Source organism: Chelmon rostratus, chromosome 14 (genome assembly GCF_017976325.1).
Source record: "Chelmon rostratus isolate fCheRos1 chromosome 14, fCheRos1.pri, whole genome shotgun sequence".
Taxonomy (NCBI): Eukaryota; Metazoa; Chordata; class Actinopteri; order Chaetodontiformes; family Chaetodontidae; genus Chelmon; species Chelmon rostratus.
This window is the reverse complement of record NC_055671.1, coordinates 11525503-11647764: the sequence shown is the minus strand read 5'-3', so window position 1 is coordinate 11647764 and position 122262 is coordinate 11525503. Positions and strand designations below refer to the sequence as shown.

Below are 122262 nucleotides of genomic sequence, written 5' to 3'. Positions count from 1 at the left end.
CACGGATGAATAACTTTCCATCACACTTAGATCTCACAACTAGCAGGGTCAAAACATTTAAGTTTGCCCTGAGGGTGGAACCAGAGGAAAGGCCATGTTGTTAACAGAATCAAAACGTTTTATCCTCAAGGGACCTTAAACGTTTCTACCAAATTCCATGGAAAACTGATCAAATTGTTGTACTGACTGACTGACTGTAATATCCTTGAAGCCACGACAGCAGCATGGCTGACAAAAGGTCAGCACGGTGAATTTAATCGCAGATTCTAAAAACTAATTCTATTTTTGTTTATAGATTTTTTATATATATAGCAAATAAAATCCAAACATTGGCAGCAATTATGAAGTCAGTTAACACCAGTGTGCTTTTGCTCACAGGCAGCTAAAGAGGGATAACATCTCATCGAGAGATCTCTGATGCTTCACACACACACACACCAACACAAATTCTTGTACCTCTATCTTTGTGAGGACACTCATTGACAAAATATACCCCCCCCCACCCCTTAAAAACTTGTTCCAGTCCTCACTATGAAGCAAGTGTAAAGTAGTTTACATACATACATATATTTCTATATATGCTGTATATTAATTTAAACTGTCAAAACATACACTGATCCAAAGGCCTTGAAGAGAAAACACACTGTCTGGGAGTTAACATTACAGTGCAGATATCAAAGATCAATGAAGCCCTTCTGTAACTGCGAAACTTCATAAATTTGCACATCTTTCAGACTCCTCGGGACTCTGAATATGCAAATACCCTACAACATAACCATCATGAAAGCAACCAAAGTGATTTTTACCATAAATGACAGTTCCTTCCCCCTCGACTCTCAAAGAACACTTCAGTTGCCTTCCTCGACTAGAACACCACGTATCGATGCGTGTTCTATAAATTAGCTCCTCATAAAGACGTTTCCTGAAATATATGCACAAAAAAAATGTAATGAGACAACTAGTCCCTCCTGTGCTTAAGTGACATTACCAGGAGCCATCACTCAGCACTGCGCTTGCTCGTCGAGCTCGCCCATTTATACAGTATACTACTAATGATGGAAATGTTTGCCCTTGAAATCTCAGTTAATAAGCAGCTATGCTATGACATCCATTATTAGATCATCCAGTGCTGTCACATCTCATCCTGAGGAGAATGCCACCAGACAAAACGAAGAGTGGGAGCAGGCAAGCATCCTACTCTCTGATTCTCTTCTTTACACACACACACACACACACACACACACACACACACACACATACGCAGACAGACAGATACACACACACATGCACACACATCTCCTCTTCAGCAGCTATGCAACAGAACAGCCTGGGTTAATCTTGGGTAACAGCTTCTTGGCCAGGATCAGAGAGCTCCACTAAGACCCAATGAATGCTGACATTGATACGGCATGGAGCCTCCTCACACAGGTAGGACACACGAGACAAACGCCTTTATAGATGGCGCAGCCTCGGGCAAGGATAAGATTGATTTCGCAGCGCGGTATTAGATGAGATTTCCGATGCATACTATAACGAATTAGCATGAATCTGTTCCCCATGAGAGACGCCCGCAGACACAGAGTGAATTGAAATAAATGACTGTCCCAGTGTTTACCACACCATCCCCCATGCTGCAGTCAGTTGGCCGTCTAAGTGTGACAGGCCTGGTTCGAGCGCGGCAGAGATCAACGTGATGGATGGACAGCCAGGCAGCTGCTAAAAATCTCTTGATTCACGCCCAGCCCGATATGCCACTCACTGATCAATTGCATCCACGTAAATCTGCCATCCGCCTTAATGTGACATGATAAGGAAGGAGAAAAGAGGGCTCACAGGGCTGTGCTTCTTTAACCTCAACTCTTAAAGTATAATGCAATTTACAATGGATGACCAGGTTTTCCGCTCTTATTTTACCCCAACACACATGCCGCCTTTCATCGCAAACTCTCACATCCCTCCCATGCGAGAGTCCTGTGGATATTACCTCGAAAAAGATGAATGCCCGCGCCGGTGAGAGTAATGTCAGGAATGAAAGAGAAAGATTCATTGAGCGATCTGCAACTAAGATAGTGTAAGACCTCAGCAGCCCCGTCAGAAGTCTCTGGCAACAGATCTGATGCAAGTTCAATCAAAACGTTTCAACCGGCCAAACTGTAGTCGGGCTTTTTTTTCTTCTTCTTCTTTTTTAATTTCAAAGTTAGCGGCTGAGGTGATGTAGATAAACTGCATTATCAGGCTGACAGTCAGTCAAAGTGAATGTCTGACCTTCCTCGAGTCACCACAGTTTCAGCGGAAGAAATGGGCTCACGCACACGTTTCTTTAAAGATGACACTGATGCGCCGGGTAGCTGACCGCGGTGCTATCACGAACATAGCGCAGGATTGAGCCGGCCTGTTGTTGGACTCATCGTGCATCATTTGCATTTTAGGGGCGGCCCCAGCTAATACGAAACCTGACAAACCCAAATATCACAGTGCTCTTGATTAAATACCTCCATATTGTTGTGCAGTATTTCATTATACAGTAATGCGATGATATTTTAGGAACGACCGGTTCCTTCACAGTCAATTAAGCTCCCTAATTTGGGCCACTTAAGTGTAATTTGGCCTTTGGGATGAGGAAAACGCACATAAAGTATATCATGAGGTCAGTGTATGAGTAATAAAGTCCCGGACAGTATCTAGTCCTATATCACATCACCCATTATTGAAGTTAACATGCAGATTGAAAATGATACAGTAACTAGAGCACACAGAGTCGTTGCTATCCTTTACCACCTCTAGATTTCCCCTATCAGCGCTGTGTAGTAGATTTGGGCCTCGCTGCGTTGACGTCCTCTGAGCACTGTAGCTGCATAATGTATATCCTGACAGGGTGATATTGTGTTTTATATCTCTGAGGGCACTGATTATGCTGCCTGGGCACTTTTTGGTTAACAGTGCAGTTTCAGCTTCCCTCTCGCATGCTGTCACACCGTAACGACAATGGATGCGCCGAAACACTTACATTTGCAACGTAACGCGACACTTCTCAATGTGCAGGAGACACCTGAGTGGAACAGGAGGACAAACCTGCTTTCTTTAACTGCTGGGTCACGTATCTTGAGTAGTGAATGCTTATTATAAATATCACCTTCAGGGGCTTTTTATCTGCACTCTAAGAACTCATTTTTCTGTATGCTATTTTGGTCAAATTACAACAGAACTGCGCAATGTTAAACTGTGTGATTATGAACACGTACATTACTTCATTTTTCTTCCTTATAACTGCTCTACAATTGCCTGTTCATAAAGACCAGAGGCTAATTGAACACCATAGGAGGCCGTCAGTTACAAAAGCTGTGTCTGCACGACATGGTGGGACAAAATACTTGTTTCTGCTGCGCCCAGTTGAGCTTTTATCTATAGTAACACTGTGGGTTAAACAGCAGAAAATGCACCAATATTGACTCAAATTTCAGATGTGAGCTGATTGATGTTATCACAAGTTTGAGTTTCCCTGCGTTCTCCTGGCCAACTGAAATAACATAAAGGATATTTCAGTTTGTGCACCAATGCGTCAATGAAAGGAATACACAATAGACTTCATGACTTCTTTCGTTTTTCATAATTGCTGCTTTGTCTGAAGCTGAAATTTGATTTGGTTCATTTTTGTCATGCACATATTTAATGAATCACAGCTGAGCCTTTCAAAAAAAAAAAAAAAACATTGTTTTTTTTGTCAGTATGACAGGCTCCAATGTACCTTTGCTTGAATCCAGAGAGGTTTTCTGCTTACAGAAAATTATACACCACCTTCCCTTCCATTCCACCTACTGTACCACCTGTGGTGAAAATAACTGGCAATTTCACTGCCTATTATTTCACATATATATTACAATATCAATCAAGCCTTCCGTATCAGTTGCCAGCGTTCATGCAGATTTTATTTTATAAATGTCCTGAACTTAAATACTTCTTTTACAACCTTATAGTTACTATTAAAACCAAGTGGCACAATGACCCAGATTGTAACTTAACCAACAGTGGACTGCCGGTGTCACCACTCTGACTATAAGGCTCCCAGCTGTGTGCCCTGTACGCAGGATTTCAGTTATCCAAGTATTTCATTAGAAATAACACACAAATAATTAAATAACCCAAACCCGCCGAAGGTGTAGAGAGACAAAGATCTCAACAATGACCTTTTTTTTTTTTTTTTTTTTGTCTTCACCATCCAGGGACATAATCCCTGTTTGGCTGTGCAGCTGGCATGCAACTGAGTCACGCGTCAGCCCTGATTAGAAGCAGCAGTGGTCCGCGGGCCCCATTCCTCTGCCAGAGCCAGGAGTGGAAAAGGCCAGGGCCACCACTTTCAGTCTGTGGATATGACCTTGATGGGGTATGATAGAGAGGAAGCGACACGATTCGCAATGCCACACAATATCTGTAACCTTCCACTTCCCAAGTACGCATGCTGAAGCTATTGAGCTGTGACACACACACACACACACACACACACACACACACACACACACACACACACACACAACCACACAGCATGTCAACTCTGGCCTGTCGTTATTTCAAGCAGTCTCCTCCTTCTTGTCATCCAATCATCCATCTCGCTTTGCATATTGGCTGGTGCTTTGTGCGAAGATATCTTAATTCCAAATATTATTTCCTTTTCATACTCGGCGGCTGCCATGCTAATGTAAAAGTCAAATAAGTGCAGCTTTAAGAGATAGTGGCTTAAAGAATTTCAATTATCAAGCTGAATGTGAAATAACATGCGGCTTAATTTTAAGAGCTATAAAATCATTTGTGATATTATTTTCAGCATTATCACTTGCAGTGTTATGTTTATTGTTGTAGCAGCAGTGACACCATTATTATTATTTTTTTTCTTTTTTAATGCTAACTCAACCCAAGCCCTTAAACCTCATTGGAAGCAGCGATGGAGACAGATGTCTTGTGAGTCAGACCATAGCAACACGAGTGTGGTGAGGATGGCACTGAAGGCACCAAAAACACTGAGTGGTGAGTAAAATCTTGGCAATGGCGTGTCCTGTGTCAAAATAGAGCAGATGAGAAATAAAAATAAACATGTGAATTGTACTGAGACGCAAATATAAATGAGGCATGACCCAGGGAGAATAAAATGCAGTGTAACAAAAAAGAAAACAAAAAAGCCAAGACTGTGACACACCCCGCCTAAAAATATCACCATAAAAGCACGATATGCACAAAAAGCCATCCTTAGCGTTGAATAAGTTGACCTGACTTCCCCGTTGTCAATGTGGCTCTCGTTTAGGAAGCCAAGCGGCCGACTCCAGAATCCAACAGCACTGGAATGAGTCCATCAGCTCAGGCAGCAGGGATTTAAGAGTACAGCCAAGCAGCGCGTGGTAATGAGAGAACGTGCGAGGGATCTGAGATGCAACACTTGCTGCTGTCCACAAGTGAGGTGCTGAAAGATAGCGTGGAACAGAAGCCAAGCAGAGGTGGCCACCTAATGCAGGTGAGCAGGAAACCTGAGCTAGCAGTGCTGTCGCCCGCTCTGTGAATACATAGATTCCAGCCACCCCCCCGCCGCCTCCCCCCCGACTCAGAGAACTCAGGAACAAAATGTCTTGTGTTACTGTTGGAGTAGAATTTGCAAAGCAAATAGGCTTACAGGAGGAGCAGGAAGGGCAGCGGCATGTATGTGAGATGTGCAGGGGGTGTAGCTCAGACACCACCTCCTCTCTCTTTTTTTTTCTTCTTTATCTTTGATAAAATAATATAATAATTGTGGGGAAGATCTGACTGTGAGCCCTGAGAAACACTGCCATTTCAAGAGCCAGAACAGTCAAACAAATAAATAAATAAAATAAAACAAACACATCCTTGAGTAGAAGCAGAATACTTATAACGCCACATCATCCAAGAACAGACAATTATTCAGCAAACTGTCTCTCTCTGCTCATCTAGGTTTGTTTTTTTGGAAGCTTCAACATGAACCAGAACCACCTCCTCAGTGGTCAACCCAGCTGAACCGGTGCCACATAATCTGCTGTATCCGTAGGCAGCAGCTTCCTATGGGGGCGTGGATACTGGTGCTGGGTTTAAGACACATTATCACACCGCACAGGTAACAAACCTTTTCTTTCCAGCTCACAACTCCTTCCCCGCCCTCCCCTGATTTTAAAGGATCGTATTCGGGGGTGACGGTGATGCTTCCTTTGTTGCAGATGATGTGGCAGCTGCTTGACTCAACTCCTGCTCCCCGTCCTATCTTTAAACTGGCCAATCCTTTGCCACAGAACATGAAATCCCTCTCAATAATAAATAGGCTACCTCAAGCATTTCAGACACAAGGGCCCATGCATGCTGCATGACTCAAAGAGCACCTTAACTTCACTTTTATATATATAAATGTACACTAAAGCAACATCAGGCCAACTCATACAATAGGTTATGTAGCTCGTTTCCATATTTCTGCCTGGGCTGCAGCCTTTTTTATTCGCAGAAGAAAACGGGGGGGTGAAAGCCACCACTGCATGTGCCGTAGCCCAACCACAGGACATGTCTTCCGGCACGCAATTAAGCGACCTCATCCGCAACCGTGTTGAATTTGGAAACCATACCTCTCCTCCACCCACCTCAACTGCCTGTAAACACCGATAACAACAATGAATGAATGAAATCTGACTATACCCCCGGCGACACCGAGGGAAAACCTTCACAAGGCGCCGCAGCAGAAGTGTCAGTAATTTTTTGCGAGCGGCAGCCCAACATGCCCGAATTGGAATACAAACAATTCCGGACCGCTGACATTGAAGAGCACACAGACGCAGATGCGGCCGCGGATCAGCTCGTCGCCTTCCACCGCGGCGCGCTTTAAAGCTAATTACCGCCGCGCAAAGGGCTCGTGTCTGTGTAGGAGGTGTGCGGTGTCATTTACCTGTGCATCATCCGGCGATCCGACACATGGATACGGCGAGGGGGGTTTGATTATTCCAGCCAGGCAAACACAAGCACAAAAAGAGGAGGAGCGGCGGCGGCGGTGGTGGTGGTGGTGGGGAGGTGGTGTGGTGTGTGTGTATGAGTGTTTGTGTGTGTGTGTGTGTGTGTGTGTGTGTGTGTGTGTGTGTTGGGAGGGTTGGAAAAAAAAAGAAAAATCCTAAATTGAGCAGAGATGAATGCGGCAGATGAATATGCGACCTCTGTGTTCAGAAGGGATCTTCTTATCTTTAGATGTAGCTGTGCAGATGGAGGCAGGCAGGCGGGGAAGCCCGGAGCTCCTCCGCGCAGACAAAGATGCTTTCTCTCCTCCGCCGCACCGAGAGCAGCAGCAGCAGCGGCAGCGGAGCCGTCATCCCCCCCCGACACTTGATGGTAATAGTTTGGTAGGTAGCTTATATGGGTTGAGGGCGCGGTCAGCCGCTGTTGACCAATCCCGCACTCCATCAAACTAACAGCGGCGTTGCCATGGAGGATTAAACGGCGTTTAACCATAGAATCACAACCTGTGGTTTTTATTTGACATCTCCAGCATCAAGTTAAAAAAAAAAGAGAGAGACAGGTTCGAGACCCGTCACCAGCCCCGCCCTTCCCTCTCCTCATGTTGCCCGAGTGTCCTTGAGCAAGGCACAGAAGCTCCACCAGCTGCTGGGGTGCTGCCCAAAACCCTGAACACCTCCATGTTTTTCAAATGCATTATTCCTTAAAATAAAAAATAAAAAAATCCCTCCGCCCCATTGAATGGTGAACTGAAATTTCAACCTGTTTCACACTCAGTCATTCGGTTGAAATCTTTGTTTCATCACAAACACAACAAGCCCACACCTTATTCCCCTCAGCAGCAGCAGCCTGCTCACATCCAGCCCGTCTAATTCAGAGTTTTATCCTTTCACGGCTCTGGGGAAGTTTTTACGTTTATGTCAAGTTTGTATTTCATTTGAAGTTCAACAAAATCATTTCAGTTTTATTGGAAACTGTAGAGCATTGGCCAAAAGCGTAAAAAATGAGCAGAATTACATCTCTGGCTGCCATCATTCCAGCAGCGGGCGCGTAAGTGAAAGTGTAGCTGTGTTGTGAATTCTGCTATTTGGAGTTAGAGACTGTTTGAGTTAAAAAGCAGAAACCTTAAGTGCTAAATACCGCCGGGTCTCCCCTATCACAGTAATGGCAAGAAGAGGCAACAAGGGGATGTTGAACTGTAGCAGTTCAAGCATTAATTCAATTTATGCTCTGGATTTTTGGTTGAAATTACACAAAATACAGTTTCTCTGGTGGACAGGGGATATAAAATGTGAAATCTGTATTGGTAAAATTTTAGGACCAGTAAAAAATCTGATATAGAGGCAGTCTGTCTCTAACATCACTTAACATTTATTATTCTTATAATGTATGCTTAAACCCTAAGTTATTCATGAAGCGAGTAAAGGTTACTTGCTGTATATATAGTACAAAAAGACTTTACCTAATGCATAAAATGAGAGATGAGACATGGATTTTTTAAAAAGACATTTGCCATGAAAATGCAAATAAACAGGAAGAGTTCAGGATGTGAACCAAGCTGGATGAAAGTCTGGCATTGGAGAGCCTGAACCTTTTAACCCGGTCATGTTGGAGGAAATTGTATAAGTTCTGGGTGTTTGTTCCCGGGTTAATAACCCACGTTATTTTTCTATGTTTAGTTTGGACTCTGAGAACTCTTACAGACGTGTAGCAGACCTGAGACAACCCCAAGAGACTTCATGTGATAAAAGGCAGTAAGAGGTGTATTTTGGTCCAAGAGGAAAAACATTTCATACATATTATCTTTTCAAAATGCAGATTTTACGTTCACTGTCCCACATAATGTCTGCGCAGTAAACGGATGCTGATGTGCAGGATATGCTGCGGATATCTGCCTTATCAGTGACAGCTGACGCACACATGCAAACCCCTAAAAGCCTGCTAAGGTGAACCGGTATGGGTCTAAGCCTTCCATGCAGGAGAGATAAAATCAAAGCAATCTTGAGATGACGTATGAATAATGTATGTTCTGAAATGTTTTTTTGCCTGCAAAACAATTCAGCCTGAGTGAGTAGACAGGGCTGACTGCTTTTACAGCTACATTTCAAAATCCTCACTGCTAAATATCAACTCTACACCAGTGCTTGTAATTCAATACTGGTGGTAAAATATAATGCGATATTTCGACTATATTTTGTAGCACGTAAGTATGAGTGTGATGTCTTAATTACAGTGGCTGAATAACTAACACAGTCTCACAGCAGTTTGTGAAACAGTCGCCACAGAACTTTAATCTGTAGGATTCACATGCATTGACAAACTAATGTGTTTCATCTTTTTTGTGCCTCGTTACGTCCTCTGTCAGCTGTCAAGTTAGCAACAATTAATATGCAATGCTAGAGTTTCAAAATAAAGTCTGTCTAGAGACATTTTAGGTGACGGTTGCACTTTGGTTAGGTTTAGGCTCCAAAACTACTTCCTTTAAACAAGCAAATCCTGATCAGGTTGAAATTTGTGCTGAGCGTGTGTGTATTTCACGAGCTGCCATGATACTGGGCTCAAATTACCTTACGTTATCCAATGCATCCCAAGTGATATACAGCGATGTCGAGTTCATGTGTAACAAAAACCCCAAAACCTAAACAGTACTGTGAGAGCAAAAATCCAGAAAATAAGAAATTCAGGAAACCAAGCCCAAGCCAATTTGTGGAGTGAAAGCATGTCCACAAAGCACCGCAACACATCTGCCTGCCAGTCACATAGCAGAGACGGCGCACAGAAATCCAAACGATGTCCTCATCAGCGGGCTGATTGTTTCAAACCCTCCTCTGAAGAATAAAGTTCATACACATTTGAGAGGTTAAACGTCTGTGGCTGGTTTGCTGCTGCTACTTAGCACAGCGGTCGAGTGGTTATAATTTCCTGTCTTGTCGTCGTCTTATCTTACCTTCAGCCTCTCTGCTCAGCCTTTTGCATTTCAATATCTGTACTATGATTAAGCTGTGACTATTGGCTCTGTGTTACTGTTTGGCAGTGCAGAGGACATGGTCTGACTAACCATGATGCTACGTAGCTACAGTGCATACATTGATTTGTTAGCTACTCTTGAGATCAGAAGGCTTCTGACTTTGTTGTTTGGTTTTCACACGTACAGCATGTTGCAGGTACACGTTTGTTGAACACAGTAAGCAAAAAAGATGTGTTAATGTGTGTTCAGGAGCACATTTGTCAGCATAAATTATACACTCACCGTCTCTGCTCTATTTTTGTCAATTTCCTAAGAAAACGGTAGCTATGGGAACAGTCAAAGTTATTTCTAGGAGACTTCTCGTCATTTAAAAGTGAGGTAGCGTCGGTCTTCTCTGGCCTTCTCTGTGGAAGTGTAACAGTGTGTCGGACGGTTGGTTGGTGTTCCACTGCACATACAAATATCTCAGCAAAAAAGAAAAAAGAAAAAAAAAGAAAAATCTCAGCAACTAATGGATGGATTGCGAAGACATTCTGTGCAGACATTTGTGGTCCCCAGAGGATGAAGCCTAATGACTTTGGTCATGCCTTAACTTTTACTTCAGTGCCACCATGTTGACATTTTTGGCTTGTAGTGAAATATCCTGGCAACTAATATGCAGATTTCCATGACATTTGGTCCAGATATTGATGTTTCCCAGAGGTGGAATCTTACTGACTTGTCCACTTGTGCCACTGGCAGGACAACTTTTTTGATTTTGAGAGAAATATCTCTACAACTATTGAATGCATTGCAATGAAATTGGGTACACACACTCCTGTTGCCCAGAGGATTAATTGTGATAACTGTGGTGATCCCTTCACTTCTCTCCTGTCCAGATGTCAAAATTGAAATGTCCAATACTTTTTGACCTTTTTAGCATTATTCAGCAAATGCTAATATGCTAAAAAGGTTAGATATGGTAACATTGTGACATGTTATCATGCTGGTGTTAGCATTTAGCACGAAGCACTGCTGTGCCTAAGTACAGCCTCACAGCGTGGTTGCAGACTGCTGGTCTTTTTGTTTCATATGAGACCTTTTGCAGTAGGCGATACGCTGCATATTTATATAAAACCTGCAAAGCAGAATTACTGTGCAATAAAGCATCCACAAATGCAAAGAGGACAGAAATGTGTGTTTTTCGTAAATGCACTAAATTATAATTATGTTAAGTCAACCAGCTGTTACCTTTTCGTGGCCCCCTTTGCGACACAAACCTATCCTGTCTAATACAAGCTTTTACTGAGAACATCAGTGGTATTTCTGCCCCCACAAAACCTTACCAAACAGTTGTGTGTGTGTTTTAGTGACCTGTCTAAGGCAATTATTGATTTTTGTTCTGGTCTAAGGCAGAGTGAAGCTCTGCGGCCTCCATGAGGAAATAGTGGTGTTCATCTGTTGTGCAAAGAGATACATATCCACAATTGCAACAAAATATTGAGCAGCATCCGTATTATGAGAAACCCCTCAGGACTTTTGCGTAAAGCATGCATGTTATTGGACGTGCTCTCTGGCGTTCAGCGGCAAACTGCAAGTTATTCTTTTGATCTGAAGAACCCTCGTCCACCGGCTCAAAACATTCCCGTGGCTCGTGCACTTCGTGTGGTGCAGTTCGAGCTGTTTGCTCAGTACAATTGAGCAGTTAATATTCAAAACAAGCCAGATAACATACAGTCAGCAAAAGTATGGTGCAAGTAAACAAGGTCTCATAGCAAGTCTGGGAGCACCCAACTGACTCAAAGCTAAACTGTGATGTAAATGGGTGAACATGGATGGAATATTGAGTTCAGTTATTTATATTGATGTTGGATTTGTGAAGCAGATCAAGTTTTAAGTATTACTAATGTACAGTGTTATTCAAGCTATAGCTACAATATTGTAATTATATTTCTGCACCAATCAATCAAACATGAAGTACAGCGACACAACAGTACCAGCACTGCCGCTCCTCACTGCTTTTGAAATACATGTTACGATGTTATGCAATAGTATTATGACTTCATCATACATAAAGATAGAAAATCAATCATTCTTTTCCTCACTGGAGACATTTAGACATGTCACAGCAGGTGTAAATAATAAAATCAATGATGGCTGAGTCCTATTTAGCTGCTTCACTTTCAAGGTCGGCTCTTGTGTGTGTTGGCTCACTGTTGTGACTCACTGGGACCACTGAATAGAGAGTCATTATATATATATATAGCCATTGTGATATTAACACATGCGATTTTCCTTGTGTGACAAGTCAGGTTGTCTGCTGTGAAAAAGGCAGAGCGGAAGAAAACGATTTTACTGATTTACAGATTTATTCAGATTTAAAATGTAAAATATAATCAACAAACAAATCATGATATAATTATATCAACTAAAATTTGAGGCTACTTTGACACTAAGGAGGAAATGTACAAGCTACTCATCAATATATAAAGCAATATACAAATAAAATGAATATACATAAATAAAACTAGCCCCATATTTACCGGCTTCAGTATTGACGATGTATGCATTCATTCATCAATAATCATAATGAAATAGTGTAATAAACATATTCTGAAAGGGCTGTTCTGCAATATTTTTCATTTAAGTATATTTTGTTGCTACTACTTTGCATGAGTAAAAGCTCTGAGTACAGAGTACACCACTGACTAAAAGGCCCAGCACGCCCACACAGGCGTGTCACCATCATTCTGGTTAATTAGACCTCTACCTACATTTAAGATGGACGAAGCTACGCTAGGAATTAGGTGATGAAGCTGTTAATTGTCCTGCCTTGACAGGTGCAACAGGCGAGGGAGGGAGCTGTCAGTCAAACATAGCCTGTACACAGCCACACATTCATTCTGTTTACAGTATATACAAATGACTATACAAGCAGTCATTGCAGCACTTTTTTGATGGAGGCCATCTGGGAGATCATTCTCATGACGTAATGCTTGTATTACCCTGGTGCATCGTCACAAATACTTGGGTGTCCATATTGACTCTAATCTGTCTTGGATTGTCCATCTGAATTCTTTGTGCACCAGGATCCAACAGGGACTCTACTTGTTGGGCAGTCTCAGGGTGTTTGGGGTTGGACAGAGGGTAATGATGTTATTTTATCACGCTGTGATGGAGAGCATTTTACGTTAGGGAATCTCAGCTTGGTTTGGTGACATATCAGTTAAGTTAAAATCACGAACAAACAGACTGGTCCACGCGGCAACGAAAGTGATGGGGATGAGGGGGCGCCCTCCCTTCAAATGCTCTTTGAGAAGATGATAGTCATAAAGAGGCTAGGATAGAAAATTATTGCTGATCCCTCCCTCGTCCTGTATTCAGAGTAGGAACAGCTCCCATCAGATAGACACTGCAGGGTTCCAATCAAATACAGTCAAAGATAATCTGAAAAGGTCTAAAAACTCTTTCAACCCTTTATCAGTGAACTCAGAAGCTAAAGAGGGTGTGAAATGAGAGGCTGTGTTGCATGTATCTGAATGTCTGTGCTATGCACTGTAAGTCTGTTACTGCACTATAATTGTATGTATTTTTATGTGGCAACCTTTACCACATGTCCACGACGAATTTCCCCAGGGACAAGTAAAGTAATCTTGAATCTTGAACAGTCCTGAGAAGAAGCCTAATACGGTAAAAGTGAAAACACCTGAGGGTGTGAACTGTGATTCCGCCTTGAAAGGAGTCAGAGAATGAATTTCGATGCTCTCCTGCAAATCTTCCTCTGTTCCCATCAAATGAACATTTCCCCGTGCTTCTCTCACAAAAATCTGTTTCATCGCAACATGCACAAGAGAATTATATGATTGTCATTAAGGGAAAATGTGATTTTTCCTCGTAAAAGCTAGAAAAAAAATGCCTGTAACACTGTCTCTTGAAATATTCTGCTACCTATAACACATTGATCGCTTCTCCTCCAGCAATTTAGTACTGTACTTTCATGGTGCGGGGTGACTCAGAAGAGAAAGATTAAAAACAGAATGGTCAAAATCAAAGCAGCAGAGGCCGAGATATCTGAGCCCATTCTCATTCCCAGAGCGTCAGATACCGACGCTTTGTCACACCCCTCGGCATTTCAACCAGACGCACAAGGTACCCTTAAACGTCTGTATGAGACACGCCGGGCTTTCAGCTAACTCCACTGTAAACCCATCCCCAGCAATATCAGAAACTCAGAGCAAGGCAAGGTCACATAGCATAAAGTCAAGAAAGTCCTTAAATGGAGGCCGGCGGGGTGGATGGATGGGTCAAACAAACACATGAGTGAGCGATCTTTGCCTGTGCCTCACCAAGGAGGTTTGGTGGCTAAACGTAAGGAAATACTTTTAGTGCCTAAACCCAACCAAAGCGACCATTTCAACATTAACCACGTGTTAGAAGGCTTTGGCATCATGAGAACATGTTGGTCCAATACTAATACACGGTGGAGTTCGCTGAAAGCCCGGTGCGTTTCATACAGGGGTGTGACGGCGGCGCAATCCATGTGTGAAACTGGTGGAGTGCCACTTTAATTAGTTACTAAATCTCCTTGTGTTAATTCGTTAATATATTCAATTAGCTCTCCTCACAGGTGCAGTTGCTAGCACCGTTCCTCTCCAGTCTACTTACTGCTGAACAAAGCTGGAGGTTTTCAGTGTGACATTACCAGACGTACCACCAGGTGACAGTATTCCTCCTGCGTTGGCCTCGTGTTGACAGGTTGACAGGCGGACAGAATGAAGCATTCGACCGAGTACAACACTGCGACTAAACAACGTCCCTATGAACCAGCGGCGCCCTGATTCACTGGCTGCACTACATGCAATGCAAATCAGATGATTAGTAGTCTGCCAGGACGACAGCATTTTAACTCAACACACAACAGAAACACTCTGTGTGGATGTGATTAAATGCCTTTTTCCACCATCAGAGATAGAATTGTATTACACACAAACACACACACAAAAAAAACAATAATCTTGTCTGTCAGTATTAGAAATCATTGCAGGGAAACTGGAGATGAATGATTTCACGGTGTATGAAAATCAATTGAGCAAGTTCACATTTTACCATTTAGACAAGCATATTTTTAACAATGTCATTTAATTAAATCCAGAACATGCTAATGAGAAAACACTGAGGCCTAGTAACAATTAGCCCTATGTGCAGAAATGAATGCGTGCCAAGCAGTAGGTGTTATACCTTAAGTCCATAACTTTTGGTGAGATGTAAACAAAGATGCTCATTCTCTTCAGGCAGAAGAGAAGAAACAGCTTTCCCAGCGACAGACTGTGCAACAATGTGTCCTAGAGTCAACGTGTGAGTAAAAGAGAATTACAGCCAGATCAACTTGAGACGTAATTATCGTGGGTGCTTTGCTGCTGTTTGGGCAGCAGCACTGTGCTTTTACTGCATGTAGGCAAGCGAAAAACCATTAAAACAGAAAAAGGGACATTTTAACTGGCACTGGCACACAGTCTGAATATCCTCATGACCTATGCTCAAAGTTCAATGGCAAGTTTTCCCTGAACTCCATGCCCTGCACTACCTATTAGTTTGTTGCTGAATGTCACATCAATGTGTTGAACTAATGGAACCTCAAGTGAACTCACCCATATCAACCTTTTTCTTTTCTTTTTTCTTTTTTTTTTCATGCTTTGCTTCCTCTGGAGCCAATCCCAAGCCTCCTGTATCCTGATGTTGTGGAAATAAAAAATGAATTCCTTTCTTCACCTGGAAAGAGGTGAATTCACGATAGCCGAACAGAAGAAAACCCAGAAACCGAGAGGGGAAAAAAAAGAAGAGAGGAAAAAGCATCAATGAAAAGAAATCGAAGGCTTATGAAAAAGGATGCAGTGCAACATGATGTTTAGACGTGGAGGTGCCAGACATAGATTGCACCTGCAAATGTAACACATTATTCTGTGTGACAGCTTTCAGATACATTTATGGTTGTGTGAAGGAAGGATTTGCTGTAATGTCAGCATCATATTTTGAAGAGCAAAGTACTGAAAAAACTACTCTCAGTTGTTTCAGCTTTTGTTGCTCAGTGTCAGAGCTCTGACTTAGCAAAAACATGAAAAACAGACCTGATCGATGGAGGCTGTAGCCTAAAGCTGCTCTAAACGTGTTGCATCCTCAGTCACAGATAAGACCAACATAAACAACAGATCCAACTTTACGCACTCTAATTAACAATGACATTAGCAGCCAATAAGAGCTAAAAAAAAATGATTACTTGTGTTTAATTCCACAACTGAATCTTAAATGTTAACAGAGTCATCAATATAAAGGGCTTTTTTCCTTCCACATTTTACTCCCTGCACTCATGCTATATGTTTCCCATCTTGTCTACCTATTTTTCATTGTCTCAGAAAAAACCAGCACGCATGCTGAAGATCAAATGGGACCGTGTAAATTGCCGCACAAATCCCAGCTTGCACCAGCCTACGTCAATCAGTCGCTTTTCTAACCTTTTTTTAATGCCTGCCAGACAACACAGGCACCTTAATAACTGTGCTTACTATTGGCCAATCAGGGCATCCATTAACACCAGAGTTAATTGATTTAATGTTCTCCAGGGAGTGAAATTAAAATTAAAATTAATTAAACTTTCATGCGTCTCGTTCTGTGATTATATGATGGAAAGATCATTAAAAAAAAAAAAAACCTGACAGACAAATTGGCAGATGCTGCTGATAGAAGAGCAAGAGACGGTCACGTTGCGCTGCCACGCGGGCCTGGTTCGGCGGCCCCACTGTCGGAGCTGCTCTTCTTTTTGTTGAAAATTTGCCTTCACATCAAGAACATTGTTTGTTTTCTTTCACAGTTTCCATCAGGCGGTGCATTTATTCAGTGTGGTCTTGAAATGCTTGATGTACCATTTGACAGAACAGCCAGTAGACATGTAAGAACATAATTTGCTCATCATAATGGACAAATCGGGGGCACGCCAGCTTCAATCTCTGTCATCTGCTGTGTGATGGTTCCTCTGTTCTGGGGGTCATTTGGCAGGCCTGAACATTAAAAAGAAGCATAACAGGAAATGGTGTAGAAAGCATTTACATACTGTGTATGTTCTAAAAATTCTTCAAAAGATGCAGCAACGGCCATGAAGCGCTGCCAACCACTTCAACCACCGCCTGTAATTTGATTTCTATTTAGCTTCTGTCCAACTGTTGTGGTGTTTGACAGTGGTGTCCTTTGTGGGGTTTTTTTTTTTCTTTTTACATCTTGGCCAGTCATGCGACAGAGTGGCAAATAGTGAGGAAGATATAATAATTTCACTCCCGACACTTTTCCTGTCAACACTTATTCAGAGTGCAGGGCAATCCAGTTCATCTTGACACGAAAGTAACGGGCGCTCTTTCATCACGCTTTTAACCAATTTTAGTCCAAAGGCAGAAGCCCCCTTTTAACAGAGATAATGATAAGCATGCAGTTGCATCCCACTGAGAGGAGCTCAGCAAACACTGCCTTCCTCCTTATGCTGTGGTCCGACTCATAGTAACGTACTAGTGTTGTCTACCGGCTCTTGCTGACATTAAGAAGATATGCCTTTCAAATATCATGGCCTTTGGGACTGGGTCAGAGTTGCTATTTATAGAAGAGCAAGACTTCACGATAGTTTGGCTCGCTCGAGTGATAACTGAAAATAGAGCAGGTTTTAGTAGCTCTGCTGCAGATGAGTTTGTGTCAGTTGTTGCTCCGGGCACTTGAACAGATGTGATCCACACAGCCTCTGGATCACTGGTCTTTAACTACTTACAGTGCGAGTGAAGTAATACGCTGCATAACTGCTGTGGGGTTTGCTAAAACAAACGCGTCCTGTAACTGCCCTCTAACGCACAGACTCATGAATGCAGTGTCACCCCACAATATGATAATTAGCAGATTTTTGCAGTGCTTTGCTTTTTTAGGTGCAACAAAATGCAATTTTTAAAAAATGCAATATACCGCCACCATCTGCTGGCCAAGGCACTCCTGCCAACTATGGGGAGAAAAACAAGTTAGCCACTGCAGCTGCCAGATATTATCACCAGCCTGTATTTCTTCTCCAATACCAGACAGCAGGGAAGTGGAGTAACTACATGTGAAAAATGTGACTAGAAAAGCATAATATTCTCATTTTATGTCATGTTATTCTTATTTTAATAATAATAATGAATAATGGAGGATCATTCAACTCATTGCAGATTGTCTTTAACAATGAAAACAGGAAGGTTCAGATTGTTCTTACTGCTTTGATCAGGTTGACTGAAACTCAATAATTGGTTTTGACCCCCCCCCCCCAGTTTATGATTAATCTGTAAATGAAGCTACCATCCTGTAATTCTTACATCGTGATCCTGGTGGGCCCCTTGATATTCATGTGTCATGTAATATAAAACCTCTGTCCTCAACATATGCCCCACCCATTACTTAATAAACACAATCTGCCCCGCCCTCTGCTTAATATTCATTGTAGTGGCTTTAAAAAGCCGAACCTGAGCCTGCGGGGTGGGTGCCTCTCTTGCTGTGTCTCTGGGCCTGGCGGTGTGTGCCTGCTATCTTACTGTTTACATTCTTCCACAGTCAGAGGCCTGAGCCGCTGCAACTCGTGCCACCATGTCTAAACCCTTGTCTGACCACGATAGAAAGAAACAGATTTCCGTGCGCGGCCTCGCCGGCGTTGAAAACGTCGCAGAGCTGAAGCAGAATTTCAACAGACACCTCCACTTTACGCTGGTCAAGGACAGAAACGTGGCCACCAGGAGGGATTACTACTTTGCTCTAGCCCACACTGTGCGGGACCACTTGATTGGCAGGTGGATCAGAACCCAGCAGCACTACTATGAGAAAGACCCCAAAGTAAGTTCAAGTCATAACAACATACAACACTCTATCAACACTTAAAACACTCTATCACAGTTTTCCTCATGTACAGGGGGAATTCTGGCAACTATATTTGATCTGAGAACTGGTTCATATCTTAAGGGCATTTGTGGAATTCGCTGTGAATTCGCTGTCTGTCTAGTACACACTGTGTGTCATAACCTGCATCTTACTCCGTCTTATGAAATAACTCTGTTGCTTCTGGATACTGAACACATTTTAAGGCCATGCATCATTTTCATTGGGGCAAGGGCTTTATATCCTCTAACTGTACGTTCAGCAGCCTGATGTCAGTGTAATGTCAAGTCATGACATTTAAACTTCACCGGGGCTTCTTAGCACTCTGCTGGTATGCTGCCATTCTTACAGTGTGTTGAAACATTAAACCTCTCCATGACCTTCTGTTGCCATCCCGTCTGACCATAAAGCACATAGCCTTTACTTGTGTCATTTAAGCATATGCCTGCAAGGGTGTCTGAGTTCATATAGAAGCAGTCGCACGGTCTTAGTCACATAATCGGAAAAGCTAAATCTCAGCAGCTGCATGGTTTTTAACAAGCAGCTATACAGAAAAAAAACCTTAAAAGTACAATAGAAGGCGGGATTCTCTAGGATAAAGCAGCAAAATTGCAATCCACACCACATTATTCCTTGAAAATGTCACACAAACCTGGTGCAATTACAATAGAGGGTTCAGAAGCAGAGTGAAACTCTGCTCCAATTGCATTTACTTAGTGGTGAAAAATGTTCCTCGCAAGATCATTAATAACTCTACCGAATAAAGGGGATCATTTTTCTTTCCTTTAACATTGGAAAAAAAATTTGCTGCGCACCTCGGCTTCCTCCACAGGGTTGCTGTTCTGTAAGTGCCAAAGCCCTTAATCTCAGCAGACATCTCAGGAGACGTTTATTACTCACATTAAGCTCATTTTCAGACACCGTTTAATCGCATGTTGATGGACGGCAACCTCGAACCTAACGGTTGTTCCGATTGCTCTACACTGAAAGGTCAAAGGTGAACCCTTAAAGGTCTGAACAGGTACCAGATGGCCGGACGACATCCAAGCCCAGTCTAGAGTTTTGTGCTGCATGTAAGGTCATTTGCTGCAAAGTCACTGTTACAATAGAGAGATTAATTGTTCTCTCGCTAAAAAACCTATTAACGTCAGATAAGATTTGAAACATATATAATTTAAAAAATCCTGTTAGTACCTAAGTGATATATCTATTCTTTATCATTTCACACATCTATCTGAACCCCCCCCTCATCACTCCAGACTTGAACTCCACAATGAAAGGGTATCAGGCTCAGGTTGACCTTTGCAGCGACCTCTACAGGAGCTATTTTTGCCCGGGCCAAAATGTTGGTGTTATGTAATACCCAAAGCAATCTGTCCCCGAGTCCCTGTCCTCTCCTCTGCCTTCCCTCCTCAGCCTGTATCCACCCCTCCATGTCAGAGGAAAAAAAAATGGCTACCTAAAACTAAATGGCAAAGGCTAAACACAGGCTCAGGTGGCACATTTCTACGCTCTCCCAACCATGAAGCTAAATCATGAAACCTGAAGATTCCTCTGCCAGTCTGGACTGGATGTTATTGTGACATTTGGCTTTTGGTTTCAGCACCAAATTTGTACCCGCCAGGCTGCTGTGGAAACCTTTCTGCGACCCTGAACGTACGATGGCGCTAAAATATGTCCGTTATAAGACTTCTGGATGTTCAGTGATTATTTCTCCCCCTCTGCTCAAACTGTAGCGTGTTTACTACATCTCCCTCGAGTTCTACATGGGCCGCACCCTCCAAAACACCATGGTGAACCTGGCACTGGAGAACGCCTGCGATGAGGCCACGTACCAGGTGAGACAAAGACTCTTCATTTATTCCTACAATAACTGTGACATTTCCTTTTTCAAAGTATTGCTAAAAAAAAAAGGTCATGCATTAGCACATGTTGTGTTGTCGTCCGTAGTTGGGTCTGGACATGGAGGAATTGGAGGACATGGAGGAAGATGCTGGTTTGGGAAATGGTGGTCTGGGTCGCCTTGCTGGTGTGCATCTTTCCACCCTTCCTGTTGACTCTGCTTACATACTTAAATAATGCATTCCTGTACATAAGAGCGAGTCAGAGCTTTTTTCATGTGCTGTCTCTGGTTTTCAGCCTGTTTCCTGGACTCCATGGCTTCGCTGGGTCTGGCTGCCTATGGCTACGGTATTCGCTATGAATTCGGTATCTTCAATCAGAAAATCGTCAACGGCTGGCAGGTTAGAAATGATGCATTTCCATCGTTACTGCTGTCTCCGTGTAGAAAAACTCTGAGTGTTTCACCTCAAATCACCTGCTGGATGAGTTTCCTCTAACGCTATCAGGACCTGATGTTCCTTGTCATTTTCAGTGTCTGGCTCCACTCAGACGCCACTCACCTAATGAATGCTTTTCCCCCACGCGATATAAATGTATGTCATTATCCAGGTTGAGGAGGCTGATGATTGGCTGCGCTATGGCAACCCCTGGGAGAAGGCACGTCCCGAGTACATGCGTCCAGTGCACTTCTACGGAAGGACCGAGCATCACCCCGATGGTGTCAAATGGGTTGACACTCAGGTGAAACTATGACTTAAATGAGCATGAATAATACCAAAAAGACGTCTTCTGAGATGGTTTTTTGATGACGTCTGTTTCCTCCTGTGATGGTACTGGCAGGTCGTGCTGGCTCTGCCATACGACACCCCTATCCCCGGCTACAGAAACAACATCGTCAACACAATGAGGCTGTGGTCTGCGAAGGCTCCCTGCGAGTTTAACCTTAAAGACTGTACGTGTCTGCCAGAGATAAGATGTTTTTAGTCACGCAACAGCTGTCAAATGACAATGAATGAAAGGAGTTTTTTTCCCCCTTACAGTCAATGTTGGTGGCTACATTCAGGCTGTTTTGGACAGAAACCTGGCAGAGAACATCTCCCGCGTGCTGTACCCCAACGACAACGTAAGAAAATATGGCTATACTACCTTTTAATCCACCATGCACTCATGTGTAAACCTGGATCAGAGGAAATAGCTGAATGTTGAACATTAAAGGACTGTGGACTGTATGGCTCCTGCATAAATGGAGGGTTTATCTTAACTAAGTGAAGAGATGGATTTCCATAATTTGGACCCCCAGCTGGTGTCCTTTGTCTACAGCTAGAGCCACTGCGTGCTCCTTCTATCGTCCTTCACTGCCGACATAAGAGGTGACCACCTTGTACTGAGTCGCTGAAGGCTCAAGAGGAAGGATTTTGGAGATAACCCTCTAGCTCGAGCTATAACTCATGTCAGTTCTGGTAATTTATGTCTGTGCAAGTGAAAGGAGAAACAGTGGTGGGCCAAATGTGTGCATTCTGTTCAGTCAACGTGCCACTGCTGTTCCATCATGTTGTGTATTTCTATTAACAACAAAGATGTACTGAAATAACCAAATTAATTGATTAGTTAATCAAAATTAAAAAATTCTGGTCCCAGTTTCTCTAATTTGACTGATTTTTATCATATTAATCATCATATTAATGTTCACATTATTGAAGACACCACTTTGAGGATTTGTAACTTTCAAAACTGATTGCTTAAAAATAGCACAGATCAGTTCATAATGGAAACAATCAGCCTTACAGTTTCTTTGCACTGCCTCTCTATTTGACAGATATTCCATATCTGCAAATTGACAAGCAAGCTGAAGGTGATAGTTCCAGCTGTCCTTTCCAAAGAAAAAAAATACTTTAATATTCTACTTTTTTGTGGTGTAATAAATGTGAAATTAAACATAATTGCTTTTCAGAGGCAGAAAAAAAATCTAATAACTTTTGAAATTTCAAGGATCCTCTGGTTCAAACACTGAACAGTGAATTCAGCTTCCATGAATATCTCAAATAATTGTTAAAGGGAACTGCACAGTTACACAAATTGTGCACAGATGTAATACACTTCCACTAGCATGCAACTGTATATTCTGTATATTCTAAATCTGTGATTGATATTATCCTTAAATGTTTGGATTTGAATAGTAATTCTACAGACAGAGCTGCAGCTGTGCTGCCACTTCCTTTTTAGGTTGAGTAATTATTTTCTTAAAATGAAAAGAATCACATTGTCCAGGAGTGAATATAGTCAGTTATGTGCAAAAGGTAATGTTTAAGGAATAAAAAATATTATTCATGTTCGCCTGCAGAACAGAATCAGACAAATATGTGTCTTCATCCACAGTTCTTTGAAGGGAAGGAGCTCCGTCTGAAGCAGGAGTACTTTGTGGTATCTGCCACCCTGCAAGACATCATCCGCCGTTTCAAGGTCTCTAAGTTTGGCTCCAGGGAGATTGTTCGCACAGACTTCAGCAAACTGCCTGACAAGGTGAAGCGAAAAAACTCAACAAAATAGTTTCTGTCAAAAATGAAAAGGTTTTTCCCCCTGATGCTCTCTCTGTGCTTTCGTTAAATTGCCTCCTTCAGTGTGTTGAACAGGCTATAGGTGGGTTTTATTGTATCTTATGAGAATAGTTGAAATGAACAGTATCTGTAAAGCATTTTATGGTGTATTCTTATTCTGTACTGACACTTACAATGTTCTGCATCTTCAGGTTGCGATCCAGCTGAATGACACTCACCCGGCCATGGCTATTCCTGAGCTAATGAGGGTTCTGGTTGATGAAGAGAAGCTTGACTGGGAAAAAGTGAGGAGGAGCAACACTGACATTACAGCAGATCAGAATTTTTCACAGCTTTCAAAGTTTCATTTTTCAAATTTGAAATATACGTTAGTCTTTAAAACCACGACCATGTTGCCTCATTTGCAGGATTATTGATTGGGACATCACCATTTTTGTGTAGTTAATAAATTATGCACCACCACCACAGAGAGACATTATATGGCATGAAGTGATTCTTGACAATGTTTATCAAGTCAGTTGTTATGTTCATAAAGTCACACACGGTAAAAAAAAAAAAAAAAAAAAGAAAAAAAAAAGACTATTTTCTATTTTCTCCTGGTGGTGTTCAGGCCTGGGACATCTGCGTGCGCACCTGCGCCTACACCAACCACACCGTCCTCCCTGAAGCTCTGGAGCGCTGGCCAGTCGACCTCTTTGCTCATCTGCTGCCTCGTCACCTAGAAATTGTCTATGAGATCAACCGTCGCCACCTGGAGGTTTGTACTGCACATTGCAACGTGTTATCATTTCCACGCACACTATGTGTACTTATGGCTCCTTCTTGATGAGGAGGCGCACCCTGCCATGTTCTCTGTCTTGTCATCACAATATCTGTCTGTACTTTTATCTGACTGGTTGGTGTAATCAGTGAATTTAGGGAGTGGTGGAAAAAACTCAAGAGTATTACTTAAGTACAGTTTTGAGGTGCTTTCCGTGAGTATTTCCATTTTATGCTACTTTATACTTTTACTCCACTACAATTCAGAGGGAAATATTATACTCCACTACATTTATTTGACAGCTATACTGACATTGCGGATTCTGATTAATTCTACAAAATGCAATCAAAAAAATCAATCTTGATGCATCGTTATGGAGATGATAATATGGAGATGAGACATTTGTTTGACATTGTTCCCCTGGTGAAATTCACAAGCTATCCAGCAGTATATATCCGAAAACGAAGCCCCACTTATCCACGTATACCAGTTGCAACATTAAAGTACACATTACTACACAAAACTAATTCTAAGCCAATAATATATGTGCCATTTTGCATATTGAGTACTTTTAATTTTTGCACTTCAGCTTTTGATGCCGGTGCTTTGTCCTTTTATTTTGTGAATTTTGAAGACAGGAAATCTACTTGCAATAGAGTATTTTTGCACTGTGGTATTGCTACTCTTACTTAAGTAAAAGATCTGAGTGCTTCCTCCACCACTGAATCTAGGTGACTAATAGATGTAAAGTTTACAGAGCTAATTTAAAAACGTGACGCTATAAAAGTAGGAGCAAAAAAAAAAAAAGAAAAGAAAAGAAGAAGCACAATAATTGGAATTCTGATATTTGATGTTTTCTCCGCTTATGAATGGATATTTTTAGATTGCCACTACAGAAAAACTCATTAAAATGCGAGGACTGATTGTAAAGCTTAGCATGAGCGCCTAAATGCTGTGATGGAAAAGTCAAAGAACAAAATGGCATTTATTGACTTTTAATTGCAACATCTGTCAGAATGAAATTACACAGCCTAAGTTCAGCCTGCTGAACAGAAAGAGAAATACTCCTGACATGAAGGGGCAGGCAGGTTTTATGAGCTGTAGCTCGACCAGACCTGCACAATAATACACTGAGTTTCACTTGTCTACTTAATTACTGATGGAAATTGTCCTGATGATACTAATTTGACTAATTTGATTTAGCTGTGCTGACCTATTTTATATTCACGATTATGGAAATGTATGATTCAGCTAGTAAAATAAAAATGTAAGAGTTATTTTTTTGTCTTGTGTTCTTTTTCACTTTGCAGAGAGTTGCTGCAAAGTATCCCGGTGATAATGATCGTCTGCGTCGCATGTCCCTCATTGAGGAGGGCGGTCAGAAGAGGATCAACATGGCCCATTTGTGCATTGTGGGTTCCCATGCTGTCAACGGAGTGGCCCAGATACACTCTGACATCCTCAAAGCAACTATGTACGTCCCTAAAATAAACACTAATTTGCCAGTAATAGTGGTAAATAAAGCAAAATACAGTCTTTCTACAAAATGCAGTACTTCCACATATTCAGTACAACACATGTATTTTTCATAAATCGCCATCCTCTATGATTTTACATGCTGCAGCATCATCTGTGCGCTCTGATATGTGATGCTTCACTCTGCCTGCAGTTTCAAGGACTTCTATGAAATGGAGCCACACAAGTTCCAAAACAAGACCAACGGCATCACTCCTCGCCGCTGGCTGGTCATGTGCAACCCTGGGCTGGCTGAGGTCATCGCCGAGGTTCGCCCTGTCTTCGCACACAGACTTCACACACGTGGAAGCCGAAAACGCCTTTTATTCACTTTTTTCTCGACTGCTGTTAACAGAGAATTGGTGAGGACTTCATCCGTGACCTGGACCAGCTGAGGGACCTCTGCAACTACGTGAACGATGACGCTTTCATTCGGGATGTCGCCAAAGTGAAGCAGGTAATTAACGTATTGTTTTGTATGTCAACTTTGCAGCGAATGTGTCAGTTTGGAATTAACACGATCGTGCTTTAAGATAAACAGATACTTGTGAAGGAATAGTTGTATTGCAGCTGGTTATCTTAACACAGCCGCTGCTCAACAGCGCAAAGCCCTGGAGAGAAGTGGCACATATTCCACATCAAGCGATCTGTGCCTTTTAAAGATAACATACACACACTGTTCCGCGGTGTATTCTACATACCCTCGGAGCTGTACCTCTGTGATCAATGTCACAGCCTCTGCACCAGCAGTCAGCATGTACTAAAGTCAAAGAGAGCGTTCTCTTTGACGCTTGTGCTCATGTCATTGTGTCTCTTTCACTCATATCTTATCGTGCCATTATAAAGCTACTTTGCCAAAAATATGCGTCGGCATGTAGAAATTGTTGCCTTTCATGTGATGATGGCACTGTTTTGATAACGTAGGAAAACAAGTTGAAGTTCGCTGTGCACTTGGAGGAGCACTACAAGGTGAAGATCAACCCCAACTCCATGTTCGACATTCAAGTCAAGAGAATCCACGAATACAAGAGACAGCTGCTCAACTGTCTGCACATCATCACCTACTACAACCGTAAGCGTGCCCCACGCACGTTCTCCAATTCCAGTATCGTGGCCTTTAAGATGCTTTCAGGGTAATATTGTATTTGTGTGTGTGCGTCAGAGCCTGAACACCTCATCTCTTCATGTCTCCACCAGGCATCAAGAAGGAGCCTAACAAGCAGTGGACTCCAAGAACTGTCATGATCGGGGGAAAGGTTTGTATTTTAACGGCACACGGCTTTAAAAACAATCTCACCCTCACAGCTCAGGTTGAATTCATCCCATGTCACTTCTCTAACCGCTTACGTACACGCAGGCTGCTCCTGGATACCACACTGCCAAGATGATTATCCGTCTGATCACGGCTATCGGCGAGGTGGTCAACAATGATCCCGTGGTCGGAGACCGCCTCAAAGTCATCTTTTTGGAGAATTACAGAGTCACACTGGCGGAGAGAGGTAATTACCAAATATTTGCCCTATTCCCAGGCCTTTTCTCTCTTTCTATCCATTCTCATGCTCATCACCATGTTCATTTCATGCTGACGTCCCCAGCCAGGATTTTTTTTGATACGCTGCCATAAACGCAAAATGCTTATTAGAGTCATCAACCAGCTACTACTGTCATCTTTCAGCCATCCCCGCAGCTGACCTGTCAGAGCAGATCTCCACGGCTGGCACTGAGGCCTCTGGCACGGGCAACATGAAGTTCATGCTGAACGGAGCTCTAACCATCGGTACCATGGATGGAGCCAACGTTGAGATGGCCGAGGAGGCCGGCGAGGACAACCTCTTCATCTTCGGCATGAGGGTGGATGACGTCGATGCACTTGACAAGAAAGGGTAAGGAATGAACCCAGATCTGCCAGAGCGTCGTGTTTACATTTTCAACTCCTACCTCGTTTAAGGAGGGCGATACACAGCTGTAAGACCCCAAATATTTGTCTACAAACTAAAAAAATTCTTTGACCTTGACATAATTCCACAGGGGGATATCAAAAGGAGCATTTGCGCCTCTACAGTATGTAATGTCTTTGCATATAAGAACACAGTGTGTTACCTGGTATCAGTTCCAGTTAGTGAAATAGCTCTTACAACTGTCAAGACATTTTTATTTCAGCGCAGTGAGCTTTATGTGTTCTGACAATCCAGCAGCTTTGCAGTGTCTCAGAGAGGCTTCGGTAATGATCACCAGACTCCAGTGTTTTCTCCAAACAGAGGTTTTCCACCATGAAAGGTGTGGCCTTGGGGAACCTGCTGGTACTCTGACTACTACCCCTTCATTACTGGACCGGTTACTACAGCAAGCGTGTAGTTCTGTGTTTCTCTGAATGTGTGTATTATTTTTTTTTTCCCTCCTCTGTCCTGCTTAGATACCACGCCGAAGAGTACTACAACCGCCTGCCGGAGCTGAAACAGGCTATTGACCAGATTGCTGGAGGCTTCTTTAGCCCAAAGCAGCCTGACCTGTTTAAAGAAATTGTCAACATGCTGATGCATCATGACAGGTAAAGACACATCTAACATTCGCAGCCTGAGGCGCACACACGCATGCACACATACAAATAAGAACGTGCAGAAACTTGAGTCCTGGTGCAAAAAATAAAACACCTCAGAGCCTTGTGCATGCACACCAGCAACATTTTGCACTCTTTAACACATGATAATACACACATGCACACACATGCAGGCCATATGCATTCACACTGTAGTATATATTTTCATTGAGTTAATGGCATTCTTTTGTGCTCAGATTTAAGGTCTTTGCTGATTTCGAAGACTATATTAAGTGCCAGGAGAAAGTCAATGCTCTTTACAAGGTATGTTCATTAAAAAGGAACTGCTCATAAAGATCTTTTATACATTTATGGCATGATTTTCACCATTAATCACCATTAATCACCATTAATGGAGGGAGACTTAGAGCTAATAATCTTAATACTCACTTATCATTTTCATCCCTATATCAGAACCCCAAGGAATGGACCAAGAAGGTGATCTACAACATTGCTGGATGTGGCAAATTCTCCAGCGATCGCACCATTTCCCAGTATGCTCGTGAGATCTGGGGCATGGAGCCCACACTTGAGAAACTGCCTGCCCCTGATGACAAGCAATAAGCTGTCCACATGACAGAACAACGCCCCAACTTTCCTCGCTCGTATCACGCCGCCATAAGACCTGACATGGTTGATACTGTGCATGTGGTAAAAGCCCCCACAAATCTGCGTCCACAGGGATTAGCATTAAATGCCTCCTGCATTATTACACAAACGGTCGGCTCCTGGCTTCCGTTTTTCATACCTGCATATTAACGGTGTAATCAAACTGCTTCAGTTACCATCAGGGATGCAGAGATGGCTATCTACAGTAGCTGTCATCAAGTGGATAAAAGCGCTTTGTGGTGGGCTTTGAGAATTTATTGGTAATATTTTTTTATTCAAAAATATGAACACTTGTCTTTCCACTCAGACCCATTCTGAATAAACTTTGTTCGAAACACCATAACAGCCTTGGTTACTTTTTCCAGCTGTTCCCACTCAGTTCAGCAGCTTGAAAAACATTTGCAAACGTCCTGTGGCAAAGGGACACTAAGGATTTCTCGCTACCCTCAACTGGGATTAAACTGATAGTGAACTTTAGGACAGTGTCTCTGCAGAGCATCACCACAATCAGGTTTGAGAAACAGTGAATCAGCTGTACATTTAAAACCCATTACAAAAACTACAGCAGAAAAACACAATAAAACTGAAATGCATATGGTACAAACAGTTTAAAGATGTCCCATTAATAATGCATCTTCAAGGAAATGACACTCAGTGTGCAATGAAAAAACACTGACAGTATATTACCAACTGCATTATCAAATTCTGAGACCATGCACTCTCCTACGCACTGTTTCTATCTCCGTTCATAGCCATTCCACAGCCTCACTTAGGCATGCTCATGGGTACAGCAGCCATATCTGTCTCTGACTTTCTCAAAAGGAAAAGAGAATGCATCTGTATTTATGAGGGGGTGAGTCCTTTAACGTATTTGGAAGGTCGAAAACACAGAAGGGGAAATAGCATGTCAAAAGTGTAATGGGATATTTGTGAATAATAGAACTCTCTCAATCTTCCACAGGGCACAGAAGTCTAATCTGTAATTTGAGGAAACAGTGACGTTAGTGCAAATACGCACATCATCGTGTTCCGTGTGTCGGTCGGGTGCGTGGGTTGTAGTTGAAGAAGGGAAGGGGAGGTGTTTAGAGAGCACTTACTGTCTGACACACTAAAGAAAACCTCAGGAGGAGAACCCATTACTGCTGTCACCACCTTATTAACGCTGACTCTGCTTTCAGATGATGGAGATCCATCAAGGTGAAGCAAGATTCAGTGCTGGTGTTGATGTTGCACATCAGAGTGCAATGCATCATTGATTGATTTGCAAGTGAAATATGCAGTTTGTTTAACATGGGCTTTTTGTCGTATGATGATTTTCTGTGAAGATTAACAGCAGACAGCAGCGACCAAGCTCCAGGAGGCCTGACTGTAGGCACCCCAGAAGATGTTTTAAGTCACACACGGTGCATGCGATTTCTTTCTAGTAATGCACTTGGGGGGGTATACAAGTCTGATGACATGTGTTTTCAGTGCAGAATAGGGGCTCTGTGCCACTCACAACAATAACAATGGCAATGTCACTCACCAGGCTAGCAGCCATACGCCACAAAACAATTTGACAAAACAATTGACAAATTATTTCCCGTTAGCCAATGAATCATGCAACCCAATGTAGCGTTGTTAAACACTTTTCCCACTCTGATGTAGTCCTGCTATTGGCATATTCAGTGAAACACACATATGATAAATCCATTTCAGTTAGCCTAGCGGCTTCAGCGAGCTAGCTTTGAAGCTAGAAATCCTGAACCATTGAACCGGCCCACCTGCGGGCCGTAGAGGAAATCAGCAACCAGCAACATGGAGGCAACTCACCCATTATGTCTCCTGGTGATTGCGAATCATAATGCTCTGACAAAAAGCTGCTGGTAACATCGAGAAATGTCCAGACGGTCCACTGTAGCACAAATATTCAGTCCAAAACGTGCTAATAATCCACAGAAAGATGTTTTCTCCTTTCAACTTAGCAAGCCATGTGCTAGCCTCTGCTGGTCCTCTGTGTTTTCCCGACTTAGAAACGTATACAAAGGGTCACTCCTGTTACTCTGTGAAGTTTCAGGTTTGATATGACAAGTCAGTTGACCAATCACGAGCCGCCATATGAAGCCAAGCAACCACAGAGGCCAATGACAGACTGAGTTGGTTAAAAGGGCCTCCTTCTCCTCATCTTCTGGGATATTACACACAATTTATAATGATAGTTATTGATAATCATAGTAAATGATTATATATATATAAAATTGAGACTTTAAGAATATAAACGTTGATATTTATATAGATGAATATGTTTTAAATTGCTTGGTTTTGGAGGATGCCTAGATATACCATTAGAGAAAACATGAAGAAACATACAGTTTCTGTGCTAGTGTTATGAGTTTTTATTGAACTTTGTCTAGAGTAAGGTTTCATGCCAGGGTTCCATTGAGTTTTCTAGTCAATCAGTCCGAGATTTAGTCATCTATTTGCAAAAAAAAAAAAAAAAAAAAAAAAAAAATTCAGGTGGAAAAAAACCCCTTTGACTTCAGTGTGTTCAAACGTCAGTCAACGCCAGTAACACTTACAGTCATTCTGGCTGCTTGGGATAAAAAGACCGAAACCATGCATGTGATACAAATGGCTCAAGGACCTACATCATTATCCACATCAGTTAGAGATTTTGACACCATATGGTGTCCCCCTCCTCTGGAATCTGAGAAATGCTGATTGTAGGCTGCTGAAATTCAGGAATTAAATGGATGATATGCTTTGAAAGGATCACAAAGGTCTAATGGGTACCAAGTGGGGACACCAGAAAAAAACAAATAATGGTAGGTAATGTAGGGAGGACATTAGTGGGGCAACACAACAAAAACAGATAACAGAGATTGAGGTCATGTACTGTCAGACCCCCGGGTGCCAACACTAACACGAGACCGAGTTCAGCAGCAGCCAGGACTTTGGTAATTTGAACTTTCCCCCCGTACTGGTGACGGGGTGCAGTTAGGGGCAGTAAAACAAGTCTGAATGCAAACTGTTATCACATTATCATCATTTTATTTATGATAACGTGTTATTTGAATTTATTGCAAATGGTTGTGTGGGATCCTGAAATATTGCCACAGACAAATGACCATTGTGTGCAGTAGAAAGCTATATCAGTTCTTTGAGTTCTTTGTTTTTACCAGAGGCAGGTGAGAGGAAGGAGAAAAGCCAACCAGGTCTGGCGAGACATGGTTGTTTTCTGTCCTGCTACGCAGCTGTGCACCAGTTTTACCCTTCAATGGTGCCACTGGTGATGATGAAACATAGCTGACTTTCTTGACACACACCAAAATGATGTCCCCTTGTTAATAATGACTAAAACTTCATGACGTTCTGACTGAGCCGGAGATATTTTTACACATCAAGCTTTTGTCAAGCCCATCCAGAAATATATGACAAACAGTGTTTCTGCTGAGTATATGACGGAACAGCATCTGCATTCAAAAGACAAAAGAAATGAAGCGACCAACACAACCACGCTCGCTGACTTGCGACCAATGCTGGTTGAGGAATGGGATGCCATCCCACGGCAGTGTGTGACCAGGCTGGTGACCAGCACGAGAAGGAGGTGCCAGGCTGTTGCGGCTATGTATGGTTCTTCCAGACACGGCTGAGACTCCTCTTTGTTAAATGAATAAATTGCAAAATTGCCAACATGTCTTGTTTCTTCAGACTTCAATCATCCAATCCACCAAACAAGAGTCAATAGCAGAATAAGCTCTTTGGCACTGGCAGAGAAGGCCTGGCAAATTTTCATGGGCGCAGCCCACATACTCAGCTCTGCTGCTCATCCCACAAATGCATGATCCTTACAAAGGTGGCACCATGTGAAAGGGAAATAAACAGGCTTTCCAACGGTAGAAGATTTATTTTTAAGAAGCATTGTTACAACAAAGAAATAATCTCCCAAACACTAATGTTTACTTTGGACTGCTCTCTCGTTACGATATGTTGTGTTCCCCGGTTCTGTCTCTGGCCAGGTTTGGTTCCATGTTTGCCTGTGATTGTTTGGTGTTTGCTTCACCAAAAATTTCAAGAGACTTTGAATCTGCCTAACGAGGACTATACTTTGTAAACTGCTCACTTGGTGCTCAGCAGAATCTATATTCTGAGTGATTAAACTGAACTTTGAACTGTGTGGCTGCTTTTCTATCTTTGCCAATTCTGAGAATAAATCAGCGATGTGTCCTGGGGCTGAGGGTTTGGGTCCTGAACACACCCGTGACAGCACTGCACATCTGCATGAATGCGATTGGATGTGCCAGTGATTGTTAAAGCGCGTATAAATGTAATGGAAACCTAACTTAAGTCTAAACAGGCCAAAGAAGAGAGAAATGTACAACTTGTGAATGAATATAAAAACAACTCTTCGCCTGTGCTGCTACATGTTCAAACATTTTTAGGTTTTTTTTGGCTTTGCACTGAGACAAAAGGCCAAAGTGTTATGTGCTGTGTTTTTAACTATTAACAGAGCAAGAGGATGTATAATGTGTCACTGCTTTCAACGTGATTACAGGGTTTACTGGTGCAATATATAGTAAGATAACTCTTCAGGGCCTCTGTCCGACTTCAACAAGTGTAAAGTCCAAACTCACACCAAACATCTAACAGCTTCAGATAACTGCAGAAGTGAATCAGAACCTTGTTTGAACAGCACTTTGCTACACTGCAGATTCTCTGTGATTCTGGTTTCTTGAAAGAGTCTCGCAGTACGCGGTGGCTTGAGAGCTGAAGTTTAGTCATGGAGACTTACACTGGTTTACACCAAAGTCCCAGCCGTGTCTCCAGGAAAGAACTGTTGTCATCCATGTTAAAAAAAAAAACAATTGGTGGTGATGTTCAGTGAGTGCGAGTACGCCGAGAAAATGCACTTTACCTATTTAAAATATTCCAAAAGACATAAAACAGAAATATAACAGAGTGTGATCATTTGCTAATCCGTTTTGAAAACAGCACAAAGATGTTTGATAAGAATGTTTGACCTCATCAGCATCATTAATTTATGTAAATATCTGCTTTTTCTGAATTTGATGCAGCAGCACGTTTCAAACAAGTTGGACCAGGAGCAACAAAAGACTGGGAAAGTCATGGAGTGATCCAAAAACACCTGTTTGGATCATTCCACAGGTAAACAGGTTGATTGGTAACAGGTGATAGTATCATGATTGGGTATGAAAGGAGCATCCTGGAAAGGCTCAGTCGTTCACAAACAAGGATGGAACAAGGTTCACCACTTTGTGAAACACACGAGTGTATAAAGGATGTTACTGCATGAGCTCAGGAACACTATGTTTGGAAATGATTGCACTCTGTTTTTCTTTTCATTTTGCACAGCATCATAACATCTGGTTTCACCCTCTGCAACCTTAGTTGAGTCAACATTTATGCCTGTTTCAACATTCACCCTCCACTTTACTGTCTCTCTGTTGTCTTGAGTTTTTCGCATATTCTGTCAAACGCGCACACTTTTTCGGGCCTCAAACTACAAAACACCCTGAAGGAAGGGGGATTTAAAAGGACAAATCTCTCTCCCATCACAGTCTCGCAGCTGAAAAAACTGAGAGTTGATGTTTTGCTTTGGTGCACCCGCAGCTTCATTCAGCCTGACATCTCATGCTGATTATTACACAAGTGCACACATTCCTCAAAACTAATCATCGGGACACAAACCAGGCAGAAAAGTCTCAGATTTTAGCTGCATGCACCCCTTACACACAAAGCAAATATCAAACGCAACTTATTAACCAAACTATTGGAGTGCGGTGCTGTAGTTCTGTAGTTCAGTCAGCATAACACCTGCAACTGTTGCTGATTGAATTGTCATCACATAGTCACTTATTGACTGCAGATACTGTTATGTAACACAAGGTAAGAAGGATGGGTAGAGGTCATCAGGTTTTTCAGTAGTTGAATATTTATCATCAGTTTCTCAAACATGTACTTATGAACAAAAGGAAACTGCTTCAGCAAACATTTGTTAAACTGAGAAGGAAAACACTACTAAAACCAATTGAGTTTGGTTGACCTCACATGTCGATGCACAGGTACACACACACACATTCACGCTATCACCCTGTCCTTCATAGTAAGTAACCAATAAGAGGCAGAGGGTGTTTCACTGTAAAGAGGGAAAAGAGCACAGCTCTGCACCCACTCCTGATGCTGGAGCTTGCTTGTGCTGAAGCATCTCAACCTGGAACTGTTCCTGCACGGCAAAGGACTAAGCTTTCTACCTCAGTGTTCAGCTGCTAATACCTCAAGAGGTTACATTGCACTAATAATCCAAAGTTCAGAAAAGCCTTAGGAATTTGAGAGCCGATTACTGACGTTAACTCACTGCAGCAACACGACGACTTTTAGTTCTTTTTTGATTTTTTGGCTTTTTTCAGGACTCCTTCTGGAACATTTTGGCCAGGAATTTGTTTGAATTGCTGGTATCATGTGTTGATGTTTTAATGAAGGTGCTACAGATATTCTATGTAATGAAGAAAGACTAATTCAGCTGGGTAAGTCAATCAAATTCTGTTTTATTGTAAGACAAATATGCTTAGCTGTTGATTCTCACAACTGATGTTTTCTTCAATATTTTCTCAGGTGCTACAGCAACATAGTCCTCTTTGCACATCCAAGCAAACTTAAGGAACCTACCAACAACAGGATTTAGTGCCACTAACTTTAAGACGTTGTAAAAAAAAACATGCCGTTTGCCGAGCTGCTAGAGCTGGTGGGGAGCACAGGACGCTTCCAGGTCGTGCATGTGGTGCTCCTCTGCATACCTGTCCTGATGATGGCCAGTCACAACCTGCTGCAGAACTTTGTGGCCTCGGTGCCCCGTCACTACTGCAGCGCGCACACAAACCTCTCTCAGGCCCAGCTGAGCCCAGAGGAAGCGCTGCTGATCACGGTGCCGAGGGACCAGGCAGGAAAGCCACAGAGGTGCCAGCGTTACATCTATCCGCAATGGCACCTCCTGGCTAAGAACGGCACCTACGGGTCAGGGGAGCAGGAAGACGCTCAGGATGGTTTGGACGTTGAACTGCAGGGATGCACAGATGGCTGGTCCTATAGCATGACTGAGAGGACCTCCACGATCATATCTGAGGTGGGAGCGTGCAGCTTGTATTCACTCAGCTTCCTCGCATGTTTATATGTTGTCTTGTCATGTGTGTTAAATTGTGTTTTCTTGTCAGTGGGATTTGGTGTGTGACTTACGCTCGTTAAAGCAAATGGGGCAAACTGTCTACATGGGAGGTGTGCTGGTGGGAGCTCTTATCTTTGGAGTTCTTTCAGACAGGTAACACTAATCTCACCCCTGCTGATGTAACCGTGTGGATTGTTATTGATAAGGCAGTTATCGGTTACAATGACTCATACTGATAGCATCTTTGAAGTATGGATAAATATCACATAAGAAACATAATATTCCTGTCACTGTTAAAAAATTATTCAAGTCAAATGAAGCAATGTAGCCTGACCTCACTGACCTCAGTCTTTGCAAACCCACCTGGCTCCTAGATATGGCCGACGCATCCTCCTGCTCATCTCTAACCTGCTGATGGCGGTGTCAGGGACCTGCGTCGCTCTCTCCAACTCCTTCTCCCTCTTCTGCCTGTTCCGGTTTGTTTGTGGCATGGCCCTGTCTGGCCTGGGCCTCAACACCTTCTCGCTCAGTAAGATGTTTGGCCAGACAATCGCTACAATAACTGGATGCACCCAACAGACACGTCATGAAATATCGCAAACATTTCTTTTTCTGTGATTCTTTCGTTCCCAGTTGTGGAGTGGATCCCCACTCGTGTGCGGACAGCTGTGGGGACAATAACAGGTTACTGCTACACATTTGGGCAGCTGATGCTGGCTGTCCTGGCCTACTTCATCCGGGACTGGAGGTGGTTAACCCTGGCTGTGTCTTTGCCCTTCTACGTCTTCTTCCTCATCTCATGGTGAGATGCCAAGTGCTGAAATTCAAATAATTGCTCAGGTCGCAACCAGATTCACTGATCAGTGTTTAAACTTGCACAGATTTAGTGTATTGCACTATTCAAACATAAACTTCTCATACAGGTGGTTTCATGAATCCTCAAGATGGTTAGTCCTGAATAACAAGCCCGAGGAAGCAATCAAGACCCTTAAAAGTGTGGCCAAATTTAACGGACGCGGCAAAGAGGGTGAAAAAATTGACGAGAAAGTAAGCGAACGTGGTGTGTTTGTGTTATCGTGCCTTATTTTACAGTTGTGCGTAAAATCAGTTTGATTTGAGACAAATCTCTCTTCGTGCGTAGATGCTGCACGAGTTCATGAAGAAAGAGATGTCCGGTTCGCAGGGCTCCTACTCTGTCCTGGATCTGTTCCGCACACCCACGATGAGGAGCATGACAGCCTCCCTCAGTGCTGTCTGGTACGCAGAAAAGTCAGTGACACTTTTCAAGCTCCTTCTTTGAAAGCGCAATGACCCAATGCATGTTTGTTTTTTTAGGTTATCAACAAGCTTTGCTTACTATGGCCTTGCTATGGATCTGCAAAAATTTGGGGTGGACATCTACTTAATCCAAGTGATCTTTGGAGCTGTGGACATCCCCGCTAAAGTAGTCATCACTGTGTCAATGAGTTTTTTAGGACGGCGTCCCTCGCAGTGTGGCGCCCTCATCTTGGCCGGGATCGCTATTTTATCCAACCTGTTGGTACCTCAGGGTATGTTCAAAAACTGGCATGAAAATACTGCAGCACAGAAAGACCAAAAGGTGACACGATGACATGTTCCGCCCCTGTGCAGATAAACAGACTGTGCGCACCTGTCTGGCTGTCATGGGTAAAGGTTGTCTCGCTGCCTCCTTCAACTGCTGCTTCCTTTACTCTGGAGAGCTGTTCCCAACCATCATTCGGTGAGTCTTATGTGGCAAAAAGTAGTGTAAACTTTTCTTTTTCTTTTCTTCTTAGAGGAAAATCAGCTATGTTAATGCACAATTTAATCTAGTTTTTGCTGAGTTTGGTTCAGTTTATTTTCTTAACTGAGAAAAATCAGAGCTCATCTCTATTTCTGAATGAGCCAGATGAGAGTTTCTGTACTCCGTCAGCCTTATTAACAGACTGAATTGCTATTTCGCTGAACAAAAATTGGAAATGCTGCCTCAGAAGTCGGGAAGCAGCTACTGGTGTGCAAGTTTTATTCAGAATATAGCAAAGCTCTCACTATTGTGCTGCAACCACAGTTTATTGTTTATTATATTAATAAATACACACTTGGAGTAGTTGGTGCTTCTGACATAGTAAAATTTATTAAAGTAAAAACTACAGCAAAGAAGAGCTGTGTGGTGTTTATGTTGTTAGTCTGCAGTTTGCACTGTTCGCTGATGCGTTTTATGGCAGGAGAACAAATAAAGGTCAGAGGGCAGGTGGGAGATAAAGATTAATAGGGTCAAACAGAGTCTCCCATGGCATGAGGGCTAAACTCAGTAAGCAGTTCATTACATACAGGCTTGTTGTGGAACGTGTAGATGCCTTCAGCACAGTTGGAATTCTAGTTGCGGCTGTTTGGGGCGTTTAAGAGTTGTGCTTTTTCCCTCTCAGTCAGAATGGCATGGGCTGGGTATCCATGATGGCTCGTGTGGGGGCCATGGTGGCCCCCATGGTGCTTCTCGCAGGGGACTACCTCCCTTGGCTACCAGGTTTAATCTACGGAGTAGCTCCAATCATCAGTGGGGTGGCCGGAATATTTCTCCCAGAAACACTCGGCTCACCCCTCCCTGACACGATACAAGACGTGGAGGACAGGTAAGATGGAGCTCCAGGAGACACGATGTGTTCCTTTCCTCGTGTCTCTGCATGCCCCAGAATCAAAACATTCGTTTTTAGTCACGAAAAGAGTCCATCATCATGGTTGGAGAGAGAGGCAGAGAGAGAAATTGAGTTACCCATATTTGCATTTTCTATTTCAAACACAGGGGATCTGGGAGACGCTCCAAAATGGCACCAAAGGAAGCAATAAGCTTGCAAGACACGCAGGCGAATCTCCTAAAGCAGCCTGCCTGAGGGCTTCTTTATTGTACTCCTGATGTTTTTGCTGACATGTTAATGAAAGTAGAGTGGGTGCTGCTTTTTCTCTGGCCTGTGTATTTGTTTGATGTCCATAAAGAGTTTATTGTATGTTATGACTGCCGGACAAAAGGAGTTGCAATGTTATTTTCTGTGAACAGGTCAATACAGCGAGATGAATAGCTGCAAACAATTAGATCATTGTTTATTTGCTATACAGTAGCTTCGAGGACTTCAGTCTTACTTTGGACCAATTATGTTTTATATTTTAAAAGAATAATTCCTATACCTATATAAGCCTTCTGCACTTTAAGGCTGTGCATTCACTGGTGTTTTTATAGCTTCTTATTACTTTATATATAACCTTGTATTTGTGAACAAGAATGTATTTTCATTAAAATCAACACCTATTCATTTCTGTCTTGTGTGTCTCTTTTTTCTTCTGGTTCATCTGCATTATTTGTTAATAAGGTCCCATTAAATGGGCTGAGTCTTTGTCAGCTTAATTCACTTAAACGAGTTTGATGGAGGACCTGCCTGACCAGGACAAAATACCATGTTTTTAGATTTAAATACCGGTAAACAGCGCCACCCAGTGTGGAGACAGACATACAACAGCAACAGCTTGAAAAAGGTTCTGTTAGTCACTGACTGGGCCTGATCCTATGCGTCTAAAATAAAGCCATCAATGAGTAAACCTACTAGTTACATAATTGGGGTTTTTTCCCCAAGGAAACACATACTGGATGAAGTATTAGCACTACTCCAGTGTTAATTTTACTTTATTTTTTAACTTAATGTTTGGATGACAATGTCTAGTTTCTCATAAATGAGGTCTAAATGAGCCTCACTCTTTAAATATTAAACTGTTGAGTCTCACAGACGTTCTAGCTAATGTCTGCAAGACCTTTTTTCAATTCTGAAAGACATAGTGACGCATAAATAATGGATTTTCTGCTGAATTGGACTTAATGTTGAACATCATTTTCCTATGATTGAGAGCTGCAGAGAGCCTTATGTCTTATAAGGCTCTCTGCAGGGAGAGATGTGGTCCAGAGGTGAGCCTTTCCCCATCAGCTCCACCACTGAGAAATACCAGTTTAGGCCAAAAAAACACTTTTAAAAGTGCAAACAAATATCATGTTTGATACATTTGTGCTGAAAACACTGTAGGTTATACTGTGTTTATACTGTCCTTACTATATTATTTAATGTGTCAACATTAACTTGCTGTTGCATGTCAGTGTCACACTCTTGTGAGACAAAATTCATGAGCTGTATTTTAAATTGGAAGTACCGATGTTTCACATTTGCTTCGATGGATGTTTGAATCTTCAGCTGCATTCAGAGGTTTGCAGCTCCTCCAACACATGCTGCTGTTATACCTTTAAAGTGTTTTTCTATTAAATGTGGAAACATTGCTGGATATAATACCAAGCACCAGTCATGCTTTGCAGAAGGTGTGTGGCTTGTAAATCTTGCTGTTGTGACACCATCTAGTGGTGCATCCATGCTAATGCAGAAACTAAACTAAACATAACTGTTGGAATATCTGTGTATGAGGAGGAAACTTAAAAGCTAAAACATATCATGAACTGTTGACTTGTGTTTCTTAAATCATAAACACTCTTAAAGATGTCAATGTGAAGGAAAAACTGATGAACATTTCGTATTTGATGTCAATTTGTCATTCCAGATTTTTTGTTTTTGTTTGTTAAGATCTCCTTCTTCACAACCACATTCATCTTAGGAGGGTTAATAATGCTGGAGGAACAATCAAGATTTGAACTGATGAGGAAAATAAATCCTGTGACAGTCAGTCAAGCAGGATTTTTTGACAATTTGAGGAGAGCCCCTCCTTTTTTTTTTTCTGTCAGACAGTTATATAATTGTACGATGTCCAGCTGTCATGCAGGATGTGTGTGTTTATATGGGCTTGTGTGTCTGGCACTTACTGTATGAGCTATAGCAGAGCTACCATGCAGAACAGTTTTGTTGTAATCTATAAAGCCTCAGTCACCATGTTAAACAAATAGGCAGATTTTATGTGTGCACTTGTGTGAAGATAAAAGATGGATCAGAATGCAGAGCAAAGCTTTTACAGAAATAACTGCATCGTAAAAATGATATGAATAAAGATTTATTTTCTCATATGAACAGGTGGTTTCATTTTTCATTTTATTTTACAATCTATGACAATCTCGCATTTTTTTCTTTTTTTTCTAGCATATTTCAGGAATGACATGGGGAAAGGTTCTTTTTTATTGCTGAATGTTAAATGAAATACACTTTCACTGACTGGAAAAGAATTGTCTGCTGCTTTTTTACCATGCACCCATCTAACCGTGACCACAAGGACATGCAGAAGAGAGGTGTTCAAACATTTCAAGCGAGGGTTGGGGGGGGGGGTCATAAAATTAAACAGAAGAGACTGGCAGGACGTGCCTGGTAGCATCTTGTTTGGGTGAGAGGACTGGCAAAGTGAAAGGAGTACCACATTTAAACTAGAGGAGCACTGTCTTCTTTTGCATTTTTCAGACATACAAAATTAGATCCAGAGGTGAGAAACTCAATGAAATATCTGCAAGTGAGGTGTGACCAAGGACCTTTCTCTATAACAATATCACTGTGCATTTACCATATAGCAGTTAGAATTGCAGATCAATCTTTTTAGGACTGTTTAAAAAAAAAAATCATCTATAATCAAACTATAATCATCCTCTAATTCAGCATTCATTCATTCATTTTTTAACAAGGAGCAGAAACAAACCAACAGTGATGAAACATCATCCGCTGATCTCTCTCAATGAGTCACTTTAATAGGTTTGACATTTCTTGAATTATCTTTTAAATATTCACCTTCAGTGGAGGACGGGGGGAGGGGGCTTAAACAATTTTGGTTCACTTTTAAAATTATTAGCATTTACGGACTAAATTTGAAATGACTAGATCTGTCGACAGGACAAAGCAGTACACAGTACTATTGGAGGAGACACTATCTGGATGCTATTTGACATTACCTGGAAGTGCGCATGTAGAGTGGGGCGGTCTAAAACCGAGTGGTAACATAATTCATGGACACAGTCATTCAATGGACATGAGTGTGCGAACAAGAAAGGCTGACAACTTGATAGATGGCTGCATAATGGCTTTAAAAACTAACTCATGTAAATATGCATTTATATCATGATATTTCATTCTACACTATAGGCATCACATAGTTTTTTTTACACACAACACACTACAGTCACCTCTTAGAAAATGATGTAATCAAACAGCAAAATAGAAAGTTTGCATATTTTTGCATTGTATGATCCTCCGACGTTTCACAGCTATTTCATTTATACGTTCTGTACTGTTCTCCGCTGAGCTGTTTCCGCTTGACTTTCTTTCCCTCGGTACGGGAGCGTTCAGGAAACTGGCAGACTGTATGTTAACATTTAGGCCTTCATCATCTGAGAACCTTGGTCTGCGACAGACCTTAAGTTGAGGAAGAGGGTGAGCAGGGTTTCGGGTGGCTGGGGCTGGGGGTGCGGGGCGGGCATGTGGAAATCCTGAGACACTGTGCGGCCTTTAACGCGAGCCACAAAAACAGAATGGACACAGAAGGATGATGAGGCATGGGGGCAAGGGGGCTGGGTTGAGTGAAAACAGATGCAATCTTTTTGTTTTGCCATCAACCTCTGATGGCAGGGGTCGCCCCGCGCCAAGCAGCTCAGCGTTTGTCGGCCTCATAACGGGCTAACGTGAGGAAAACCTGCTGGGGAATAAAAGGGACTTAACTGGGGCAGGGCGGGAAGGGGGCAGAATAGCTGTAAACACATCAAGCAATGACCTGCATAACATACAGCCCTGCAGCAGCCTTACCTGTCCACCTACGCTGGAGGGGTCACTGTTCTGATAAAGCACTATTCTGTGGACCTCTGAGACGCTCTTCTGTCTGATCTGCTGAGACACCAGCCACACGTCTGATGTCCCCACAACAAACAATGAAATTCATGTAACAATCACAAATACATGCAAGCAGACTGACATGCGCGCACACACACACACACACACACACTGAGGCATTTACGCACACACACACAACCACACAGTCTCTCACTTTCTTTCTCTCTCTCTTGGTAGACATTAGTCAGAGGGCAAAAAGGATCTAATCTGTATTTATCAGGCGTTCTATTAGATCCCAAATCATAAACCCTACAGGCGAATCATATTAATGTAAACATACACTTTATGTTGAAGTGGTTTATATTGCGTGACATGGAAGGGGTTATGTTCCAGTGGAGCTAGACTCCTCAAAGAATGCAACTCGGAAAGAAAGTAAAACAGGAAACCAGAGAGGAAAAGAAAACATAAATGTGTATAAAAAATGAGGCGTCCATATAAGAAAGGCTACAAAAACCTCCACTGGCCCTCTGGCATCGGCATACAGCAAAAGGCACCACAATATTACTCTATTTTTTACGTTGTGAAAAAACTGGCACATCTTTTTATGCTGTAAATCAAAATGTACATATAAATAGAGTTTTCCCTATAAAAAAGTCTTTGCTGTTAACTAGTAGACAACTTTTGCTAAAATGAAAATAAATATTTCATTTGTTTAGAATATCTGTCAGTTATATAAAATAAAAATATTTCTTATAGATGCAGGTCTATACTATATTGATTTTTGTTGGTTCATTTTCACTCTTTAATGGGGTGTATTGTCCGGTTTGGAGCGTGAGTGTGTAAGTCTTGTATGCATGTTCCCATGCCCACTGTGCCGCCCCGATGAGTGAGAAGTCCGACTGTCCACCGGCCTGTAGATGGTGGAGGGCTCGGCATTCATGTTCTGCATACTGAGGAAGGGCGTGCTCTCACCGTCCTCCTCTGACTCACTATCTGTTAGGCAGCTTCGAGACCCATAGTCCCGAGATGCCTCATATCCACGCGGGGCTACGTGGCCATTCAGTCTGGATCTCCGCCAGCGCCGGCTACCAGTTCCACTGGATCCACTTCTCTTTGGTTGCTCCCGAGAGGAGAGGTACTCCTGGGTGGTCTCATAGTCTTCTTCCTCAGCCAGCCGGTAGGGGCTGGAGGGCAGGCTGCCCCTGCTGTCATTTAGATAGGTACGACGCTGCTGCCGGTAGGGCTCCTGGCACTGGGCATCGTGTAGGGGCACCTGGTAGCGGCGCAGCAGAGGCTGGTCGTCCTCCAGAGGGTAGGGGTTGTGGACAGCAGGAGGGAGAGACATGGCATGGCTGGCATTGGGAGATGTGATCTGGAAGGTAGGCACCTGCGAGGGCAATGAGTAATGGAAATCCACTGGCGAGAGGCGGGCTGGTGTCGTCAGGGCTGACACATATCTGTGGTGAATACAGAGGGGGGTAAACAGTTAAGCAGAGAACAGTGAAGAACAGACGCGAGAAGAGGGGGAGTGTAAAAAAAAAAAAGCTGTCTCAATTTTTCATAGGCATTTTGTTACCCAAATGAACATTGCAGCTTAAGTGCCAACTTACTAGCAAACTGTAAAAGGGCACTTAAATATTAAATGGAAAAACTGTATCTTGAACTTTGATATGCACTTGATTTTAACTGCTTGTAGGTAGGTTGACACTGGTCATAGTTACTGCACTTTTTACAACATTTCCTAACCACTGACATACTTTTAATCACAATGATGATCTTTTTGAGAAATTGTATATGATATGATGTAAATTATCTATTTAGCCTTGTTTTTCCCAGGGTAGTGGTGGAAAAGTGTGTTAAAGTCCTACTAATCTTCTGCAGTAAAGAATCTAATAAACTGTAGTTGGTTAGCTCAAGACTGGATTTCATCTTGTCTGCAGGACTGAAATATCTCTAATGGGAAGTTAAGGTCACTATTGGCTAAAGCTTCTTGTGGCATCCCCCAGGGATCTATCATGGGTCCACTTCATTTGTTAAAATTCTTGGGTCTTGTAATGTACAAAAATAATATTGACTGATACTGATGGTTGCAAATGTGAAAATATTATCATCACTCCCATTGATATTGGTAACCATTCAGGCATAGTAATTTAGCCATGAATTGCAGTTGAGAGAGACATGTAAAGACAGTCATTCACTGTTCTACTTAACAGAATTACAGCTGTGAATTTTATAAATAACATTTGCACTGGGTCTTTGACAATCACCATGCTATGTATGAGCTTATCAAGCAGCAGCTTAAGCCCAGCCTGAGGCCCCCAGGCTCTGGACCAACCTGCCCAACAACATTGCACAACCAATTCAGTGTCCTACTTTCTAACACTTTAAAAAACAAACCCGGGCAGTCGAGCTCTTACTTGAGCAAAGATTTACACTTCACTGGTCTTGTATTTATATTAAGCAGACTTAATCACTGTATCTTGGCATGTTAGTATATAGACTGATAATAATGTTAATAGTAAAGTTATGATAATAATATTTTTTTTTACTTTGCTATATTGTAAATGAGGTCTCTACCTCAAGGTATTTTGGAGTTAAAATGAAGGTTGAATGAATACTACTACTACTTCTACTACTACTATTTATAATAAGAAGAATAATATGCAGATTTTAAGTGATTTTATGGTGTAACCTCCTGAATCTTCATTCCCCTGTATCATCTTTAAATGAACTGCTGTCTACACAACTCATTGTGACTGTGGTTGCCATTTTTGGAGGCTCTGTTCAAACATGGCTGAATGCTGACGTCAGTTATGGAGGTTCTTGAAGATGCAGAACCACTAATGACTGTTAGATACGATCTCTGAAAACATGTCCTTCAAGGTAGAAAGTCAATATTAAACTTTAAAGATATGCACATTTTGTGTATTTTCTTGTTTGAGCCTTACCCTCACAGAATATCATGGCTGTCGTTATCCATACAGTCCTACGGTCAAAACTCCACAATCACAAACCGACTAAACATTCATGTCAAAACATCTGAAAAGCAACCTCGAATTTACATATCACTGATGGTGGATCACAGTGGATCAGAGTGTTTAGATCGTCTGTTAATTTCTCTTAGGAATGACAGCAGGCTGTGGGAGCCACAAGCCTGAGATATTCCCACAACACCGCTGATTCAGCTGGTGCAGAAGCTGCCGCCATGATGGAAGAGGTGCTTGTTACCTGGAATGACTCTGAGTGGATGTTGGTTATGCAATCTGGCTCTGCATAACAACTCAATGGCCAAGTCTCTATCCGTGCACACATGCTTGCTGTATGCTGGCAATGTTGATACCTTAGCGCTCAGGCAAATAAAAGGCAAGACATATCTTGTCTGGTTAGTTTTTGACAGTTTAGAAGGAACTGGCCATTTGCTTTAGATACTATTTATTCACAGAACAGTTGCCAGCACTGCATAGTCCAATTTCTTTGTCAAGTTCTTGAGATTCATATTATATCAAAGTTTTTGCTGCAGCCAGCAGCTGGTGCAGGACACGCTATCAGTCAGATAGACAGTTCCAGAATTTTTAAAAATACTGTACAGATGCATGCATGAAAGAGCTATAAAGAGTGTATGACCCCCTTGCTCCATTACTTTCATATTTGGCTCAGTTGGTAAAGCATAATTGCAGCTGGTCATGCGCTGATTTGCATATTCAACACCTCAAGTACTGTATGTATTTTGCAGGAATAGCAAACCATGTCTCACTGAGTATAACTTCAAATTTAGATTAAGTTTGTTTCTTTAGAGGTCTACAAGTCTGCCTTTGGTAGGCCTGAATTTTAAATATGTAAGAAACATTTTGAAACTTTGTTCAGCCAAAAGGCAGGGAGGCAGGCACCCACTAATGAGGTCATTATGCACACTGATCCAGAGGATGCTTCTAAACAGCACACCTTATTCAGTTTTATGCATTTGAGCTAGATTTTTTTTTTTTCGTTTCCACATTTTGTTTGTGAAAAGGAAAGGCGGCGTGATACCTGTGACCTGTGCACATAGGAGGATACTTGGGCTTTGCACTTGCACAATCTATTGTTTGCTGTGACAACCCCGCGCAAGGGTTTAATTACTTAAAACTTCCCACTCGTCTGAGAATGTGATCACTTTGTTGTTGTAAAAAATGATCTTGTGGCTCCCTCTCAGAGTTTAAGAGACTTTACCACCTAAATATGATCCAGATCTTATGTGGTTTCACTGGGCACTTTTTCTTCAAGCCTACTGCTCAGGCTCCATTGAGCTGTCATTGTACAGCACCTTTTCTAACAGTGACCCATCTGACATGGATTGGCTGATCCTGGACATAATCAAGGATCCATGAAGGAGGACATTGGGGTGATTCTGAAGACTTTAAACAACGCAGACCTTGTTTAAGCCACACGAAAGGAAATGGGAGGGCGTCCTTATGTATTGCAACCTTTAGCATGTTTTTTCAAACCTTAAACACAGGGTCTTCAATTACAGGGTCAACAAAGACAGACTTGCTCTACCTAACAGGGTCATCATTCCCTTCCTTCAAAAAATATGCGTGCTACTCACAAAAACACCTCACCAACTGCTTTCATGGGTGTTGTTTCTTAAACATACACTCCATAGTTTAGGTATAGGGCCCAATTGTGCTCCCATATCCCAAAATTTCCTCCCAGCTCACTGCTAATGTAGACCCGTTGAGCGATGGGTGTGTTGGAATTCAAAACATCAGCAGAGAGCAGGGAGGGCATTTGGGGATTTGGGGTGTCACTATTGGGCCATATAACAAAATCAGGGAGTTTATCTCAGGCACTTAAAAAGCAAGTTCAAATTCAGGTCATGGGTTACGCTGAGTACATCTGGAATAGAGAGCATGTGGAAGACCTGAGAGCACGTTATTGAGAGTGACACATATTGAGCCATTGTGTTCTAGTTCATTAAGGAACAGACCAACATTATGGGATATATTCTTGTTAGCCATCTCGCCCAGTGTCACATGATTAATATCTTTGTTCCTGCATTACAGAAATAGGTGCAGGATAAATATGGACTGCTTTGGAGTTGTTGAAAGGCACATTTTCTCAATTCCTACAGACGAGCTGACTGCTTTTGCTTCTACTTTTTGTGCTAAGATAAGCTAAACCCATGTTGGACCTAGTTCTGTTACACAAAGATGGAACTGGTGTCTTCTCATGTGTCTCTGGGCAAGATGGCAGAAACAATTGTAGTATTTCCCATAATGTCACACCTTAAATAAAATTAAAGAGAACACTTAAGCCAATCAGAATTACATACTGGCCAGGGAATAATGTTACAGTAGCTGTACGCCCAGAGTTCCCATTGAAATAAGCACTGTTTTTCACTCTTGCCTACCTTAGCGTATTTCATCATCATGCCTGCTGTGTGTCAGTTTCCACTGAGTCTCTCAGAGTGCCCTGACTGGCCTCTCGAGGCTGAGAGAGAACCAGCAGAGAGAGGAAACTTCTCAAAATGTTCACGACAAACCCAGTGCCATATCAGCCACGCGGGCCTGTTTCCCACCTGTCGCTGTGCGGAGAGTCTCCCAGCGAGTCGAAGGAGTCTCCGTACTGCAGGCCCGGCCGATGGGGGTCAGAGTAACCACAGTGTGCAGCGCGCCGGGCCCGTGCCTCCATGCACGCAGGACTGCTGCATTTACTGGTCCCCACGGATGATGACATCATTCCCGGCGAGTCAGAGAGGATGCTGTCAGAATGTTCCAGGCTCCATGTCCGTTCCTCATGTCTGACAAATAAAAAAAGGTGTTAACACGTACACACCCAAGCGTGTCTCAGTGCGATTCTTCTTTTCTATCCATTTTTTTTAACACGCCTTTTGAAAAAGAAGCTTGACACAATTGGCGCACCTGTAGCGGGGCATTTAAACCAAACGAACCAATCGCTTTGCGTGAGATTCTGTATCTCTAAGTGCTGAATGTAAGGAAAGCATGAAGGCTGCTTACCTGTGAGTTGATGAGTGGGCTCGTGTGGAAGAGTTGTGAGATCTGGAAGAGGCATGGCTGGCAGGGAACGATCCCTCTGTTGCAGGCCGTATGACTCGTTCGGTTGCGGGGACATTCTTTGGTATGTACTGCGTTGGGGAAAAATGGATTTGGCAGATGGGAAAATGTGAAAAAAAGACAAGCCATGATTATATAACTGAGCATAAAACCATTTGGTGTACATCTGTGTGCATATGCTTTAATAACGTTTGGAATCCTTTCAGAAACTCACGTCTACCATAGGGATTTCCTCTGGGCCTGGTCCTGGGTGATTGGGTCCGTTAGCGAGGGGACGATTGGGATGTTCTGGACACATGTTCTGTCGCAGATGATTGTGCATCTTCTTTCTTTGTTTCCTGTTGAGCAAATCTCAGTCATTCTCTCTCACTCTTTTTTGTTAAGGAGGCCTAAGTAAAGATTTAACATGCTTTTTTTTATCTTGCTTTAACAACTAGATTAACTGCTTCACCTGTAAACACTTCAAATAATAGAAAATGACTATTCTAAGAGAGCAAATGCAGTAATCTATTATTCCCACCTATGCTGCATATTACAGGCCCTGCTAACAGTACATCAGCATACACTATTGATTTTTAATAACATTCAGGTGGTAACAGGAATCTTAAAGGAAAGGCTACGTGTTCAAATCAGCGGGACTTACTTGGTTTTACAGTAGGCAACCACACACACGATGCCCACCACCAACAGAGCCACACAAATACCCGTGATTGTCAGGACTCTTTTCTGGTAGAGTTCCTCTGCCTCTGTCAACATCACACCCACAAATACACAGACGCACCCACACACACACCACATGCACACAGTGAGGGAAATAAAAGGAAAAAAAAATATTAGCGTCTTAAAGGTGCAGGTTCACGCTTTTTCACTGTAGGTCTACACGTCTTTATATCTTTCTTTCTTTTTTTTGGACTAAATCCTGAGCAGTATGAAGCTTCATCTTCCCTCCCCTGACAACGCGCTTCACAGTCAAACCTCTCCTCTCACATAATCACAAATACAACAGCTGCTGTTGCTGCCTGTGCTGCAGTAAGGCAGCGTGGGTGGGGGCAGGGGCCCAACAGTAGTTAGACTGATATATTAAGCAACTGTATTCTCTAAAACTGTAAAAAATTCCAAATTATATATGAGACTTTGATGGTTCAGGCCTTTAATTGATGACCAGCAGAACCTGTATACTGTGCCATATAGCACCGTTGCTCATGTGAATTGGAAATGTGCAATGTTTGACATGATCTGTAAGTCTAAATTACTCATTCACTTATAGAAGTCTTCATCTGCTCAGGCATTCAGTGAGCACAATGATGAGAATTCATTTCCAGCAATTCATGAAACAAGTGAATTTTGAGATGGATTGTCATTAAATATGAATCTTGACTGATGCTTTTTGCTTTTCCAGAGAAGAGCTTGTGCGAGGCTGATGTAGACTCTTTGTGTCCCCGGGGTAAATGACGGAGCAAAGAGGTAGTGTGATAAATAAATAACGGAATAAAAAGGAATTGAATTTGTCCAACTCCATTCATCTTTTTACATTTTGCCAAATTATGTCAAGTTTCTGATGCCATAAATAAACCATATTTATAAATAATGTTAAATAAATAATGTTGATGATACATAAATGTACTTGCATAATTATTCAATCTCTCATAAGACTGCTCTCGCATTTATTCTACACTCTCAACCACTGAAGCACTTTCTGGAAAAGGTAGCAGAAAACAAGAGCTAACAATGAAGGAGGGTGGAAATAGAGGCAGATAGAAGAAAAACATGACTGGTACTAAATATAGCAACGCATGCTCACATCACAGCATCTACTCCTTGAAGGATAATTCAAACCAGCAACACAGATACTGTATTTCATACTTCAAAGTTACATTTCAGCTATGCTATGGCCGGGGTGATGCAAGAAACATGGACAAGATCACACATAAATGAAGAGAAAAGAGATGGCATATCAAAGGAAGAGACAGACACTAAATGCATGAGACTAAAAGGATTGGACAGAGTTGAAGATTGAGACATCTGGTAGCTACAAACATGATACATCATGCTTGTTACGGATGGAATGAGGAACGAAAATCAGTCCAAAAAGGAAAAAATATGCTACCATGACAGAGACGGAAACTCAGTTAATAGTCGTACTTTCCCATTGCACAGGTATGAGAGGTGATGACAACCATGTTAATGATGTTTGATGGAGGATCAGTTGCATTGACTGCAGGGTTTGTCATTACAATGAGTTATGGGAGGATCGATCGAGAGATTGATTGGTTAATCGAGGGACAATATGATTTGCAGTTCACACCACAGACGGAATGGGAGCAAGTCAAAACGAAGGACATCTACTCAGGAGCTACGCTAGGACTGAGAATCAAAATGGATTGTTCCATACCCATAAATTCAATCCCAAGATGCTCTGCCATTGCAGAGGGTTGACAGTTGGAAGAAAAACAAAAAGAAAGACCAGATTAAGAGAGTGGCACCTTGGAACATACAGTGGAGCAAACTGACATAAGCATAACAGCAACTGAGAGACAACACTTGTCAGTCGTAGTCAGAGTGACTTGGTCAGTAATGTTGAAGACGAGACACCAGAACACACTCACAGCATGCAACACACACAGACAGAAAACTACATGACTAAATAATTACAATTTTAATACTCTGATTTTTAATTTTATGATTTTTATGACTAAAATATTCTAATCAAACTCGGCTCTGGATGTTCCTCTTGTGTGAAATTTCTATCAACTGCACGCCTCAACACAGTCTAGTGTTAACGATGCTTTCAGAGGAGGCACTGCTACATTTTATGACTGACTTTTGAGGTTTCGGGCTTAGAGAAAGTGCAATTTCGTTACATAACCGAACAAAATCTCCAAACAGGAAGAAGACATATTAGGCGCTTAGCCATCCTCATTACTGCTGCACGGGGAAAATGTGCGTCATCTCCTGAGATTACCTGGGCTTTCAGTTTTGTGCTTTCTAAAAAACGCTACACTGTCATTTCCCAAACACACCCATCACATGAACGGGCAAGTTAAAAGGAGTGTATCTGCACAGTATCGGAGCAAACACGCTGAATCAGAAGAGCTCTAGTTATAGGACTTTGTATTATATGGCAGAGCGGGGCCATAGGGAGGCTGCACCAACCAGATGAGTCCATATCTCTGGCAGTTCACTTGCTTTACTTGGGTTGAAGCAAGTCCCAGCTGTTCTTATGACAACATGCTCTTGTTAAGCCAAGCCCTTATGGCTGAGGAGCAGAAGCCATCCTCCTTCTCTTTGGGTATCTCCTGGGGATGGGAGGCGCCCCTCCAGCATGGAATGGAAGTGTGTGCGTGCACATGTGCCTGCTCTCTGACAGAAAATCTGATTTATTTTTCTTAATTGAGAGGAGAAAATGTGAAATATGTGAGAGGCCGTTCCAGCTCACCACGATCACTGATTGGATCATGAGTGAATGTGGATTTCATGAGTCTGATTTTTACTGTGGATCTGCTGTTTTGAGCCAATGAGAGGCCATTTGTAGAAAAGTGACACGACATCTTCAACTTGAACTGAGTGGAGGTTTAATCTTTTCAAATTTGAAATTACAGCCTTCACTTGAGTTAGAGGTGATGCCTAAATTGTAAAATCAGAAAGCCTACATGCAAGTTCTCATGGACTGAGAACACATGCGTGCATCTTGCCTCAACACTGGTTCCATGAAATCTTCACGCTCACCCTCTTCTTCTGGCCTATAAATAGTCAGGTAATTGATTTGAATGTATAAGCATGTAAAGTAAGTAGTCGAAGCCTGGTTTTTGCTCGTGTGGCTGGATGAGAACTGGAAATAAATGCTGTTCTCGATGCAGTCGCACAGCTGCGCTGAAGTTAGACAGAATGCAGAAGACGCGGATGAGTGTAGGAAAAAAGCGGCTCCCACACATCACTGTCTGCTCTGCCAAAAAAACAAGCAATTTCAGCACAGTGCAGTACAACTTAATGTGAGATGAAATTACTTGTAGTTAAGAGGGTTTTTTTTTTGCATTGTACTCTGAGCCAACATAGGACAAACAGTATGTGTAAGCTCCACGAGTCAGACTGCAGGGATGAGACTCGTAGGCAGCATCAAGCAGGAGGAACGCAGATGCAGTTAGTTATTTTCGAACTGTTACATTGAATTGCAACTGCATGGGCTTGCAAAGACACGATGCTGACATATATGCAGTAAAAAAGCAGGAGATTCTTTGTTATTATCTGACATGAATTACAGGCTATGCATTTAATTCTATACCATTATTATACACTATCTTTATCCCTGTGTGTGCTTTCTTCAGGGAACCAATGTCTACATGTTTATGTTTCATCAATACCAGGTCACTCACTCCTTTCTTTATCACTTGAGATAAGTAATCAACGAACAGGTACAACTGAGGTGTAAAAACAATGAGGAACGCAGCTGAAAATCTCAAGAAACGTGATTCAAGACCAAGGGGACGGTTTTCAAATAGTAAAACCTTAAGGGCAAGATCTATCAAGCTGCAGTTCTCCACAAACCTTCATCTAATCTTGGTGTAATTCTGCAGTTGATGGATGTGTTTGCTGATGTTGACGTGTGGAGCGGTGCAGGGTTCTCTTACCCCAGGCAAGCCAAGCTGTCTGACACGGCACTCTAGTGCGGCGCACAAACTGCGAGAGCTCCATTCTGCTGCTACTTCGAAAGCAATGTGTGTTTGCAACGGATGCAATTTCCCGAGTGCTGGACTTGACAGTGTTGGGTGGTTACTAGAGAGTGAACTGAGGTCTGATTTGAAAGTGAAAAAGATAGTGCTCTTTTTTTTAACAGCATGTCTTGAAGGAATGCGGTCGCCAGCCTGTACGTGCATGCATGTTTTACTTAAAGCAATTGTGATCCTCAGACTGAGAACACTTATACTTAAAATATTTGCTTCAAATGATTGGCCCTTTGGGAAATCCCAAATTATCTTAAAGATCAAGTCAATTTACATTCAAGCTAACTGGAATTTCATCATGTTGGCTCATGTATGACAGGCTGTACCGACAGTTGCAAAGCCAATAATGAGTTACTATTTCACACGCATACATTTAGGAAGAAATCCTACATGTTGTATCTGGTTTGTCTGGAATAAATAATGAAGGGCATATGTGAAAAGTGAGAGTCTGAGCTCCAGCTGATCAGATCTTTTCAAGAAACAAGCATTTCTTTATCAGTGGAGCCGGAGCACCACCTAACACATTCAATCATTTGTCATGCCTATTAGTTAATGCTAATTGTTCAGACATGGCTTTCTATCCATCAGCTCTGATAGGATCATACAGTACATGCTCGAGTTTGCAGCTGATTGCATCATTAGCAAGTGAGCTAAAGGTAAGGTTTTAGTAATTGTTTTGCCATTAGACTGTGTTGTTCCATGCTGCTGACTTTGTGCAAATCGACATCCACGAAGCGTCTAAATTCAGCCGCCTACTTGTTGTTATCAAACTTACTATCAGATTGTATTCTGAGAGTGCACATGCAACACACTGCGAGTTTAAAGGGCACATGCAGACCAAACACAATAACAGACTACTGAAGTATGCCAGCTCGTGAATGAGTCATCCGAGGAGGCACAGACACAACTATTAGGTAATAACAGGGAATTAAATTTCTCAACACTCTGCATGCACACATGACACAAGGACAGTCTGACAGAGTGACAGAAGAGGAAATTGACATACGGTAGAAACTGGCCATAACGTAGGTTTGACAGCGATCACCAGTAAAGTCATTTGGACACCTGATGGAAAGAAACAAAGCCACAAAAAGAGAGGGAGGAGGAGGAGGAGTAGGGTGGTGGATGAGTGAGAAAGAGAAGGAAAACAGAACGAGAGAGAGAGAGAGAGAGAGGGCAAGGGTGGAGTGAAAAGGAGAGTATGCGTAAGAAAAAGTGAAGAGGGAGGGAGGGAGGGAGGGAGAGAGGGAGGGAGAGAGGCAGAGAGACACAGAATTAGAACAACAGCACAACTACAGACAGCAGAAGCAGAGTGTTCCCATGGATGACACCACCGTGTACATGGTGTAGTGCACAGCTCATTGCGTGTTGACCTGAGAAGGAGAAAGAGGAGGAGAAAGAGGAAGAGAACTGGGGTGGAGGAGGAGGAGTGGGCAGCAGGAGTCCACAGAGGTAATCCAGTGCCAACTGTGTCTCTGTTCTCAGCTGCTCATATCAAGTGAACATACTTTTGAAAGGATTGGGCATGTACAACCGCAGCGGCTCAGTCTGTAAGCATCGAGGGCCGAAGTATCCGTCCGGACATCTGGGAAGGAGCAGACAAGTGTTATGAAAAGGGAAACACAGGAAGTGCGGTGCACTGTAAATATTAACGGCGACCTTTAACAACATATTGTTGAAGGTCATATTGAAGCCATATGGATAAAGAAAAAAAAAGAAAAAGAGTGAAAAACAGGAAACTTTGTCACTTTGAAAGGTGATCCAAGTTGAAATGTGTTTACATGAAACACAACATTAGTGATGGATATATTCCCAATAAAAATAGAAAGTAGATAAAAGATTTAAGATAAATTGCTGCTATTTACTACTGCCAATAATAATAATAGAAAATAGATGAAAAATGAATTACTGCTATTTACTACTGCTACTACTATCACTGCCAATAATAATAATAATAACAATAAAAACAACAACAACAACAATAATAATAATAATAATAATAATAATAATAATAAGAAGAAGAAGAAGAAGAAGAAGAAGAAGAAGAAAAGTAATACTTTATTAGGATAGACATTTTATGAATATGAGTTCAGACAACTAGAACAACAACCAGAAATGTAAGGCCAGTGAAAAGGAAAAGATAATAATATATATAACATATAAAATAATACAGGCAAGTTTATAGATGATGATATAAAAGGTCATATCGGTTTCAGCGGCTCTGACTCTCTCTCTTTGAGCGCAGTTTATTTGTTGGGGGACGAGAGGAGAGCGAGGCTCATGAGAACATGGGCAGAAAAGTGGAATGTGTCCGGGGAAAAACCATGCGCTGCTTTGTTGGTGATCAATAAATCAATCTTTAGGAAGCCTGTGCCACAAAGCTGAAATTGGGGTAATGTGGCTTGGTGCCCGTTGGGAGCCTGGTAGCTGTGTTCATAACCTTCAAACGGGACAGTTTTATACCATTGGCCAGTGAGTCATAAAGTTGTCAAATCAAGAGGAAATAAAACCCTGAATTTGTGTTTCCGCTGGCAAAAGAATCATTTGAATACAGAGATTTTCTCCAGGGAAAAACACGACAGTGGTGGTTTGAAACACATGTAGCTTTGTAACTACTCTATCATCACCACCAAGTGTGTTGGCCCAAACCATATTTCCTCGTTATAATCCCATTAGGATGAGCAGTTGGTCTTTTAGGGGCACCAACATTCCACTCACAGTCAAAACTAGACCACCAATCCAACAAAGGTCATTGCTCGCGATTTACGGGTTTCACACAACGCCTCCCAGGAGCACCATAACATTCAGCATTAAATTACTCATCCTGAGTGATGGCGTTTGACTGGGGGATAGCACCACCTAGACCAAGGAAACTTGGCTGAGAGATGAAAGACATAAGCTGTCGCTACATAATTCAAAATTCAGATGAGCGTGCAAATATCCACTGTGGTGCAGCTGCAAACTCAATTATCACTCTTTAATCTGAAGTTCAAAAGAGGGGAAATAAATCATTACAGTCATTCATTAAAATAAGAGCAAAAATAAACAAAAAATTAAAGTTTTGCCATGTGTTATTCCCTGTGTATTCTACATACTCTATACGCAGTAACTTACACAACCTGGCTTTCTCAGGTCCCACACAGAGGTGATTTGGTAAAAGGGCAACTTGTACTTTTGTTCTGTTTTTCTGAAGAAATAATTCAATGAAGACTGTTAATGTACAGCACTTTTATACATTTTTATATACCTGATTACTCAATTCAATTAGTCGCTTGACAGAAAATTAATCTGCAACTACCTCCAGTGCACATCTACATCTCTACCTGCAGAAATTTGTTGCTTTCCTCTGTTTTATGTCACTGTAAACTGAATATGCTGTTTGGAGCGTCGGTCAGACAAAACAACCAATTTGGAAACATCACTAAGGGATTTATGAAATGATTACAAGCATTTTTGTACTATTTTCTAGCGTTTTATAGACAGAGACATAACCTTTATTGAAAACTGTTGTCACATGTACGTCACATGTTAGAAATCTGAAATAGAGAAAAAAAAACATCTAGTTCAAACTTTGTTTTCATTTTGATCTGTCAGCCAATAAAACGCACCAGCAAACGTAATGGAGAAACAATATTATTTTAGATTTGACTGGAAGAACAAAAAGAGACATCCTTAGAGGTTCAGAGTTCAAAAGAGGAAATTATTAGAAAAAATATTTTAGCGACTTACTTTGGGTCATTTATTAACCTCACCTCTCCCCAAAACAAAGTTTATACCTCAAAGTGAAGGTGCTGGGCGTAAAAGTAGGGCTAGCTGTCTGCAGGACTTGTTTAGCCAGTGAGTAATACCCACTGAAGCCTGGCCTATATTGAATGAGATGGCTGTGGGGCAACAAATCCCTGCAGGCCTTCACTGCATTATCCAACTTTTCTGGACCCATGCCCCAGTCGTGAGTGAATTAGCTGCAGCAATTGAGTTATTGCTGCCTCCAATTTGTACACAACGTATTGAACGGCTGTTGCAGCCATGTCCTCATTGCTTGTTGAGCATTCTTCCTTGGGCCAACTGGGCACAGGAGCCTCGCCAATGTTTCAGCTCTATATCAAACCAGCCAAAGGATTTATGTTATGATGACAAATGGTCGAACAGAACATGCAACATAATATCTGACAGCCATGACAGGAGACAATGTGCATATTTGGCTTAGAAGTGTACTATTAAGTTTTACTGTTGCAACCTATTCAAATTACTTGTTTTGTTCAATCTATAGTCCAAAACTCTAAGATATTCAGTTTGATATGATAGAAGAAAGCCAATTCACATTTGAGAGGCAATGTTTGGCATTTTCGCTTAAAAAATTGCATAGATGATTAATCAATTCTGAAAATTATTGCTACAATTTCTCTGACAATCGACTAATCGACTCATCATTGTATCTCTGTGTATCAACGTCATTTAGGGTTCTGAAAAACAGGAAAAAACAAGAAAGAAAACAGTTTATTTTAAATGATAACTCCTCCTGAACATGGTTCTAAATAATGTTTCTTGACCTCGAGTCTAATACAAACTAAAATGTAAATGTCAAGGATAAAAAAGGTTGTTTCTGTGATAATGTCAACCTGTTTTCTTCCTGAAAAGCTGAGATACATGGTTCCTTCAGCACACTTTACACACGGGTCTTGATCCCCTCTGCCAAGGACCTCAAATGTAAGCAATGACTCTATTTACCTCACTGGGGGCCTCTAACAGGCATAAATATTTGCTCACTACTAAAGCAGTGACTCATGACATTTTGAAAAGGCTTTTAATGTGCAGCCCTCCTGTACACTAAACATGACTTAAAAGGATGAGCACACCACCGCCTCACTCCATTATTAGTGTTAAAATACACAACAGGTGGGTAGTTAGGCAGACTGGCAGCATTTTCCTGTGATGTGTTGCTGCTGCTGCTGCTGCTGAAAGAAAGAAGAATGAAATCAAGCGCTATCAGCAATATAAACAGCAGGATAAAAATCTGTCGCTTGGATGTTGGATGGAATATTTGGAGGGTAAAAATGTCATGAAGAGCTTTTACATTAATGGTGCAGGACAGAGAAACTCTGGGGGGTGAAAGGTTGACAGTGAAAATGTAACTTTCCAGGTGCATCCAAAAACAAAGGAGTTCACTCACTTGCAGGAGAGCTGATTTATACCATGTATGAAGTAACAGTCGCCGCCATTCACACAGTAGGCCTTCTCTGTGTCGTTGCATTTTCTGGCGTGGCCTGAGCCTGGAGATAGCGTTGTGGTTACTGAGAAAAAAGAAGAAAGAAAAAAAACATTACCACCAGTTCCACTTGTCTGAACCTTAATCCATCTTTTCTTCTTTGTGTAAGTTGTATTCTCCTAATACAGCCCCGGTAAGATAAATGGCGATTTAAAAACAAAAGGAGGCATCATGACACATGATCACACGCAGGACCTTCATTTAATATGAACTTGGCTGTTATTGTTGTCCGAATGATAGTCTTACATCTCGACAAGTATTCTCAGCGTTGCTCGTATTATACACTTGTATTTCCACGAGAACTCTTAAGTTTTCCATCCACAAATGTAATTGTGTCTCTAAGCAGTGTTGACACTATCTCAAGAAGTTCTATGAGCAAAGATAAATATTTCCCTGACACAGCGTAGGAGTTGTTTATACGTTGACTCAGGTCCTTGGAATGGCCCAAAATGTCATGTATCTGCACTTAATCCCCCTGACTGAATAGATATAATATGTTTGGGATGAAGTCTGCTTATCAGGACGAAAGCAGGGACGTTCAAAGGAAGGGGAGTGCTGAGAGAGGTGCGCAGTGGCAGGATTGGGCTTGAGAAGGGCGGAGCGTGCTTCGCATGTCAGATGTTGACACGTGATTGCAACTGTGTACCTGCTGCCAGACGCTATTAGCACCTTGGCAGAAAGTGACAGCTTGTTGGTAGGAATACAGAAGTTTCCGGAAGACCTGTGCAACTACGATACGTCAGCTTCGGCGGTCGTGTCATGCAGAATGTTGTGACAAGGAATTTCACTGGGATTTGATTCAGCTGGGCCACTGGCTCTGACATATAGTAGGCTGTTTGCCACCAGCGCTAGATTTCACAACTCCCATTTATTACACAGTTGGAGAAGTCAGCCTCTGCATGGAGACGTGTGCTCTGCCTTGTTCAGAAGCACACTTCTGGTTTAGCTAAAACAACAGTGGTTAATTCCCGTGCTAGCTAGCATAACAAAGCAAATTGATGACATCAGCCCGCGCTTCACTTGCCAGTTTGAATAAGTCCAAGCACAATATTTTCACTACAGCTAGAAATGTTGTGTTATTTGTCAGTAAATATAATTTATTACCAAAATGGGATGGGATTCGCTCTGCACAAAGCTACTGTGTTACTTTAAACATACAGTCCAGACACATATCAAAATCTTCCCTTTGGTGATTCTCAGGTGGTTCACATGCTCTGGCAGACACAAAGGTTTACTATTACAAACATCCATCCAAACAAGTGATAAATCTGCAGCTGGTTTAATCTGAGGAGACGTGCTGATACCGTACAAGATGTGATTTATGAGTGACCTTTCTTTTTCGTAGTTAAAAAAAGTTATATATTTGGGCTCGAGTCATAAGCTGTCATGTTATCATTCTGCCGATGTTCCCCAAAAATGATTTAATGTTTCCAGCATACCACGGCGCCCATCCGCTGTCACCTCCAAATTTTTCCAAAAACATTTCCAGGTCCACCAGTTAATCAGGACTACCTCATCGTCACACCTGACCTCTCGCTTGGAGTGCTGGCGTGTAAAACACCTCGTAAAAAAAGATCAGACAAAGCTGTCAGGAAGAAGGAACCTGAAAACATTGTAAAAAAAAAAAAAAAAAAAACCCTCCTATGCTCAAAATAGAAGCCTTGTGCAGCCTTTCACCATGAAACACGCAAAACAAAAGGCGGCAAAAACAGGCTGCATGAATCTCTATCTGGGGCAGCAGCCGATCCCGGAACGCAGAGGTGGGAGGGAGGGGAACGTCCTGGACAGCTCATCATCAGTCCTCTGCAGGGCGGGCTGACACACAGACAATCACACTCGCACATAATCTCCAGTCCACCTGGCTTACATGTGGGTGGACTGTGGGCGGAAAACAGACGACCCGGAGAAGAACCCACAGGAGGAGGCAGAGAACATGTAAACTTCACACAGAGAGGATCAAGGCCAATATGTGAACCTAAGACATGTTCTGCTGTCAGAGTTTATTTGGCTACTGGTCAGACCAAGTCTGCTTCACTGCACTCGCCTTTTCACTCATTCTCACCATTTTCATTTTCAGCCTAGTTTTTTCTATTTGGTCACAGATTCCTTTTTGCATGGCACCTTCATGGATATTGATCTCTAAATTAACATCTCTGTGTTTCTCTCAGACAGGTTTGGGTTAAAAAGGACCTGGAAGCCAATTAAGGTACAATATACATATACACAAAGTCAAAACTAACACATAAAAGAACAGATCAAATAAGCAACATATAAAATAATTAAGGTCTTGAGAGATGCTTTGAATGAGGGCAGTGAAAGTTCCTTAGGTCAGCTATTCCAAAGGGTTGCAGCCCCAACTGCAAAGGCCCTGTCACCCTTGGTCATAAGCCTTGATTGGGGAATAGCTAATAGGGAAATTAGAGCAAACTATGGGCGGGCTGGTGAGTAATGATTACAGGGTCAGCCAGGTCGCTTGGTGCCATCATCATCATCATCATGCAAGGTCTGAAAAGTCAAGACTAAAATTTTTATAATCAATTCTAAAACAGACAGTGAAGAGACGCTAAAACAGGGATAATATGATCATGATTTGGGGATTTGGTTAAATGTTTGGCAGCTGTGTTTTGGACACCCTGTAGCTGTGCCATCATGTTTTGGCCAAGGCAAGTAAAAATGGCATTATAATAATCCAGATGATTGTGCCAGACTTTTAACATGGGACTCGAGATTGAGGCTGTGATCTAAAATAACTCCAAGGTTCTTAACAGTGGGTACAACATGATGAGCTTGAGAGCTGGCAGAACTTGGCCATAAGTGTGTTCAGGGCCTATAACAGGTATTTCCATTTTGGAGATGAAGAAAAATTTCTGCCATTTAATCCCTTAACCGCAGCAAGACAATTACTGTATGGAGGAAAGACAATTTAGCTTATTCAGATGGTTTGCAGGAAAAGTGGGTGTCATCCATGTAGCAAGTGATACATACTGGTGAATTAATCTAATCCTTCTCCATTGCTGTTAAGAAAGACTCAAATCTTTACTTGGATGATGGCATGTTAGTACAGGATAAAAAACCTACAGTCCAAGAAGAACCTCACAGGGACGGACTTGGTTTTAGACCCAAACAGCTGTAGCACAAGTCCTTTTTGCTTTGCCATCCCGCTGAACACTCCCAGGTGGAGAGCCCCCACATCCCCCTTCAGCAGGCAAGGTTCATTTACCTAAACAATAAACATCACCGCCATCACTGCCCGCCTTCAAAAGCTTCCAGGAAGAGCAGAGACACTTTTCCGTGGACATTATTTTACCCTCAATGCAGTTAAAAAGGATAAAAAAACCCAACTCAGCCTTGTTTGGATAATTCAGTGCACTTTGAGGGAAGTCTCACACTCAGCAGCACTACAAACAACATCAAAACAATGAAGGTATTGCACAGGGGCTAAAAAGTCAGTGTGTATTAATCAGCTTTATTTCTATTAAGTATGAGAAAGGATTTCATATAAATCCTGTCAGATAAAGGTAACAGTTTCTACAACTTTGAGGAAATTATCGTTTAGCTCTAAGGTGCCACGCGGACTGGGAGGAACCCTGAAGCTTTCAAGATGATTTTTTCCCACGACTTAGCAACGTTCAACTGACTGCTACAAGTTTCAGTGCCGTCAAAGATGGCATCTTTCCCAATACTAACAAAAACAATCCATTCGAGAACAGTTATTGGCCTGCAGTCATCAACTGACATCCAATCTGTGATACTGCACAGAAAATGTCCCAATTTTCTCCTCCTCTCCTCCCTCTCTCTGCTGTCCTCCCCTCTTTCCTTTGTGTCCTCCAATTACTCCCCCACAGTGGGGAAAAGTTCTGGTTTCAGGACATTTAGTGTGAACTTAGTCTCAGTCCTTGTCCCAAGCTTACAAATACTTCATTATAATTGCCTGGACACAATTGAACACAATCTGTGTATCAAATACTGATCATATTTGTAGCTGGACAAATGTGTAGAGATTCAACAATTCTGATTATATGTCAGGATTAAAGATTAAGTAGTATGGCTGCTTTGATTAAAACTCCTGCAGGCCAAAAGTGAGGGAACTGCAACTAAACTGATGCACAGAGCATCTGTAAATCACACACGCGCACACTTCAGGTTTTACAATAAACTTGTAAAGCTTGACAAAAGTATGTAAAAACCTGCTGAGCAGCAGTAAAGATCCGGGCAGGGCCCTGAGATGCCATGGACTTACTGCTTCCTGTCTTCACCTGCAGCCAGCGCTCAGACTGAGCGTCCACGTCCTCATAATAAATACTCTAACCAGCCACTGTGGTGTGCAGATCAAGATGAAAAGGTCGCTGATATCTATTTCTTTTTAAAGTAATTATTGTGCAACCCTATCTTCTGGAAATGATGTTTACATACTACTAGTTACTTGTTTCTTGGTTAAAGTTAGGGAGAAACTGTGATCTGAGTTAAATTTCCGAAAAAAAAGTCAAAAGTGACTCTGAGGATGAGATGTGTTCATTTTGTTCTTTTTTTACCACCAAAGTGCTCTTGCTGCACTAACCATAACCACACGAGGGATTCGACCCTGGCCTTTCTTGTCAAAGTTCTGCACGCCATGTCATGAAATCACCTCCCCACAACATGCATGTGGTACAAAAATGAAGCGCTGCAGGGAAATACTTTGCTGGGGAACATCCAGGCAGCAGTTATGTTTCCCTGCAACAAAAAAGAAACTGGGGCAGCAATGTGCGGTATATAAATGTAAGCAGGCGGGTTTGGATTGTGGCATTTATGACGATTTTAAATCCACATGGTGATGCTGACAGGGTCAAGAAATCACTTGAAAGTCAGAAAAACGTCTGTTGCCGATTGGACGATGCACAATCCAAGTGCCTCCTAGAGTGGAGCATATCGGAAGTAAATGATGTGTTCTTACAACAAGTAATGTTTGTATTGCAAAACCCTTATTAACAAACAACAACATTATGTTTTGAGTTGAAAGGCCATTCACTGACAGACAAATGTTACCTTTTAAGTTGTGGCGAAAGCTTCCATTTGTATTCAGTAAACACTGAATCTCCTTCTCTCTGTCTAAATCTAACAAAGGACCAACAGCGAGAGTCGTAGTGACCCACAGATTTCTTTTGGCCCCTTGTCCTCAGTCTGACTGCACTTCAACGTGTAGAAAACCAGAAGAAATGACAGAGTCTCACAGCGCTGGCTGTTGCTTTCTCACTTACTGGAAAACCCATACAAGGAGAGGTGCACGCAGACAACATCCCAGTGATGAAACAAGAACAGTGTTTTCTTTCTGAGGTGATCTGGTTCAGCCAATACAGTGTTTACTCAGGCTGCACCACATGTTTACCCGAGATTAAAACTAATGACAAGGCCTAAAAATTTATTGACATGGTTCGAGATACACATACAAACAGCAGAGGAGCATCTCATTTAGGGCTGCATGATGCGTATTAAAATCACAGCACCGGTGTGGTTGTAATATGGCTTGTAAGGTAACGTTTGACACGTTCCCTCTTCCCCATTAATGCATTTCCTCTAAATGACTACAAACCTATGGTACAGCAACATATCTGCAACCAAGCCAATGCATTTTTCCTTTGATAGGAGCAGGCATTACTTCATGACACATATTGGAAGAATAAATTGGTCCAAACTGTTATCAACACCGTTTGTTGTCAATATCTATGGCCGTTGGTTGGACCACAAACTGTGAGACAACTTTTGAGTTTTATGCGTCTGTTGACAGTCTGTGTTCGGCTGTATGTGTCAGTTCAGAGGCTTTATATATTACTCAGCGGATGATGAGTTTTCTTTTAGTCTTTAAATATCATTTGTTTTAAATGCTCAGTTGCAAATCGCTCCACTTTTGTCTGAGGAGGATGCTGTGCTCTGCTGTTGTATTTTATTGCAGTGTTTGGTGTTAAATCTGAACGGCTGATCTGAGGTGGACTCATTTGTAATCGTCCAGTGAGGCTGCTGTGAGCAGACCACAGTGATTTCTGTTGACAGTTGGTATAATAACATGTGGAGCAAATGCTGGATGTGTTCATCATTGCCATGTGGAACAGCTGTTCAGTTCGGTTAGAGTGGCGGCATTTTTGCATGTATCATAACAGGTCTTTTTTTCTATGTAACAGAAAAAAAAAACAAGTAGAGAAAGCACATCATACTGTAATATTTAATTCCAGTGATGTATTTTAAAAACCAATCAAGACACATGTTTTGTCACTTGAGGGCTCCTCTGTTCCACCTGCTCCAGTTACTCCTGTCAACTGCAGGATCGTTTGCTCTATATGCTATTTGAAGTGATAATTAACAGAAGGGCAACAGTGGACAGCACCATTAACAAAAATAGCTTTGTCTTATTTGGAAATTAACAGTTTTGTTCTGAATCTTCTTTTCTTTTCTTTTTTTTTTTTTGGTTGTTATCCTCTTTCCAGACGAGCACTTTTATCTACACCGATGCCCATGAGACAGGACAGTAATGGCGAGGCTAAAAACGGCTGATAAAAGAGAGACTTCAGCCTGATCACAGCAGTCGGGACGTTTCTTACTCGTCTTGTATTACATTTAATCACTCAGAACGGTTTCCAGCCAGAGAGCGGACTCTGTTACATGCAAAATCTTTACATGTAACAGAGAATCCATAAATATCATGCAGCACAATTCCCCACCTCTCAAAGGGGACCAGAGTTCAGGTGTATTCGTCAAGGTTGACTCTGCTTTCCTGGCTGGATGTTGTAGACAAATTCCTTTAACCCAAGGAGGAGATCAGCCACTCTGCTAAACAGTTCGCTTATCTGCACTTATGTGGCCAGGGTTTAGTTAAGTTTGCTTGGTTTTTTAACCTCAGGTTTCAACTTTCCTCGGTCCTGTAGCCCAGGGGCTTAATCTTAGTTGACGAGAGGTTTCCTCTAGGTTAGTGGGAGCCACAGTGTTTAGCCATCAGCCCTTGCCACTGACTTTGATTAATCCTTCATGGCCCAAGAACTGAAAAGAAAAGCTGGGGGTGCAAGCAGGACCATCTGGAAACCTTCATAAACATGCCTGTCTTTCCACGCTCTCCAAAGGATTCTAGGAAAATCGTAAAAATGAAAAGAGAGGTCCCCATTGCACCGTTTTTTTTCCTCTTGAGGCGCCCTGTGCATATGCAGCAAACAGAAAAGCGCTCGCACTGAATCCCAGCCCTGCGCTGCACCTCACAGCCCAGCCCGAAAGGCTGAATCGTGTAATGAAATACAATTTCAATTGGCTTGTCTATGGTGCTGAGTTATATACATGTCCCCCTAATTTATGACAAATGTTGATAATTTACTGCAGCTTGGCTTAATCTTTTTCACTTCTGCAGTGCAATTGAACAGAAAGCCATCGCAAAAAACGCAAGACAGAATCTGATTCTGTGCAGAGAGAAAGCCAAGGCAGTTATTCAACAAGCGGTGGACCGCTTCCATCTGGACTTTGTTATGGCTTTGTGTTTTCACTCTTAAAAGCAATGTTATCAGGATAAAAAGTATAAATTATCTAGCCTTTTTGGGAGTATGTCAGTGAGCGAGAACAGTGTGCAGACCGGGAAGCAAGGCAGATAAAGGGACATGAAGCTCCAAGAAATAACATGCATAACATCATAGCAACATTAAGACGCAATCTCCATCAGTCATGTAAATGCTTAATTATGTTACAAATGTAAGGTAACTTTTTATGGCCTCAGACACATGCAAAACTCATTCAGTCACACGTATATTTGGAAAAAAAAAAAGAAAAAAAATCTAATAAATGACTATAAAGTAAATGAGGTGCTAGCAGGGCAGCAGTGTGTCAACAGGTGGCACCAAACTGCAATACCACACAGGGCCTTTTAACGCTTTCTTTTATTAGATGATGTAAATCATCACAATTCAAACAAGCAGAAAATTAAGCTCAGGCTGGAAAAAAACGGTCGGATGGGAAAGTGATAAATGCTTTAAGTACAGACACATAAAGAGGATGGTATCTGTAATAGCTCTGCCACCCAGACATGCTTTTCCACAAGTCAGTTTTATGTACCAGAAAAAAGCTCTGAGCGCCCCCCTCACCTCACCTCCCGACTCCTGGCAGGGAATGTTTGACATGTCTCCTGTTACAGCTGGGACTGAGATCCTTTATCTCTGCAGCCCAATTCATATTGCATGCATTCTTACCTACACTTGTGTGGACCACATTATGTTCCTCTCTGTAATTCTGAAAGCCCCGGCTATTCTAGATGGAATGAATAGATAAGATAAACAGACAAGGAAACAGTACAAAAGAAAAATTGGTGAGTGCGGTTTTGGTTCAATATGAAGCTGTTGACAGCTTGGTCTGATGTGGTGAAAGAGGATGTGCAGCGACAGTTAAGATGATGCATGGATGAAAGAAAAGAAAAAAGACTTTATTTGTGTTTTTCTAAGCCATTTACATTACGGGAGTAGTGGTATTGAATAATGGTATTAAAGTCTATAAAGTGGAGCTGGAGACAAATTACACCAATAATAAAGCAAGATGAATGTTGGGACCTTGCCTGCACTCATTGTATTACTACAAGAAGGATCTGCTACATGCAAACATTTGCTTTTATATTTATGAAAGATTGATACTTTCCGATTTGAATTTTGTTAATTACACACAATCCATGTTTTCATTTTCAGATTTAGAAGCACAACATATTTTGACAGGAGCTCAAGTCCGGACAAATGCAGCAGCGATGAAAGAAAGGAAAGAAAAAAGAAACAGAAACAAATGAGATAAAGGCCAAGAAAAGAAAGAGAGAGAGAGAGAGAGAGAGAGAGAGAGACAGAGACAGAGACAGAGACAGAGACAGAGAGAGCTGCAGGAGTAACGCAGCGAAGAGGAGGGTTGAGAAAAGGTTTGTCGACAGGATCTTAAGTTGGAAAATATTTCAGCTTGCCAAAGCCAACAAAAAACAAGCACGCACCAACTTCCACACATACAGTATAGGCACACCCAATCAATGGCAATATCCAACATCTGTGTCTCCAAGCGTTTTGTGCAGAGTTCAAAGTGAGCCAAAGACATTTCATGTCAAATGCCCAAAGAGGAATTAAATTACTATTTACTGTGGGCAGGACGCACGAAGAACCCATTATGAATGAGAGTGCACTTAAAGCTTTTATGAATAGAAATTTATCCACAATTCAAACACCTTCAGTATGAAACAGGAATGTTTAGAAATGAACAAAATGGAGCCTGCCAGGAACATTAATCTACCACCCACTCTCCAGCAAGACTGCCACTGCCACAACCAGTGTGTCTTCTTTTATATTCTTGTCTCCTATTACCATTTTTCAGTCACATAGCTGATATGCCTGGTCTTGCCTGCCTCAATCGTCTCAGCACTGAAGCGAAATCAAAGAGCAGCCCAGTGTGTGTGATTGCACAACAGCTGCTCACGCAGAAGCAAAGTGCACTTAGGAAGGGCAGGGTATGGTGCGGGTGCCTAAACGGGTGCTGGTATGGCCCCTGGCAGGCACCAGAATGTGTGCAGCTGGCAACAAAGTGACACATGGTGTTTTCCGGACAGGGCTGTTATCCGCTCGGTCTTTTCAGAAGCGGCTCAGGCTCAGCGTGGCGCTCTGAGGAGGCCTGTTGCTTTGATTTTCCCCACTCTGAGCTGGGAAGCTATTGTTTACTGCATCCATGCGATTGCATCTCTCCCAGCTGGTAGGTAGGACCACTGCAGTCACAGATGAGCAGCAAAATGTGAGGAGGAGCAGGAGGACACCTCTGCAGAAAACGTTCAGTGACACTGTCCGTTTGTTCCTGCAGGGATGTCTGCTAAGCTGCCAAAGATTCAAATCACTGAATCACTTAGTGTAAAGGGAAAAATCCACCACATGTTTCCAGGACATATGGTCATCCACTTTACAGCCACGCAACCTGGTTTCATCTTTTGTCTGAAGTCTCCTGACAGACAGCAACACTGGTGGCAAAGGTCAGAGGAGGAGATTTGTGACTTGAAGGTGACACATTTGAACCTGAGGGCCAGGAGGAAGGATCTGTGAAAATACACTCCTCTGTTCCTCCAGCATCTGCTGCCGAAGTGCCGTTTAGCAAGACTTTTGCTCAGCTAAAGCAGCTCAGTGACCGGTAACCAGAGACGTCTCCAACTTCTACATTTTAATCTGGATAAAATGTGGAGTATTTGTGGCTGGTTCGTACTGAAATATAGCCTATACGCTCGTTTTGCTTGTTGTGTGGTGCTGTTTTACCACTGCACAAGGATTTATCATGAGGGACGTCCACACAAAGTGTCTAGTTTAAGTTCAGAAGACAAATCAAGGCACTTCATGAAGCTAGCCTGTTTTTGCTTCAAACTACTTGTTACACTGCTTTTGAATTGAGCTTGAAGTTAAACACAATGTGTGTTATGGACTGGTCGACTGATTTATGTGTCGTGCCTCTGGAGGATGAAGTTCAGCCAGACAACTCACATTTAATATATTTACATCGATGTATTGAGGAGTGATGGGAAAATATCTTAAACCCCGTAGCCGAAGCCTGCAGGTGGATGCTGGGGTGGTGGTGGTGGGGCTGAAAGGACAAGCTGCAATGCTGATGCAGCACAGCACCTGAGGGTGTGTTTGGTAGATGATTGTGTGGAGTAAAGCATGTCACAGGTGAATATCTGCAGTGCAGCTCGGGTTGACGGCCTGAACTAGCTAACAGGCGTCGCTGAAGACTGAAGTTATTCGGCCTCAAAGCACGAGCATGAAAATGGATATGACACAGAATTTGTCCGACCTCCACAGTCTGGGTGTGAGAGCTGTGGGGAGAAGCTAATCGAACCCAGCAGGAATTAGCAGATTTAAATCTTCAAAATCCAAGATTTCTTTCACTGTAATCAGAAGAATTTAATGACAATCGGAAGGACGCGATACTGTGAGAGCGGGATTTCAGTCAGGAAACGCAGCACCAAAGCAAGTAAGAGATGTGCAGGGTGGCGGCTCACCAGCAGCCCCTCATATTGCCCTGTCATTAGCAGTTCCTGCTCGGCTCTTTGTCTGTATGCTGCTCCCACTTAATTTTTTTTTTTTTTTCCCCAAAGTCTCAGTTTGTTGTTGGAGCAGCTGATAACAGCAGAGCCAGAGAAGATGCCCAGCTGTCTGTTAGAACTGAGATTAATTTCATTGAATGTTTTGGAGATCATAACCTTTATTTTAATGCCATTTAATGACTATAATTTCCATTTCTAACTGGTTCTACAGGATCCTCTGGGGGAAGGCTCTTGAAACCCGGATTCGTCTACAGAATACAAAAGTTAGGACACTAAAAGTAGCAACGTAGCTGTTTTGGAGAAAGAATGAGAACTCTTTGGTAGATTTTGTGAGAAATCAGGGCAGGAAAGAAGAGGATGGTTACCTACTCAAACTTCATCAACGACCATATATTGCCAAAAATGTAATGAATATATTTGAGAACTAAAACTTTAAAAACACAAAATCTCTCCGTTGCCCTTCATCTTCAACAGCTGGCCCTCACTTCTGAGGAAGGGCAGACTTTGCAAGCGAGTACCAGATACAGAAGACGTATACCACAGCTCCATATTTGGGTCTCGTGCTCACAGCTACAGTAGTGGCCAGCTGCTAGGACTAAAGGTTTTCCCTCTACTTTCCCCCAAATGCCAGAAAGCACACAGGCTGTGCTTGTGTGTGTGCGGCAGCCCTCCTTCACTCATGTACACACACACACACACACACACACACCACCCACACACGCTGTACATCCTGAAAAACGGGCAACGGACCGCTGCTGTTTTGTTAGCCTGCCGGCCCTCTCTATACTAAAGGATGAGTCCACTGCGAGTGTATCAGTGATTAAAGTGAGTGTGAAATGGCTTCCACACTGCTGATGGTAACCTCGTACTCATGCACAATCCCCAGGGAAGAGCTTACTCACCCCCAACAGGCATGATGTGATGAATACAGTCACCAACAAAAGGAAGCGCCGTGATGGAGTAATGGACGGTTTAGGATGAGAGACAGCTGTGGCAACCAAACTATAGTACTGCGCTCCTGAGCTTTAAGCAATGGTATGGTAAGTATATGTTCCTCATGTGCTCAAACAAAACTATGAAAGAGCACAGGCACCCAGGATCGCCCATGTCCAATTCTGAAAATTGCAAAGTAATAGGAGGAGCAGGGAGTTTGTTTGATGTGAGTGAACAATAGTTTACTCACAGACCTGTTTTCAGCGTGCCGCCTCTGTTCACTGAACTTTCAAGCAACTGCAAATTATTACTGACTCAGTGCGAGCAAGCCTTTATGACGCAATGAATCATTTTTAGGCAATAATTTTTCCTGTCTTCTAAAGTATTAACAAAGAGTTCTCGTTAGTTCTTTTGGCCCGTTCAAATCCTGCACAGTCACCCACAGTCGGGGTCACCATCGGGGGAGAGACCACCAGGACAGCTGAGGGGGGCTGAAAGGGAATCTTTTATTATGCTATTAAATTAAGTCTCAGATAAGTTTGAGTGCCGGACCCTGGAAGAGTTAACAAAGCCCTGCACACAGCGAAAACCTCATGTCACCTCCTGCTCACATCACTCAGCTCTTCCAGTGTAACAGCTGCTTCCTTCCACACACATAGCAATAACCTCACTCATCCACACTGAGGGCTTAACTGTCCCACATAACACGGCGAGATTACCGCACATCCTAAGAAGTGAGATGTGTTGTGATTTTCAATAACTTAGTTGTTTTTGCGAAGATTTGATGGAGGGCGCCCACTTACCGCGTTGGATCGACTTGGATTAAAGCGAATCAAGAGAGCAAGCAGAACATAATGATGCTTTGAGAAACTTTCCTGAGTGGTTTTATTTTATTCCTCTTGCTCCGATTGCGATACTGATAGGGCTCAACAGCTGCCTCTTCTCCAGCACATTAGCACATACATGTTGAAGCCAATAAGTCATACCACGCATAGCCCTTGTCAAAAAAAAAAAAGGAAAAAAAAGAAAAAGCGATGAATTACTAGCATACAGTATTAGGGAGCTGATTTATGTTTTGTGTGTTGGCCACCTAGCATTACTTATCTCCTGTCACATTAACTAGAGGATGCTGAAGGACTGCTCAGTAAACTGGCCTTCGATTACTATGTCAGAAAACACATAAACACATCTTTAAACTGATGTCCTCTAAGGTTTGAGAGAGTGGGTTTGGCTGAGGTACATTAATGAATGAGTGTCAGCAAATGTAATTATTACACGTTTCATCCAAACACACACTCCCATGCTTGAATGCTTCTGAAAATATGTGCACCAAGATGCCAGAAGAGCAGCCAAGACACGGAGGTGGCTCTTTCCTCCCCGGCGTTACGAGATTAACAAATTTTCTGTTGAAGTATCCCATCAAGTTGCTTGATATTCATCATGAATTAGTTTTTCCCTTTGATTTATTATTCCCTTGGATGCTACTCAAGCGCACGGTTCCAGTCCTCCTCAGTCCTGTGCTGCGTGTGCACACCGAGCCCATTCGCGGCATCGCACGGCGTGCCCTGATGGCTCAGTGATGCTCGCACGGCCGCATGATGCGCGCTTACGATGCTGTGGGTGTTCATCTGCTCATGACATACACTCTTCCATTTACTCTGGATCTTCCCACTGTACCGGATGCTGCCCACTAATACAGAGAGGCCCTGACAATAAACAAAAAACAACCTGCAGTGTGGGTGAAGTGACGATTTTGATTTTGCGACTGCCTCTGCAACTAAACACTGCTGGGGATGAACTTCAAAACAGGGTCCAAACTCTGACACGCTCCAGCTGCCGTGAGGTAAGAGGTGATGTCGGACGGAATAACAAACAGTCTCATTGCAGCTGATGAAAGTTTCGCACGGACTGTGAAAATAATGAATTGATTGAATTTTAAACTGTTGGTTTTCTGTGGTCACTGTTGGGTCTTTACTTCTTTTCACATTCGTTCCTCATTTTCTTGTTTGTGCTGTGGGAAGCTGCTGCACACCATTTTCTTCAACAAAATTGGAGCAAAGAGTCGGATTTTTTCCATATACATATATATATACACAGTATCTATAACACCTGCAGGCTCTTATTAATACTATAAGAGAACTTTGTGGTGATGACAGTGGCTGCAACTTGTTGATTCACTTCCAAAAGCCAAGATCAGGATCAATTCCTTGCATCACTGGCACTCATTCAGCAGCACTGTGTTACCACAGCGCCTGTGCTGACACCAATTTCTTTTGTGCTATGTTTGCCTTTTAGTTTACAAGATCCTATTTACTGCACGGACCAAAAACTGGATCCTGATTTTTGAGCGCGAGCTGGCCAGCAGACAAACCTGAGATGGTGGTGCAATCGGACGGCCACCTCGGAGGAATGCCTGTCCAGACCCCAGGACTGAGGATAATTTTGAAAAAGTGGGCATGACTAATAGCACGGCGGCTTGATCCACAAAACTCGACAAGCGGTTCTCCAGTGGGCTGTAAATACAGAACGCTTGGCAGATGTGGAGGCCTGTTCCTCTCAGACATGGCTGCCGATGCTGCTGCGTACCCACACCAATCAATAGAACTGACTGGTGGGCAGACACTCCACATTCAACCACAACCACAACTAACATCCTTTAGCGTCATTAGAGATGAGTTTATCTTGCCGTTTGCGTAGTAAGAGTGAGTAAGTTTTGTTTTTACTACTTAGACTAGATAGAGACATAGAAGGAGCAGAGGAAGTTGTTGTTTATCTGGTTCAAAGAGGCACTTTCTGTAATGTTTCACTTACGTAGGACAGATATGAAAACTTACTGGAAGAAAACAGAAAAAGCTGTGGGAGTTGTTTTTTGGTGTTTATTTGTGCTAGGTTCTCTGTAACATTTAACATTAACTAAAAAAACAGAAAAATAATGGCTTTCCGCTCCAATGCTAAGAGGTTACTGAGTCATACTGCACAAAACAACAAGTCAAAGTCTATCACAACATCTTTTGATACTTTTTCTCTCTTCAGCAAGTATAACGCATGAACCCGACCGTAGGGCATTAAACATGATTTTACCTGTCTATAGCATAAAATGGCAAGTGACGAGCATCTAAAGGTCTTTTTTTCCTCTAAAACTATGCAAAAAAATAATGACAGTAGAAAGTGACTGGTTTAAATTATCATAAAAATACATTCTTTTTTTTCTCAAGATTTAGGCCCAAAATGCCTGGAGTATAACACAGCTGCTTTAACAACTGCATTTAATTGGAAATAGTAAAATACATGGTTATAGACTCTTTGTAGCTCCGAAGGAAAATACAGTATGAGCAGCACAACTCTATGAAATGTTTGGAAATGGCCAACAAAAGAGTTTACTGCTTATTAAAAGTGCAAAATGTTCTGATTCTTTATTACTTTCAGATGTTTTTTCTGCTGTTTGTGTGGTTTTCTGGCACACTTTATGTACCTCGGTAGAACGACACTGTTGTGCCGAATCACTACCAACCAGTAGGAACCATCTTTTTATTATTTAGTATTTTAATTGATAAGCGAATAGCTATACATGCAACAGAAGATTCAGCTTTCTGCATTGGCCTGAAGTGGGTTGATGTATGGGATGTGATGGAGTAAAATACCTGAAACAAAGATCCAACCATGGCATGTGCTGCAGTCAGCAGTGACCTAGATGCAACACCTGGTAAAGTCTGCATATCAACTAATTGAATGCATCATGTGTTGCAGGGATGCTAAAGAGTTGTTTTGTCCACTCAGTTGTAAAAGTTACAAGGTCATTTTTAGTCAGTTAAAGTTTTGCGACAGGGGGGCTGTGTTTGGCTTCAGGATGGGGAGTGAAAACACGTAAAGGTATGTGCACATGTGTGTGTGTGTGCATACGTGTGTGTGTGTGTGCGTGTGTGTGTGGGCCTGCGTGCATGCATGCGCGAAATTGTTGCTGGTGGGCCCCAGCATGACTGCTGAGGTTGGAGCAATCATATGTTCAGCTGTGATTTCCATCAACACATTCCTGGACGCTCACACACTCTCTCAGCGGAGCTGTGCACAGCACCCCCCAAGGATGTGACCTGCAGCCTGCAGACACATGGCTGCCTCACAAGCGCTTATCACAACACAGCAGCCTGTAGGATAATGGGAGGCCTTAATCTGAAGCCACGTGGAGCCAAGCAAACTTTGACTAGTGTTGCTCCTTCACACTGGCCTTATAGAAAACAGTCGATGATATACTACACCGTTCTGCAGAAGGCCAGCAGGTCTTACCATGCCAGACTGATTACGGGGTAGAGGTCAGACCAAATGGACAACAAATGGTCCCTGGTCCTCCACGCTGGGGGTTGGGCTACACTACTCTGGAAAAAGCAGCAATTGTTACAGAAACTCCTAAAAGGACATATGATATTCCAGACCACCAAGAGACACACGCTTACACAAATGCTGTGTACTGTTATGCACTCTGCCACAATGTCGAAGCTGTCAAAATGCAAACAATAAAAGACGGAGCGAAGTCTTGTGGTTTCAGAAAAGAATGTCAGAATCGTTTCCCAGATTGATGCAGCGTTAATCCGAAGCAGCGAAGGTGCAGCAGCCACAGAGGGGAGATGAGTCTGGAGGCTGAAACACTGACAACAAGCGCCTTAAACGTTCAACTCAGCAGAACATCCAACCATCTGGGCTGAATAATTATACAGCAACTGGCACTCAATCAGCTGACAGTGTGTGTTTCTCTTCTACTGGTCAAACAACAGCAAAAAAAAAAAAAAAAAGAAAAAGCATGTGAGTAATATCCCCACACAGGTCCAATCATTCAGTGCTATTGGCAAACTGCATGGCTGGCATGAAGCCACAATGTACTGCATGCTTTAAAATGCATGAGGGATTCACTTTCAGTTTAGGTTCAGCCTTGAACACACTGGTTATTTTTTGCCACCCAGAGCAATTTGCACACCATGGTCCACATCTCGTCTCAGAGATACATGGGTGTCGCATCTGTCTTGCTGCACAAATATTGATACAGGCTGAGTGATGACCAGCTGTTACTTGTGGTATCAATAAAAGGGGTTTATATGCTTTTGCTTCACATGGCAAATGGCAGCGATTCTTCCCTTCCACATAGTATTTCATGATAAACTGAGCTATCATGTTTTTATTTAAGGAATGTTTAGGCAACACCTATTTAATTGCTGCTCAGGGCTACACGTCAGGTTTGTCTGGCACTCCTTGTGTAGTTGATGCTATGCATGTCACCTAATGGACCTATGTTCAAACTCGTTGATAAAAATGTTTGTTAGAGCTGAAACTCCGTAAGCAAGCTGCTGTGTCACAGTTTAAAAACCTTGCAACAGGCCACTACAGTGCAAAATAAGAAAAACAATCAACAGATAAATAAATAAATAAAACAATAATATTCACCATGAGCTACTTCCACCCTCCACCTCACGCAAACACAATGAGTCAAATCAGTGCCTGGCACAGTGCAGGGTTCTGTGTGAGCTGCTGAGCTTGTGGTGGCTTGTATTCACCATGTGGTGGAGCTGAGTGATGGTTTCCCGAAGTCTGCCTTCACCAGAGCAAACAGCAGGCAGGCACAGCCATGTGCTACATACTCTCTCTCTGCGAGGGTTACAAAGCTCCTGTGTCGAGCTGCTGTTTGACTGTATCATCCGTGCTCTGCTCGCTTTCTGCCTGAGTGGCGGCCGATGTTTCCAGCTATTGCATTTTCCTCTGAGTCTTCACGTTGACAAAGCAGGCTGCAGCTGTGTTAGCATGCATGCGGGCCAGATAGCGTGAGTGGCACAACACAGGTAGAGAGAGCCATGCTCTAGCACCTGACTGTAGACATCACATATACAGTAGGAAGGTGTCTTGGACAAAGCCAGAAAGCACTAACTGCATTCGAAAATGGGTGTGAAAGTCTCCTCTGCAACACAGCGGGCTCTTGTCTTCCTCCTCTTCATACTTTTTTCTCTCTCTCCTTCACTGTCCTCCTCTCTTTCCTCAAGCTGTACCCCCTTCTCGCGCTCTTCCCCTAATGTCTTTGTCTGCTTCCTGTCATGCATTCCCTCATTTTGTAATTTTTCCCCCCCCTTTATTCACGCTCTCTTCTTCTTTTGCTCTCCCTGTCCATCTACAGCTGCACCCCTCCCCTTGCTCTCTCTCTCTCCCTCCCTGGAAGGCACACATACACAGATAATACTGCGGCTACATGCTGCTTCGGCAACATACTGCAGCAGGCAAGCATACTCCACTGCAGCCCTTTAACACAATAGCCGCTTCTCTTATGACCTTAGGATGGAAAGCAGCTTTTGGACTAAGTGAATTGCATGTCCTCTGCATCAAAATCAATTTGCTTCAAGCAGATGTTTTCAGATCCAACCTGTTTCATAGCCAGAGAGAGCGCTTTACTGTCACATTCTATGCAAACGCATCGTGCCTTTTTTTTCTCAACATCTGCTGATTTCAGCATTTCATCACAACCACAGCAACGAGCACTTCACGCTGCCGTTTCCTTTCATTGATGTATGCAGCTTAAGCGGAGCCCTCCCCCTGCCTATGGACATACCACCCCTGATTCGCCCTGTCTTGCCTTCTCCCCTGAAGCATGACGGAAGTAGGCGTGCTGCTGTAACACAATGGGACTTTTTTGTCGAACGGCGAACAAACACATTCGCACATGCACAAACAAAAAAGACACGGAGACAGGCATCTGATGATCACGGCACCTGATAGGACGCACAGTGATGCCATTGTTCGAACATCCAGGAGCGATTTAAGGAAACGTCAGTGGTGACAGACAGCCTCGCAAGGAACACACAGAGATGCGTTTACACAATCGTGTGCACGGCAACGTGCAAACGTGCATGAGACTCAAGGCAATGTGCACAAATGTACACATATGTTTTAACTATAAGCACATTTTGCACCAGATGTAGGGATATCGTGTTTTACTTCTTTTAAACAGTGTGTGCTGTAGCTGAAAACACTGTCTAGTGTACCATATCATGTTTTATCCATCGAGGCTACTGTACAGTACGTCTCAGCCCACTTGTTCATTGCTTTGTAATATTATATTTTCTTTGATTTTGCTGAATTACAAGCACTTTTGTCTGCTAAGATCATCATATAGAGTTTCATGGGCCACCAGTCACATGTTCATAAGCCTTCATTAAACACTCAGGCAAACAGGTGCTACCACCAGGGATTCCCCCGACCTTTGCAGGGTGTAGAGCACAATTTAACCTATTTTATTTAATTGCCATTAAGCATGATTGTTGCTCAGTGATTACCGTTTATCAAATTAATTTTTCATAAATGTTAGCACCTTATGTCTGGGGCTTGGAATCTGACGTCACTGACCCTTTAAATAGTGCACGCTCCCGAGGAGAGAAGAAAAGATATCATTGCACTGGAATCAAGCCAAGTGTCATAACAAGCGTACAGTATAAGTCACACGATCCGGCTATAAAAACTTATTGAAGCTTTTTAGATGTCAGAAAATAAAAAGAGGGAACGTGCAGCCCCATTTAAATACAAGATAGATGACTTATTTTCTGCACAATTGTTTGCTGGAAATGAAACTTGCATGCTGGAACCACTGAGAATCTCTGTGTTTTCAAACACAATGGGCCCTTTCTTTATCTGAAAAGAGCTGCTACTCTAATAATGCAGCTCAGCTTAAGTCTGCTAACCGTAAACAATGGCACTAAAAGGTGGCCTTGACAAATATAAAGAGGGAAGGGGGAGTAATTATTGTGCCTGAAAGTGAATACAAGGACACTGAGTGATGGCTAAACTCCAGCACCTCTCTTTTCCTTACCGGCTATACCTCTCACGCCGGTGTGGGATGTCTACAGACATCACCCTGCTGTCAAGGTCAGCGATGAGAATGAGAGCATCTCCTCTGTGGTGCGGCGCGAGGAACCCACACTGTTTTTCTAACTAAAGCAGTGAAAGTACAGTGAACGTGATTCTGATCAAGTCAGGCATGTTTCACCTGCAATAGCGGGAATATGTCGTCATGCACCTTGAGTAAAAAAAAAAAAAAACACTGTCCGTACTGGCGCTGTGCAACATCACAGCCTCTTGTCTGCACAGCATAGATAGACAGATAGAGCAGCCAGGTGGACTCTGTGTACCAGCAGGATGCTCATGCACATCAAGCATCGTCTGACAGATGACCTGCCGCATGGTTCTCTGACACAATCAGATAGCATTAAGTTCTTCCTTGATCGAAGCAAAGCTGCACAAATTGTATCTCCTTATGTATTTTTTTTTAACACTGGCTCCAGCCACTCAGACAACAAGCTACCCACAGCAGCCGCACACTCACTACCCGCACTGCTTGGAACAAACACAAACTCACCACCCCACCAAATGGAAGCAGCTGTTATCGAAACTCTTTCATCTGCTACAGTGCTTTGCAAAACTCAGCAATGCACACACACCACTACTGAACGAGCCTGTTAGATTCTATCACACACTCTGAAGATCTTGACACTTTTTCCCCCTTACATATTCTGTCGAGCTACGTTTTAGATGTTATACTCTATAGTCTGCTGCTTCTGTTGTGTGCTAGTGACGGTCAAAGGCACTCAGTGTTGTAGTTTTGTGGGATTTCACGTCGCCAGCAGACTGCCGTGAATGAAAAACTGAGAGAAGGCACCATTCAGTGCATTTTATTCCATTCACCTCCAAGTACAATGCACTGTTCCGCTGATGAATGGGCCCACAGCCACATGTGTGGACAGTTGTTCTTCATGCATGTTAGCGCTGTTACATGCCTGTTTGCAATGGCTCCTTTTGATCTCTCATTTGGCAAGACAACAGTCATGACAAGGACAACAACAGTGTACATTTGCGCCACTTCACTTGTTGCTTAGGAGTCAATACTCACTGCTTTGGACGTTAACAGTGCCAGTGGAGTTGTCCTTCCCCAGCGGGTTCTCCACCACACATGTGTAATTCCCAGAATCCTCCAGTTTTGCTCTGCTGATCTGGACTCTGGAGTTTTTCCTGTGAGAGACAACACTTGCACAGCTGAGTCAGGGGAATCAGGGCAGGGAGGAAATAGCATGGAAACGCAACAAGTGGAAACATGGGGGACAGAGAGGCAGACAACAGGGCAAGCAGCAGCATGGCAACAACGCTCTGCTTTGTCTGTGGTAACATTTGAGTGGAGAAAACTGCTGACATTAAGAAAGCATTGAACCAAATGTTAGAGCTACCAAGCATAGTGTATCATAAGAGGAGGTTTTGGTTTTATAGCACCACCCCGTGTCGATATCTTTACATCAGTAGGAGGTTTTACTTGTGTAAAACTGTTACTTAATTGTTATAATTTAACCATCTTTAGCCGACCTGACAGAGGGAGAGTAGAGCAGGACCATGGATGTATTGACAGAGCTGAATATGGTGGCGCAAGTCAGCCTCGCTGCTAAGTTGCCCCAGTGGCCGACTATGGAATTGCTAATATTAATGAGACGTCTGTAAAACATTTGACAGGATACCCCAAAATGCAAAAAAAAAGTCAATTATCACTCTCTGTGTTATGAATGTTTTAAGTATGAATTACATTTATTTATGTGCGTGTTGTAATCCCTCTGGGCTGAGAGTAACTGAGCAGTGAGCCGCACGGCACAGAGGAAAAGCAGGAAGAGAGAGAACTTGTTTGGCTAAGCAGTTTCTATTCAAACCAGTGGGCAGCTTCTTGGAGTCATGTATCCAGCTCTTATAATACACCCATGGATTGTCTGGTTTTACTCTTGTACTTACTCGTGTATTAAACCACTGAAATGTTATATGTGACATGCTAAAATGTGATATAACAGTAGCACCAAACCACCGTGTCTGGTCAGTTACATACACAATGCTTGGCTAAAGTAGGCAGACATTAATCACCGCTTGTGCTCCATCAGGCAAAACTTGAATGTTAACTTGTGAATTTGCTGAATGTGGGTGGAGAAATGTCACTTTTTATTTGAACGTTACATTGGCATGAGGAAGGATGATAAATTGATTTAATTTAGAATAAATCATTAAGTTACATTTGAATCAAGGAATAAGCTTTTATAATCCCACATATTAGATAAATGTTTTAATTCAATTTCTATATTGATTTTTAAATGAGTTTCAAGCTACAGTATCTTGAAAAACTGCACAGTCTGCTGATAATAGCATCCTCGCCTTTGTCTCTTTTCATCTCACATGTTTACAGGACACGGGTGACTTGTACTCACTGGCTGTTCCTTATTCGGACTTTTTTGCTTTTCTTCAGCTCGTTGCCATCTTTGAACCATCTGTAGGTAGGGAGAGGGTTCCCTGTGGCCTCACACTTAACTGTGAGCTTGCTTCCCTCATCCACTATTATTGGATTCTTCATCGGTTTTAACTTTGGAGCCGCAGCTAAAAAGGGAGAAAGAGAGCTCAGTGTTATTAACCATTATAGACACAAACTTGATTATAGTTTGGCTTGCTCGGTCGGTTCAGGATTGCGTGTCAGTGTGTGAGGAGAAAACAGCGAGACAAAGAAGGACGGAGAGGCAGCAGTGGAGCCAATCATCATCTCTATGGACTGAGCCAACAACTCTCTCATGTGACCACCAGATGTTGTCACTAGAGACATTATCAACTTTGTCTCAGACTAATAAACACGCTGAATTTCACTCCGACTTTGCGGCAGTAAAACCACCTGAAGCAAAATTTGGTAAACATCCACCGGCTGATGAAGAAAATCTGCGGCCACAAACTCAAGCAATTAGAGGCAATCGGCAAACAAGAAAAGCCCCAAACATTTTGACGCTATAATAACTAGTTTGTTGTGATGACAAAATCAAAAAGGAAAATGCTTTTATCATAACTCTTTCATCTGCAACAGCACTTTGCAAAACCTGTTCGACCCTACCACAAAAGACGGAGTCACTTTTCAGAACTTTCAGATTCTGTCGTACTTTTTTTTTTCCTCAACTGAAAAAGCTAATTGAAATATACATATAAAAGATCTTTGTCCAAACACATGTATACATGCACACACAACACACACTCACACAAACACTTGCCAGCTGACAGCTGCACACATGTTTAGGAGAAGACTCATGCAGGGTGGAGCAAGAGAGAAGGGGTGAACAAGGGTCAACCAGGGGCTGGCCAAGATGCCCCCCTCTCTCTCTCACTCTCTCTCTCTCTCTCTGACACACAAACACTCTCTCTCCTTGTGTAACATTTACGATTTCATGCATATGCTAAAGCGCGCAGTCCTACAAATTCCAGCTGTTTGCAGCGCATTGCCTCTAAAGAGTGACGGCAGAATAAAGACAAACAAAGCATGACGAGCAAAATGAAGTGTGCATAGGTAATAACTTCAATTAAACATTGGAATAGACGTGCACCAAAATTATCCCGCCGTCCTCTTTTTTGAGAGACTGTCCTACTTCACTGACCTGGTAAAGGCGACACATCTGCACAGAAGGAAAAACCTTAGTGACGCTGCATTTTTCATTTTCTCCCTTACAACTCACCAGTAACGCTGTAATGTGTGCCTGAAAATTTTGTGAAGAATGTGAAAACATAAGTTGGCCGTTGCAAAATAGTCAGCGTCATAATGATCTGCAGTGTTTTGAAGGACTCGCCTCATCGATTCTGCAGAGGTCACTGTTGTTTATTACTGATCCTAACGAAGCTCGCCGTGTCAGCCACTTAAACAAGTATTCACACAGCCTTTCTCAAGCTTCGTAAACCTCATAGATGTGGATGTTAAAGATGTCTGTCTTTGCGGGGTCTTGTGAGTATATCCTGTGTGCCCTGCCACCTCTGGTCACTTGGCACTAACACTCCTCATAGGAGCCAGAGGACACAGCTCTCAGTTCCGGCCATGCACCTCTTTGGTACCAGACATTCAACTCAAGCTGATATAGATGACAATTATGCAGCCTGGATAAAGTTTGCTATCATCCATCCTTATTTTACAGGTCTGGTGCCAAAAATGTAGTTTTATCATTAGATTGATGATCTTACAGCAATCATTAACAGCAAGTTTTGTGACGTTTTTTGCCCACTTAAGTAACGATATTGCTTTAGTTTATAACTTGAGCAGCACAAATTTGCCCAGTTTAATACAAAAGGCAATTCACGATGTAAGCGGGCATGATTATTCCACGACACTGAGCCCCGCATTTACTAAGAGAGCCGTCTGTCTGACGTACACTTTGAGCTGATTTCCACTGGAATCACAGATAATGAAATGTCAAATTGAAAATAGCTCACAAACAGCACAGATCAATGGAAAAAGCAACTATTCTTAGTTCAATAGCAGCTATTTGTTACTAAAATTACTCTGTCGCTGGTAAGACAGTGGACTTTTATCTGTGAACAGCTTCCTGTTGGAAAATGTGACTGATGATATTCATGGCATTTGGAAAATAAAGACAAAGATTCTAACGCAAGGCAGATGTGCCTTTGTACCACAGTGCTTAGTGAACTTAATGAGCTTATTCTCGGGATGGATCTTTGTGCTGCAATTGCTCGGGCAGTTAGTTCAAGATTTTACTGTCCCAAAAGGGTTTGGGACAATAAAAGCCTCATTTCTGCAGCAAGGCATAAATGTGGTTTTGCTGAAAGTCATAACATTATATAGGCTGAACGTGTACTGTATATCGCCATGTAAAATCAACTCGGCAAGTGGTGGGGGTTTATCAATAGCCTCTGGCAAGGCCATATACTGAACATGAGACTCCTGATGCTCCAGATGTTCTCCATTAAACATTTTCTGTTATTTAACAAATGTAATGTACTATATGGGAGTTGATGTTAAATAAAGATCAGACTGCACAAAGCCCTATGGTCTGCTGATCCCCCTAATTTTCACAGTATGCTAGCTAATGGAAAATTACCAACACTGTATCAGTTGCACTGTATAAAATGACATAGAGATTTGTAGCCCGTTAATGGGCACATTAATGATGCCCATGTGCAATGCTTGACAGGCAGCTTGTTTGCGTCCTGCTTTATCTGATGACTTACAAAAGTTACAGAACGGAACCAAACCCACAAATGTCCCAAGTCTGAATGTGCACACGATTTCCACACACTCAGCTCTGCCAGACTCCGCCAAGCACACTGCCTGAGGAAAGCCTTGTCAGTCAGAGAGCAGCAGGAATGAGGTTGCACCATAAAGAAAAATGTTTAGTACTTTGCCTGGACACAGGTTTGTCCTTGCCAAGCAAATTAAACAAGCTTTGTCCTTGCCTGGAAAAGCTACAGAAACACAGGACTGCACTTCTCATCAACCCGGTGAGCCAGATGTGCAGGAGAGTCTGCTCCACCTACAGGATCCAGCTCTAATGAAGACACAGTCCATCAGACACTCTAGCTTTGAGATACAGATGTTTAACATTATGTACTGCACAGAGATTAGTGGTCACGTCCATGCTAAGTAATGTCTGTCTTTCCAGTTCTTTCATCTGTCCAACACAAAATAAATCAACAAAACAAATGCCCCTATAATCCATAAGCTTCCACTTTGACAGCTTGGTCAGTGATATACAGGAGTTTGGAATGACAGATGTGAAAAACAGAAGATCATAGAGTAGACAGTTTGATGGACAACTCAAGTCAAGTGCAATAAAGTCAACCATATTTGACGTAAAGTATGTTATTTTAACCAATTGCAATTAATGCTTTCCAACAATAGTTGTTATCATTGGAATTAAAATAATTTCTTGGAGACAAATGGCCGTCTCATTTTCCATTACACCAGTGGAAAAAGCGTCCGGCAGCAATGACAAACCCTCGCCTCAACAACAGCCTGATTCTCTCTTTTTGAAGCGGAGGGGCAGCTGCAGACATGGACTATAAAACCCAAATTTGAGAATAGAAGCCTAACCGGCGTGTCAACAGCTCATGCCTTGGGTAACAGTTGGAGACCTCAGCCCAGAGAGAGGTTCAAAAACAAAGTGACTTGAGGAATTAACAATGCATTGCTCGTATTATTGAGTTAACATTTCTGTTTTACTTCCAGGAGCTTAGAAAAGGAATCCGAGGCATGCCTTTGTGTTTTCCCCTCTAGACAAAGTATCCCTGATTACTCCGGTGTTATGTCACCTCACTGCACGTCGTCAAAAGACAAATTACATGGTGAGACAGCTAGAGAAATGGGTTTTGCATGTGGGAATGGTCTTCAGACGCTGCACACTAGTCCCTGTAATGCAACATCTGTTCAAAGAGATCATTTCAACAGCCTCCCTCCACAACCAATACACTTTCCCCAAATAATTATCTGGTGCATATGACTCAAAACGCTCTACTTCTCTCCCACTAAACTCTGTAGATATGCTTCTAACAGTGCTACTCTTCCTATCAATAACATATGTTTTATGTCTTTGCAGCAGTAAAACATATGAAAACACTGCATGTTTCTACTTTCTAAGTTGGTCAGCTTTTTACCAACCAACCAGTTTTGTGCTATAAGACAATTCTTTTAGTGACACTCATGAAGAGTGATTTTATGTGCAGAATTTCACAGAAATGTGTTGTGTGAGTGGATTGTTTTCAATTTTAGCACTTTTCTTATAGTTTCTTATAGTTGAATCACTGACACTTGATGTAAACCCTGAAGTCAGGGATTCTGCACTCCTGTCTCCCTGTTTTGTCCTTGATTTGTTTTTGTGGGATTTAGTTTATTGTATGCTAACAAGCACAAAATCACCACATTGTCTTTTGCATTTGTTTCAGAAGCATAAAGTATGCAGGCTTGCAAGAAAGATGAACAAAACTGATGTACTTTGCAATAAAAGTTCAAAGGACACTGAGGTGAAGGTGGACTGTGAACGGTTATTGTCTCCAAAAAAAGAGGTATGTCAACCCCCAAAGAACCAAAGAACTCTAAAAGCCTTCATAGCTGCTACTTTATTGAGTGTATTAGAACCTAAAGAGGGCAAATCATTCATATTTGCTTTCAAGCAGCAGAACTGGCCTCCATTTACAAAATTGAACCAATCAGCCACAGCCACCATGTCTTCTGCCAGGGAAAAGGCTTTCCTCCGCAGTGAGCGATTGCGAAACCGTTACCACATTTGTTGCATTGGTTGACCGAACCAACAACAATCCAGTGTCGCAGTTTTAACTGCAAAATGTTTTTGTTTGGTTCTGGAATATTCAAGACATTAGTTTTTTTATTAGTATATTTGGTGCTTTCACTTAAACCTCTACAATTCATGCATATGTACTGCTTGTCCAGATGTGTGCAGTACTGTATCCTGCAGATAGTCTTTGTCTCAATATGTATACAGTGCAGGAAACTGCAGATGGAGATGCTGCAAATTAAGAGAGACTTGACTTTGTGATAGCATTTAAATCATATATTTTTGGTCATATATGGATTACTGACAACAGTGAAAACAGTCATGTCAATCATGCACAGGGGTCACTCAATCCCCTTCTAGTTAGTGTAAGAACTGGAAGGCAACAAGTTACTGTAATCAAAGTGTGGACATCTATCTTTAAACTAAGAGTCCAGAGTCACGTCTTCACAAAGTTTCACCTTCATAAAATCTCCCATTTTACAGCAATATTATTCCATCTCAACACATAAGTGACACAGCCAAATGTTATCAAGTCCCCGCTGGAATGCTTTAGTGGTCTCTGTGTTATATTACTGTTTTGCAATGATTGTTGTGACTTCTTTTGTTGGAACTGTAAAAATGATTATTTATCTAAATCTGAAAATATCAGAAATCATAATAAACCCACTGCCTGCACTGATATCACTGTCGTAAGAATAATAAATAACTTTTGTGTTCAGGGTTATTTTTAGTCATAAATCAAAAATACTCAGGTTCTCAGTTTCAATATAACATTTAGATTAACAACTAGGTACTTTCCAGTAAGAACTATTTTTACATTGAGCATCAATGAAATGACTGTAATGTGGAAGGGTTGTTCATAATGCAGTTCACTGTGACTGGTTCCTTCGGGCTCTCACCGACCCCCCCCATACAGAATAACACTGTGAGCAGATGCTGCCAACACACGATACTCACTCACACACACTGGATGTCCACTGGAGACAATATTAATATAGGCTGCTGCAGAAAGTTGAACATCAAACAAGCCAGAGAACATTGTTCCTCAGTAGCTGGTAGATAAAACCAGTTTGAATACTGTCAACAGTTGTGAATCAACCTCGCCTGCTAGAAGTTACATTTAAAACACCTAATTTGCATCTCTAATTAGGTCATGGTGACAACGCTGCCTGCATTATGTTCAGAGACAACGCTTCTTTGAGTGACTGAAACACATGAAACAAATGAGACCGTGGTTAGATTTCGGCAACAAAAGCACTTTGGTTAAGGTTAGGGAAAGATCGTGATTTTGATTTCTTTATTTTTTATGTTAAAACAGACCATAATCTTTCCCCAAACCAAGGCCTGCCGATGCCTATAACCATTACAAGTTGAATACAGCTGGAAAGAAGGTGCTAATGTCTTTGGGAGTTGCCAGGTAGGTTCATTAGCAAAATTTCCTCATTATGTCAATAAAAAATTTGGTTGGTGTTTCCCCTCAAAATGTGTTTGCTGTTGCAAATTAGCTGCATATAAATGGAATTTTTCTGGATGAGGCTGTGAGGAGGGAGAGGACTCCAATGGGAAGCCCACGTTACTCTGTTTCTGAGATGGACACAGTGGTTTCAGTTAAACCTATAGTGCATATACATATAATATCGAAAAGAGATGGATAGCAGGGGAATTGTGCACAAGCAGACACACCAAAGACAAATATTACATTTGATGTAATTTCTTGCAAAACTGGTCCATTTATTTTCTGTCACTTATAAAGCAGTTGTCGATAACGGTTACCAGCGTGGCAAAGTAAACATGCACTCACAGCATTGCATGGAAGCTCTTTGGTAAACCAGCAATTTCAAAAGTTACATCTGCAGATTACTCTCAGATTAAAAGTCTGTCATAATTTATCTCTAGACATTGTCTCTGGGAACCACCCTTCAATCGACGCCTGTGTGCTTGTGAATTTGTGGCATTGATGAGCCGTGTTTCGAGACTAGACGCTGAACATAGCACAAAAAACAGGGCTCCTCGATACGCTCATTTCAAAGCATTTTATAGGGACTATAATTGTGTTTCCAGCTGTTGTTTATACCTGTACACCCAAAAAAAAAAAAATTTTGCAAGAGCAATTATATGAAGCAAGATCACACCCAAATCGGATGCCGGGGTTGTCTGAGGCTTCACCAACACCTCCCGTGGGTCTCTATTTTGTTGCCGAATAATTTCAGTTGTTAGATTTTCTAAAGGTGTGGTAGCTGCTAGTACATAATAATAATAATAAAAAAAAACATCTGGCACAAAATGAAGGAGCCAGCTCTTTACTGTAACCAACTATTACCACCCTCACTACGCACGCAATACGAGCCTCAGAGAGAAGAACTTGCGTTTCGTTTTGGCATAAGATGAAGCGGATGATAGAAGTCTCTGAATTATAAAGTCATCACCAGCAGAGGCATATTTATGTAGGTCAGGCAGACTGTACAGGGATTTCTAACTACTATTTGAAAAAAACGAGAGGTACGTTCACGTTGCCTTGCATTTATGACAGATTTGATGAAATGCCTGTAGCATTTTGCTCTCCTTGTCTTATTCTTGAGAAAGACAACAAAGTTGCTCAGTTTTTCCCTGCCTTGGGTGTCTTTGGGTTCCAATGAGGACCAACATTTTGGCACAAATGTCTTCGTGAGGGTCTGCGGAAGTTTTCTCTCTCTCACTCGGGGCCTGTTTCATTAAAAAAGTCACGCAACATTCTTTGAAGAGTGTCGACTTTCAGCCACAGTACACATAACTTTCAAACAAAAGAGACCTGAGAGGAACTCATGTCACATTGCAGCAGCGGAATGCTTGAATTCTGGTACAAATGCTGCAGACGTCACAGCCAGTGAAAGGGTAATTATAGCGGAGAAATACCTGCTGTGAGGTATTCTGCTTAAATAAATGCAGAAAACGAAGTTCTCGGAGAACGTTAGGCACACAAGACAGCACTGTCTTGTTCTTGCAGTGTTGGTGACAGTTGACTGATCTAACAACCTCAACTGAGCGCTCATGGGCTGGATTACATGCAATTATATTTTGAAAGGCCCCATCCACACAAGCAGTGTACACACGCAAGCACACACAATGCATTTTATAACGTATTATCAGTGACGCAGTCGAAAGAGTCCAATGCAACTTGACCAGCTGAGGTGAAGACCAGCGAAGAACCAGAGCTCTCACGTCAGCGGAGGCTCAGAGATCAACCGTGCAAACAACACAAATCTGAACTCTTTAAAACCTGCTTGTCCTTAGTTACACATTCACATGCTAACTGTCAAGGAACATTTTTCTGTGACACGTCTGTCCAAATTATTACATATCCATATTTTGGCAGATCTCCATGAGACAGCACTTTCTGATCTACATTTGTCTGTTTGAGCACGTTTCACTTCGTTTCCTGCGACCGTGCTGCTTGGTTAGCATGCGAGCGAAGCAATTTATCTTTGACGACCTGTTGATCAAAGTGCAGACAACAAAGGTAGCATACTGTAAGCTAGCATGCTTCTCTGGTGCTGTAAACACATCTAATCATTTAATTAACTCCTAATTAGTACACAGATCACACATAGCTTCATGCAGACTTGTTCTCAGTTTTGCAAAGGATGCCTTCTTTTGGACAAATTTATTGATACACCACATCCTAAACAAAGTGATGTAAATCATGGATAATTACAAGCTGTCAACAGATCAGGATGAAGCAGTGGGTGGAGGATCCATCTCTCAAGGTGTTCCTCTCTTTTTCTCTTGGTTGACCCATTTTGGAGCCTTAGGCCCACGACCACACCTGATGCGGTGCGTGAAGAACCCTGAGCGCAGACGCCACACGCATCACCCACGAGCGTGTCCTCGTTTCGACCTACTTTGAAGGCTCCATTTTACGACGGGGCGAGCACACAGATTCCCACAGGTTGCACCTTTACCCAGTTTTTTGACGAATCAATCAGCATATCTCATTTCCCGTCGGAAAAATCAGATCAGACCATCATTAGCTGAATACATGAACACAATGAACAGCACGGATGCTTACAGCCACAATGTTAAATGCATATTGATCAAACTCAGCAACAGACATGTGCAGTTTATTTTCATTTGTGGCATTTTGTGAGAGTGGAGAAAATAAACCAGACTGCGTTCATCACACGCAGATCTTCTCTATGTGTGCGGCAGCTGTGCGCTTTCATTAACGACGATGCCAAAAAAATATTCGGCAGGCACTCTGTGTCCAGTGTAGTTCGGGGAGCTGTTTATCTTACATGTTTATAGATTACGATCAAACTTGGAACAAGTAATCAGTAATTATTTATATATTCAAGTAATAAAACAAGAAAATTAGCCATAGATGCCGAACAGCACTACAGTAGCACATTTAAGATAGAAAGGGTGCACTTTTAATGCCTCGAAGGTCTATAAAAAATCTGCAACCAAAAAAAAAACAAACTTGAAAATGCTAAACCCAGTCTTGAGGGTTATCTGTTGGAAGCTGACAGGAGTGACATCAGCAGGTACAAAATGGCTACCACCATCAAGAGATGCTGTGTGAGATAGAGACAGTATCTGATCAAAGTAAAAATGACCCATTGTAGCAAGGGTAATAATCTTGGCATTGTCCCTAAAGTGTCACTGAAACGGGGGTTGGGCTTCCCCATGACCCGAGGTCAAACTACAGTGACATGCTGCGGCTTGTAGGATCCTCCACTGAGCAAGCACATTGCTGCTCCGAAAGACGAGCGGCTCCCATGATATTCCAATGTTAAAGTAGCTTCCGGCAAAAACACAGACTTTTATGTCGTATGACTCACCGCCGAGTGAGAAATAAGATGAAAGCACTACAGCAACTGTTGAATTATTAACCCTGTCAAAAACTGAAACATTGCATTCCGTGCCACAGACATCACATCAGATGAAGACGCAGTGTTTTTTCAAACCTCGTGGCGGAGCATTTGTGAGAACGTGAGTGCGCGATGGATTGACGAACACCTTTGAAGCACGGCTGCTGCTTCTCAGAGAGCTCGTGATACGACTGTTGCTCTGGCTCTGTGGCGTCCGCGGCTTGCCTGGCTCAAGCTTTAAAGTTTGAGCTGAACTTGTAGTATCATTTGACTTTCCTACTGTCCCGAAGTGCTGCCAAAACCAGATGTGCCTCTACAAGCTGTCCACATCAGGAGACCAGTCCATGTGACAACCTAGCGGCAAGCTTTGACAAGCCGAGGGGATACTTACACTTCCGTGATACAGCAACACAAACTTAATCTCACTCTTTTTTTCTCTCCAAGTCTCTCTCTGTCTCACTCTCTCTCTCTCTCTCATACACACACACACGCATATAAATATGTATGTATATACATAAAAAGTTACACATAAACCACCTTTAATTTTCTTTTACCTGTAGTGGGATCAGCCTCTTTCTCCTTCAGTCCTTTTTTACCCCCCTTCTTTCTCCCTTTCTTATCTTTCCTCTTGCTCTCCGTCATGCTGTCAGAAGAAAGTAAATCCTCTCAGGAGAAGACTCAGGAAAAAAAAAACAGGTAGTCCTACTGGGAACGTGTGGCAAGTGGGCACCACCAGACTCTGAGCCTGTTAGAGCGTCTCTCCTCCTATATAGACTCACACCAATCAAGTACAGCAAGGAACCACCTACTCACAGCAGGGCAGAGGGAGAGAGAGAGAGAAGGAGAGGAAGGGAGGGAGAAGGAGGGAGCAGGGAGAAAAATAGGGAGAGAAAGGTAGAGAGGCACTGCTCAAGAGCCTGAGAGGGGAAAAGTGAGAGAATACAGAAGGAGGGAGGGAAGAAAGAGGGAGGGAGGGAGCGAGGAAGGCATTTCCCATTGCTTTAAGGCAATCAACTGCTCCCTTACTGGACCTATCAGATAAGCACTGGCTCTTCCAGGCCCTGCAGCCACGACTGAGGACGGAGCGAGACCAGTCCTAATGAGTCCACACAAAAACCTCAAGCGCCATGGCCCCACTTTGCAGCCAAATCTGTTTCCCCCTACCTCGGGTGCATCTTCTCCCTCGTAATGACCTGTGCAAAAGTGGAGCGGGACCACTTAAGTTGTCCCCTCTGCACTGCTGACCCCACCCAGATAATCCGGAGACCTGCCCCTGCCAGGTTGATGTCTGGGGGGTGGGGGGGTGTCCCAAAACACCTCACATCTGGTTCAGATTTGCTGAGCAGCGATTGTGTGGATACGTGTAAGCGGGAGCGATGTGTGAGGTGCCGAATGTCAGATCGCAATCTGTGACAGACTGCTGCCTGAAAAATTACACAAAATCCTCTCTGGCTTCCCCGGCTGCTCCCCTTCCTCACCTCCCTTGTCTGTCAGTGCCCCTCTCGGTGCTGCAGGCGAGTTCCAGCATGTCTGGGGTTGTAGCTCTCTCTTTCACTGTCGCTGTTAGCCAGGTGTCATCAGTGTCCACGCAGCAGTGAGGAGCTAGAGCCATTGAAACAAGCTTTGGGGCTATGATGACAAATAAGTCTTTTTGGGTTCTAAAAGGTGAGTGGGACCTTTGCTTCCCTTCTGTATGGATTCAACAGACATTTTGAAATCACAGAGGAAAATAGGGCAAAGGGAGAGACATGAGACAAAGGCAGGCCAGGAGGGAGCTGAAGGCCAGCAGGAGCACATGAAGAAGAAGGTAGAACTTTCTTAAAGTGCCATTCGACTCCCTGCCTGACTTTAATACAAGAGGATATTTTACTGGGGTTTGTGTGGAAAAATATTTAATGCAAACATACCCTCAAAAACAACACAGCAGCTAATCTGTTTATCTCCATTTGACACAGCCCGAACTGTGACTACAAGATGATCGCAGTATTATCTTAAGCTGCTATATCAAAGTAAGGCTTTCTAATTTCATGCTGACTGAACTCCACTGTCCTGTTAAGTGTTAGGGGGGGAGAAATACGTTGAAACAACAAAAGAGGCGACTCTCAATGAAACTCGTGTGTTAAAAAAAAAAACTGCAGATGAGTCATGTGCGGGGCCCTCCCGTGGCTTGTCTCAGCCCTCGGAGGACTCTTGACGTGTCTTGGGAGGAGGTGGCAGCAGCAGGGATTGGAAGGGGGCAGCGGAAGGGTCATAACAAGTCGGCACACTCAACAGCGTAAGACTCATCTGTGGGCAAGAAGAGGTCAAATCGAGGCCAAGGTTTGACACACCAATCAGGTCCGATGTAGTGCTTTTCCCACTTGAAAAAAGAGCTGCTCTTTCCTCTCCCCTCACCTCTCCTCTCCTTCCAGCGGCTGTGCTCGATGATCTAATCTGTCAGCAGAGGTAACTGAGGGCTGGCAGGGGCTACGGTGTGTCAGGGAGCTGCCCCTGCCGCCCTACCCTCCCCCCCCCCTCCCCAGCCTCGGCGCTTCCTCCTCTACAATTCAACAAGACGAGACTCGTTCCCAGGCCCGTGTGTGTCTGTGGGTGGGCACGCGGTTTATGTATGTGTCAGAAATGTGAGTATTTGTGATGTCAGGCCTAAAGAAATGCGAGTTTCGGGATGCTGGGGTGTAGACTTCGGTTGTCAGTTTGCTTTTCACGAATGCAAATTAGTGACATGAGTTATGAGGGTTATGACTGAGAGCACATTAACCTTGGCGATAGAGCGAACATCAATCTGTTGCTCTTGTTTCAAAGTTTTTGCAAACTTGCAGAGGTGCTGCTCAACTGAGCAAATTGGAAAAACTTGCAGCATGTTGCAGTGTGGACGAGTTTTACGTTCACTACCTGCCACAACTGTGTCCCAGTTGCAGAGTTACATAAAATGTGGTTGTGCAAATACATACACACGCAAGAAAGGGGGGAAGGAAAGAGAGTCATAGACTAGACACTGTAGGGAATATTACGTTTTTTGTCCACGAAACTGTGTGACGAGCTCTGAACAAGGTTGAGCTTTTGCATATGAGCTTGTGGCGTGTAAGAGTCCATTTTTCAGGCCCAGACACAAATATGGTCATGGACATGTGCATCTAAATCTCTTTCTTTTTTTTCTAGTCTACTCCAAAGCATCTGCTGTTTTTCAACAGCCGTGGGCTGTCCTTGGATCAGGGTCTGGAGGTGGAGGGGCACAGCGGGCCAGTGTGGGAGGAGCATGAATTGAGAAGTACATCAAAAAAAAAAAAAAAAAAAAAAAAGAAGGAGGCAACCCCTAAAGGTACTGACATAGATCCTTTGTATGCCCGGCTCATAAATGCTTCACAGGCCCCATCTCTGCCTGCCTCCTAATCCCTCCTCGCTGCCCCCAGAAAAGGGGAGACAGCTTTCCTGTATGATGGAGCTGAGCAGCTCCCTCCTAACAACAGCATACCTGCACATCATCACACTGATACCGCTCAACAGCACTCCTGCCCTTTCACAGGCACCAGAGTTTATCTTTTCAGACATAATGGCTTTAAACAGCCATTAGGTTGTGTTGTTTACATCTGTCTGCTTTTTTGCCAACAAAGTGTGTATGGGTGTGGGGGGGGGGGGACTTAAAGTAGGGTATAGTGCCTGCTTTTAACACATGCCTGTAGTCTTGACTGTCAGAGGTGAGGCAGGGGTAGGGACACAACCTCTGAGAGAAACAGGAACGAAAGAGGATAAATGGAAAGGAGGGGAAAAAGAGAGGAGGGAGTGGAAATAATGTCCTCTTCATCAGATGACAGAAAACAGCCCCACCTGCTGATATTCACCTTTTAACAAAGCATGTGCTTCCTCAGCTGACCATGCACTGAGGTGTGCTGTTGGAACAACACAGGCAGGCTGCCTGATTACTGAAAAAAAAAAAAACCCTCCAGCAGCACGAGTGGGCTATCTGCTGAGTACAGACCAAGGAGACTGCGTAAAACACACATTTATGAGCATAAATATAATCTGGTTGATGCTGCCAGCCTTGCTGCTTTCCATGTATGTGCTGAGATGAGAAGCATGTGACGAGACACTGGAGACTTATGTCACTGGGTGGGCTGGCGAAGCCTCCTTAACGGGAGACACGACACAAGTCAGTGTCAGTGTCATCTGAAGGCCTGACGAAGGGGCCTTTTTCTCAAGGTCAGCCGAGCCAAGGTCAACTGAAATTCCAAATCAGAGTGTTACTAATGACTCTGCTCAGCAACAGCTGAGATCAGGATCACAGACAGAGACCAGAAATCACATCCACCGCCTCATTCACAGCAGAGCGAATGGACGGATTATTTCAAATCAGGCATTTACACAGAGCTGCTAGAAATCACAGAGGAACAGCATGCAAGAATTTAAGTGTTAAACAAGGAAGTGATCCTGGGTGGATTCAGCTCTTTGACGTTTCCGCAGCACATAGCTGTCACCATGGTAACCGCAGTCTTAAGGGTAGCAACTAGAGTATGTGAGAGAGATGTGGAAGGGCGGAGTGAGGATGAGAGACGGGGAGAGAGAAACAAGAAAGGATGCGAGCGAGAAAGTAGGAGATAATGTGTACGAAATACAATGGGAGGAAGAGCGAGAGAGGCGGAAATAAAAGAAAGGCAGGACGGGAGGGCGATGGGGAGAGACGGAGCAAAAAGCGAGAAACACGGAGCGAGACAAAGAAACACAGAGGAGAGGTATCCACTGAGCAGCTGCAGCCTGGCCACTGTATCACTCCATAAGAGAGATGTCCATGAGTAAGCCTGTGCCAAGCCTGCTGGGAAGCACTGCAGCAGCATCTCGGAGAGGGAGAGATGACAAACATCAGCACTGAGCATGCTCCACTCTCAAGGCCACTGAGAAAATGAGATTTCAGCTCTTTAGCCTCTCAGTTTGCTCAGTTCTCCAGCTCTGTTCCAGCCGCCGTCTGTCACTATCCAGCTTTCACGAGCACATCACCCCACCAGTGTCCCTCTCTCTCTCTCTCTCTCTCTCTCTCTCTGGCTCTCTCTCTCTCTCGCTCTGTGTGCTTCAGATGTGGCTCCACGCTGGACACAATCTGACTGATGCGTCTGATAACTGATTGATCTAATGGTAAGAGGCATCTTCCCCACTTATGGCCACGCTGACTCATATTGTGACAGGTTTGATTGGGGCTGAGAGGAACAAGAGATGAGCATAGCAACTCATCAGCCAATGGGGCATGATACTGCAATAACAGGCCAGCACCACGGCACACACACACGCATGCATGCACACACACACACACAGCCTTGTTGACAGATGTGATCTCTGTGCCTGCAAACTCTTACTGATCATCTTCCTTATCTGGACGGCTGCCATGGCTGCGTTGTGAATGACAGCCATGCATTTGTGTCAGACCTGCAATTAAGCTGAGGTTGATTTTTTTTTTTACCCTTTTGCTGCTCTTTATGCTTGTTCTGCAGACAGACACACCCACGCTGAGACACAATTGTGTGCTTTTCAGTTTCATGACTGAAAATTGACGCCTCTCTTTGGCAACGGTCGTGGCCACGTGACGCAGCGTGCGGTAACGTGCGTGCGCGAGGGAGACAAAGTTTGGTGTGTGCGCGCTGCCATGCATCGTATGTGTGTGACGACGCAGTGTGGTTTGAGAAAGAGGCTGTAGAGGATGTCAATTGCCACTCAACTTCCACTCTGGTGAAAGTCCCGAACACTGTCAGATAATTTTCTTCTGGCTGATAACACTGGTGATAAAGATTTCTATCAAAGTTGGCAAACTGCATCCTCACTGTCTATATATATTTCTTCGCTGATAACAAAGGGCCTCTCAGTTGGACAATAATAGCTTATTGGGGACACTGAAATAGCACAAATATTTTTAATGACAGATGCTGTCTGAGCATGACTTTGATGATCCTCTTACACAAAAATCCGCTCTATCTTCTTAAGGCTGCCTGATTGAATCTCTCGCTCTTTCCCTCTGTATTTTTCCTCTTTTTAAATGTATTTATTTTTCCACAGTCTCTGCCTCTCTGTCTGTCTCTCTCTGCCTGTCTCCCTCCCCTCTGTCTAAGGGAGAGATAAAGAGGTTTGTGTGACTGTGAGCAGATTGACTTGAAGATAGAGGCTGGAAGCAGATCTCTTCCACCTCCTCATTCTGCTCTTTCTCTCTTGCTCTCACCCAGATGAATAGACAAACAGTCTCCCACATGCTCTCACAGTTTATCAAACACACACCCACATAGAACCAGGTCTTCATGCAAACACATATGTGTGCTCTCACCAGAGAGAACAACACACACTCAATCTAAGTGTCCTCGGGCCGACAAAGTATACACTGTCACACTCAAACGCAAACATACCCCCTCAAACACGCACATACGCATACGCATACAAACACACAGGTGCATCCACACGTAAATAGAAGAAGCGCATGGGTCATTGATGCGTTCAAAATGGACCTTTTTTCCACTCGTAGTGTACCTAATACAAACCACCCCCCTGTATAAAAGCATACTTCATTTACGAAATGGACTTTTTAAGACACCACGTCTGAATCACAGCATAACACCAGCTTGCGTGTGTTTTTCCATTGCGCACATGTTTTTCACTGTAAAACCAACTGCGTGAACTTTTTAAACATCTCATGCCATCATTGCACTTCACTTTGAACGTGTGAAAAATATGTTCATAAAAATCCAGTCAAAGAATGAGCTTTCAAAAATAACTTTTAACGTAAAGTATAGCCATAAATGTTATCATTTTTATTGTCTGTGCATGCACACTTGGATGTAATTAAATTACAGTCTTCAGCTCAGGAAAGATTAAAAATGACTCCCCAACCTTCACCGTTTTTTTTCTGCAAACAAATGATTGCAATACTAAATACACATGAACTGTGGATTTAAATAAATCAAGGATAAATGTCACACTGCTGTTAATGAATCTATCAATTAACTTTTCATTCATGGTGAAAATGGACATTAAACTGAAGAAATGCAAATCCACATGAGGGAAAACACTGGAAGGTTGTGCTCTTATCAGCAACAGCCCCCCTTCAAAAACATGCGTGCATCCGCTCTCTGCTTTGCATTCTTCGCATCAAATCAAATTCCTTTTGCGCTCTGCACTTGTCCTTTATCTCCAGAATGTGCTTTTAGAGCAGCACAAACATGTCACAATGAGGACACTGTGAGGAGTTTCACACAGAGTGAAACCAGCCTCTTGGTCAAATCATTTGCATTTCTGCTTTTGCCTCTCATGGCTGAGCTTGAGCTTATCAAGAGTCTGTCTTATCTCTTTGTTTGTTTTTCACCAATGTAGGCTTTTCCTGGAAAACAGGCCACTACGCATGTGTAAGCTTAGATCATGCTTTGGCGGCATAAGCCCAGATCAAGGCGGTCTCAAATTGAGTGATGCTTGATAAGTGGGCAACAGAGTGGCCCCGGTTGGCGGTGCCAGGATGGCCTCACACTGTGCCCCGGCCAGCCAGACATAGCTGACAGGAAGCCAGGACTGTGGTTGGGTCATCTCAGAGCGACGAGATGACTGCACATGCAGACAAAACCCTCTCCACCCCTCTAGAAGCAGAAAAATCCATTGCCAAGTGCACCAGCGACTGACAACCGCGGGACTAAGAAGGAGGTCAACGCTAGCTGAGGCTGTAATAGCTCTAAATAGGCAAGCCAACGCCAGTATGAGCAGCTTAGTGATGGAGGAGCAGTACCAAAGCTTTAGTCTAAAATCTAATAGTTGAGTTTTAGCCAGCACAGTATTAACTGTTGCCCAAAAAGCCATGCAGCAGCAATATAATACCAAACCATGGTTGTGTGGATAAAGATGAAATTTGAAGACAGGGGAGCACGGGTTAGTCTCAACTTGTTGACCGCATTACGAGGCTGAGGTCAAACAGCTGACCAACAGTTTTTAAAAGAGAAGCCATCCTTTGTATTATTTTTCATGGTACATTTTGTGTTGTTTTGTAATGCTGGCTTGCCGACAGTGGTTTCCTGGCTTGTGGCCATTTGCAGTATGATAACTGCCTGCTTCCAAGCCTAATGTCATGGAGACAACAAGGGAATGAAAAGAAACATGCCTAGACAATGTGTAGCAAAAGCACACATCCCAACAGATGTGATGGAGAAAAAGCGGAAACGGGGCTCGCACTACAGGGACTTTCTGTAACACTGATCTTACTGGCTTTTACAAGCACAACAGACCTCAGCGAGGAATGTTGCTTTCTCATTTAGGGTAAAACACCCCCGGAGTTAAGGGGTATCAATATCACAAGGGAGATATATTCCTCTTTTGTCTGCATTTGCTGCGGTGAGGTGATGGTGAGTGTGCTGGTCTGTGGGCCAGCTGGGACACATCTCAGTTCACCCGTGCACACACACACACAACACACACAGACACACACACGCATCCACACACACACACAGAGACACACATACTGAAGCTTGCTTTACGCTGCTCACTATCTTTCAACAACAAGCTGAGCAGGGACCAGACGGAAAGAGGTCCTATTTGTGCAGGAAGATAAATACACTTCTGCACCCAGTCCTGTCCCCTCCAGATTAGAGCAACACAATAATGAGCAGGAGCACTGGTGGAAGGTCAGAAGAAAGCAAGGGTAAAGGATAGAGTAACAGCCTGCTAACAAAACACACACACCCGTACACATGCATGCAGGAATAATCACAGGGGACGTGCATGCTTTTACCTTTAATTATCTGAACTTAATATTTAATAATCGTCTAAATCAGCAACGTTTTGTCCCTTGCACTGTGTTTGTGTGTAAATTTAACCATTCAGGTGTGCTCTTTGTGAAGTTTAAGGATGTCCCTTATGACTATGGATCAAACCCCTGTGGGGATTCACTAGCTTTTGTGATCTCCTCCCGATTAATTCGCTCTGGAAAAGCTCCAGGATTTACAACTGGATGGCGTCACAGTTTTCAGGAACACGGGCGGCACGCAAGAGTCACCGTGGGTGTGTGCGCTAAGCATCCGGTCATCTTTACAGCGGGATGATGGTGAATTGAAATGTCTAAATAGCCACGTACATAGTGTAAATATTCAGGAATGAGTGTGTCGAGTTGTTTACACGTTATTGTTCTGTGAGTCAGCACCGTCATAATCTTTGATCAGCTCCTCCTCTGTGTTACGTTCAGGATGGTAACACTCAATCACAGACCACAGAATTAGGCAATTCGTCTCCTCTCTTGCTATGAATGCATATTTTCTCAAACTCTGCTGTGGCAAACCTGTGCCGCAAAGTCGGAGACCCCTTCACTGTAGAGGGAAACATGATTTTCTCTTGGTCCACTTCCAAACACTGCTAACAAGCCATTCCATTCTGTTTAAAGTCTTTTCATGTTAAGACACACATCAATCCACACCTACAACATACCTGAGGAAACAAACCTTCTCTCAGGATATGTACTCTGTGTGTGTGTGTGGTTGTGTGTGTGTGTGTGTGTGTGTGTGGGGTGAACATGGCCGGACACGTCCCTTAAACACACCGGGAGGCGCCCAGCGGGAGTGCCGGCAGCCCCTCTTTTCAACACTTCGGCACGCTGCGCACAAACACAGTTGCCCTTCCCATGGTCCTTTTGTTCTCTATCATTTTGTTGAAGTTCCTGTCATGGACACTGTCAGCTTTCTCTGGACATTTGTAACCGACACTTATGCTACACTTTTGGACAAACACTGGCTCCAGCGTATGACATGGCACTAATCATGCTTGAATCACAGCACAAATGAAGACAAGCTTCGGAAATTAGCCATCTCACAACTGACGCAGGAAAACATGCATATGCTTGCCGATGCAGAATTATAGCAAATACGCTTTACAGAAATTCAGACAATTAGCCAAAGAATAACACACCCATGCACTGGCAAGCATCTACAGTACACAGACCTGGGGAGAAATACTTATATTGATTGCATTCCTTATGAAACTCTCTGAAGCGGAACTCAGTCAACATGATGCAGAGAAACAGAATTGGAAGAGACTAGTTTAAGCTTATGCACGTTTTAAAAAGGTTGCAAAGGACCGTACTTTCATAATATGTTAGTAAACATAATTTTGCAAGTGAATATGAAGCAGCAGGTCAGTCACAGTCAATGCTCCATTTCCTGTGTTGGAACAACAAACTATTTTACCATAACATGACCTCTGAAACATCCATAAGCTGTTGTTTCTGCCATCAAATCATGACGCAACGATACATGCTCAAATCTGCAGTTAAAACCAGGTGAGGACTAGGAACTGGTGCATGATGAGAGTGAGACAGTGACCTGGGACCTATACAAATGAATGCCAGAGTCTGCAGTGAAAGGTTATCTCCCTCACTGTCCTTCAGGGACAGGCTGCTTCCTGTGAGTCTACCTGACGCCTTGGCGGGCAGACGCTGTGATGAAGAAGCACCCAGAGTTACAAATGAATAACTGACAAGCAGATTTCACGCACAAACTGATGCAATAAATCACTTCTCCAGGCTGCATATTCTAAACAGCACTGACTTACATAGACTTTTAAAAATGCAGACAAATGTAGACATGCACACGCTACAGTAGAGCTCGATATTACGTGCCGCTTACTACTTTGGAAACCCCATAATGAGTAATAATTAGCTGTTCTTGTTCTGCCTGTAACTTTGGCAACCTTTGTTGCCATTTTATGTTTGGTTAGATATTTTCCTCCCACCTTCCAGCTAAAACATGTTGCCTTGTTTTTATGGAACATTATCATAAATTCATAATCTCAGAAGAAAAGTGATACGCATTACTTTCCCTGGCGCTTTACCAGGGTTATCGGCAGAACATTGTGTTTCACCTGATTTGGCAAAATTGTGACATTGCTCAAGTTTTAACTCATGTCCTCCACTGACATTGGCAACAAGACAATGAACCTATTTGTGAGTGTGTGTGTGTATGTGTGTGTGTGTGTGAGGGAGAGAAAGGCTCTATAAATAAACTGAAGCTGAGGTTGACAATGAAGACCTTAAGCTGTTTACACAAACCTTTGATACCCTGCGATTGAGGATGTCACCTATAAACCAGTTTATGGAATATTATGGAATGTGTTTTCTCCGGTGCTACGCCCACAGCAAGAAAGATCTACAGACGAAAGAACTTGAAAATTTGTGCCCGCCAGCTTCACCCTCCCTCTTTGGACTGAGCAATAGTAGGTTACTTCTACAACATGCCAAAACTATGTTGATCTCAACAGCAATTTGTGTGATCTTGACACACTGACAGCAAGCCTGGTGTTACAGGCAATTATATGGTTCATAAAAAGTATCCATCAACTGTGAATCCAACCCTGCGTCAGTGTACGTTTGCAGAGACAAGAGGGATCCAGAAGTGGGTAAAAAAAGATATTACATGCCACAGTAACCGGTTTAGTATTGGAGGGAGCCAAGCGGCTTAATCAGATTTCAGATCATTGAAAAATGAGCTTATCTGGGTTTTTCAGAGTTATGCCATTTACATGCATTGATCCGGAGCTGGATTACCGGGCTAAACAGGGTTAATAATGGAGCTGTCGATGGATGTAAACAAAGCCAAATGCATACGACACAAGGTTAATAGCCCTGAAACCAATTATTGGCGCCTTTTTTTTCTCCATAGTATTACTCAATATGTTGGCCACATATATGCAGTGCAAATTTAGGACCTATATATATAGTATAAGAGAGTATAAGAGATTCCAGGCTCTGTGCCAAAACAGAGGTATAATCTTGTTTTATTAATGGTGCTGAATGACTGATTTGTTTTCTGTTCTGTCGCTGTTTTCTGGTTGCAAAATGACAAATCCATGAAGTGGTCTTTTTCATGCGAAGACACAGCACAGAGCAGGGAGACCTTTTTTTCCCGACACCTAAAGGTGTCACACAGTACGTAGTATGTTTGGATGCTATATTTGCCCGTTACAGATTGCGAATCTTCTTTTCACTTCGGCCCCTGAGCTCTTGCCAAACGCTGACACGACTTGCGACTTTAAAGGGTTAATTTTGTCGACAACCTTTCATGCTGTGCACAGAAAAGTTTTAAATATTTAATTACATGCACTGGCTGCAGCCTGTGAAGGAAGAGTATTGCAGCCCAAGATAGCTGCAAATTACTGAATGATTCAAAAGGCAGGGTAAACTTAAACTGCCTTCAAAAAGCAGTAGGATACAAGTTGTAGAGAGCAGGCCAATACAAACACATTAAACAGTGGTATCAGGTATATCAATAGGCCACATTATAAAGCAGGTTTGTGTCATAAGTCTTAATTTGATTGTAGGTTTTGTGTTTCTTTGATTTATCTGGAGTGATATTTTCATGTGTGCCTGATATTGTTCAGTGCTCAATTTGATGAAGAAAATGCAGAAACCTGAACTGAGAACACAATATTTGTGAGGGAACAAACTTATCTAATACTTTTGTATTTAAAAGTTACCGATTCTTATTATTACTGGGCATCGTTTTGACCTCGGTCCAACTCTGTACACGATAGCTTCTTCTCTGAGGGACTCCACTGCGGTTAGTTTAGTCAAAAGAACACATCAGCCCAGCAGACTGCAGTATTAGCACAGGTCTAACACTTGAAAGATGGCCTCCATTTGTGAACAAAGTAAAATCCAAATGGCACACAGTTGTTGTCCTGCACATATCTCCCAGACTGTGCAGTGACTGTGGGCTTTTGAGTGTTTTTGACACAGCTCCAGCCACAGGGGCAGGGAGTCTAACAACTGCTGTGACATTCCCAACGGACTCATCCCTTTCAACTTTTCGGTCTTTCTCCTGCTTCCTGATCCTGATCATATACTGCCTCATTGTGGTGAAGGCAACATTCTTCAGTGGGTTGAAAAATTCAGAGTCCTAATTGCTGGAAAAGCAGAGGGGCAGGGTGAAAACTGTGATCACAGAAGCTAAAGCCAAAATACTGCTGTTTTTTTCAGACTCCTGTTCTGTTTAGTAGGACATTTACCGTAAATGATTCTTCTTTTATTTATTTTATTTTATTTTTTTACAGTTAGCAACAGCTGCTTACTGCTGGGAAGTAACAGTTAGCATATGGTGATACAGAGCAACACCATATAAAGCATTAGGATTGTTTGCATCAGTGGTTAAGAGATATTTTACTTGTACAACTCGCAAAATATCTGTCATTATATGCTGTGTTAATTCATAGTCGTCTGTGTTTCCTTTATCGAATGTTGCAATTTAAGGAATGAATGTAATCATATACACCTAAGTTATTTAGTGAATGTTGTGATCTGTGCTGGAAAGATTGCTTCTAACAGAAATCACATGCTGAAACTTGACACCATCTTAAGATGGGATCTCGACAGCCATGTCACCAAGCGGCACGTACGAATGGCGTCATGCTTAAACATGCTACAGGTCGCCCGTTGCACCAGACTCACTTCTCTCATGTCATGTTTCACTGCAACATACACACCAATTTGGGGTCGCGGCTGGTGTGATCTCATCACAACATAGCCTGCAGGTTTAGCTGATGTCTTAGAGTCGACGGTAATGACTGTAACTATACAGTCATCCGCAACTTAAAGCAAATGTGGTCCACGGTTATAAAGTGGCCCCTTCCTTCCTTCCTACTCCCATAGTTTCAGCGCCCTTGTTAAGCCCAGAATGATTCTTGAATTAAGCCTTCATTTTGATCTCAACTACACATTTCTTGCACGGGTTGTGACGCTACCACACCATTTTCTGGAGGCTTACCTTAACCATAACCACTACCTGCCTAACCCTAACCCTTTCCCTAACCTACCTGGACCTTATTTGTAGCATTAAATACGCCCATTTACTCAACCAGACAACTTTGGTGGCATTTGGAGTCGTTTTGAAGAAATTAGCCCCAGAGGAGCGGCGCGTATATCCGTATAAAGCGAGTACTCGGGGCATCCATGCGCAGCCTCTATATAACGCATAATCTGCGGCGAAACTCATTCATATTCCAATATTTTGTTATGATATGCTGGTGCTATTCCCCTCTGAGCTCGTGGTGGCATGTTATCAACATCCGGCGTCTCTAGACAACTACCTCTGACGTGGATGATGTTATTTCTGAACGCCGGGCGCTGCGAGCGGCCAGCCACAACACGGCTAACTCTGCGGCGGTCGGCTACGAATACGCAATAACGAACCATAGCAGTGCCAAACTACAGCTAAACTAGCCGACCACCGGCTCAGAGGGGAATAGCACCAGCATATCATAACAAAATATTGGAATATGAACGAGTTTCGCCGCAGATTATGTGTTTATAGAGGCTGCGCATGGATGCCCCGAGTACTCGCATTATACGGATATACGCGCCGCTCCTCTGGGGCTAATTTCTTCAAAACGACTCCAAATGCCACTAAAGTTGTCTGGGTGAGTAAATGGTCGTATTTAATGCTAGAAATAAGGTCCAGGTTGTAAAAAATGAAAGTTATCCTTTAACCCAAGTTAAAATTTAATGATTGAAATTATGGGACTTGAATTTTGTCACCACAAGTAAGGTGACTGCCTACAATGTGTCTGTGTAAACAGATTCATGTTCCCACAACATGAGTAATACATAACCACACACACACACACACACACACACACACAAACACAAACACACACACACACTGATGTGCTTGGTAACAACCGTACAATGAAGCTAAATAAATAAGATTGCAGGAACATGGTAATACAGTAATTACTCCAAGATGTTTACGTGACACCTGTCTTCATCAACATGCTCTTATAGTCAAATCAAGGTTATCCCTGAAAGACATAATATATAAAAAGAGGCACGGACTGATTTCCACCTGTAGGCCTACTGTTCATCACTTTGATATGAGGCTTATTCTTCATTCACACTTGGTGGATTTAGCTGTGGAATCGCACACAAATACCAAATGTTGATCTCATATCTTAATACTGATAGCACAAGACAAACGCACATGCAACTCTCCCGCAAAACCTGCAAGACATAAATGTGTGTGTCCTCTCTGAAAATTCTGGTCCAAATAGTTTTGCTGTTCCAAAAGGAGCTTTCATGCCATTTTATGAATTCAAGCCAGAGATTAATGGAGATTATTGGTTGTGACATTATGTACGAACTGTAAGACTAATCTGCATTCACACCACCAGCAGCCGACCCAATCCTGCTCCTCTGTCTGATGGCTGATTTCAGCCAGCTGTTTGCGAGCTGCAGTGTTGCAGCAACGCTGTACTGTAGGTGACACACGCGCCACTGATTTTAACAAGGTATGTGCTATGTACAAGAAACATGCCAACGTTGTTATAATCAAACAAAGAAAATGGTGCCTTATTCCCCAAACTACTCTTCATGTAAATGCATGTAGCCTTGGTAGAAAGAGCCTGGATCTAATGCACATATCTACATACATATTCACAATTATTGTAAATATAAAATGACCTTAAAATAAAGAAAAATTAAAAATTGCTAAACTGCCATAGATACAAAAATCATCATGACTAAAGGAGGAGATTAAAAACATGTTTCAAATGCATCTGCTGTTTCTTCCCCGACCTGCCCAGTCTCAACATCTAACAAATATTTTAAATTCTTCGAAAATCTCAGTTTCTCAGTTTGCAGTTATGTGGAGCATATGATTAATTTGATACAAAATTACAAGCCTGAAAGTGCATGGCACTGCAGACTTGTTTTCATAGTTCTTATCCAACTGAACTTAGAGTATAAGCCCATTATTCTCCATGAGCCCAGACATAATTCTGTATTACAGCATGGAAATTCATAATCATCCAAAGCACAGCTTTGGTGTGTGTGTGTGTGTGTGTGAGAGAGAGAGTGTGTGAAATCAAAGGGCATGTTAAACAGACACTCAAAACTGTGGAAAATATCTGTCACAGCGGAGCGGTTAAACCACTCATGTAGAACTAAACTCATGTTAAACCACTCAGAATGGCTGAAAGTACTGTCGTTCTGTGGTGAGCAGAATTAGGAAGTGATAAGAACTTGGTGTTGTGTCATGTCCAGAGCTTTCACACACAACGCTGAATCTCATCAACGGGAGCCATTTTTCATCAGAAGTGGATCGTTTCATTGTGATGAGAGCGCACACAGTATAATCCAAGCGTTTTCTTTTAATGTAATCTGTCAAAACACAAGTTTGTTTTCACTTTCTCCTTTTTGTGAGTGTGATCCTGAAAATCTCCTCGCACACAAATCTTGTTTTTGGAATTCCTTTAGCTCAATATGAACATTAGAGCAATATAACGTTAAAATGAGAAAGGAAGAAAAACAAACATATAATTAAATTTCAGTGCTTTTTCAGTTTTTTTTTAACTTTTTGCTAAATATTGGTCGCATTTGGACGTTGGCAGGATAATTATGCACGCGCATGATCTCATCTGTGACGTTATAACATTCTGGATATATTCGGCAGAGGTCTGCTACTGTGAAAAGCCAGACAAGCTGCTCAACCTCTGTCGCGGCAGACATTCTGTGTTACTAATAACCTTAATAATTGCTGCATTCCATTTAGGTGAGCACCCTGATGTTGCGCATGCTGACTTAAGGCTTACTGGAACGCCGGAGCAAACCACTGTTACCTGTCACACCTGTGCTTGTCTTGATGTGTCGAGTCAAAGTGTGCACGTTGAGAAAGGTCTACTGTCACTCTGTCCAAACTCGAGACGGATATTTCATCAGGCCATGTGGGATGACAGTGAGCCACGCTGAGTTAATGCTGCTGGTGGACATGAATTGCAGAGTTAGTTAGTTAGTTAGTTCTCTGTCTGAGCACAAACTAGCTGTATTTTGTGTAATTTTATAAGTATCAAGGAGAATTACAGCCCACTTTTTATAAATCTATTGTGCCGTCAATTGTGCAAAACACTGTGAACTTACCAAGACAGAGTTCTTGCTAATTAAGCACATTTCTAACGACTATCTTTGAATTACAGAGAGTTTGATGCAAAAACTCACATCAGTAGTCCACCAAGAGACTCTTCTTACTGAAAAACGCTCAATAAACTTGCTGTACACCACCCGCCCTGCACCAGACAGCAGCCACAGTTCGCAACTAGCTAGCTGCTACTAGCTAACTACGAAGCTAAACAGGCCGACTGTATTTTTTGCAGCACTGGGTAGAGACCAATACAAACACATAATGAATATTGGACTTACATTCATAAGGTGACCAGAAATATAGTTCCAAGTGGATACTAATGTTGGTCCGTGTTGCTAACGCTTATCTAAATGTGTTACGTAAAAGGCAATGTGGGATATCTTGTCATCTTCAGACCTGACCAACAGGTGACGCAGAGCACCGAGAGCCTTCACCAGGTCGTGTCTGCTAGCATGTAGGCTATAGCAATCTTTTAGTAAGTCAGGTTTAAGTGTTTGTTAGCTTGTTGTTATGTTCCTCTGAACTAAAATGGCTAAAAAAAAAAACTCTCTAGCATTAAATCAAATTGTGCTCTTTCCCATTTTATGTGTAAAACCAACAGTTCCTCTCTTCACAGTTGTGGGATTTTGCTTTGGTATGCTGGCTTTAGCCGGCATAAGGAGCCCAGGTTAGCCGAGGACAAAGCTCTTTACTAATGATGACTGTATCACAATTCAAAACAACCTAATTGTAAATTTGCCTCATTTGTGAAGACTTTTATATGCCAAAGGTGTCATAAGATTGTGTTTAACCATATTCCAAATCCAATTAAATCAAACAAAGGAGGTTATAAGGAGGTTTGCTGTAAGGCATCGCTTCACAAGTACAAGCACGTGTGGAAAAAAGAATAATGGAGGAAAAGAAATTTCAATAACTACCATGACAGACACTTTTGAGCAATATGTGGTTAGGTATGCTGACAAAACAGCATTTCTTTAAGCAGATATTTCAGCAACAACTACAATGAGCGATCAGTGGTATTTTTGCATGAAAGCCAAGAAATGCATTTATGTTGTGCAATGCCAGCAAAACATTTTGGCTCACAGGTGACAATGAAAGACAGCTTAACTAACTGCATATCGGAGTGCAGTAGACTAGATCCTCTTAACAATACACCATGTCTTTACCCTGATTATAGCAGGGCTGTATTAACTATACAGCAGCAGTAGATGCATAGCATCTGCACTCATTTATGTATTTGTTTACATTCAAAAAAGTAGTCTATAGCAATAATACTATACAGTAATATCAAAATTCTAGTTAAGAAAGACCCAGACAATGAAAATGAATTTTTAGATGGATAATATGTATGACGCCTGGACTGTGGCAGTCTGAGAGGACTGCTGAACGTAAAGCGCTTCAACCAAATGCTGAGACGACCAAAGCGGGAGCAGAACAGGAATTTAAATTCTGCACTCCTGCATTAGTCATCTAACCTCAACAAAGATGCATCATTCTTAAGAGCTTCATGGTGCTTTACAGATTAAATGAATCAACTGACGCTGTAGTGAACGAGACAAAATATTGGCTTACACAATAGTAAGAAATCTGTGGCAACCATGTCTCTGCAAAGGAGGGATGAATTTTGCGATGAATCTTCTTTAATCTCATAACTGTTATTTCTGTTGTACGAGGCAAACATAGTTGATTATTTTAATCTTTGTTGCAAGTTCAACACACTCTGCTTAAGACTGGGAAATGACAGAGGCTCTTTTTTTTTTTTTTTTTGCTCAGTCACAAGTGTACACACGTCGCAGCGTAACACTGGACAGCAGCAATCACAAACACCCACCGATTTGATATTTTTTAACATGCCCGGTGACTGAAAGGCTCCAAGCGCACCACTTACTCTCATCGTCACATCTGCTTTGTAACAGCTGTGCCCTGCAAACAGGTATTAGGCATGACCTGAATCAATAAACCTCAAGTCTGCCATGAAAGCGTGTCTGTCGCTGCAAAACTGTGACTTCTGCGGGCACAGAAGACAGAGACCCAATATGCTCACTCTGTCATAATGATAGCTTGTAAAATGATGTCTTTAGAAATGTGGAGTACAAATCTGAGTGATCGTGAGAATGTGTCTAATAGGGGAGGAAAATGAGGGGCCAATTACTGAAAATGGCCATGCCCTTTTTCATACATCATATAAATATACATCAAGCTATCTTGTCAGAGTGGAGAAGCCGAGCGGAGATTCAAAAGGCCAGAACGTCTACGTAAATGACACTGGGAACATAGAGAACAGTCCCCGCAAACATACACCTCAGTGGAAACAAATCCATGCTTCAAGCTGGTCAGTCTCATTAGCATGTCCCTCTGCCCTGAGCTAAAGACACGACTGCATCGACAGTCGAAAACACTTCAATCATTCTTATCTAAACAAACACACATCCTGCACAAGACAATAATCTCGCCGGTGAAATACAGTAAATGAGCACCTTTGTCACAATCAACTGTTTGCTGAATTGCCCTTGAATGCGCCATTAGGGCGTAATGGCCAACCTGTAGATGCTTGTTGTTTCATTCTGCCGTCAGACGAACTTGTGGCCCGAGAGCAGAACCCAGTCGCCATCAGCAGCTGTCATTCATGTTCTATGTCTAGCTCTTCTAAAGAACTCTCTCAATTCACAGAAAGATGCATCGCTCAGGGCCAAATTCTGCCCGTCTACCACCTCAATGCAGCAGCTGCGACCTGCGTACAGTGGGACCTCACAGTGACAGATTAGTGAGCGTTCACACCAACGCTGTTACATTGATTTACTTCAGAGAAATAAACAGGCTTAACGGGCAATGAATAAATACTCGCAAGAGTGAGAATGATTTGCACGTTTGTTCATTACAAGTATGGAGGCGGTTTTAGGGCGATGTGCTACTCCTCAACTCAGATGACCTTTTTTTTTGTGCATTAGTGTTGCAGCATTTTGTGCTGTCTTTTACTCATACAATGCTCCCACCAGTCTGCAAACACCCACACTCATGCACTCACAAAATGCTATTTTGTAGGTCTCCTTCATGGGGTCCATGGATAGACAAAAAGCTAGGGGTCTCGCTAACCACATTCGTTTCATTATACAGACTTTAGATTTAGACTGAGCCATGAAGGACAAACACGTTATTGTTATGCTGAATAGTAAAAGCTAAAAGGCAGGTGTGACACACTTGAAATCACAGTGCTAAGTACAGCAATGTGAGCCTCCAATCCAAATCACAAAACATCCACCCTCATTAAGGTAGAGGCAGTTTTCTTTTCTGTCATCTCATCTCATACCTTCAGTTGATTAAAAAGCAGAATCATGATCAATAGAGTTTGGTAACAGAAGATGATCGTGATATGGTAATGTTAGCAGTCTGCTGTCATAGAAAAGACTCAGCTTGTGAATGGATTAGACCAAAACATGTAAGGAAAAATGGGTGAAGAGATCCTTGTTCAGCACCGCCATACAAGCCTGCTGACAGCCAGAAAAAGATGAGTAAATGTAAAGCGTGCACTGATAGGTCAAAGGGCCTCATACTGTCATTTCAGGTAGCTGCAATTATACTGCATATGGTCCACTGTGAAACAAGTTTGTCAAACATGTACCTGGATGAAATGTTAGGCAAGCTTAAATAAAAAAAATACTGAAAAACATGCTGTCATGTGTTTACACTGGGATACATTACTTGGCTCAGGTGAGTCCAGTCTGTGCTACATTTTCTTTTCTTTATGGTACAATCATGTTAGAGACAATGTTGCAGTTCCAGTCAGATACAATATGATCTTCTTGAGACATTGACAGCCAGTACGAGGGACAGATTTGATCGCTTAACATGACGTCTGCATGTTTGTTGTAATCTTTATCAGAGGATTTCTTTTTTTCTTGGGCAGGAAGCCCACACCCCAGAGTCCTGAGGACGGGGTGCAGGTGGTAAGCCCTGCAGGTAGCCTGTTTTTCGGGCAGCCCTTAGGAGCTGGAAGATTACAACTGCAGCATTTGGAGAGCTGTACAGTATGTACACTCACTCCTCTGATTCAGACATTTGAAAGCTTGTGCATGAGAGGCATTCAAGGCAAGTTTGGGATGTGTGCTCAGTGGACCTGGGATCACTGGTTGGGCCCAGACAAAGCTGCTTATGCAGCAGTTCAAGGTTCAAGGCCAACACAAAATGGCCCGTAATACAGATGCAGTGATGCGGTGTTAGGGAACTTCATATGAGGGTAAGAAGCAGGCGTTGCTGATCTTGTGTCCCTGCTGAGTGAAAGAGGGAGCTCAAAGGGACAAGACGATGTCAAGGGACTGATTGTTTACCTGTCTGTATTAAAGGTGTCGAAAATGGCATGATTGGGGAGGATCAGAAAAGAAGCAGTGATGAGATCAACTGCACTAAGTAGGAAGCCCCTCAATTATGGCGCGCCAGAGCAACATCAGCTATATTGCCGGGCTACATAAAAGAGATCTACAGAGGCCCAGGAAGCGGGCGTGGCAGCTCTCTCAGGTAATACAGTGAGGTGGCCGTGCCAGTTTGATCACGTCACTGACGAGCTTTGCTAAGTGGCAGAAGAATTGACAGGGGATGTCTGGGCTGTTCTAGGAACTCAAGGGGTAATAAGGTCCACTTTGTGGTACCTCCCTCATGGGATGATGAGTTTAAAAGCCAGAGTGAGTGTGGCAAAATCAAGAAGAGGGGAGAGCATTGGCGTCTCATGAGTACAGGCTAAGAGGATTTAAGAAGGCAGCAGTACAGGGCACACATCGTGTTCTAGGCCACAACACTTAAGCGGAAGTACAAATGTGCGTATCACACGATGACAGTAGCATAGATTTCGTTTTATAAGTGTGATATATCCACCAATTAGCTCGAAACATTCAGAGCGTGGAAGACGAGCTAGTCGCCTCGCGTTTTGGAGTTGTGTTGCAGGCTGACCAGCATGGGACATTAGTTGTAGACACAAGCAAAGGAGAAGCTCCATGACGAGCACTGAGAGGCGTTAAAGACTGAGTTTCAGACACTCACACTACTTTATGATTAAACTCATTTTAACCTGGTGAAGAGTAAGAAAGACTCTGACAAGTGGCACTAACCCCACAAATTCTGTCACTGAACAATTCCCAATTTGCTAAACACACACGTGTGTCTGTGCATCCTTGTGCACATATCCGCGTGCACATATCCGCATGCTGCCACCTGCATCAGCACCAGTGCAGCTGCATTGCTCTCAGTCAGTAACTTTCATAGTCTGAACAAAATGATCAGCCTTGATTTTCATTGGTGAAATCTTACAACAAGCTGGGAGGGAGGGAGAGGGGGGCAGCACTGTATGTTGAACAATATGAATACACGTGAATATCAGCAGTGACAATGACTATACTAAAAAAAAATGAATAAATAATGCCTCATTACAGATGAAATGTGCCTGGTGTGCTTTTAAAAATACTCCCTAAGGGCGACATCTACTGACCGAAGTCCAGTCCTGAACTACCTGTGCATGAGTCGAAACAAAAAAAGAGAAAACCCAAAGTGCTGGTTGGCAAAGCTGATAAATTGATATTTCCCACTGCATCGATTCCAGGTTAGGACTACAACACACACACTGCTACCCATCTCCCTGCACCGAAGATGCATGTGTGCATGCAGGACCAGGACCACGACAGGCTATGGCAAAGTGTGGGGTATTAAAGCATTAAAGCAGGGCGCGAGCCTAAATATAGCCGAGGAACCAAATTGCTTAAGGCAGCTTGATTTCCCACACGTGATCACCGGTGATACAGGCCGCTGTCCCTGGTCCTGAAATCGTACCGGGTCCATGAAACGCATGCGCTCGGTGTTCATACGAGTAGCCTCGACAAATGGGGAAAAGCACACATCTACATATGAAGCCTGTGAAGGAAAAGGTGCACGAAAAGGTCGCTAAAATGCTAAAAGTACAATGCGGGTTTGCAGGATGCAGATACTTCGATTCACACAAACTGCAATTCCTCATAAGCAACAGTGCGAGGCGCATGTCTGATGCAGTTCAGGGGAAAGAGAAAGGGAGAGAGAAAGAGAGTTTGATTGATCATGTGGGCTATGGGAGCCTGCGAGAGTTGTCGAAAATTGCTGCATAGACGCCCCTTAGGCACCTATCTGGTACCCACTGACTCCAAACCACGCCGTGGCCATAATAACCACAATTCACCAGAGTGGCCGTTACCTAAAGCCCTAAGCCAGGGGCTCTTTACAGACCGTTCATTCTTCCGGGTTGGACTTCACCGGTAATCCACAATACATTAACTTACCGCAGTCCTCACACAAGATCTTCCCAACATCCTTTTTTAGGTTCTTTCCACTCGTGTCCAGAGGCGCAAACGATGCCTTGAAAACCAAGGGCTCGTCAGTGGGGTCCATGAAAAAAATGTACTTGTGGTTCTTCTTCACTTTGGTGCACGGAGCCTCAGATCCAAATTCCCCCACGGTGACGAGCTGTTCTCGCTCCAGACCCCCGCTGTTTAGGGGCCAAACATCCAGCACTTTGACATTCACACGGTACGGCTCCGCGGAGACGTTCACAGGCGTAGACTGCACCTTGCCCTCGATCACCACGGCGGATTTGTAAACCTGGTCCTGCAGGGAATTCAAACTCGGGGAGTAGCAGGCGAATGAGACCCCGATGACCAGCATGGATAAATGTACTGAATCAAGCCTCATGCCGCCTGCTTTGGCTCGGTGGTCGCTGGTCGCGTTGCGGCAGGGCTCTCTCGGCTGCGGGGCGATGGCGATGGAGCTGGGTTGAATGAAGAGACAGCAAGTAGGCTCCAGTAGCACGGCAGCGCGGCAGACCTTGCATAAGTGTCCATGCCATCGGGATCCGCTGCTTTTTCGAGTGATTTTCAGTGGGTAAACAGCAGCTTTAGACCGGGGAAACCGCGGGGCGATGCTGGGTTTCAAATCCAGTCGCTGCTTTCTGCTAATAATAAGGCATTGTCGACAGGCTAAGCAAAGGAATCGGCGGATTCTCCCCTCCAGAAGATGCCCCCCTATGCTGCCATAGTAGCCTTAACTGCAAGACGACGCCACTCTTATCTTTGCCCAAAAATTGCAGTGGTGGGGTACCGCTATGATGCTTTTCTGTATCATCTGCAGCGGAGGGAAAAGACGCAAAATGCTGCAGTGAGCCACGAGTTTGGTAGTCCGGTCGCAAAACATAAGCCACGTTTCATTCCCCAAAAATAACACAATATTTCTGGTCGGCAGCTATAACGCTAATACGGCGCCTTCCACCGCGGCTCTCTCTCCGCCTCCCCCACTAGCCACAGACGGAGAGAAAATAATGCCGATTGCCAAGGGGCTCCGTCAACAAAAACGCAGGATTGGAGCGCCGAGATGCAGGCAACCGACGGACCAAATGGTCGATCTCCTCACTCCCAGAACCCAGCTACTGTATGTCAATCACTCCATGGTGGTTTATCAGCGGCGATCTCACGTTATAATGAAACAAATTAAATCCTAAATCCATGACTGTCCCTCCTCAAAACCGCATCTCACTGTGGCCAAGGCATTACTCCAGAAACGAGAGAGGTTCACATTTAAAAAAATGCAGCCGCATATAGTCCGGTGGGCCTGCAAAAACCATATGGCTGCGATGACTAAGGCTGCGAAAGCATTTCAGATTCTTCAAGAGACTGTTTTGAATGAGTTTTGCGTCTCATCCCATTAAGTCATGCCCTGCATTCAGGTCACATTCGCTGCTCTGCCTCTAAAAAAACTGATGTTGAAGCACCGCATTAAATCCATACGGCTGAAACAGCTGCAATATCGGGGTCCAGAGCAGGATAAAAAATATATATTTGCATCACCCCAGGAGGAGAAAATTCATACAAAGCGTGCTCCTCTGTGTTTTCATAATTCTAACTGAATGTGTTCATATGATAACGGGGCTGTGAGAGAGCACTGTGACAGAGGGCTGTAGACCTCACTAAGAGACATAATTCAACACAGGAACGGTCACGTCTGACCAGCATCAGTGGCAATTTTAGGTCAAGTTTGGATTGTAATGGTTTGGTTTAGCCTAAATGCCAAGTAGAATGCGGATACAGGATGTTGCGCTGGCAGTATTCACAAAGAGCGACATCTGCTGACCGCACTGTATTTATGAGCAATTTGACACATACTTGCTGTAAGTGCTGCTGTAAATCAAACAGCTATTCTACTAACCCAGCAAGAGCAGGGCTCCTCATCTGAAATCATGTCCAGTGAAATATTCTCACTGTGGAAATATGTTATCCTGTACAATTTAGGGCAGTGCATGTTTATATTGAGTGATGCTGAAGCAGGGACCATCATAACAAACTGACTACTGTTGTAAGATTATAAAATACAAACACGACTCCGCATTCAGCACTTGTTTTCCATCTATGTGCACGTCCTGCAGACCCGACACAGACCTGGCTGCTCTCCGTGGTGCTGAAACTTTACATGGCCTATAAATTAGGCCTATAGGGGTGAGGCTGATGTCAGACACGGGAATAAAATCATCTGTCGCCGTGTGAGCTGAACTACCCATGTGCTTTTGCAACACACTTAACGCCAACACAGAGTAGGAGCTCATCAGAGTAAGAGCACGGGTGCAACACTCATACCCTGCAAGATTCAAGTATGCAGTTAAAGTGAGGCAAAAGTCATAATATAGGGTGTTGATAGCAGTGATGCTCACATACTTTATTAGACGCTGCCCTTCATTACGGTTGCCCAAAAAAAATAGAAAAATAAAAAAAAATGTTGCCCTGGTCTACCTGTTACCATCAGGAGGCAACGCTGCAGTTCCTCAATACCGCCAACGGGGGGCGCGGCTGCACCGAGTTCACATCACACAGTGCGTGTTGACATCAGAGGTGAAGCGTGCGGCGTTGAACTTGTGCGTGTGTCTCTCTCCGTGCCACGACTCGCCGTTTTCTTGTCCATCTTGTGAAGCAAGCAGGAGCAGTCCGCGGCGCTGTCACAAAGGCCTCCGAGCGTGTTCACATGTGTCTCCCGCCTTGTCTCGCCCCCCGCTGCACACCGTCGAGGCTTTAAAGGCGCTCCCCCCCTCCCTTCCCCGCCTGCAGACTGAGCGGCGCGCAAGGTAGGTTGTGGGATCTCGCTCGGTGGAATGACGCTTTATTTACATGTCACTCGGATGGTCGCTGTCTTGCAGCAATTAAATGTTCGGACGGGCGGCCAGGCATGTGTCACCGCTTGGCAGAGTTTACAGAAGCATAACATACAGCATGCGGCCGTGCATGTGATCTGCATTTGGAGCAGCGCCACAGCATTCCTGTGTCGGGATAGCGCAAAACTTTGTGAGGTGATCACAGCGGACGCCTTTTACAGACTGCGACGACACCTTTTTTTTTTTTTTTTTTAGGCTGAAATCTGCGTTGGACGTGGCCTCGGCATCCGAACAGAATGAATATTTTACGGGTTCATATTCGTGATGAAAAAGTGCGATGAAAAATAGGCCTAATAAGACTGGCTGATGATGGATTAATTAAATTGACAGGTTGTTTGTGGTCTGTCGGTGCAGCTGATCCACCGCACAGACGCAGGGTCTGCAGCCCATACATTAGACAGAAATGGACCATGCCCCATGGTGAGATTTTGCACTAGAAGGTCGGATGAAATTCTAAATTGGGCTTTTTTTTATGGGCGATTGAAGGCCCGAGAGGAAGGGGGATATTACATCCAACGCAGGATATATAGAAAACTGATACCTGATAGCAAAACAACAAGACCTCGTCTGTTTTTCAGTATAAATTCTATAGGAATTACTTATTTGCATGCATCCGGATTTGTGGTTATTACATACAGCCAACTGGTTGAGGGGAAAATAAAAGAGCCCTTCACAAAAGAGAGATACAATAAGATCAGCTGCTGCTTCCTTTAGCGGCAGCAATAACGCGAAATGAACGTAAAGAATTATAAGCCTGGACTAGATTAAATTCAGTGAATATAATGGTAAAAACAAGGACAGTTGAGGAGAAACCAACCAAACGGCTAACATGCGTTCATGTCTGTACAAACAGCCCACACAGGCCTACATTATACTGAACATCAGAATGATGCAAGATATATAAATGTATGATTTGTTTAAATTCCCCCCTCTGCTTACATGACTGTTTGTTTGTCTTATTAAGATAATTTACTCACCTTTTCCAAAACGTGACTGGACTTGTGGTGGCAAGAAGTGATGATTGGTGCGGAGCTGAGCAGGAGGCCGGGCGACCTTTGAGGCAGTAAGAGCAGGGAATGTTTATAAGAGGTCAGACAGCAAATCTGAAACACACATCGAGTTTAAATAAGCGAGTTAAGACAGAGAAAAGCAGCTGAATAGTGGTAGGCCTAACTGCTGCAGGCCGGCAGGCTCACCTCGCCTCGCATGAGGGAAGAGGCAGCTGAAATTTAAATGTGCAGGCAAAGCTTTATGTTTTGTCCTAGCCGTTATTTCGGACTACTAATTTTCAATAAATGACCTTCGCTTATTTCTTAACGTTTATTACAGCGGTATAAAGCCAACGTTTGCTTTGTTATCTATAATTAATTTAAATATATAATACGACAATATTGTTTTACTTTATTTTTTTTATTGCTTTGTTCCTATAATTACAACTACAAATTGGAAAGTTATTCACTCGCTTTTGCCTTTCTTCAGCATTCTGACCCACTGTCACAATACCCGTCCGTTTCATTTTAGGCCTATGCACATTAACTATAGGATTATTTCAATGTTGCACTCAATGAATTGTGGAAAGCTGTATTATTTACAAAAGGTAGTTCAGTATTTTGAATTGAAAGTGCAAAGCAACATTTGACATTTAAAAGCATTTTATAATAATATATGATATATGTCTTTATATTTCCCTGTGTGACAGAAACAAAAGTTATCAGTACCGATTAATAATAATAATAATGAACATTTAAATTGATTTGAAGAGTTTTAGGTTATGGGTTAGACTTTTATTTGTATTACTGAACTTTACTGAGGCCCTCAGACAGCCTTTGGACGCCTATACACAGGAGCAATGCTGACGCTGAAAAGTAACTTACTTTCTTATTCATTCTTAACAGTTCTGTCAGTGTGATACTTTTTCTTAAATTATTTTGCATAAACAAAAATGTATGTGTTGAAATAATACACGATAAGATCACAAAACCTGGGGGAAAAAATTATCACACGTCAAATGACATGACCTGATTGACCCATCTATCATGAGGAGAATAATCGACTTGTTTTAAGCTAAATGCATTTTTAAGGAACAGTAATCACCCATTTAATATGAATATTCCTCAGGTGCGTAACGAATATCGACTGAAAGAGTTTTGAATGAGCGTCCAATTTAAACGGAGTTCAGGTGATGGCCATCCTTCTTATTTAGACTTTGAGGAGACCCGGCGCACCCATGACGCACACAAAGAGTTTTCAACATATATCGATCTGAAAGGGAGAAGGAGGCGCGCCTGGTTTAAAAGCAGCTTCAGCATCTACAGGACAGTCATATTGGTGTGGTCTGAAACAGCTGTGAGATAATAAAAAAAATACACAGGAAGCTATTTAATACCAATGTAGCATTCTCTCATGAGTATTTGAACTCTATTGTCTGGAATTATTATTATTATTATTATTATTATTATTATTATTATTATTATTATTATTATTATTATCATTATTATTGTTTAACTTTTTTCACCACATTTTTACAAAATATATATATATGTATATATGTATATATGTGAAATGTCTGCGCAATCAGATTTGATTTCAGGAAGGAAGATCATTTATTGTGGAGAAAGTATCGCCAGCATGGGAACATTACAAAAGTGACTAGTGACAGGTCACCTGTGTGCATCCAGTTAAAATATGCGGATTTTTTTTAAAAGGAGAAATATATGCAAAACCAAATTCTGTAATGACCTTTTTCCAGCTTTTTGAACAACAATCAGACCACATAATCGACTAAGATATAGTCTAATAGGGGAAAGCCTATGACTATGTAGGCCACATTTAAACATGGGGGCTTTTCATGCACTGAGAGTCGACGCTGTAGCATACAAACGTATTAAAATGCTAAATAAGAGCACAGCAAATTATGGGTATTAGTTGCAGACAGACCCAACACAGATTTATACAAATTAGGCTAATACTTAATGATATGTTGCTATTATAAAATCACTTATGGCCGTCAGTAGGCCTTCTATGTGCAGCTAAATAATTAAGAGGGACTGCAGGCCCGTGAGGAGCACGGGACCAAGCTGGAGCACCTGGATCAGGACTGCTTATAAGGACACAAAAGAAATAGCCTGGTGACTATCCTGGCTATAAGGTGTGAACTCAAGCCATAAATCGGGTGCCGTTATCTAGTCAGAAATAGCCTGATAGTCGCCTCGAGGCCAAAGATTAAAAATAGTGCTATGATTCGTGAGCGCGCTCATCCAGCATGCTGCAGCCAGGCCGGACCCGAGCCGCTGAAGGCCTGTGCAGCATGCGGGTGGACATGTTTCAAACGTTTCTTATGATGCTTTTTTTCCCCCCCTCCCTGAAAATTGTGCATCTCAAGCTGACAGTTCGCTGCAGGAGGGAGCTTCCACCCGTCCCCTGTCAAACCTTCCGTGGTGGACATTTGTGTCGCTTTTAATCTGTACAGGTAAGGCAAACCCTGCTGTCATAACATCACCTAGCTGACACAGTAATCTTTGCATCCGTAAATAATGTTCCTGAATCCTTTAACATCAGTTAAGGCGCCCCTCTCCGTCTCTGACCCTTTCCCGACATGCTTTGGCAAAACTTCATTGCCATATCCGGAAAGTAAAAATTGAATTTAAGTAGCGAGAGAATACATTGTAATGTTGGCCTAAGGTTTTGAAATAAAAAGAGTGTTTTTGCCTTAATCACATTTTTGGAATAAGTAATTAAAATAAATCATACAGCGGTTGCATTTCAGTGTATGTTATTTACTGCCTTAAAGTTGATGAAGTCAACACAGGTGGATTAGTTTAACCAGGATCCCTTGCTATCGACTGTAAAGGGCTGGAAGCGGGCAAATAAGCGATTCACCCGTGGTTATTATGTCTTATTATTAATCATATTTTATTACAAGTGCCCATGCGACTCCGTTAAATATAAAAACATATACACAGGCCTATTTAATTTGGTGATGACGCCTAATGTCTTGCTTAGTTGAATAAGAATTAGACTTGAAAGCAGGATTTTTATCTTTTTTTTGTGACTTCAGACATAAGAAATAATGCGTTTGGGCCAATTTTGGATCCATACTCAAAACTGTTACACTGAAAATAAGCAGTATGCTTTTATGTCAGGTTCTCACAACGAATTCGTCATTTATAAAACCATTAGCACATTAAACGTGAGCAGAGACACGTGTAATGTTATGCAGTGTTACGTTGGAAGGGATATTTACTCCTCGTACTTTAAATCAGGGGCAAGCTAGGGTCTTTCCAGATAGCATCATTTTCAGAGGCCATTACGGCAAATAGAAACTGAAGCAGAGGGAGGGTAATTTCTTGCGAACCGCCGTTGGTTTCGTTTTCGATATAAATGACAGCTCATGACATTACACCTTGCTGGGGAAAATACAGCGTCCTCGCTCTGCATTAACGTCCCCCCACCCCTCCTCGCCTCTTTATACCTCTCTGTGTAGATCTCGCGAGAGCTCCGGCGTTTGCTGTGGCTGGCCGTGGCTTTGCAGCAGACAGAGGGAGAAGGCAGGCAGGCAGCATCATGGCGGACAGAGACAGTGGAAGTGAGCAGGGAGGAGCAGCCATGGGCCCAGGCTTCGGCTCCATGCACCTAGCGACAGGAGGGGCGGGCTCCGCTTCCGGGCTCCAGCATGAGACGCAAGAGCTGGCGTCGAAGCGGGTTGACATCCAGAACAAACGCTTCTATTTGGACGTTAAGCAGAACGCGAAAGGCCGCTTCTTAAAGATAGCAGAAGTCGGGGCCGGTGGAAACAAGAGCCGCCTCACTCTCTCCATGTCCGTGGCGGTCGAGTTCCGTGACTACTTGGGAGACTTCATCGAACATTATGCCCAGCTGGGTCCGAGCAACCCGGGACTGGTACAAGACGAGCCCAGGCGAGCGCTCAAAAGCGAGTTCTTGGTCCGAGAAAATCGGAAATACTATATGGATCTGAAAGAGAACCAGAGGGGACGGTTTCTGAGGATTCGACAGACCGTTAACCGGGGGCCCGGTTTGGGATCCACGCAAGGCCAGACGATTGCTTTGCCTGCCCAGGGACTTATTGAGTTTCGTGACGCTTTGGCTAAACTTATTGACGATTACGGTGTAGAGGACGAACCTGCGGAGTTGCCCGAAGGGTCATCATTGACTGTGGACAACAAACGGTTTTTCTTCGACGTCGGATCCAATAAGTATGGTGTGTTCATGAGGGTAAGCGAGGTGAAGCCAACGTACCGCAACTCAATTACGGTGCCCTACAAAGTGTGGTCCAAATTTGGGAATACTTTCAGTAAATACGCCGAGGAGATGAAGAAGATCCAGGAGAAGCAGCGGGAGAAAAGGGCATGCGAGCTGCAGCAACAAGAGGAGATGCAGGCGGACGATGGAGACGAGGATTGATATAGAGAGCAAAAAAGATGCAAGAGTAATGAAAATAACAAGAGAAATATAATTAAAAACTCTACTGTATAAAGAAAGAGATCTAAAGATTTAACTGTAACGGTTTAACTC

General features: G+C 42.8%; 4 protein-coding genes across 6 annotated transcripts in view; 3 read left to right on the top strand and 1 right to left on the bottom strand.

Moving 5' to 3' along the window:
* The first annotated feature begins 18480 nt into the window (after positions 1 to 18480).
* On the top strand, positions 18481 to 29070 carry pygma (phosphorylase, glycogen, muscle A). Its single transcript, XM_041951772.1, has 20 exons — positions 18481 to 18817; positions 20596 to 20697; positions 20810 to 20888; positions 20999 to 21102; positions 21311 to 21442; positions 21542 to 21653; positions 21742 to 21824; positions 23078 to 23221; positions 23448 to 23540; positions 23867 to 24013; positions 25327 to 25490; positions 25686 to 25800; positions 25887 to 25988; positions 26456 to 26603; positions 26729 to 26787; positions 26889 to 27030; positions 27207 to 27414; positions 27945 to 28079; positions 28325 to 28391; positions 28542 to 29070. The coding sequence occupies exons 1-20, from the start codon at positions 18575 to 18577 to the stop codon at positions 28689 to 28691; spliced, it is 2529 nt and encodes an 842-aa protein (XP_041807706.1). The 5' UTR covers positions 18481 to 18574; the 3' UTR covers positions 28692 to 29070.
* A 6381-nt stretch (positions 29071 to 35451) lies between these two features.
* Positions 35452 to 38783, top strand: slc22a6l (solute carrier family 22 member 6, like). The gene is made up of 10 exons (XM_041952800.1): positions 35452 to 35856; positions 35945 to 36048; positions 36270 to 36424; positions 36529 to 36697; positions 36819 to 36942; positions 37037 to 37152; positions 37231 to 37445; positions 37528 to 37636; positions 38322 to 38525; positions 38696 to 38783. The coding sequence occupies exons 1-10, from the start codon at positions 35452 to 35454 to the stop codon at positions 38781 to 38783; spliced, it is 1689 nt and encodes a 562-aa protein (XP_041808734.1).
* Positions 38784 to 40918: 2135 nt separating this feature from the next.
* On the bottom strand, positions 40919 to 91306 carry nrg2a (neuregulin 2a). 3 transcript variants are annotated; one of them, XM_041952116.1, is made up of 11 exons: positions 91185 to 91306; positions 80945 to 81110; positions 79603 to 79721; positions 58616 to 58736; positions 54452 to 54510; positions 51120 to 51143; positions 49371 to 49473; positions 48942 to 49065; positions 48671 to 48798; positions 48232 to 48453; positions 40919 to 44134 (listed from the first exon to the last, which is right to left on the bottom strand). In XM_041952116.1, exons 1-11 carry the CDS (start codon positions 91270 to 91272, stop codon positions 43480 to 43482), a joined length of 1809 nt encoding a protein of 602 aa, XP_041808050.1. In that variant the 5' UTR covers positions 91273 to 91306; the 3' UTR covers positions 40919 to 43479. The 3 variants fall into 3 exon arrangements, with proteins under 3 accessions (XP_041808050.1, XP_041808051.1, XP_041808052.1); XM_041952117.1 differs by lacking the exons at positions 51120 to 51143; positions 54452 to 54510 and adding an exon at positions 54954 to 55030; XM_041952118.1 differs by lacking the exon at positions 51120 to 51143.
* A 29840-nt stretch (positions 91307 to 121146) lies between these two features.
* puraa (purine-rich element binding protein Aa) overlaps positions 121147 to 122262 on the top strand; it is a 2037-nt gene continuing 921 nt past the window's right edge. The window contains exon 1 of the mRNA XM_041952161.1: positions 121147 to 122262. This exon is cut by the window's right edge and continues 921 nt beyond it. Within this exon, the coding sequence (XP_041808095.1) occupies positions 121294 to 122151 (858 nt within the window). The 5' untranslated portion in view covers positions 121147 to 121293 and the 3' untranslated portion in view covers positions 122152 to 122262.

Excerpts from the sequence above, each read along its gene's own strand:
- nrg2a (XM_041952116.1), bottom strand. The coding sequence starts at position 91,272 with ATGACGGAGAGCAAGAGGAAAGATAAGAAAGGGAGAAAGAAGGGGGGT. Across the intron at positions 81,111-91,184 it reads AGAGGCTGATCCCACTACAG|CTGCGGCTCCAAAGTTAAAA; the intron begins GTAAAAGAAAAT and ends CTCCCTTTTTAG. Across the intron at positions 48,799-48,941 it reads AGGAAATCCCTATGGTAGAC|TACATACCAAAGAATGTCCC; the intron begins GTGAGTTTCTGA and ends TCCCCAACGCAG.
- slc22a6l (XM_041952800.1), top strand. The coding sequence starts at position 35,452 with ATGCCGTTTGCCGAGCTGCTAGAGCTGGTGGGGAGCACAGGACGCTTC. Across the intron at positions 36,049-36,269 it reads TTTGGAGTTCTTTCAGACAG|ATATGGCCGACGCATCCTCC; the intron begins GTAACACTAATC and ends CCTGGCTCCTAG. Across the intron at positions 36,425-36,528 it reads CCTCAACACCTTCTCGCTCA|TTGTGGAGTGGATCCCCACT; the intron begins GTAAGATGTTTG and ends TTTCGTTCCCAG.
- pygma (XM_041951772.1), top strand. The coding sequence starts at position 18,575 with ATGTCTAAACCCTTGTCTGACCACGATAGAAAGAAACAGATTTCCGTG. Across the intron at positions 26,604-26,728 it reads CATCATCACCTACTACAACC|GCATCAAGAAGGAGCCTAAC; the intron begins GTAAGCGTGCCC and ends TGTCTCCACCAG. Across the intron at positions 28,080-28,324 it reads ATGCTGATGCATCATGACAG|ATTTAAGGTCTTTGCTGATT; the intron begins GTAAAGACACAT and ends TTTTGTGCTCAG.